This window comes from Falco biarmicus, chromosome 11 (genome assembly GCF_023638135.1).
Source record: "Falco biarmicus isolate bFalBia1 chromosome 11, bFalBia1.pri, whole genome shotgun sequence".
NCBI classification, from domain to species: Eukaryota; Metazoa; Chordata; class Aves; order Falconiformes; family Falconidae; genus Falco; species Falco biarmicus.
This window is the reverse complement of record NC_079298.1, coordinates 32,167,369-32,281,603: the sequence shown is the minus strand read 5'-3', so window position 1 is coordinate 32,281,603 and position 114,235 is coordinate 32,167,369. Positions and strand designations below refer to the sequence as shown.

The following is a 114,235-nucleotide window of genomic DNA, read 5'->3' as shown; positions in this document are numbered from 1 at the left end:
CCATGTAAAACTTCAGCACCCACATCATCCTGCCCCCGTGACATCCATGGATGGTGTGGAAAGCCCCCTCCTGCTGCTTGTATACTTTGGTGCCCCCCCCCCCCCCCCGCCCCTTTTTATATCTGAAGGGGCAGCAAACAGTCCCCTGGCCCCTCGATGGCTGGAGAAGTTTTGGTCGCATCCTTGAGTACTAGCCCTCCTCACAGTGGGCAGGAAGGTCCTACCAGCAGAGCTACAGCCCCCTGCCACCCAGCAGCAGCACAAAGCAGTGCCCATCTCTTACATGGGCTGGCTGGGTGTCAGTGTTGGCTGCTGGGGGTTAGCTCAGTGCAATTCAACCTGAACCATGGTGTCTGGGAAGAGGTTCACAGGTTGGTCCTTGATTTCTCTGAAACGGGGATAAGGATGTCAGTATTGCTCCTCCAGGACAGGGATCAAGAGTTGTAGCAACAGCAGGGCAAGCTGGAAACACCAAAATGGCTCATTCGAGCCCTGCCAGCATCTGTGTCCTCCCCCTGGGTGAGGATGAGTGTCTACACGAACAGCACCCATATAACTGGAGCCATCGGGTTTTACCTCTCATGAGCATCTAGGTGCAACTCTCCCAATTTCCAGTCCACACTGGTGGACAAAGGCTCCATCTCCACTGATTTTTTTCACAGGGTAGATGCTGAGCCAAAAATGGCCTCAGTCCTGCTAGCATCATACCACGGCTGAGCCAGGCCGTCTGTTTCTGAGCAAGTATATTGGTGGGAGCACAGGACCACACAGCCGTAGTTACACAGCCCTTGGACCAGAGATGGCTCCCAACCAGCCGTGTCTGAGCACAAGCATGGGTCTGGCCCCAGAAAAGCCAGGAAGATGGGTCTTTAGGAAGAGCTGGTTCAGATCATCCAGCAAAGCATCACCAGGCAGCTTGGGGACCAAGGAATCCCCAGCTGTCCTGCGTGTGGTCCCCATCCTTGCACTCCCACTCCTTCTCCCCCCGTTTCGTCTCTGCCGTTCTCTCTCCGCTTAATGCATCCAGCACATAAAAGTGAGGTTTCCGAAAAGATCTCTGAACCCAAAGAGACAGCGGGGAGACGGAGAGAGAGAGGGAAAGAGAAAGAGGTTTTTTTAATATTGAATTAAGGCTGTCTCCAGTATTATTGGATTCCCATAAGAAGGCAGCCAGTTAGCCCACTGCTTTAGTGTCCTATGAATATTTCATTGCTTGACTTAAGCTCAGTGAAAATAGTTTCACTACACAAAAGCACCTCTTTGGCTTGTGGACTTCTCTCCAAGCATGTGGTGACTGTCCGCTTGCTCACACTGGCTATGAAGTCACCCTGGCTTGCAGACAGCCATCCGACACTACAGCAAACTGAATTTGTCCAACCCAGGTGATTTTTTAGGCATAATCTGCCCAGGAATTTCAAGAAGATAACTGGTCATGGCTCAAAATGTGTTGGTGGCTTGCTGGGTCGGACTGCATGAGTGCTGCGGTGGTGCTGGCAGCAGTGATGCTCAGTGCCCGTGCTTCCATCCACCAAGGCAACAGTGGAGAAAGTACATGGTCAGGGAGGTCGTCTCACCTCACTTTGACCTACCAACTTGGCTGCAGAACCGGGGATAGAAACCCTGCATCTTAGTACCCAGCTATGGGCACTGGTCTTGAGGATCTGGGTCTGCTTTGTTCCCCAAAGTTTAGACTCTTACCTGGAGTTTCTCTGGATAATCCAAACCATGAATTGCTGGAAATCTTTCAAAACCAGGCTCTTGCACAAAGAGTTGGTGACTCCTGCTTTCAGACAGGTTGTGAACCCCACTCACCAAGGCTACGGGGAATCCTGATGCAAGAGCATTGCTTGCCCCCTCTGCATAGATGAAAATGGTCTCAAATACCATGAAAATAGCTGCATTTTCCTTTCCAGGACTGCATTTTTTGGAAGTGCCAGTGCCCTACTCCTACCAGCCCTTGCTTTTTCTCCACAAACCAGGCAGGAGCTTCTTCTAAGGTTACCCAACTGTCAAAGGTCCCACTCAGAGACAGTAGCAGCAAGAACCTTTTTCTTGTTTATTAGATGAGCTCAGAGGTCTCCTAACCACAGCACTTAATGCCTCTCCTTGCTCTGCCAGTTGCCATCACATGGATCTGGAGTGATTTTAGACCGGAGGGGGCTGGCTAATTCCATTCCTTTCTTCTTTTTTTGTCCTTTTTTTTCCCGCAGTCTGAAAATCCTCTTCAAAGGCAGAGAGGACAAATTAATGAGAATTAATTATTTTATTGTAGGCAGGGTAGGTAACACTGCTTCTACTGAGGTTACTCAATACTTCCCATTATAAGGCTGTGTTTCCCATTGCTTAGAACAATGTCAAAACATGGACATGTAGGCAGAAATTGTCTCCCAGGGATTTGCCTTGGCTTGAACTTCTCCAGAAAACTTCAGCCAAACTGGGTCAGCTTTTTCCAAGAGGCAAGGCAGGGGAAGGCCATTTGATTTGCCTGTGGCCAAACACCCTTCCCAAACCTCCTCTGGAAAGCTGTCACACCCCATGCTTCATGTGGGGAAGGGAAATCTGGAACCTCTCGATGGACCCCCACTCTCAAAAAATACCTTTTTCAGCTGCAAAACCCCTCCCATTTTCCCCAGAGGGGCACAATGCCCTTTGCAGCTTATTTAAGCTTGTACATTTGTTTTTCTTAGCTAAAGTTTCAGCAGCTGTCCCTCAACCTGCTGACCGAGAGGTGCAGGCGAGCACTGTGGTGGTACACACGGCAGGCAGCTCCAGCGCCATCCTCCCTGAGCCATGGCTCCTGGAGGGGGGAGACCTGCACGTCTCCTGCACGACTGAACCTCTGCACTGTCCTGTCCATGGCCAAGGGGTTGAACTGTCCCTGTAGAGCCTAGGATAGGGACAGACAGCAGGAAAGGGAGCAGAGATCCCGTTTCTCCTTGCTGGGCACCCGTCTGCTGCAGACAAGGGGCTTGCAGGCACCTTCAGACTGTCACAACCACTTGTCCCTGATGAAAGATGAGAAAAGAGGTGGCAACACACTTCCTGAGCAAGTTTCTTATGGTCATAGATCATAGAATCATAGAATGGTTTGGGTTGGAAGGGACCTTCAAGATCCCCTAGTTCCACCCCCTGCCCTGGTCAGGGACACCTCCCACCAGACCAGGTTGCTCCAAGCCCCGTCCAGCCTGGCCTTGAGCACTTCCAGGGATGGGGCATCCACATGACACTTCATTTTCTCCTTTTCTACAAGGTGGGGAACCTCTCTCCCTGAAGTTACAGGAGGGTTGCAGCCCACTATTGCCTGTGACACCCTGTGAGGTCTGACTGCAGAAGGTGCTGCCCCTCTGCAGAGTCCCAGGTAGGGAGAGCCAGAGACTGTGGGCGCAGCTGTTGCTGTTGCACACTCATGAAGCACAGGAGCAGCACGGTCTTTTCCTCACGGATGAGAAGACGCTGCTCCAGGACCGCACCACCTGTCCCCTTTTGCAATGTAATCAGGAGAAACAAGAAGTTCTCTGGGTTAAATGGGCTCCTTGCCTGCTGATGGCGTGGGGTCGGCACGCGGCACGGTGGCAGATCGGTCCCAATTACAACGGCAGACCCCTCCCGTGCCTGCCTTGGGTCTGCCCGTCCTAGGCTTTAATTTTCTAGGAGGGTGATGGCGGGCGGCTCCGGTTGACGTCAATGCAATTGTGTTAGCGCTGCTGAAAACCAGGCCTGCGTCGTCTGCCCCAGCAGAGCCCGCTTGGAGCGCAGCGGCTCGCCGAGTGGTTTGGCATACATTAGGTTGGGTAAGATGGATTGCTCGGCTCCTAACTAGGACAGATAGATAAGCATAATGGATGGATGGTCAAAGAGCAACCGTGCTTTAGGCAGATGAATAAATCACTTTGATTGGTCATAGATAAACAGGAGATGCCAGCGGGACTCGGCTTTCAAAGCGGGGTGCATCCAATTTGAGCCCTACGATTGTGTTTAAGGATCTAAAAGCCATTTGAAATGGACTTTGTTAATTGAGGAAACCCCATTCACAGCACTCCTGTGACAGAGCCAGGGTCGCTCAGCACTTGGGGCTTGGCTGAGAGCCCCAGTCCCTCCGGTCCCCTGGGAGGGAACCTCCATTCTGAGATGCTACTCCCCCATGCTGCCTTTTCTGCAGAAGAAGAGGTGCTCAGGAAAGGGAGAGGGGCTGCTGAGGGAGGCTGGCTGCAAGACCTGCCTTCTCGCTGCCTACCTGTTGGCAACCACCACAGACCACGAGTTATCCTGGGTTGCATCCTGGGAGCAGGAAGGTTCTTCAAAAGGCTTTGCAGTACATGCAGTACCCTTAATTTTAAAGGAAATTTCAGCTCTGGCATCTCCAGCATCTGGGGATGGGGCGATGAGGTGATACAGAGTTAGTATGAAGGACACATCTCCAGCAGCTGGAGATGGGGCACTGGGGTGATACAGGGCCACCATCAAGGAGGTGTCTCTAGCCTGGCCTCCTCATGCTGCAGAGGACTGCATTTACTCACGGAAGCCTGTGTGCTCACTGGGATGGCACCCAGCAGGCTCTCAGCCTGTGACATGGGGACATCTTTCCCACCTGAAGCAGTGGACAGTGTGTGCCTGGTTTCAGTAGTTTGGGCACAGGAGTTGTGGCTGTTCCCATGAGTGTCTGATCCCATCAGGATCCACACTAAGGGCATGTAGAAATGCCACAGCAGCTGCAGATCAGACAGAACAACACCTCCAGCCTGTGCAGGGATGGGGCAATCTCTCAGTGCCCATCCAGGGCAAGGGGCAGCCCACAACTTGCTTTAACAGGAACACTCAGTGTGTTGTCACTGCAAGGGCTGTGCCCACCCAAAGCAGCTGGTCGGGATGTCCCTGCAGATGTGCTCTCATGCTCCGCACTGGGCTGGTGCAAGTTCTTGGTGCCCATGAGCATCCCATACATCCATGGCCTCCCTGCGTATGCCCAGGTGAGTATGGCTTCATCAGAAACTCCCTCTGAACCTCCATCCCCAAATAACCGCACTGGTGGGTCTGGTTAACAGTGCTGGGCTGCTGTGGCTGCTCCCCCATGCCAAACCACAAGAACCAGCAATTAGGCTCTATCTCAATTAGACTTTGCTCACACCACCAGCTGCCAGCTTGTCCTCAGGAGCCCAGCTCCAGAGATGCTTCCTGCCTTCCTCTGAGGGCTGAAGCAAACCCTGAGAGACTCCAGGAGCCAACCAGCAGTGTCTATCTCTTGATCCATCACTCCCACCAGCTCTTTAATTTCCCCCAGCAACGGAGCAAGCCAGGACGATGCTTCGGCCATCCCCTCCAGAGCAGCTGGGGTCCTGGATGCAATTCTGCTCCCTTACCAAAAGCTGATCCAACCCCTTCCCACCAGCTGGCCCCTTCCTTCTCTGTCTGCTCGTTGCTCTAATAAGCCTCTGATCAATCTCAGAAGGAACCAGCAATGCAAGAATGGCAGATGGGGAACAGAGCATGAATATTAATTAGCAACGAATTCCAAACAGAGGACTTTAATTACATTAAGAGCACAGGCTTGGAGGCAGTGACTTACTTCCTGCTGTAAATCTGTTGACAGGTCATTTGCCACAGTGGTGTCAGCGCTCCTTAATGAATACATACATCTCAGGTGCTGGTATATGGGAGGAAACAAGGTCTTACTTCCAAAATGCGAAAGCAAGCCGTTGCACCAGCGAGAGGGCTTCACTCTCGGGGAGGATTCAGGGAAGTAATGATTCGCATGATTACCTGGTAATAATGCACTCATTCTGGGAGCCAGGAGCTCTGCTCGTGGGGCTGGAAACCTCCCATGCGTGAGCCAGACCTGCCGCTTTGTTATATGTGGTGTGGTCACTGGGGGGAGACCAAGAACCGCAGCGACACCGCTGGGGATGGGGTGGGTACTGGTGGGGTCCCCACCGCGCTGGCACGCTTGGGTGAGTGCAGTGTGCCTGGACCACTGCCCACCTCGGACATGGGCACCCCAAGGATGTCCCTTGCTGCGGCATTTCACCAGCTCGCACGGGGCTGACGTGGCTTCGTTGGGGTGGGGACACGTCTCAGCCCCTTTGGCAGCCTGGCAGGAGAAATCAGTGCTGCAAGGGCAAAGGGTTAGCCAAAAGGTCCACCTAGCCAGGACTTTGTCTCAGCCCGTGGGCAGCAGCAGGTGGAAAAGCACATTTTCCCCCAGCACGGTTTAACCACTTTCCCCAGGAGGAAGGCAGCTGACGCAGGTGACCTTCTCTACCAGCAAAAGGGTCTCTTTGTTTTAATCCCTCAAACTGGCACGGGATGGCGATGCTGCCAAATGGCCCCTTACAGGGACAACTCTATCTATACTAAGGGATTTTGCTGGATGTATTTGCCCTGAGGTTTTCCGCACTGCTAACCAGCTTGAACTAAGAGGGTCACATGAGTGTCAGCATGCTGATATCCCAGCAAGACGAAGCTTTAGCTTTATCCTCCTTCATCCTAGCTGCCTTTAGTCTGTGGAGCAGCACATTCCTCTGCAGTCCCCTGCAGTGAGGCTGGAGAGCTGTGCTCTGGCTAGGGGTAGCACCCATCCACGGACCCCTCTGGTGAGTCTGCTGGGCAATGGGTGATGCTCAAGGGATTGCTACATCCTTGGAGCTCCTCCAGCTTGGCCCAGTAGCCCCATATCTATGGTGGTGGGCAGTGTGGGGCATGGTGCGTTTCCAGACTCTTCAGGGCCTGGGTGAAGGCAAGGAGGGAAAGAACCACTCTGGGCAATGCGGGTGGAGTGGCAGCATTGGGTGCGGTGGCGTAGGCTGGAGTAAGGAGATAATGTGGGTGTCTCTGCTGGGTGGGCACACTGAGCTGCAAGGGACTCTAGAGCAGCAGATTCAGGAGCTGGAGGCTTGCACGGGAAGGGCATGCCAACAAACACTTTCTCATCTCCATGCTTAACTGGAACCACCTTGCCTAGTGGGTCTGTACCCATCCAAAGTGATCTCGCTGATTTTTCTGGCTCACCTTGGACCGGGACTCCCACTCTTCTCCCGTGTTTCTTGCCAGCACAGTGAGGCTGGCAGAAGTTGGACGTGCTGCTGGCCAGCTCTGACAGCAGCACCGGAGTGAGCTCAGAGGTGGCTCCAAGTAACCCTCAGCACACCAGGGATCACTCATGCATCTACAGCTCCAAAAGAAGCCACAGAAATGGTTGAGGGGAAAACCTGACACGGGAATGAAGCTTAGAAGAGCTAATTAGGTCTGGCTGAGCTGAGGGAAAGTCTACAAAAGCAGGCTACAAAACCACAATGGGGTTAGCACCCAGGAAGGGACTGATTTGGAAGGGGTGGTCCTTGCTAGCAAGGACCAAGGCTTTCACGTCCATGCCTTGCCCTCCTCTGCTCAACAGCTGTGGTGAGCATGAGCACTCTGGATTGAGATGGTCTTGAGGTGGCACCAAAGTGGGGATCAGGTGGGAAATGCCACAGACATTTTAGGAGCAAAGGTGCCAGCCATCCTCAGAAGATGTCTCTGTGCTTTGAGGTGGGCCAGAGAGGGGGGCCATGACCACAGCACCATTACTAAACAGACACTGAAAGCTAAAAGCTCAGGAGCATGAAGCCAGAGATTCAAGGGCTTATGTGAGCTTCAGCTAACTGGCATAGAAAGTGCAATGTGACAGAATACGTTCCAGTGCTCCAGCAAATGGAGATACCCGCTCTGGTTGCAAAGGCTGGAGGAACCAAATGCTTTTGGTGCCTCCAGCTCACACTACTTGTATAGACTCACAGGTACCAGGATGCCACTGGCACGAGTCTTTGTACACCCAGGGTGCACACCCAGGGCTGCCATCACCTCTAACAACGTGGTTACAGAGTCACATGGGCAATGTCCAGCAAGCAAACTAGGAAGCCACTGGGAACTTGCTGAATAACAGGTGGTCCCAGAGTCCAACTTTTGGTCTCCTTCCTGGTCCGGTGAAAACCAGAAGGTGTGTTTTGCCCAGCCTGGGATAATCACTTTTTCCTCTTGCTTGGGAAGAGCATGCATTTCTGTTTGCTCATCCTTTCTTCCACCTTTTCACCAGGGCTCCAATCTGCCCCGAGGTGGGACACAAATGAACCGAGTGATGCATGTCCATGGCACAGATGTGACCTGAAGGCTACAAGCTGCCTCAGCAGCTGGCACGTGGGTTCCCACCTGCCCGCTCCCCTGCCTGCAGCTCTCCTGGCAAGTCTATTTTTGTCTCTTCTAAAAGTGAGTGGGGAGGGCAGAGGTGCTTCCTTGTTGTGATGAACTTGTCCAAACCTCAAACGCTTAAAACCCTGCTAGCCAGCTTTTAAGAGCTGAGTCTGACTCTTTCATGCTCCTTTTCATTGCTTGCTGCCAAATTATGAAGCAGGTTCTCCCTGCTGGCCCGGGAGCAGGACAGAAGATGTTACAATGACAGTGTATTTTGGGCCAGCAGTCAGGAGGCACCTCTAACCCACACTGCTGACCAGTGCCAAAAATCCTGCTTTAGCTGGAGGACAGAGGCAGCAAAGCTAACAAATACAGACCCTTTGCCTCCACCCCAGCCAACATGCTCATTTGCTCCTGCTCCATTTCTTCCTGCAGCAGCTGTTCCCTGGCTCAGCTCAGATGGAGAGATGTTGGAGCTGGATTTTGAGGAGCTGCTGAGCTTTGCATCTGCAAAGCCGCCGTGCCCGGGGTGGCACAAGCCCTTTCCCCCTCCCCTTGTCCTTCAGATACCTGTGTGCCAAATTGAATGTTCGCTCTGTGTCTTATTGACTGGCTTTAGCAAATGGCTCTCCTGCTTGGGTGACACACGGAAAGCGTATATAAATGCAAGAGGCAGAGTGAAGGCTATCTGGAGATGGTGAGGCGTGTTTGTACAAGTAATTGCTCTGATACTCCTGTAAGGAAAGTCGTGCTTAGCTAGGGAAGAGATGCTATTGTATGAGGGGCACATTCAAGGGGGACTAACAAGCAGATGTTGGCGTGGGCACGGGGGCAGTGAAAACACAGCAAGGTCATGTAATTATGCCCCCTGGATTTACTACTGGAGCTGCCATGAGCATGGTGCTCTCCTGGAACTCCTGCCAGCATACCTTGGCTCTGCTGGGGTGGAATTTTGGAAGCCTGAGTTTGTCCCTGCGGTGTTTGTACCAATGTGCTCCTCCCGTGGGTGCCTGCGGAGCTCACCTCCTCCTCTAGGATCCTGCCTCTGCTGCTGGCACAAGAGCCATGCAGCATCGTGCCTCTCCCATCTCTTCTCTTTGGCAGATGCTTCCCACCCAGCTGGGATACGGAGATGCACTTGTACCATCCTGACTTAATGGGGCTGAAACTCCCCGATGACAGCGGCAGAATGGAAGTGAGAGGCTCATTTCCTTTCTTCCCCTGCTTTTTCATGTATGCTTTTCCTCCATGGCTGCTGGAAGAGCTACATTACATAAAGGCAGATAAGTCCCTGCCTTTTGCCTTTTGTGAACGACTGGAATAATTTTCAATATCTGAGACACCCCATCTGGCAAAGGTCATGCTCTGTTCTCTAGATGGTCTTAATTTAGCACCTGCAAGTTCTTGGTGAAGTGCAAAACTCCAGGGTGTGGGAAGACCCCTGGAGGCTATTGTGTAGGGAATGTCTTCCCTATGTGGAGATGTGAGCATGCTGCTGATCATTGTCCTCACCTCCCAACTGGAAGTAAATGGTTTTTACTGGAGGCTTGCAAGAGCCCTTCAGGGCACAGCTCTGCTGCAGCTCAGGGCTCCAGTGTTGACATCCAAAGCTGCTCTGAAATAGCTGCACCTGATGGTAATACACCAAACCAGCTTCAAAGTGCCTTAGTTGATGTGCCGACGAGTGCCTGGCTAGTTGGCTTCCTCCACGGGCTCCCACCTGTTGCCAGGGGGTTGGTTGCCACCCACTGTCTGCAGGCTGCGTGGCTCAGAGCAGAGGTAAGGAGGCAGATGTGAGGTGTGAGGATGATGGAGCAGACATATCCTTGGCTGGATGTTCTTTGCTGTTATTTAAAGTTCATTCCTTGGCTCCATTGCCAAAGAAGTTGAGGTTGTGTACATCGCTCATTGAATTCTTGAGGTGGGTATAGCTGAATTCGGCAGAGGGGCTTGGAGAAACCGTTGTCACCATAATCATGGGGCTGAACAGCACAGGGAAACCCTGCTAGATGTCATGGGGTGGTGGGAGTCCAGCCTTCCTATCAGACCTTGGAGAATCCAGGCAAAAGAGCCTGTGGGAGGCCTTCCCAGTTGTCTCCTGTCCCTTAGAGGTTGTGCCCAATGGCAAGGCTCAGGCACACAAGACATGGGACTCCAGAGGTTTTGCTGCTGGATTTTCGTTGTGTGACTGTAGGCTCTTGTTGGCGCTGGCATCAGCAGCGGCTACACACCAGGGCTTATCTCCAGACCTACCAGAAGCAGGAAACTCTGCAAGTTCCCAAGCAAACCTCTGGTGCGGGAGGCCAGCATCTCTGACCTCTGGGGGTCCTGCACGTTTGAACAGGCTCCTAATCTGCTTGGGAAAAGAAGGCAAACTCGGAAGGGAGAGGAGGGAGGGCTAGGGCTGTGCCCTGAGCGGGGTCAGCTGTTGCTCATGGCTTTGATTGCTGAGGCTTGCTGTTGCAGACTTGCAGGATTTGGCTGCCTGGCCATGAACAAAAAAGCTGGGTTCTCCCAGAGCCTTTATTTCCATGTTGAGATTGCCAGTGGTTTCTCCAGGAGGAGTGGAGCGAGAGGAAGGCTTTTGTTGATGGCTTTTGACAGGCGTGGGGAAAAGTACAGCTCAGCCTCAGCTCCATCTAAAATGCTGCTCTTCACTTTCCCCCAGCACGGGCTGAGCCTGCACTGAGAACCCCGCTCTTATGGTGGGTTCACCCCACCATAACCCCAGCTCAGCATCACACTTTGATGGGGCTCCCGGCTTCCCCCTGCCTCCTTCCAGAGGCTCCTGGCTGGGGCCTTGGCGTGGGACCCCTGCTCCTGCCCAGCACCAGCAGCCTGCCTGCTTCAGTCCGCACCCCAAAAAACCCGACTGCAGAAACCTGCAGCCTAGAGGGTCCACAGAGCAGGGGTGTGCCAGGAAGGACAATGCATGGGGAAGCGACGAGGAATATCCAGCCAAAACTATGTTCTACCACCACTTTCTCCTCCTCCTTCCTCTCATCCAGCATCCTTTCTCTTACTCCTGAGAATCAGCAGATTTGAACTGCAGCTGGACCCTGCCTGGGATGAGCATCTCCATCCAGGTGCTGCATGCAGGGATCCCTGGAAGATGCAGGGCCATTGCATTGCTTAGCCAAGGCAGCCTGGCTTGGAGCTGAGACCTCTAACAGATGCCCTCCCTGCTTCACCGAGAGACAGAAAACATGCCGAGAGTACATTGCCACCCTTCTGCCATCTTCGAGTCCCTTGACTTATCCCCGGGGCCAGTCTTCACTTTACATGCAGCAAAATCTTCACATCGGTCAAGCTAATTGCTCCTTTTTTTTTTTTTTTTTATGGAAAAAAACCTACCCAAATGGCAGGGATTTGCTCTGTAGCCTGTAGCGGTGCTGGGATGGGAACAGCATCCTGGCATCTCTGCTCCCCAAATGCTGACCCAGCTGGGTCAGGTGCGCCCACAGTCCTGCCCTCCCCATCCTCCCCAGCCTCTGCCGGGCCCCACCTTGGCAGCAGCTGCAGGGAGAACCTGCCTGTGTGGGGATGGAGAGCGGCGCAATGATTCATGCACTCGGCTGCCTGCTCCGCTGGTTCCTTCAATCCCGCCAGGCTGGGGCTCAGGCAGGCAGGGCAGGGGGAGCCGGGAAGCCTTCCTCTGCTCTCGCTCATCTCCTCCCCAAAAAGCGAGTTCCTTGGTGGGCTTTCACTCCTCCTTTGCAGCTCCTGTGGCGTACCAGCCCAACAGACAGCGGAGCTATTTGTGGGTGTCATTTTGTCAAGTGAGTGGCTTAGCCCAGGCCAGAGCCTATATATAGAGGCCTCGCTTGGGTACATTTTTGGAGGGTTTTATGGCTCCAGTGCTGGATTCAACCCAGCCAGGCTGTCCCTGAGAAGGCAGTGCTGCTGAACCTCTGGGATGGCAGCACATGCTGCTGAAGGTCTCGTGGACTTGCTTCTTCGGAGTACCCAGCCTGATGACTGAGTAGGGCAGGGTGCTGTGTGGCAAGATGATTAATAACCGCTTAATAAGGTCACCACCATTCAAAATAAGCTGTCCCGTGGGATCCGCTCTTATCAGGCCCTGGTAGACAGGGCTATCAGGAGCTCAGTTCATTCCTGAATGAATACGCACTATAAGCAACACTTGCTGGCGTTGGCCCCAGGACAACACTCTTGCTGGGCCACCCCACCAGTGCCAAGCCCCGAGCTGGGTTATCTTCACATCATCACCGCTGGCGGGTGGGCACTGGTGTGTTCGGTGCAGGCAGGAGAGCCGCAGACCTCACCACCTCCCTGGGAGCGATGGGTGTTCTTGTTGTGCTTGGATGTAGTTCACACCCAAAAGGTCCTTGAGAGCCGCTCAAGCTCCTTTGCATGAGCCAACCCCACTCCACCTGGCCTGGTTCGCCCTCTGCGTGTCCTCCCTTCCTCTCCACACTCCTCCAGCCCAGCCTCACCATGCCCTTACCTCTCCTTACCTACCTTCCTCCTTCCTGGGGGGCTGGCAAAGCACTGTGCTCACCCCTCCTAACCCTCAAGTTTTTCCAGCACCTTTTTTTTCTATCTCCCCTCACTGAAGCACCAACTCCCCCCCAGCTTCCTCCCATCACCCTCCCACCTTGAGAAGACAAAAAATCCCAACCCCATGCAGCCAGCTCTTGCTGTTTGCTCTTAAATCCCTTCCCTCCTGCCTCGCTGGTTTGAAAGCCTGTACCCTGGAAGGGGCCTCCCAGCTTTCGCTGGCAACCCTGCTTCAGACTGACCGCCACAGATAGTGTTTGGGAGAGAAAAAAAAAAAAAAGAAAAAAAAAAAGAAAAAAAAAGTCTTCTTGCCGAATCTCCGTGCTGAAGTTTTCCTACTCTCCCACACTGTGTGCTGGTGCGATGGCACCTCTGGAACCAAGAGGAAACTTTAGGGGGCTTGTTTTCTCACCCATATGCTCCGGGTAGCTCTCCCCGGCAATGCCAGTGCTGTACGGTCTGACTGGGTGGTGGGTGAGATGCATCTCCCACTGCTGCCTGCTCCCTTGATGCATCAATACGGGTTTTTTCGGCTTTTGGATGTGGCTCTTTCCCTCTCACCCAGATAAGGGACCTCCAGCCCACCTTTCTGCACGTGTCAAACAGATGGGACCATTGTTTGGGGAAGGAAAAAAAACGAGAGAGAGAAAAAGCAGCAAAATCTCTGACTTCAGGAGGACTCTGGGTCTCTCTGCACACACTGACCCAAGACCATCTCTTCCCTCACCAGGGGAGGGCTGACGGGGGGTGTCCCCTTCTTTCACCTTCCTTTCCTCCCCCCTAGCTGGTGGAGATGGAGGATGGAGCCAAGGTGGGCAGGCAGATATCACACCCCGAGCTACAACAGGAGAAAACACGGGCACGTTTCAACTTAGAAAGAAAAAACCCCAACAAAACCACAATTATAAGGGAAAAAAAAAAAAAAAGAAAAGAAAAAGAAGGAAAAGAAACCAAGTGCCGGACTGCCAAGTGGAGGAATGAGAGAGGTAGCGAGTGTGTCTGTGGGGAAGGCTACTGGGCCAAGCCAGGAGCAGCCCAGGTTGCCACCGCTGATAACGGCAAGGACAGGGCAGGTGCTGCCCCAAAACCGCCGGGGCGGGGAGGGGATGGGACCCAGCGCCCGTTTGGTCCCTCCACATCCCCTCCCCGCCAGCATCCTGAGCAGCGCCCGGGAGGGCGGAGGGAAAGGGAGGGCGATGCTCCGCACAGGGGTTTATTAGATTGGACATAATCATCTTTAAATAAGGCAGCCCCCCCCTCCACACCCCTCCTTAGGGGGGGGTGGGGGGGTGGGGGGGAGCAGAGCGCCTCGGGGCTTTCTAGATAAGGGCGTCTAACGCATCCCCCGCTCCCGCAGGCAGAGCCGGGCAGCGCAGGGAGCCGCGCAGGGGCTGCCGTGCCCCGGGAACCCCGGCTGCAGGCAGAAGGGGGGTCCCCGGCGCGGTGCTCTCGCCCTCCTTCTCCTCCTCCTCCTCTTCCTCCTCCTCCTCCTCCTCCCGCAGGAGCAGAGGGGAGGAGAGCGGTGCCGGGGAAAAGTTGGGGGCAGCGGCTGCGGCGGGGGCCGGGGGAGGATGCCCCGGCGCTGCCGCCCGCCGCCCCCCTGAGCGCCCCCCTCCCCCGGGGCCGACCCCCCCCCCCCAACACACTTCGTCCCCAAGGAGGATGCTGCGCGGCGGGGCGCCCCTGGCTGCGCTGCTGCTGGCGCTGCTCAGCCTGCCCCGCGGGGACCCCCGGCCCCCCGAGCCTCCGCCGGTCTCCGGGTGCGGGATGGAGGCACGGGGCCGCCGGGCCGCCCCTCCGCATCACCCCTACGGGCTGTACCCGCAGCGTCCCGGCGCGCACGGGGCGCTCGGCGCTGCCGCCCCGCCGAGCTCCGAGCGGCCGCGGAGCCGGAGACCTCGGGGCGCCGGGGGAGGCGGCGAGGAGCCGGGGGGAGAGGCGGACGGCCAGGGCCGGAGGGAGAGGCTGCGGGGCCGGGGGCCGCAGGTGCCGAGCCCCCCCCGGCAGCGGCCGCTGCCCGCCCTGTACTTCTCGGGCGGCCGGGAGCAGCTGGCGGCGCGGCCGGAGGCGCTGCCCGACATCCCGCGGGAGGAGTTCACCCTGGAGGTGTGGGTGAAGGCGGAGGGCGGACAGAGCAACCCGGCCATCATCGCAGGTAAACCCCGCCGGCGGGCGGGCGGGAGGGATGGGGACCCGACCCCAATCCCAAAACCTCCCCCCCCGGGGCGGAGGAGGCGTGGGGGGGGCTCACCTGCCTTCTCCGCTGTGGCAGGTGACACCCCGCGCCCCCCACCCGCGTCCGCAGCACCCCAGGCGTGAAATGGTCCTCCTTCCCTTGAGACCAAACCCTAAGACATCCCCTCCCCTCGCTTTCCCCCCCGCCCCGTCCTTCCAGCCCGCCCCCCCCGGCTCCTGTCTGGTTTCTCCCTCTCCTCCCGCCGGGAGCTGGAAGGTCCCTTGGAGGGACGCGCTTCGCCCGACAACCCCCTCCCCCGTCCCTCCCCCTCGGCCCGACCCCGGGGCCGCGGGCAGGCCGGGGCTCGCCGGGGCTCCCCGCCGGGCTCAGCGGCCGCGGCTGCCCGGGCTCCCCGCCCGCCTGGCCGGGCTCCCGGCGGGTCCCCGGGGCGGGCGGCCGCACGGTGGCAGCCGCGCCGCACGCACGGCCCCGGCCCCGCACCCGGGCCGTGGCCCCCGGGGCTCTTCGGGGCGGCTGCGGGGTCCCGGGGCTCTGCGGGGCGGCTACGGCCCCCGGGGCTCTTCGGGGCGGCTGCGGGGTCCTGGGGCTCAGCGGGGCGGCTGCGGCCCCCGGGGCTCTTCGGGGCGGCTGCGGGGTCCCGGGGCTCTGCGGGGCGGCTGCGGCCCCCGGGGCTCTTCGGGGCGGCTGCGGACCCCCGGGGCTCAGCGGGGCGGCTGCGGACCCCCGGGGCTCTGCGGGGCGGCTGCGGACCCCCGGGGCTCAGCGGGGCGGCTGCGGACCCCCGGGGCTCTGCGGGGCGGCTGCCGGCCCCCGGGGCTCTGCGGGGGGGCTGCGGGGTCCCGGGGCTCTTCGGGGCGGCTGCGGGGTCCTGGGGCTCAGCGGGGCGGCTGCGGGGCAGGGGTGGCCCTAGGTGCCTCGTTCCCGGGAATCACCCCATCACTCTGCTAAGGCAGGCAGGTGGTGGGCAAGACTGATAAGGGGCGGTTAGGGGAGCCGGGGCTGTTCAGCCTGGAGAAAAGGGGGCTCAGGGGGTGCCTTATCGCTCCCTACAGCTGCCTGAAAGGAGAAAGGTTGGGATCGGTCTCTTCTCCCAAGTAACAAGCAATAGGACACGAGGCAACAGCTTCAAGCTGTGCCAGGGGAGGCTTAGATTGGGTATTGGGTAAAACATCTTCACTGAAAGGGTTGTCAGGCACTGGACCAGGCTGCCCAGGGACATGGTTGAGCCACCATCCCTGGAGGTGTTTAACAGATGTTCAGATGTGGCACTTAGGGACACGGGTTAGTGGTGGGCTTGGCAGTGGTGGGTTAATGGTTGGGATCAGTCTTAAAGGTCTTTTCCGATCTAAACGATTCAATGATTCTGTGATGGAGAGCCTGAGGAGATGGAGAGGACTGGCACACAGGCACAGAGTGGGGCAGATGTCACCTCCTGCAGTGGTGCTTCATGCAGCTGCACCAGGATGGGTGTTTGTGGCAGGGCACGAGCACAGCAGGACAGCACAGTGATGCCGGGCAGGGCTGGGAATGCGTGGCAGTGCCAAGATGTACAGCTCTCATGGGATGTCTGGGGTCCCCACAGCGGGGGCTGTGTTTCTGTGCTGCCCCAGCCAAGCTGACTGGTTGGGGAAACCCTCTATCTATCCCAACTCTCCCTCCGCCTGCGAGCGCTCCTCTGAACCTCCCCCTGCTTTGGTCACCGCCTGGCCCATTTCCTTATTTTCCCTTCCCGGCTCGCAGAGGTGAGAGCTGCATCTTTGCTCTGGAAGAGGGAGGGACAGGCTAGAGGCTGGGTGGCAGATGGGAAAAGCAGCTGTGCACAAGGAAACTACCTAGCGCTCCCCTTGCTGTCCACCTTCCCACCGGGGTCCTTGCTGCCTCCCCGCTGGCAGGCAGTGGCTTGGGATGCACGGAGCACACTTCCCAGCCATCACATCGGCAGCGCAGCTGTTTGCATCTGGAGGTCTGGCCTGCAGGTGTTGGGTTTTACTTTTCCCATCTAGCCAGTGTGGTGGTTTTTTTTTTAATTATTATTATTTTTTTAATTAATTTCCTTGTGGAGGGTGGGACCTTTGTTAGTGCTGAAAGCACCGACAGTGGGTGCTGGCACTCACTTGGGTAATATCTCCCGGCCTTCGAGCTCCAGGGTTTGAGTCAGACCCCGGCACCCCGGGCTGTCTGAGTCACTGTCCTTTTCCCACCGTCTCCCTACAGCTGGAACCCGGGTGGGTGTGGGTGGTGAAGGGGGACAGGCCAGTGCTGCTGGTGTTTCACGCGAGCAGATGATGCAGGCAGCTGCCAGCCCTTCGACAGGTGCTGGCTCTGCCTCTGATCTGCTGCTCCTGCTCCGTTGGGAGAAAGGGGAGTGAGCCGTGAGGTGGTCCAAAGCTGTGGAGGAGCTGGAGATGCTCCAGGTGTCCATGTGGTAGGGAAGGTGGGAGGAAAGCAGGGCAGAGCTGAGCATCTCCCAGCACCATTGCCAGGGAAATAAGGCCAGGTTGAGCAGCTTCATCCAGGCAAAGCAAACTGTCCTGTTGGCTGGTGTGACTGCTGCTTGGATTAAAGGCTCATGGGTTGGGGCTTTGTTCCTGTACATGTCACATTTTGCTTTAGAGCCACCCTGGGTGGAGCTGTTCATACCTGTTAGCCCCTCTTGCATGGGAGGGATTCTGCTGGGGTATAACCCCAATGTTCTGCCACAGTCACCCCCAGGGAAGGAGAGTGGTCCCTCTTCCACATCCTTCTTTGGGCAGCAGATGAGAGTCCCTTCATGTGATGCCCTTTCTTTTTCTGCCTTTTTTTGTCTTCTCTCCATCCATCCCTGCTTTGCTTCTGTAAACCCCAAAGGGATTTCCCCTTGTGCCTGGCTGAAGTTTGTTTTTACTCACATGAAAGATGGTTTTGTTGGGTCAGAAGATCCCTCACCAGAGGCAGTCCCACACTGCTGTGGTTTCTAAGCCCAGGTGTCCTTCTCAGGTCCCCAAGCTGCTCACCACTGCACGTCCCAAGGGGTGACCATCCGCTCAGGCCAGCTGCTCTCATGGCACAGCTAGGGGCTCATAGCCTGCGTCAGACCCTCCAGAGCTTTAGCAGCTGATTTCCCCCTGGTATCCGAGTCTCAAAGCATGGCTGAACTATGCCTTGTGCTTCAAAGCTCCTGGCCCCAGTGGGAGAAGATGCTACTTCAAGTGTGGTCCTTACAAAGTGGTGCACTTTGTCTCTTTGGAGGCTTTTTCTCCATAGGACACCTTTCCTGGCAGACACATTTCTCTTAATTTTTTGCACTGTTTTAAATGCTTGTTTTAAACCCCAAAGCTATCACCCTAAGCACTGATGGACATCGCACACCAGGTTAGAGATCCCCTTTCCCACCTGATGGATCAGAGGGAGAGCTGCACTTACAGGTGTTGAGGAGATCACCTTGTACCCCCTCTGCAAACAGCTCTTCCCCTTCCTGCTGGGTTGCCCCAGGACAAAAGGCCAAGTTCCTTGGCAGATTCCAAGGTCTTTGAAACTGGTTCCCTGGTGGTTTCTTGTGGAGGCCCTCGGGAAATGTCAGCACCTGGTGCTGGATGGCTCTGCTTCACCATTCTGCAGTGGTTTCCAGCCTTGGAAGGTGCTGCTCTGCCTGCACGCTCCTTTGCTGCCACTGCACCAGGATGGCATCCCTGGCCATGTCTAGGAAACACCTGCCTCTGCTGTGGTGGCTTTCCTGCCCCTGTTGTAGAGCTGACGTCGGCCTTACTTGCATCCCTTTGATGAAGTCTCCAGACCTGGTTTTAGGCTCATTTAAGGTTCTTTTGGCCAGGTTTGAACTTGTCAGGCACTTCCAGGCTTGGCTTGGCTCCTCATTGGTTTGCAAGGATGCTAGTTCACACTCACCCCAGAAGGCTGCTCCACCCCTGACACTGTTTGCCCTGTATTTTCCTTAGTGTTTGATCAAATTTGGGGCACTCTAAATCACTTCAAGGTGAAATGCATAAATTTTCCTAAGAGAGGAGGTACCAAGCCCTGTGCCTGGTGAGGACCAAATACTAGAAGATGGCTTTCAAACATGCAGGTCTAAGCACCTGTCAGCCAGCACCCAGCCCAAAAATACTCTCCAGCTTTGCCTTCTCACGCCTGCAAGGCTCCTTTGCCTGTCTCCTGCTTTTTTGGCTTCTCCTTGTCTCAGCTTCCTCTGGTCTTTCTGCTTCCCTTTCACAATCCACCAGAAAACAAGAGTTGGCCAAAGCCCATCCGCCCACGGAGCCTTTGTGCATGGCTGCCTTTGTAGTGAGCAGTGGCAGGGATCCGTGCCCAGGGTGGTTACGACCATGGGATGGCTAATAGGCCACCACCCATCTCGCCCTTGGTGAAAGGGGTGGATGGAGGGAGGGGTGCCGCTTCCTGGGGTGCGGTGGGGCTTGATGTGACCTTTGCCAGTCACGTTTATGAGGGCTGGTGGGGGAGATGTGGGGTCATGGTAACCTGGCTTTAGTCACATCCCCTGGCTGAAAGCCAGGAGATCCTGCTCCTCTTGGAACTCCTGCTCCTCTACACCTCTGCCTCTGTCCAGCCTCTTTGCAACCCTGGCAGCAGGTACAGTTTCCCCAGAGTGTCATGCTGAGCGTCCCCAGGGACAGGTGAGGCAGTGGGACAGGGCAGGAATGCCTTGTTTTGGCCCATGATGCCCTGATGTCACAGAGATGGGCAGGCAGTGCATGCAATGGAAGTGGCATGGTGAGGGGCAGGAGAACTAGTGCAGCAGGGAAAAGCAGGCTGGAGCATAAGAAATACCTCAGCAGTAATACAAAAAGGGCCTCCAGGTGCAGCAGCAGGTTTCAGCAGCATCAGGGCACCGCTGCATCTGGAAGTGATTTGTTGGGGTGGTGACTGAGAGACGGTGGGGCTCCCAGAAGATGCCACCGGTGAGGCTCAAAGTGTGCCTTCAAGCTCACTCACCCCAATGACCTGCGTGAATGTCCTGGCTGTGGTGATTCAGGAGCTCAGAAGCATTTATTCCAAGCAGTGGGTCCTTTTGCCCTTGCCAGTATTTGTGCCTTATGGCCATTCATTCCCAAGGGCGTTCGGTGCCTGTGAGCCTCTGGTTCTTGACCATGGGTGCTCAGCAGCCTGAGTTTTGGGGAAAGTCAGCAGAGCTCCAGGTCTTGCCCAGCCTAAAACACAGGTTTGCAACATGCTTGGGCACACAGGGAGAGGCTGATCCCAAAGCTATTCCTGGGGCTGGATTTATGCTCGGGAGACCTTAGGGGCTGAGGAGTGCACCTGCTTGGCTGGAGGGAGTGCATCCCCTCTGACCCTCGCCTGCCTGCGCTGGATGCATGACTAGGAGGAAAACTGGAGCATAAAGGAAAGCTGTAAATCTGCCTGGAAGCTGTCGGGGAAGCAGTCCCTGGAGGAGGCTGTTTTGCTTTGGGTTGCTGTGCTCTAATTCTTAAAAGCTTTGGCCTGCAGATAAAAAGCTTAGCCTCTAATCCCATCCCGCAGGAGTGCTCCTGCAGAGAGCAGCTCAGAAACACCTTGCTCTTCAGCCTCTCCTCCCGTCCAGGCTCTTCCTCCCCTCTCCAATCCCACCTTTCTGGCCCTGCTGTCCCTCTTGGCTATTCCACCTGCTCATCCAAATGATTTTGGATGGGGGATGAGGAGTCCCCCCTGGTGCAGCACCTATTGCCCAGCCTCTGGCCACCTTCATTTACCCACGGCAGCGGGAGCCTCCCTGCAGCCCTGCCAAGAGCTGTCCTGCTGCCAAGGACCCGGCTCGTGTGCCGGGGAGGAGCTGCAATGCTCTCTGGTCCTCACCAGCTCTCCTCTCTCTCCATCCCCATCCCCACTGTAGGTGTCTTTGACAACTGCTCGCACACGGCCAGCGATAAGGGCTGGGCACTGGGCATCCGCGCCTTGCAGCTCGGTGGCAAGAAGGATGCCCGTTTCTTCTTCTCCCTCCGCACGGACCGGGCAGCCACCGCCACTGAGGTGACCGCCTACCACCGCTACCGCCCCGAGGCATGGACCCACCTGGCTGCCAGCTACGACGGGCGGTGGATGGCCCTCTACGTGGACGGGGCACGGGTGGGCCGTGCTGGCGCACAGCGGGGACCCCTGCACAGCACCTTCATGGCCTCCTGCCGCACGCTGCTGCTGGGGGGGGACGCCTGGGGGACCGCGCATGCTTTCCGGGGACACCTGGCTGGGCTGGCCCTGTGGCAAGGCGCCCTGTCCCAGCCCCATCTCCAGCGTCCCTTCCTAGAGGGGGCAGCCGGGGGGGCGGCAGGGCTGGCTCTGGCCACTGGCTTCGCCACCCTGGAGGAGCTCTGGATGCCTTTTCGGGAGGGTGCCTTCCCCCAGCAGCGGGTGCTGCCATCCCTGCTGTCCCCTGTCCTACAGCCACTGGGCCCCCCTGCCTGCGGGCAGACTGCCTGTGATAATGTGGAGCTGGTCTCCCACTACAACCAGCACTGGCCGCTGCGGAGCGGGAAGGTGGTGCGGTACCGGGTGGTGAACCTGGCGGAGGATGATGGTGGGCGGCCAACGGTCAGCCGGGAGCAGGTTTGGTGGCAACATCAGGCACTGAGTGAAGCTTTCCGACCCTACAACATCTCCTGGCAGCTCAGCTTGCTGGAGGTACGCAACTCCTCCCTGCGCCGCCGTGCCATCCTCCTGGGCTGCGAGCCCAGCAAGGTGGGCAACGAGCGCTGTGACCCCGAGTGCGAGCATCCCTTGACTGGCTACGATGGCGGGGACTGCCGCCGGCCTGGCCGCTGCTTCTCCTGGAAGCGCCGCGATGGCGTCTGCCACATGGAGTGCAACAACATGTTGGACGACTTCGATGATGGTGACTGCTGCGACCCACGGGCCACCGACGTGGCCAGAACCTGCTTCGACCCTGACTCACCTCAGCGGTAGGTGCAAGGCTTGGGTGGTGGGGGGGTGGCACATCAGGGGATGGGGTACACCCTCTTCCTGACACCCATTCTGCACCTGGGTGTTGCTCTTTACTGGTGGCTTTCTGGTGTAGGAAGGCAGAGGGGCATTTTCCTCCAGGATGGGTGTGCTTGCCATCGATGGCGAGTAAATCCCTCTGTGATGCCCTGCCGTTAAATGTTTTTCCCCACCAAAATGAGGATGGGCTGATGGGGACACCCCCTCCCCCAGACAGGGGGTTCCCAGTGCAGAGCTGCCAGTCTCTGGTGACACACCAGTAGGACTGTGGGCATTCCCAGGGTGGGGCAGAGCCGCCCCGTGCAAAAGGTGCTGCTCCCCCTAAGCCCCCTGCATGGGATGCAAGCGGGTGATTGCTGCCCCTTCCCCACCTTCCCCGGACCTGTCTAAAAGCCTGATTTCTGAATCTATATTCAAAATGCCTTTGCCTGAGTGCTTGGGGGGGGGGGGGGGGGGGGGAAGAAGGAGGTGACAATGCTAGGTGTGAGTGGCAGGATTTGGTAAGGTGTGGGTTGCTGTGTGGGAGCCTCCCCAAACCTCACCCTGGGGAGTGATGCTGCCAGGGTGATGTCCTTGGCTGGGCACAGGCAGGGGGTGATCGAACCCCACACCTCAAAGCGAAATGGTGGTGGGGGGAGAAAATCCCCCTCTTCAGTCAAAGGCATGGGGTGGCTGCTCAGTGCTGGAGGAGGACGTGTACCTTTACCTTGTGCCACAGGTGCAAAACCCTGCAAAACCCACATTACTCCATGGAGCATCAACCCATGGTGTTAGGGGACCCTTGCTTTCCCTGCGGCCCTTTGGAGGCAGCAGCTGAGGCAGGATGGAGAAGGGGATCCCCCAGCATGATGGGGGACTCCGGGGCAGCAGGGACAGTGTCCTCAGTGCGGTCAGTGGCTTGCACACACCTGCCCTCCTCCTCAGAGCCTCTGAAGTGCCAGCAGCCCCGCTGATGGCTTCCAGCACTCAGGGCTCTGCCAAGTGTGCTTTCTGGCTGGAGAAGGGGAAGGGAAAAAAAAAGTCATGGCTTTTCCTTTTTTTTTTTTTTTTTTTTTTTTAAGCTGTTTCTGTCTCAGTGTCAGAGCAAATTGCTCATTCCCTGTTGCTGGCTCCCAGTGATGGGCAGAGATGACTACTGGAGCGGGAGAGGTGCAGTGCAGGTGGCAGCACCTGGGGAGAAAAGCTGCAAGAAAGGGTTTTAGGAACATATTGTTCCTTTGATCTTCTTTCTCCTTCACTTTTTTTCCCCTAGGCTGTGGGAGCAGGTAGGCTGTGGCCATAAATCCTTTCTTCCCAAGCCTGCTTGTTCTCTCTGGTGCTTCCCAAGTGGGACACAGAGGGAGGAGGGATGGAGGTGTCTCTGCTCGGGCGGTGGTGATGGGAGAGGAGCAGCGCTTCCCTTCCTCCCTTCCTGAGCCTTTCTCACACATCCTTCGGTCATCTGAGAAAACACGGGAGGAGGATGGGGAGCCTTTCTTCCAACACATCCCCCTGGCCACAGAGCCTCACACCATGCCTCTGCCTGAGCACCCAGTCAGAAGATGTTTTCCCACCCCTGGAAGTCTCTTTGGTGACAAGCACCATCACCGCCCTGTGCCTCCCTTGTTTCCCATCCCTGTGAGCGAGCATGGGCAGCGCTTTCCCGAGCATGGGGAGCTGGGCAGCTGTCCTGCCCTGCCTGCACGGTGGCTCTCCTGCCTGTGCAACAGCTCCGCTGGTGCTGGCCACGAGCAACCAGCGCCGCTCGCCTTTGCTTCGGTCCTTGCTCTCTGGGTGTAGTTAGAGAAATGTTTTCATCCTCAGACAAGAAGGGTTCCACCTTAAATTAAAAAAGGCCAAATTTTTGCTGGTATGAATCAGGGCTTCCATTTGTCAGTATTTTCCCCTGAAAGCTGGGAAAGAAAAGAAAAGAAAACAAAACAAAAACAAAAACCTTGCTTCTGTGGGAAAGGAATGGGAAAATGGGAACACTAGGGAAATAACAAATCTTTTGCAATTTTCTTTCCGCAGACCTCATTGGCCTGTGCAGAAGATGAGATTGACAGTTTGTAGGCTAAGCTCTGAAAAACGTAATCCAGTGTGCCTGGCATTTGGGAAACCTGGGGGCTTGAGTTGAATCCTGAATTTAGACACAGAATTGCTGCTGAGCAATTCTGACCTGCCTTTGGGTGGCTTCTTCAGAGGTGCTGGTAGACACCCCCCCCGCCCCCCCGCCGGGGCTCATCTCTGCTGAGGGTACCCTGGCTCCTGGGGATTAATCTATATGTTTGTGGGAGAACCACTGGGAAATTGGTAACGTGGGTTTGGGAAAAAACAAGGGCATGGCCAGGTCAGTGTTGATCCCCCCAAAGCTGGTGGATGAATCCCGAGATATACAACCAGGCAACCTTAGCGCAAGGTGTTTTGTTCAGGCAGAGCTTTGGGTTTGCTCGTACGGTATTACACTTAAATGAACTTTTATAAGGAGCAAGGCAGCTGGGGAAGTTAGAGAAGATTTTTAGGGTGGAAGCCAAAACAGGAGAAATAACGTGAAATAAAATTTAACAGACTGCGGAAACGCGGTGCAACAGGAGTCAGGTGCTTCAATGGGAACAACAGTTTTCGGTCTGTAACTGGAGGGGAGCGAGCTGGCTGCTGCCCCACCGAGATGCCTGTGCTTTTTCATAGCTGTGGCAGACCTGTGTTTCAGAGCCCAGGAGGGAGCTGCAGATCTGGGAGAGCCGAGGGAGAGGGAAACCCCACTGCAGACAGCGCTCTCCAGATCTCCTTTCAGATCAAGGTGGCAAGACAAAAATGTTGGGATCTGTTTTCATGGAGTAGATCAGTTCTGCTGTATTTCATTTCCAGGCTCTCAGGAAGAGTGGTTTGGATGCAAATGTTTCTTAATACAGCTGAAAATAATCCAAACGAGGAAGAGTGAGACCCTGCGCAATTTCTTACTAGCATTGTAAACAGATTCAGTTTGTTTTGGTGAAGGGTCTCGATACCTTGTCTTAACTCACATGACCTTAAGTGCTCATGCAAAAGCTTTTACCATCTTAGCACATCCCTCATTTAAAATCTCCTTTCCTTGGGCTGCAGCTTTGGGAAAGGCCAACCGGAGTGAGAAGCCTTAGGAACAGCAGTAGCTCTAGTGCTTCTTAGCTGGTGGACATCTCAGCATACTTCTAGGGCCACACTTCGTGCTAGTGTATACCCTCGCCCATGCTTAGCAGGCGAGGGAAATGGGCTTGGGAAGGAAGAATTATAAAGCTCTGGTAGGGATAGACCCCGCTGCAGCTGAGGTAGGAGCTGCCCCCAGCTCTGGGGTAGGAAATGATTGTGAAATGATGGCGGCGTTTCTGTGCACAACACCCAGACCATCAAGCCATCTCGTTGAGTCATTCTTGCACCTCCTTTAGTAGCATGTGGGACACAAGTCCCACTATGCTCTAAGCCAGCTGGGCCACCACCCCTGTGTACAATCCACCAGTGGGGCTGTGTTCTTGTGGGTGAGGGAGACTCGAGGGAGAGCTCAGGTGAGCAGCTGAGTGTAGACATCCCCGCAAGGCACCACAACAGGAGCCATAGGAAGCAAGTCAGGGACTTCTTATTCGCCCTGACCCACCACATGAAGAACAAGGGGCCAGGCAGTGGCAGGAGAGCTGCCTGCTGTCATCCTTCACCCAGTCTCCTCCTGATTTCAAGCATTTTCCAGGAGTTTCTGGTAGTGTAATGCCAGGGTCTGGAGTAAAATTTGCCTTGATTTGCTGCAGACATGCATCTTCTTGCACTGCCTGAGTGCTGTTGTAATTGGTGCTCTTGGAAGGAAAGCAGCAACAGCTCATTAACAGCAATTAACACCCAGTGAGGGTCCCCCTCCGGCAGTTAGTCAATGAGAGTCTGGTGTGTGACACAGTTAATGCGAAGAGAAAAACTGGAGAAGAGCCTGGAGAGCAAAGTGGAGAGCTGAGCCTTTCATCTCAGTACCCAAAGTAATGGCAGAAAACACCCAAGTGACAAAAGGAGGTGAAAAATGACAAGGCGTTTCCAGCCCCTTGGTGGCCTCCACAGGGATGACCACAGCTGTGATATTAAAGAGTACCTGATTAACAAGACACTTGATGGGCTTTAATGCAAGCTTAGCTGGCCTCCCGTCCTAAGGGAAGGATGCTTAATTGGGTTAAAGCTGCTTGGGAGCCTCTGCTGTTTAAGTGGTGTCTTCAAAAGCCAGTCCAGATTAACCTCACTGAGTGTCCTTTGTGGACAACCCCCGAGGATGAACAAATCACTCCGAGCTGTTCTTCAGCACTGGAGCAGCCCATTGTCAGGAGGTGTTCAGCTGAATGTGGTTGTACTGATAGCATAGCAGGTGTCAGTTTGAGAGCAGGATGGTATCTTGGGGCAATAGCTGACCTGCCCAGGCTTTAATCCCAACCAGATGGTAAAACAACATCCAAATTAGCTGCTCACTTCCTTTCCACCTTTTCTTGCTACAGGAAACCTCAGCAGATCTTTCTCACTATAAAAGAGGGCAGGTATGTGTGATGTCACTTCAAAATTATAAGCCCTGGGGATAAAACCTGAGGTCTCTAACACTGTTGCAGAGCACAGATTCAATGGGTAGGTGTCTGCAAACACCTTAATTTGTTGCTTGTGGTTGTTGGTCACTTGAAGGATGGATTGGAGAGGGTGTGTTATCTGCAAACCATCTAACTCACAAGTGTGGTGTGGAAGAGACTATTTGCTTGCCTAATGCTCCTACAAGGAAAGCATAGTTAAGAGATGCCCCTGCTCAGGATTGGAGCTTTGGCGCTCTCTGCCACCTCTTGGAATCCCCCTGGCCTGTACCCAAATATTGGCTTCGTGTTCCCAAAGGACCAAGCCTCTAGCGTTGGACTCAGGTCTTAGGGCTTGTAAGTGTGGTGATGAGGGTATGGGTCCTCTAGGGACACCAAAGTGGTGGGTTCACTGGTTTCTGGGCTTATTGCTTCTCTCTAGTAGACCTGCTGGGACTGGGGAGGTGCAGTAACAAACAGGGATTTTTGATGGAGTCTGATGGTTTCTTGGTGGATGCTTTAAAGTTTCATGAGAGTGGTTGGATTGGAGCTCCTAAAAACCCCTTATTCTTTACTTGTAGGAAAGCCCAATCTTTCTGAGCTTTCCCATTGATTGCTGCTTTCAATACTTGGCAAAGATGGAAAGGATTGTTGGGTTGGCAGGATGTCTACTAAGTTGCTTGCTCATGTTGGGACTTGGAGGCTATGTTTAGTGGAAGGTGTGTGTCCCCATGGCAAGGGGGCTGGAACTGCACGATCTTGAAGGTCCCTTCCGAACCAAACCATTCCATGATTCTATGAATTTGTCTCTCGGTGACTCAGCTTGCCCAGTGTCCTAGCCTGGAGACAAAGACTCCAAATTTGCATTTGACTTTCTCAAAGTAGGTTGGAGGGTATTTGGCATGGATTACTCCATAGTAAGCGTCTTTTGCTTTGTGCCAAAGGTCATATCAGCAGTGGGATTTTGCTCCAAGAGGCAGGACTCAGGGTGGTGAGACCGTGCCTGCACTGTGGACCTGGCCAGCTCTGCAGCATGTTTGCATTTATGCTGCTGGGGAACTGCCCACCTTGGCCTCTGGCTGCTGCCTTTGCTGTCCCTGCAAGATATATTTTGTTTGCTTAATAGTCCTATTTTTTCTTTCTGTTTCCTTGCTTGCTGTGAAGGCTGCTCCTTTCCTTCCATCTGATGCACTTGTCTGTCCTTGTGTCCCTTGCATCTCTCAAACGTTATTATAAATGAGTCTATGAGCTGGGTACTCCAAAGGCCTCTTTAGTGCTTTTCATCTCATGAAGGGGTGAGAGAGGGAGTTTCTAACCTTTCCAGGGTGGGTTGATAGATAAAAGGAAAGGGTAGTTGTGGGCTGGAATCTCGAATGATGAGAGGTCTATGAGGAGAAGGTTGGGAGTGGCAGAGGAGGTGGTGATGGGAGCTCCAGCATGGAGGCACACTCTCTAGGGCACATGTGGCAAGATCAGGGTATGACTTGGCCCCTCTAAAATGGCATCAGCCTAGAGGGACTGCTTTCCAGGGTGGAGGTGACACCAAGGTGCAGCCATCCAAGGGACTATGCAAGGTTTTGGGGACACTAGTCAAAAGTAGAGGGCTCAGCACAATGGCTCCTGGTGGGACCAGAGTTCTCTCATGTTACCCCAGGAAGCAGAGGAGCATGAGGATGTACAGGTGTCCAGGTCCAAGGGGTGGTTGGTGCTAGTCAACGCAGCTTGCTCTGTGTAGCGAGCTGCAGCATACTGCTGATGTGCCCAAATCTTTTTCCATGCATGTTGGGGTGCTGAATGTAGAAAAGAAAATCTCCAGTAATTGGTTCCTTTTCTTCCCAAGGTAGAAGACTCGGGAGTTAATTTTCAATAAGCCTCTCCTGGAGGATGAGTTTTGCTGGCTCCTGCAAGCCTTCCTGTGGGGATGGAGCTGCCAGGCAGAGTGTTCCTCAAGGAACCTGCCAGGTCCCCCCAGGGGTGACCATGTCCTCTCAGGAGAGGGAGAGCACAATCTGTGTGTGGATGAGGGGAGACGATCCCTGCCCAGTGGCTGTAGGCAGCCTGGGTGCTTTCGGGGAAAACAGCTGTCCCAGATGTGAGCTATTGTTCTAGCAAACACCACTGCCTTGGGGGCTCACTTGAGGGGGGCCGATTGTATCAGGGTGGCAATTGTGAAGGAACAGCATGTGTTTGATGGCTGGGGGAGTGTCGCTCTTTGTCTTGATGTTCATCCCTCCCCAGGGCTCCTCCTTGTCCGACTGTACCCTTGCCCATGGATGGAGGATGCCAGCCAAGACTCTGGCCTGGCTAGCGAGACCCCAGGAACCGAAACGGCAGGGTGGTGAGAGGCTCGGCAGCCAGCCGGTGGGACACCGTCATCTTGGCATTGACGGGGTCTCTGGGATGATTTAATCCCCGTTTGGGTTGGCAGGCTGAGCTGCGGCCATTGGAGTCATTAAGTGAACATACTGCTTTTAGTTTTCCTTGGCCCAGCCACCACCATTATTTAGGAAATCAAATTGCCCCTTTGCAGAGGGTGATGGGGCGAGGGGGGATGGGGCCAGCAGAGCCCAAACTCACCAGGATGGTGTGAGGCATGGGACATTGCTGGGAGGCTTTGGGGGAGGGCAAGGATGCTCACCCTTTGCGACTGTTGCCTGCCAAGGGTTGTACTGGGGACCAGAGAAAGCCTCGGATTTTTTTTCTTTTATTTGTGGTTAGTGTATGATCGTTACATTACAAAACTTCCCCAATAAATTATCTCACGTCCTTTTTATATCCACGAGGAAGGCATTTTTAGAATGCTGGCTTGTGCGCACCGCGCTCCGACTGGGACACCCAATTGCCTGGACCTAAAAATAAGTTGGAGGCTTGGGACTTGGTTTTTCCCCTTAAAAGAAAAAAAAATACATAAAAAGCAGTGGAGAGATTTTGGCTTGATTAGATTTCTTTTCCTCCTTTTCTCTGTCTCGATCCCTTTCCTGACTGATATCAAGGCTGCAAGTTTTTCTCCTTTGGTGAGAAGTCCAGGGTGAATTAGCAAAGTTCTGGATCTTTTAGCAAGACTGGATGTTCCCACCACAGTGAAGAGTGCCTGAGGTGGGGTTATTGACCACAGGGCTGCATGGTTCCCCCTGCAGAGCTAGGCACTGTTAGCTTAATGCCCCTGGGAGCATCATTCCTGCTCAGCAAATCGATCCACTGTTGTCAGCCCTTTTAAAGGGTCCTTCTGCCAGTGCCCAGCAGATTCCAGTCTGAACAGATGAGGCAGGTCAGAGACTGGAAGGGTGGCAGCCTGGTCTTCTGCCAGCCCATACTGCCCCACTGATGGATGGGCGTGCCCATTGCCGCCCGCATCACTCATCCTTCCCCAGCCTTGCAGTGCCCGTCTTTCCTTTCCTGCTACCCTGCTAGTCAGGGAGGCTGGATGAAGAAGAGACTGACCTTTGCTTGGTACTTGGTGGGCACCAGAACAATTTTTGGAGTTCAGCTCAAGCTAGGGGCTCTGCAGCCCCCATGCATGTAGAAACCAGTTTGTGGTCTTGCCCCTCTGTACCAGCCATGCCTTCTTTCTGGAGGGGACCGAGCTGTCTCCTGCTACAAGTTAGTCCATGTTTCTCTCCAGCCTCAACCGGTCCTAGCACAGAGCTCCACATGCACTCTGTCTCTCGAGACCTAGCGCTGACGATGATACTGGTGGTGATGTGCATCGTTGCCAGCTCCTTGGCTGGAGCTTTCGTTAGTAGTGTAGCACATCCTCGCTGGTGCATGTGCTGCAGGGTCATCTTCACCACGCTCATCCAGTCCACAGCTCTCCCTCTTTCCCACCAGCTCTGTGAGATCTGTCCTATGGAGGATGCTGTGGGAGGTGGGTGGGAAAGGAGGAGGCACCTGATGAAACCTGGATGCTTATTTTCCATCGAACAGCAGTGGGATGTGGGTGCTTAACTTGACTAGGCTTCTTTCAAAACCCTGCACGGCAAAGGTCATGTCATCTAAGATGTTTGCAAACACCTGCCTGTGTTGTGGTCAATGATAATCCTAGGTCTTCAGATTGGGAAACTGAGGCACAGAAGTCTGGGACATCTTGCCTTGCAGTTATGCAGCAATGAGGTGCTGCCATTGATGCTGGGGCTCTGGCCTCCTGCCTCCTGGTCCCTGGATGAGGAAGAGAGGCATTTAATGAAAGGAGATGAAGCTGCTTAGTCCTGGCTAAATGCAAGGTTAAAAATTGTGCTCTCATTTATGCAGTTCCCTTTTGTCTGGGGTGCTTTGCTGAGCTTCCTGGCACTGAGGCTGCTCAGCCGTGTGAAGCCCACACAGTGCTGGGGGAGGCCAGGAGCGCTGCACCCACCGCTGTTACCTCCTCTACCTTTCCTCAGCAGATTATGAAACGCGCTATAAAAAATGTCAATGAAATCTGGCTCCTGGGGCACTGGCTTGTTTGCAGAGACCTTAAGACTTCCCGAAACCTGGAATGTTGTTTTGTAACTTTGCTGCAAAAAGTAAGAGAAGCTGATTTACAGGTCTACTCTTGTGGGTTAGGCGGGACAGGGCTTATCTATGCAACCATAGACAGCTAAAAAGTGCTGTAAGGTTTGGTCCTGGCCTGGGATGTCTTTGATTTTGCTTTGAAATAAACAATCCAGGCATAAAGTAAACCATAACTGGCTTTGTTTAGCTTGGAGCCTGCTCTAGAATAACGTGCCACTGCTGAGTTCTGCCTTGCAAACCTGCAAGGGGCTGCAAACACGTTTCTCCATTTCCCCCAGCGCTTCTCATTTGACATCTCTCACACATGTTCTGTGCAATGCCAGTGTCTCACCAGCCAGCACCTACACTGTCAAAAGAAGGCGAGTGCTTGCCCTGCGCAGTGGATAGCTGCTTCAAAGCATGGCGATGTGCGCTGGAGCTGGGATGCTGCCTGTGCTGGGCTTTGGAGCTCAGCCACCCAGGGCAATGCTGGGCTCCACTCCTTCCCCAAGCTGCTCCTCTGCTGCCTTTCTCCCTGGCGGGGCTCTGCTCCTTCCCCTAAATGGTTCAAAACTGGATCTTTAATTCTGCTGCTTTTGAATTCTTCCCATCAACTTCCCCTAAGCACTGCTGTTTCCCTGTTTTCAGGCATGATGTCTTGTGATGGCAGCTCCTGTCTTCTTGCAGCCCTTGTAGATGTGCAGTAGCTTCCTGACTGGCTAGGAACACTGCTAGGTCTTTCAGATGTCCAGGCATGTGCTCTGCGGGAATGATGATGCATTTTCTGAGGCCACTGTGGTGGTCTGAGCCTCCTTTGTGCCTCCTGAGAGTGAGGGGTCAGTGCTGGGCACAGCTGGAAAGCCCAGCTGGGCAGGGTCCTGTCACCCAGGCAAGCACAAGCCCTGGGGTTTGCCCTCAGAGCCTACACTTGTTCAGCAGCATTGCTCCTTCCTCGTGTGCCCTTGGGGTCCAGGGGGTGGAGGTGAGTGCTGCTGCAAGCAGGTGGGACGCTGTGTTATGGACCTACTTGTACTTGGGGATGGCAGTGAGGGACACCTCGCTGGGGTGGAAGCAGGCGCTGACCTGCAATATTTGTCTCCTTTGCTTATTCCACTGATGAAGAGAAGCAACAGGCTGTGGCTCTGAACTCTAATTCCTGCTTCGTTGGGTTTTGGAAGGGGAAATTAAGAAGGAGTGGGAAGACAGATGTCCCTTCAAAATCTGGGAGGTTTTGGTCCTCGATTTTTGTCTGGCTTATTCTATGGCAGTGGCGTGTACTGAGCCTTGCTGTCCTGCACATGCATGGCTTGGGATCTCCACTTTGCAATGCCTGAACCCACAGTCTGGTTTCAAACAGATAAAAATCTTGGGCATCTGTGTTCCTCATGAAAAAGGCAGCCAGAGGAGGGGAGTTGCCCCTGTGATGGGCAGAGGTGGGGAATAACTACAGCCTTTGTAGACCTTGGAGAGTTGGTGGGGTTGATAACCCTAAATATGTGTCTTAGTGGTGGGGGTGTGTTTAGTCAGGACTCAGACACCATGAAATAAATACCAGTGTTTAGTCTGTTCGTTGCTGCTGGGGTTACTTCTTAGTAATTAGCACATTCCTTTGGAGTTCACTCCTATTGATGTTTTTGGGGTGTGTGCACTAACCCCAGGATAAGCACAGATTTCTGCCTGGGCACTCCTCTGTAGGATTGTCAACTGGGCACCCAGTAGGTTGAGTTGAAACCCAGGAGTCTGAGGCACACGTGGCTTTTCAGCTCCCACGGAGCTCTCCCTGGGGTCAGTGGGGGTGCATCATCCATGGAGCATAAGTTGGTCCATGTGTCCTCTGCTCCCACCGTGAGAGCAGCTGGGAGCCCTGCCGCTCTGGAAGCTTGACTCTACATCACTGCCCAGTCTAATGAAAGACATCCCTGCACCTTGATGGGTCTCAGGTGGGTCGTGTGTGTTAAGATGATCTCACCCGTGAGGGAACGGTAAGCCTCTCTGAGGAAGACGTGGCCATGATTCACTCTGATACAAATAGAAAGGCCAAACAAGCAAATGGAAACTCCCTACTGACCAGGTCCCTGCAATTTAAAAGGGTTTTTACTACCTATTCCAGTACGCATTTGAAAATCATACGCATTTACTCTTACATACTACAATCAGATGGTTTTTAAGCCATTAAGGCCCATTGGGTCAATAACCACCATTTTCAAAAATCTATTAAATACCCATTTCCGTGGAAATAGAGCTTTTACAATTGATCATGGCTACCGACTCCCATTAAAAAAACCCCCAAATGCTATCAACTCCCCCAAGATGTAGAGCACTAAAACGCAGATTGCCGGGACAAATTTATCCCAGGGGAAAGCTGATGGCCCATTATGCTTAAGCAACACAAGAATTGTCACATAAGCCAGGAAGTTTATGGGACTTGCATGGATTTGTCCTCCCTGAGGGGATAAAAGGAAGGTTCATGGGGTGAATCAGTAGTGTTAACAGAAGCTCACAGCCAGCCTCCTGTGGGAGCTTTTTGGGAAACATTTGGTTTATTTTGTATTAACTTTCAAGTGTGTACAGGCTTTGGTTGTTTGGCAGAACCAAATGATGCTTTAGGGCTGAAGTGCTGTAAGAAATGATTTTGTAATGTCAGAAATGTAAGAAATTGAATTTGTGGGTCTGTTCCTGGTGGCACAAGGGTTTTCCATGTTGAATTACACAGGGATGTTACAGCTCTGTGTTTGTATGAGGGAAGCTGTTGGGAAGGTGACCTTGCACAGATGAGGTCCTAGTCTCTCTGCCCTGGGAAGGAAGCCCTTTGAGGCTGCTGGTGTTGTGGTGGACCCCAAATAAGGCTGTGGGGGTGTGAATGTGGTGGGATGGCAGGGCATCTCTGCAGGTTGCCTCTGGGTAAGAAGTAGCTCGAGATAGAGGGCTGGCGAGCAGGGGCTTGACAATATGGAGGAGAAGGGGTGGGAAGAGTGGACGGCCCCACAGCAGCATTGCTGGTGGTGCCTTCCGAGCATGGGAGGCGAGAGCTGTGCCAGTCCTAAAATATACTGCACAGCAAAGGGGTCCTGTGTGCCCCTGCTGAGCACTGGTGATATGGTGGGTTACAGCTCTGGCAGCTTCACCTCAGGAGGTGACCCAGAGGGCTGGGACCCATCAGTTGGCGGTTGTCCCCTGTGAGAGCAGCTCTAGTTTTCAGGGCATGCACCGAGGATGGGGGAACAGCAGTGCAGAAGAAAAGAGTCCCGGCCCTGGCTCCCACATCTTGGCAAAGAAGCACAGGAGGAGCTTTGCGATCCAGCTGTCCTTTCCGATTAGGGCTTTGCTGCTCACCGTCTGCACCAGACAGCAGCACCGCTCAGGATGCGGGCTGGCTGCTGGCGTCGGCTGAAAGCTGCTGTGGCCCCTTGGAAGAGAGGTCAGGTAGACCCTGCCGAGCCAGAGGCCATGCTTCCCTTGTTTGTCTTCCTTCATGCCTCCTTCAATCAGCTTCACTGCAGCCCTCTGCTCCCTCCCACAGCCCGGGGTTTCTCTGCCGTGTGCACTGATCCCAGCCCAGCGGTCTCTCTTCCTGCTGCCCTGTCACTCTCCAAGCCCTTTCTTGCTGGGGATGATGTCTGTGCTGTGGGGCCATGTCTAGATGCTTCCTCTGGTGAGGCCACCGTGAATAGATGCCCCTTCCTTTCCAGCAATGTGGTGATGTTGAGTGGTTATTTATGATGGGAATGGAGGAGGCAATGTGGTGGATTTGTTCCCCCTTCTTAAAGGAATTTAATTAGAGGCAGGTGAAGGGGAACATGTGGGTTCCTGTCCCTGGGGAGAGTGTAGACATCTATCCCTAGAGCAAATGCTGTGGGACTTTATCCTGAGATCATAATGTAATGGCTTCTGCGTTGGGCACCAAGACCGTTTGACCATTTAGAATCATTGGTGGTTGGGCTTGGTGCTTTCTGCAGTATGGGACGGGCTCCTCCAGGACCTCAGGAGAGTCTATAGGTCTATCAAGTAAGCATAACCATCAGAATTTTTTTTGAAAACTGAAATGCAACTTGGACAAAGTTCTGGTGCCTGGGTCAAAATGAGTGGTTCTCAAAAACCTTACCTCCCCCTAAGATGTCCTAGGGCTGGACAAGCTGTGGTGCCCATTGTATGCATGGCAGCGAATAGCTGAGTGAGGCAGTAAGGCAGCAGGGCACAAAAGTCACAAACCCAGTGATTTTTCAATGATCCAAGCATCTGATGTGCACGTGATTAATCTGTGCTGAAGGAATTGTTGCTGAACATCCCTGTTCCTTCAGAGGAGGGAGCTCCGCACTCTTGTGGCACTGGCCAGAGATCTCAGGGGTGGCTGATGATACAGATGCTGGAGCACCACCAAAATAAACCTCAAATTTGCAAAACCTCCAGAAAGAAGTCACGAGAGGAGGCTGTATCTGAAGATAGTATTGGAAGGTGAGGTCAGAAGATCTGCGAGGGGGTGTGCACCCATTGGTATGGGTGTCCTGAGGATGCCCATCATGCAGCAAGAGTATGGCTTGGGGTAAACCTCTCCTGAGACCCTCATGTATTCAACACAAATGGAGTGACCATCCTTGGTGCAACTCTCAAAACATGAGTATCAGTGTGCCATGTGCAAAGAGCCTTAAAACTGGTCACTGCTCTCTTGCCCTGTACGTAAATCATCAATGGAGCTCTAACAAGATCCAGAGAGGAAAGCAACGTGTGGCAGGAAAGCAAACAGTCTCTGAGCAGGCTGGTGGGGAGGAATTAACATGGATTTTCAAAGCCAAGTCCCCTGGCATGGTATGAGATGCAAAGACAACTCACTGATGCCCGACTGTGGCTTCACTCTACGTTAAGAAGAACTTTGGATGTATAGAAATCAACTATGGTGATTGTGGAAGCCCTCTTGAATGCCTCTATGTTAAGATCTGAGGGGTTGTCTCCAAGTGGGATCTTACAGTAGGCATCTGCTACCGACCTCCAAACCAAACTGCTTTTTGCCCCTTTTTCTGTATCCCTACATCCTGCCCCTTTCAGAACTGGGACTCGCTGCCACCTCCCCGGCAGTTCACCCTCCCACCCAGTCCAAGTGGCACTTCAGCTCCCACCCAGCTGCTGCCACCTCTTTTTGCCTTTTTCTTGAGCTCCACTCCAGTACTATGCTTTTAATCTTCTTCCACCCCACAAAAAGGGAACTTGAATTTTGCCTCACAATCTTGAATAAAGCTGGAGACCATGTTAATCCTGTCCAGGGATGCATCTCAAGTACACTAAGCTTCAGCTCCACCTTCCCTGTTCAGCAGATCTGCTCTTTCCTTTTTCTGCTCTTTTTTATTTGTAAAAGGGTCTTCTACTTTTTTTTCTTTGTCTGTCTTTTTTTTTTTTTTTTTTTATTCCTCCCCACAGAAGTCAGCTTGATTTCAGGGCATTCCCATTTCACCCCATTCTGTCTGGCAGTCTGGTCATGTCTGCTGGTCAGCCCTGGTTTTCAATTCTTAGTTCAAGACCTGTGTTCATGCCTCCGTTTAAATTAATCTGAATCAACTCATTATTAGTTCTGGCAAAGTTTTCTTTCAGCTCTTCCGTAATTTCTACGCTGCTTACCCAAACCAGGTCTAAAATAGCGTTGCCTTTGGCTAGTTCAGTGATGATTTAATGAATAACTTTTTAGTGAACATTTCCAGGAATATCTGGGCCATGCCATTGTTAGCAGCATTTATTCTTCAGTCTATCTCAGGGCAAAATGCCCTGCAGGGCTTTCTGGTCTCACGCTAATGTTATTGTCTTTCTTTCCCAAATCTGACCTCAAGAAGTTGCTTACTACCATCTGATGAAACTGGGAGCTTGCCTGCTGCGTGCTAGATCTGCAGCCTTCTTGGTCCCTTTCCCCAGTAAATCTATATGGAAGGGTCACAGCCTCAAACCACAACTCGTCTCTTTGATCCCATCTGCAGCTTTGCCAGTGCAACTCCCTGACCCTGCAGCATCTGCTACTGCTTCAGTCCCAAAACCAAATGCACCTCCCACACGGAGACTGAGGGTTATCTCTGAAGCCCACAGGAATTGTTCATGCATAAGGGAAACGCCTGATGCTGAAAGCCCTTGCGTTGGAGTGTTTTGTCCTGTCACCCTCTTTGATATCTTGATACTAGGTGACTCATGCAAATTTTAAAGTGTCTCTTAAGCAGTGCTGCCAGTGATGGCTGCTGTTTTTTTACTCATGCTGTCAGTGCCTCGGAGGTGGGTTTTTGCAGGCATGTCCAGGAGATGCATGATGCCCTTGTCCCTCGTGTACCCAAATGCTCTTTGGCTGGAGTCCACCACGCAGTGAAGATGATGAGAGACTCCTGAGGACTGCAGAGGCTATTATTCCAGCAGTGTTGTGCCTCCTGTAGTCCCAGGGGAATGTCTGGTTGTTCCTCAGCCTTCACTTCACCTCTTGCATGTGTTTTGCATCTGGCTGTGTTACCAGAGCCTGGCCAGGTGAGAGTCATTGGATGTTGCTGCCTTGCCAACTTGTCATGATGCTGGCAATGATGTTTGTGGCATACCAGCATAGTGCTGGACTGGAGTCAGAGCTCCTAGACCATGGTCATGGGGATGCAAGTAGTCTTAACAAGTACAGAAGGACTTAAGCTTTTGGCTAAAAATACACCATCCCCTGCCCCAGCTGCATTAATGCCAGAAACTTCAGGGCAGGTAAACCCAGAGTGGCAGGCAGCTGCGGTTACAAGACCCACCATCCCAGTCTGGAGGCAGACAGAGAAATCCATCTTGGGTTGTGTGCTGCACCAAGTTGGTACCATGTCCTGCTCATCCTGTGCTAGTGGGCTTTGTCCGCCTGCGGCGGGGCAGAAAGGAGGCAAGGCTGAGCACCACCTGGGAATTTGTGTGATGGGAACAGGGAAGAGGGTTCACAAATTCTAGCCAGGATGATTCATGTATGCAAGCAGTGAGCACAAGTCTGGAGGGTTATATCTTTAGACACTCCCCCCCCTAAAGAGTCACCATGGAGAGGAGCCCTTTGGTGGGGTAAATTGGATGATGTTCACTTTGGCTCGCTATCTGGAGGAGTATCTCTCTTTGCTGATGATGAGGAGACTTTAGAGAGTCTGTTCTCTGAAAATATCTGTGCCGCCTGATTCAGCACCTGTCTTCATGGATTGAGTTGTGGCTCTTGGGCTTGTGGCTGCTGCCTCAGTAGCAAGGTTGCTGCACATTGCATTAACCCTTTGCAGCCTTGGAGTAATGTTGTCCACACACAAAAATGTTATTGGCAGGCTGGTGCTCATTCCTGGGAAGTCTGAGGGACTCCTTGTTTGTCAAACAGAGTTTTGGGGGAGTAGGAAGAGGAATTCCCTTGTGGTGGTTGAAAGGCATGAAAGAAGAGCCAGGAATCCCCTGTGACTTCACTAGGCTGTATGGCTAGCTGGAGCTGGCAGGGTCTCAAGTATTTTCCAGCTGTCCACGGAGGGCACTTGGACAGCTTCCACCCAGCCCCACTCCCACATCCCCTCTGATATGTCTACAGGGAAAAGACTCCTATTTTTGAGTTGCAGTGGAATTCCTGTGGCATTACACACTGCATCCTTTGCAATACCCAGAGAATTCAGTTTGATTTATCGTGCTGTGGGGTACATGCTGGCCTTGCTTTTAGTTTGGAAGTGCCATCTTTTGCCGGTAATGGCCACTTTTGTGGCCCCAAGGCTTCCTGTTGTGATATGGCTGTCACTAAAAAGTGCTGCTGCTTTCTTCTTCTCCCACCTTAAACCACATCAGGCTTGCGTTACAGCTTGGCTGTCCATTCTACTGCCCCACAGATTAGCAAATCCCACCTCTCTCCCACCTATGCACCAGTAGTGGTCCTGTTGCTGCTGCCAGAAATTGCTGCCTGGAAAAGTAGCAACAACTCTGTCTCTACAGAGTATGTCAGGTTTTCTCCTTTGACCAAGTCAGCTCAGAGCCTAACTTACAACCATGAGTAGAAAGATGCTGTCTCCCCCAAGGAAACACATGAGAAAGGGATGTGAGAGTTGTACACAGAGGCCTGGGATCGTGGATGGAGCATGATTTTTCAATTGCTTGGAAAGAAAGCTTTGGGTCTTTAGACCTTAGTGTGGTAAGGTCTAGCGCAGCAGTAGTTTTCCATGCAAAGCTATAGCTATTTGACGACTCTTCCCTTTGATATGATGGGATGACGCAGAGAAGGTGGGGCAGGGCTTTGAGAAGACTGTGTCCATTGCTTCCTGTCCTCAGTCTGAAACATGAGAAATTTGTATTGGACATCAGGATACTATTATTTTTTTTTTTCCCATGAGGGTGGTTAAGTACCACAGGTTGCCAAGAGAGGTTGGGAAACCTTGTAGCTGTTCAGGCCTCAGCTGGACATGGCCTTGAGCAACCTGATTTAATTAAACGTGTTTTGAACAAGGGGGTCAGAGTTGATAGCCTGTGAAGATCCTCTCCATCTGTGGTTATAAGTCTAATTCCACTAGTTTCTGGTGACATGGTTGATGAAGCTGCTGGACTTCGCTTTCCTTTCCTTTTTTGATAGTAAGAAATGTCACACAATGACAGCACATCCTTATGTCCCATACAGAGCCACGTGTTCTTGACCCAGCACCGGGACCCCGCAAGCATCAGTGTGGCTCCACCATGCTGCTGCTTTCCCATCTTGCTTTCTGTCAACCGTGAGTCTCACAAGTAAAATAGTACACAGCGTGGGGCCTAAGCCTGCCTTAGATAGTCAGCTAGTGTCATTTGGCAGAACTTTAAGTCAACAATATCACAGGCAAGCACCTGTCGTGAGGGAGGCTGTCATATCTGGAGTCATTCCCTCAAATGCCATCATTTCAGATGGTGTTCATGCCCACATCCATCTCTAATAATGGCAGTTTGTAGCCCTCCCACCCCTAATCTCTCTCTACTATTGCACATACTCTTCTTGCAAACTCCACTCTCCCAGGGGTTCAAATACTCCCTAGGTCCAAGTGTTGTTACCATGCAGCTGGCTGCTCACCAGTGAGTTTTGGATGCTCTTGGGAAAATAATTTGCTTTGAACCTGGCAAACCTGATGGTCCTTTTCTGTCTCTCTTCTATTCTCTGCCCTATTCTTTGGGGTTGTTTGTGTGAGGTTGGTTTTTTTTTTTTTTTTTTTTCTTCTCAACTGATAGCTGTACCTTCATGTGTTCTTCTGGCCTTCCTTGTGTTTTTGTGTTGGCTTGCAGTGCTCACCCTGCTGTAAATACCACCTAGTTTGGAATACTCTGGTCTTGTAGGCATTGGGAAGCTATTTGAGGAGCAGTGGAGAGGGCTGTCATTTAAGCTGTTTGTGGAGACCGAAGGCTGCTCTGCCTTCCCCCTGGGGAAGATCACAGAAGTGCTGAAGAAGAGGGAGAGCATAACCTTGGCAGTAAGCAACAGGCAAAGACGCCAATTACATGCTCCTTGTCTAAGCTAAGGGTGCCAGTGGGAAATGTGGATTGAGGGGAATTGGAGTTGCCCATTCTAGAGCTGTTTTTGTCTTGCTCGTGTTTTCGGGGACACCGGCAGGATGTTTGTGCTTTCCATGGCGTAGTGGGTGAAATTGAGGTCCTTTCCTCTCCTTCTCCATCCAACTCATCTAAGCATCTCTCCATGCTGGAACTGCTCCCTCTACCCCGACACGGCCTTGAACCATGCAAATCTCTCAATGGAGGAAATTACGGTTATTTATAATTAAGGGTTGACAAAAAATGTTGCTAGTGTCAAGGGACTAGCAGGCGACAGCCAGAAAAACATCATGTCTCCAGAAGAGGGGCGGCGGGAATATCCCTCTGAATAGGGCTGACGTCAGCTCTCGGAATTTGGACAGCCTGGACGGGTTTGGGGCTATTTTTCCAAGATATCATAGGTCAGGAATCAACGTTATTTTTAAGTCTGTCCCCCGAGCAGCTCTGGTGCATGAAGGAGACTTTTTCTCCCCCTTCCCCCTCCTTATGCTCTATTTCTATGAAACTTTTGCTTCTCTTCCTTCCGAGTCATGCCACAAATATGTCCTTCAGGTTTATTTATTCTTCTCCCTATCTATTCCTCCCGGCCTGCTCCCGTCTTGGTTGGGTTGAAGGGATGGCGTCAGCGTGGCGCGTGTCTGGGATGCTCAGGCGAGACATCACAGGAGGAGATCATGTTCTCCTCATTTGCCGTTTCCGGTTGAGAGAGTTTTCTCTCAGCAAGCTGATGTGGCTGAGGAAAATGTTCTGGGAATGCTGCTTTGTGGTGGGAGATCTCAGGGCCTGGTGAAGACAAGCTGGTCATCTCATCTCTCCCTTAAATTCTGCCATATAGTCCAGCCAAGATTTTTCTAAAGTAGCTGAAGTTTCAGAGTTGCTTTGTCGCTGAGAAAAGGTAGGTGAGATGTCTTCAGCCCAGGATGGCCTAGTGGGGCTGACTGGTAGAGAAGAGGGAGTCAGCAGATCCTGATTATCTGACACCTCCCAAGTCAGCAGTGGCTTCTGAAAGTCTCTGCTGTTTCAGATCCAGAGAAGCAACCTTTGGGTTTACCAAGCTCTGTTGCTCATGCTGTCCTGCTCTAGTCTACTTCTGGAATCCTGCTCCTCTATTTTTTCCACTTTTTCCTCCTCCTTTTCCATTTACTGTAGCAACCTCTCTTTTTCTAAACAAGTTTCTTGGTACAACTTGACTAGGGATCTTGCCATCGCAAACAGTTTACTTGCGCATCTCTCGTTGGTTTCCCTTCTCACTTCACATCTCTGATGAGAATGCACCTTTTTCCCTTAGCCCGTGCTTGGGTCTTTGTCCTTCCTTTCATGACCCAACGTAGTGAGGAATGTGCTACTGGCCACCACTTTTACAGACGCTGCTCATTCAAATATAGTGGGTGTGCCTGACAGCTAGCCCAGTGTAAAGAAATGATCGCGTTCCCCTTCAGAATCTCTCCGTGCAGCTCGAAGATGCCAATTGCTCCTGGAAGCATGGGAATAAGTGAAATGCTTTCCACCACCTTAATGTTGCTGTTGGCCTCATGCTGTAGGTTTAGTCATTCTTATGACATATTTCCACAATAGTGCGTTTCCATCGTCATTCCACAGTGATGTATTTGAAGCCTTTCCATGAGTGTTTTCCTTGCTTAGAATCTCTTAAATTAATGGCCTCACAAACCATGGGCCATGGTCCTCAGATTCTGAAGGCTTAGATACAGTGTCTTCCAGGGCTACCTGTCCGAATCCTGTCTCAGCCCATGAGGTTAATGGTACTGATGGTGGAAATGGTAGTACTTGATTTAAAAGAGTATCTGGCTTTTGCAGCACAGCCCAAGGCCCTACAATCCCACTATTATTATTACTGGCGTTATTACTGTTATTATTAAGTTAGAAGCTGATTGTTTTATACTGCTGAGGACATGAACTCCCTAAAGATCAACACTGGGACTGTTGGTGTACTAGTGAATCTGCTATAGACCTCTGACCTGTGCAGAAACAACCACGCAGGGGAGAGAGTGAAACCTAAATTTCCTGGCTGCTGTGTTGATTTTTTTTTTCCTCCAAGTGCTGAGACACACACCGCTTTGTGAGGGTAATTTCATGGATACCCAGACACACTCACAGGTGTTACTACTCTGCTGCAATGCCTGTTGCCTACTCACCTCTCCCAGCCCGTTACCTCCCTGTGCCCTTCAGAAACGGATGTCTTGGATATCCTCATTCCAGTATTTTTTTCTGTTCCTGCAACGCTTTATTCCCAGCTCTGGAGATGGGAGGAGACAGCCAGCAGTGTTAGGAGGCTTTTCACACTAACCATGCCCTTTGATGGATCTCCAGAGATGTCCCCCTCTCCCCTTCAAGCTTATTTTGGGATCTCCTGTGCTCCCCTGCCCTGGCTCCTGCAGACATCCCAGACCTCCTCTCAGAGAGGATTCAGATCCCGTGCAGAGAGACAGATTCACGTGAAGAGGGTCCTGCTGCTGGCTCAGTGCTGGGGGGACCCAGACAGTGCTCTTCTCAAAGGTCTGTTTTGAGCAGAGCTGGAAGAGACATTCCTTGGAGCAAAGTCAGAGATACCTTTTGCTCATGCTCTTCCTTCTACAATACACAGGGATGGGGCGAGGCAGCATGTTTCTTGGTGTGTTATGTGCCTGTGCCCGGCAGGGACCCTTGTTCTTGCCATGCACTGCCACTTCTGGCATACTGGTTGTCTTGGGGGAGGAGTTCTAGTGGAGGGCTGTGGTTGTGAGCTGCTCTGGACAGACTAGAGAAGCTGGAGAAGAGACTTCTTGGCCCCTGTTGGAAAACCCTCCCTTCTCCCAAGAGGAAGGTTTTGATGTCCGTTCCTGCCCTGCCCTGTATCAGGGATGAGCCCTGAAAGCCCTTGTTGGAACCTGCTGGAGTTCTAGATTTCTTTCTCTTTCCCAACACCTTGAGGAAAATGCACTTTTCCCCTCCCCCACATTCCGCTGTTCTGATGCCAAACCCCTTCTCTTTTCCTAGCAGGACTGACCTCTGCCTTTCCTTCCTTCTCTCATTGTGTCTCCTCCCATTTTTTGCTCCTTTTATGCTATTCTCTGGGATATTTTCTCTCCCCATTGTTGGAAAACCTTCTCTAAGAGTAGAACTCATCAAGAAAGCTGCTGTAGTTACTAAGATTTGCATGACTGCCTCCCACTCAAACCTCCCACTAGCAGAACTTGCACCTTACAGAGCAGAATTAGTAGTGTCATAGGACATAGTCTTGGAACTTGCTGAATTTGCCATGCTTTACACAACACTGTTGGCTTCAGAGAGTTGAGAATGGGGCGTCCAGGTCTGCTGCACCCTTTCCAGGCTATCTGTGGGTGGCTCCTGCTTTTCCTCTTTGGTCTGTTGAAGTCTATGCTGACTATCTCCTCTCCCTTGTCCTCGCAGGGCGTACATGAGCGTGAAGGAGCTGAAGGAGGCACTGCAGCTGAACAGCACCCACTTCCTCAACATTTACTTTGCCAGTTCGGTGAGGGAAGAGTTGGCTGGTGCTGCCACTTGGCCGTGGGATAAAGAGGCCCTTAGTCACCTGGGTAAGTAAGTAACCCCCCTCATGTGGTCTCAGGGTTGTTGGTTTTCCTCTCTCTTGGTTGACTTTGCAAAAAGAGGCAGCCATGATTTGGCTCCATATTGAGGATGTTTGATAAGGAGGTTATGATAACAGGCTTTGGGTGTACCAATAGCTGCTGCTGTGAGGAAAGGAGCCGCCTGTTCCCCATGTCCATGTGGGAAAGGTGGTGAGGTCACGCCCTGACAAGGGGCTTCCAGGTTGTCATGAGAAAATTTAATGGTGAAGGCAGTGGGACAGAGAGCTTGGGGAGAGCTGCAGGTTCACCATCAGCACAGGCTCTGGAGAGGGGTTTAGACTCACATTTGGCTTCTCTGGGGACCTTCTTGGTCTAGCTTTCAGGATCCTGGAAATGGTGAACTTCACTTTGCAGCATGTAAAGACAAACAGGTAAACCAGGAGTATCAGTGATTTCAGAGCTGCGGCTCCAGGTTCGAATGAGTCCAGAGCTGACCAGGTAGTGAGCACTGGCCGCTTCTGAATCCAGTTGCAAATGTGAGGATGACTAGCAAATTAAACTATGTTTTTATAAATTGGCTTACTACCTGCTAGAGGCAAGGTTCTCCCTGGCTTCGGTGAATTCAAGGCAGACCTTTAAGGTCATCATCCCTGGCAGGCTACCAAACAGTCCAAATGGCAGCTGCTTCACCAGAATGTAAATGTATTGTGTGTTTGCTCCTGTTCCTGCTGTCTCTCTTTTTCCTGCCGCTCCCTCCACTTCTTCAATGTCAGAGTTTTCTGGCAAAGTTCTTTACACTTTGCAGTCAAAACATCTAAAGTGTTTCTCAGTAAGTAACTGGAAATAATTACTCCTGACACCTGCACAGCAGACCTAGACCTTCTGCTTTTACAAGTGCGTGATGTTTAAGCCTTTAAAGTTTTACACGGCTGTTAAAGACCTGTTTTAAAGTTCTTTTTTGCCAGTTTCCCTCCCTCAATGAGTTTCAGGACTGTTTTTTCAATAGCTTATTGCTATATTTGCCTGTTGAGGAAGGCAAATCTCCATGAAATTTATTTCTTCAGCTTCCAGAAATCACTTCCAAGGCTCAGCCTGACAGTCATCTTACTACAGCAAGTGCTTCAGCCACACGTGTTCTTTTCAGACCACTCCCGATGGCTCACAAGGACCTATATGGAGGGGTGATCTGGGTGACTGTTTTCATCAAAAGCTTGCGTTTTGCTCCATTCTCACAGTTTTTCTCCATCCATGGACACAAGAGGTGGCACCATCTGGAAATGTTGTATCAGGGGGTTGCTGCGGAGGTTCAGGGGGAAAGGGGTGTTGCTTTGGCTCTGGTGCCAACGCTGTGAGGTATGAAGCTGGTTCTGAACTTCTGTGAGGCTCTGGTACAGACTGAAGGCTGGTTCAAGACTGTCCTTCGTTTTCGATTTAAGCTTGTTTCTCCGTAAACAGTAGGTTCTACCGCATCATCGAGTGTCCTACGCGCAATGTATATTATTGTCCAGCACAGAAGGGACTTAGGACCGAGCAGGTCATAAATATATGGCTCTTGACAAAGCCTCTCACAAGAGGCTACCGGAGAGCCTGGGTAGATGTGAGGGTAAAGTAGTGAGGAAAGAGCAAGGAAAACTTTTGGAGGAGTGACTAGTCATTTGAGGAAAATCTCTGGAGCGTTAAGGACCTAACAGTGACGAGGGGTGGAGACAGGTCTTTGCATAAGAGGGGGGTCTGTCTCCAAGATCCCCCCGTGCCACTCCCACTGATTTTTCCCTGCGCACCTACAGACCCTCTTGTACTTTGGTTCTCCTGAATCAAATTGGTTCCTTGAGTTCGACTTGACTTCTCCAAGAAGCTCACCTGCCTTTTGGCTCCAGAGACTCTTGATCAGATTTCACTCTTTCTGAACTGGACTTTCTTAGACGTTTTCAAGGGAAGTAGTGTGAAAACTTTCTCTCCAAGTGCGTTCCCTTCTTCTATTTTAGCAATTCCTCTTATCCCAAATTCCAAACTGTTCTCCGTCAGTTCTTCTCTAGATGTTTTTTAATCTGCCATCTGGACCTTGAGCTCCCTAGAAACCATTCTTCCATGAACTCTGAGCATATTTTTCAGGAGGGTGCTCCTCCCTTTCTGGAAGTCTTCAGTGAACTTTCTTTCATCCTCTTCTCACCTATGCTTGTTTTGGACTACCATAAATTAAGTGACCATTCCTATGCTGATGACTTACAGATCTATTGCTCTCTTCCAGATTATTTTCCTGAGTAAATTTGAATTTCAGGCAGCCTTTCTGAAGGTTGAGGGATGTTTTACTGTCTTAGTCCAGTAGTAATACCAACCAACAGCAACTACATTTATTGAAGCTTAAAAGATAATTACTGACCTGCAGAGGTTGAACTGGTCTCTGACACTTCTATAGGCAGGATTTGAGCTGCTGTGGAGGTCCTAGAGAAAGATGGCTTGCAGCCAGCTAGCAGCAGAGGTAGAAGGTCTCAGGTCTGTTTGCACTGCTCCCTCTAACCATACTGTCTGTCTCAGTCTTTCCACCGTAATCAGCGAGTTGCTCTTGAATTCAGAGTTCTTGCTTGGAATTTGGAATGAATTTTATGAGAACTTAGAAGTAAATCTTTTTAACTACAAAACACAAGGAGTCGAACAACTCCTGTCCTATAAAAAAAACCTTAGCTTTCTGCAGTGGAAAGCCTTGCCTCAAAAACCCTAGCGATGTAATAATGCAGACGCTTGAAACTTCATGTGTAGCTGCATGTGAACTGTATTTGCATGAACATGGTCAGAAGGCGAGGGAATTGTGAATATTTGATGTTATAAATACTTTCTGTAGTTATATAAGCTGAGGCCAGCTCATATATCTGGCTGAGGTCACTGGATCCTGACGGAGGGCCAGCCGTTCCATCAAAGGTACCTTAAGGCATGGCCATCTTCCTGTCTGACTAACTGTCATGCGTCTGTTCCATTCATTGCTGTGACTCAGTGTCTGGGGAAGACTGGCCCTGTGATACAGGTTCAGCTTTGTGGTTTGCTGTTTAAAAGATCCCATGCTTGCTTGAGCATGTGTCCTCTGCAGCAGCCCTGACCCAGGAGCAGGTTGGGGGCTGGCTTGCACCAGCATCCTTCAGCATCGCCGTTGGTTGTAACTAGAAGCAGGGCAATGTCCTGGGGCTGGGAGCTCCCACGGGATGTGTGAGTGAAGGTGAAGTGGGATCCACACCAGCACTAATCGTTCACTGTACTGATGGACTGGGCATCTCTTGTTGCTGGAGTACAGTTGAGGCTTGGTCTTGAGGACATTACCAGCTCTGCAACTTAGCTTAGGTCTGGTCTGGAGGGAGAAGGACGTTGTGAGGCCAGACCTGAAGCTTTCCAGCTTCCTGGGCTTGGCTGGGTAAGCAAATCCAAAGAAGACTCTGGTTCACCTGCCTTGGAGTGCTGGGCCCCCTTGATGTCATGGGACCTGATGCTGAAATTTTTATTTTGGTTGTATAAATGCTGACCTTGGCGGTCTCCTTGGGCTGGTTCTTGGACACGAGAGGGAGAGGTCACTTAAAGCTCAATTTAGCCCATCTCCCAGGGCAGGAGGAGGAGGAAGAGGTGAGGAGGGAAGCCTGGCCTGCAGAGAAGGGAGTGGGGAGGCTGGTCTTGTTGGGATGTATGAACCCTGCTACATCTTGCCTTCACAGCCAGGACCCTGCAGAGAGGAAATACAGCTTCCTGGTCCAAAGCTAGGAGCTCTCCCAGCTCATCAGGGAGCTGTGGGGGCAGGGAATGGAAGGACAGGGACATTCTGGAAGGAAGGCAGAGTTCTCATGCCATTTCTAATCCTGCCATCTAATTAGTTGTAAAAAAACTTATTAAAAATATGATTGTCCTTGTGGAGCGTGGGGAAGGAATGGGATGGGGAAGCCAGCAGAGTGGGCGGGGGAAGGACAGGGTATCCCAGCATTGGCATCCCTTCCCATGACAGTTTTCTCTCTCCCTGTACTGGAATCTCATTTATTCTCCTGCCTGGGAAGAGCATTTGGTTTCTGCTGGGAGGAGGACTGCTTGGTCGCAGGGCCTCCAGTGCCCCTGGTGCTCAGACTCGTTCCTTGTGGTTAGTGCTGCAGGATGGGTGCAGGGCTTTCACATCTCATTTACTTGTTTACGAACACTATTTTCCTTCTGTGTGTGCATTCCTCCTTTCAGACCTTTAGGCAGGCACCCCCCTGCCTTGCTCAGTCTTGGGTTTGGCTGCAGAGATGTCTTTTCTTTCTGTTCTCTCTTCTCTCATGCCCTGTTTTGATTAAAATGAGAAGCAGCTTTTTTTTTTTTTTTTTTTTTATGTGCCCACTGGGTTCTCCATCAATGGGATGCCCTTTGCTATCTATAGTATTTACCAGTGTGGTAACTGAGAGGGGGATGCCTTGCAAAAGCCTAATGATTGACAGGACACAACATGAAGGTCCCCGAAGGTTTTTTTCAACCTCTGTACCTTCTTGTGGCTCATTTCCAGTCAACTTAAAGGGTCAAGAGCTGGCTGATGGGATGCAAGATTTTGTGCTTTGTTTTACAGCTGAGGAGAAAGGGAATGCAGCTACTTTGTGACCCATCCTTTGCCTCAAGACAAGCTGCCCTGTGCCTAAGATTCACACTGCGGGGAGCAAGAACAACAAATGGGAATTTTTAGCTAAGAAATGGTGCTACTTGACAGGTCTGTGGTGTCTCTCAGCCCTTCCATGAGCCACACACATAGGACGCTCCATAGAAGAGGCCACCCTTATTTCTTCACCCTCTTGCAACCCTGTTTGGCTCAAGAGAATTGCTCAGGGCATCTCTGAAGGCCTCTTTCCAGCCCTAACCCAATGTTCACCCAGCATGGCTCCACCAGAGGAGTCGCAGACCTGCTGGTGTCCTGCCAGGGACACCATGATCTGAAGGAATGCCCTGTATTTGAGGACATGAGGTAGTCTAGTAGTGCACGGATCTGATCCAAAAGCAGATTTCAAACTGCCTGTGCTGTGGCTGGAGACAGGATCACATGGTGGCTCTCCGCCAGTTTTAGCTTTGCTGGCAGGGGCAGCAATCAGCAGCAGAGATGCAGTAGCAGAGGCTCTGCTGTGAGGTAGCTGGCACAGCAAATCCTCCAGGGCCTTGCAAAGGAGGGAACAAGCTATGCTGGAGACAAGTATTCACCGTACTGCCATCCAAGTTGTCTGGGTTAAAAGTAGTTGGGTAAAACCAGTCTCCCATGCTATGGAGGTATTGCCTGGAGTCAACCTGAGCATGTGCTGGGGGCTGCTTTTTACCCCCTCATCTTGCTGATATTCCCCAACCCCTGCACTTCCACTGCAAGGCAGCATGGAAAAGTGGATGGAGCAAGGAAACGAGATGAGGAAAGGAGAGGAAATAGTCAATGAAAAGCCTCAAAGCAGGGAGAAAAATGCAGATTTTCCAAAGGGATTTTCTTTTGGGCAAAATAAATAAAAGGAGACCAGAGAAGAGAGCTGTGTCTGGTTCTTGAGTATTCTTTGGGGACAGTTTCCCCAGCAGGTGTGGTACAGAGCTGTCGGTACAGGGTGTGCGTCCCAGGTCAGGAGTTGGAGATGCTGGCAGTGAGCAAAGGGAAGGTTCTGCTCCACCTGGCCTTCCTCAGCATCATTGATCCTGGCTCTTCCCATTGCACACGGGTGGGCAGGAGAGGAAAAGCACCTTGTCCTGCAGCCAAGGGACAGCTTTAGGCAGGATGAGCATGGGTTCTACCCAGCTCCCTGCTGTTGCTGTCGGTACAAGGTGGCAGCTCTGCACAGTTTCGGTGGGACTTTGTACCCATGCCCCAGCATCTCTGACAGTTGAACCAGCACCGAAGTGCCTTGGAGATGAGCTGCCCCTCCGTGCCCCCTTGTGTCAAGGAATTGGGGTGCCCCAGTGGAAAGTAGGACTGTGATGGGTGAAGGGCTTTCACTTGGTGCACCTTGCCCACATGCAGACCCCTCTGAAGGGGAGGAAGGGATCCTCAGAAACTGCGTTTTAGGAAATCCCACTCTAAAATACACAGTGAATTAGGGTCAGGTTTGTGATAGAAGCTTAGTGCATTGTAACAGCACTTCATGGGAGTTTTTATTTACTCCTTAGGGTCTGATTTGGAAGTTGAAGCAGTAGATCATTGATGTTTTCTTAGGGGTCAGAGGCAGAGCATTTGAATTTTCATATGGACTTGTGTTGAAGGTGGCTTCTAGATGGCACAGCCAAGTGTCAGGACTTTGCCAGGCACCTCGTTGTTCTCACTTGCCATGGGAGCTGGCATGCTTTAGCTACCTGCCTAGGCTAGGGAAGGTCTTCTATCCTCTGGTTCAAAGGGTCGTCCCTGTAACCTCACAGCATGTCTCAGTTTGATGCCCTGGCTCCAACCCTTATTTGGAGTTGTAAGCGTGAACCAAAGCAGACACTGAATTATAAACATGCAAAAGACAGAAGGAAGCGGTAGCTGAAGTGATTGAAGATGTTGGGGGAGTGATGTGATCAGAAAAGGGAGAGAACCCACCCACACCATTCCACACCAAGAGGGCAAAGGATCCTCTTCCCATCCTCCAAGAAGGTCCATCTCCAGGTCTCCATCTGGCACCTCATTTATGATCTGCAAGTGCAATGAAAGGAGCTTTACCTGGCACAGGTGAGTAATGGCAGTGCCTGCTGTCTGTGTCTCTGGGTGATGTTCTCTGTACTTGCAATTCCAGGTGGAGTTGTTCTCAACCCTGCTTATTATGGTATGCACGGCCACACAAACACCATGATCCACGAAGTGGGACATGTTCTGGGGCTGTACCATGTCTTTAAGGGAGTGAGCGAGCGGGAATCTTGTGACGATCCCTGCAGGGAGACAACTCCATCTATGGAGACAGGAGATCTCTGTGCTGACACTGCCCCCACCCCGAAGAGTAAACTCTGTCGGGATCCAGACCCCACCAACGACACCTGTGGTCAGACACATTTCACAGGAACACCCTTCAACAACTACATGAGTTACACAGGTAACGAGTCATCGTCATTAGAAAATTTTAAGGGGTCACCTTCCCTAGAAATAGGGGTTTCTTTCCCATCCGCCTCCACCAATACTCCCTTCCCTCGTTTCCTAACTGATGTGGTCCCCCCTGCTCCGCTGGGATGGGGCAGGCTGCAGCCTGTGCTTGCAGGAGCATCTTAGCCCCTCTCTTGCTGCAGGCTGGTTCCACCCCTCCGTTCTTGCCAGTCTCTGGACGTGCATTGAGGCCAGGCTTGTCTGCCTGGTGGTGTGCCTTTGTTCTCCACTCCTGAAGCATATTATTTATTATTATTATTATTATTGCTATTAATACTGCTATTATAATTTTGGACTTTCGAGTTGAGCCCTTTTGGCTCGGTTTCCAAAGGCATGCTGCAGAGGGCTGGTGCTCCTCCTGGCAGCCCAGGAGGACGAAAGGTTGAAAAGCAATTCTGTCGCACCCTGCTGACCCACCGAGTGTCCCAGGCGGGTGGTGGCACTGGCCAGGCGGTAGAGCTGGTGTTGAGCAAGTGCAGGGCCGTGGAGCTGCTGAGGCAGTGCCATCTTGTGGCTTTGGGGACACACGACACCAGAGGGTCCTGGCAGGAGAAGCCACCACATGCTGGTATCTCCCAGGTCTCCCCAGAGGTCCCCCCCAAAAAGTTTGGAGATCGGGAAGGGTGGACATTGCCATGCCCCGCTGGCCGATCCCTGCCGCTCTCAGCCTGGCCTTTCTTCTCCCAGATGATGACTGCACCAACACCTTCACCCCTAACCAAGTGGCCCGGATGCATTGCTACCTGGACCTGGTGTACCAGCGCTGGGGCCAGAGCAAGAAGCCCGCACCCATCCCGATCCCTCCCATGGTCACGGGGCAGACACAGGACTCCCTCAGCATCTACTGGCTGCCTCCCATCAGCGGTGTCATCCACGAGAGGTAATTTGCGATGGGCTTGGGCTTGCACAGGCGCCCACTAGAAGGGGTTCGGGATCCTCTGTGGTGCAGACCCCACCATCCCCTTTCCTCCCCAGCCATCTCCAGCAGAGCCCTCAGACACAAGAGCTGGGCTGCTGCAATGGCCCCGCTGGCACATGGGCTCTGCCATAATCTTTCTGCTGTCGGGGTGCTGGGAAGGGAAGCCAAAGAGCATTGGGAGGCAAAGCCAATTCTTAAACCCCAGAGTGCAATCATGGAATAAAAAATGAGCTTCATTTAGCACTTATTGTATAAAATAGCTATTTACCAGGAGGAAATGCAGCCTTGTGGTTAAGGCAGGGAGCTCGAACCGCAAGAGCTGGGTTTCATTCCCAGCACTGTCACGGACTCACGGTGTAACTAACTGGGGGTAAGTCAGGAAATTTTTCAGGCCAGAGAAACGATGCCGAGAAACCAGAGTTGTTCGGCTGGTGAGCAGTGCATGGCCCCAAGTGCTCAGCGGCTGTCTTCCTTCTCCCCAAAATCAGGGAGTCACCAGGACCTGGATATAGCACCAGTGCTTCTATTCAGCAGCCTTTCTTATTAAAACATTGTGGTTTCCACCAGGTCTACGCTTTTATTATGGGACCACAAGCACATGTTGAAGAGCTCCTGAACTAGTTTTAAAGCCGGTTGACAAAGTGGTCCCTTGCAATTCAAAGAAAAGGGCTGTTTGAGGGCAGCTGGGACACTCTTGGATCAGTGTTGGCTGCCTTTTCAAAGAACTGGTGCTTTCCATCACAGGCCTTTCACCCAGGGATAACAAGAGCACGTGCCTGTCACCCTCTGGGCATGAGAGCCTCTGAGTGCTGGGTGGCCTCGAGTCATCCAAACAAACTGTTTCTGGGGAGGGATGGAGTGGTTTGGGAGCAGGAAACCACAGGTCTAGAAGGCAGGCACTGGGTCTTCGGATCCATCCCCAGCTCTTGCTCATACGCTGGTCTGGGATAGGGGTCCTACATCCCAGAGATGAACTGGTCAAGGAAAGGGGCTGAAGCTGGCCCTTAGCACAGAAAAGTGCCTTTTTCTTTCCTGGAGGGCACAGTGGGAGCCTCTAACTGACATTATCATGACCGATTTGTATTGCAGTAGTGGTGGAAGCCAAAACCTGACCCTGGGGTTTAGCAGAGACAGACCCAAGCAGTTTGGGTACGAAAAGGTGATTCAGTGGCTCATCCAAGCCTACCTAGAGAGCATGTAGAAAAGGAGAGATTAAACCCAGCTTGTCCCACAGTCATTCTTACTTTCCTGTCTCTGCTGAAGCTTATTCCAAGCAGGCTGATATGCCCAGGGGCTTCCTGAGAGCTTAGCTTTGCTTTTCCAACTTCCCATCTGATCCTGCCCGGGCAAACGTCGATGGAAAATTAACCAGTCATGATTAGACATGCCAATGGCTTTGTTGTTCTATCTGCAGGGAGCAGGACACGCTCTGTGATGACTGTGCGGAGGATGGCACCTTCCGTCAGTACGTGCACGAGGCCTCTTCCCCTCGGGTCTGTGATTCCTCTGGCTACTGGACCCCAGAAGAAGCAGAAGGTAAATGTCTCCTCTCTTTCCCTGGCTGTAAGCCCCCAGACAGTGATGAGATCTTGTTGGGAAAAGAAAAATAAGTTGTTTTATTTCTTTTAGAGAGTGAGTTGTCTCCTCGTTGGGGAGGCTCTTTAGTGCAGGAAGGACTTCTAGGTGCCCGGGAGGTGCCTGGTAACTGCCAGTTGGCTTTGGGCAAAAATACACCCTGATATTAACCCCAGTCATTGCCCAGGAAGGTGTTAATGAGAGATACTGGTCAGAGAGGCATTTCATTGAAATTAGTCTTGTGACATAGATGCTGGGATCTTATTCAAAACCTCAGGGGCATCCACAGGCTTTGATGCAGCCTTGTCCAAAGGGAGCGAGAGGACCTCCTTGCTCAGTCCCCCTGAGTCTGTACCAGGTCCTGGGTAATCTGGGTTGGATGCAATTCCTCGCTGGTCAGGTGAACAGCAATGTGTTACAATTCTCTCATGCCGAGATGCAGATGTTGGTTTAGAGACCCACCTTGTGGGCATGGTGGTGACTTTCAGGGTCATGCAGCTGCTGTAGGAGATGTTGGGCTTTTCATGCTGCCCAGGCAAAGCAGAGGAGGCAGGAGACCAGGTGAAAAATATCCCATGAGCTGTATATGGTGCACGTGCTGCTGTTGAACCACGTGGAGCCAGAGGATCTGTTAGTTCTGTGCATCTGCACGTTTGGGCCACTGAAGGTGACTGTAAATGTGCTGGGGTGGCTGTAGAGAAAGTGCAGTTTGGACATTATTACACCTTTGGGATGCAGCCCATGGTTTGAGAAAAGAGAGTTGGGACGTCGCTGAGATTCTATGTCTGAAAACTCTTTCAGCATCTCTTGCTAGCATTGCAAGTTGAGGGGGGGGAGCCAGGGATCAACTTAAAGAATAATATTTGTGCTTATTCAGCAATACCAAATAAATCAAAACTTAGCTCCTTTATTGTCAGTGGTTCCAGCTTCCCCTGCCTGTCTGATGCACTGGCAGATTCAAACTGCCTCTGGAATTATTGGATGTTGTTTTCTCCTATGCGTGACCTGCAGTTATTACAAGTGAATATTTGCTCAGGTGAGAAAGAGACAGGTTTTATGGGTTTTAGGAGACTAATGGTTAAATGGATGCAGGCTTTGAACTGATGCTGGGCCCTAAGAAAAGTTTGCAGTGGTTAATGAAGACCAGGGTGTTTCTACTACAGGATGGTGAATTCCAGTGATGTTTTCTGGGACCGAAAGCCCAATGATACGGTTGTCTTTGCTGAGTGCTAATCCATCACTGTGGGAGGCAGGCTGGGGAGCTGAGGTCAGCCTGGGCACTGTTCAGGAGGTCCTGGTGGAAGAGCAGCCTTCCACAGCTGCTTCCCTGGCTTGCTTTGGGCCTGCTCCATTCCTGCCTGTGACCTGTTCCAGCACGTGCCTTGTAGAAAGCTTCAGTGTCTGCTCTGCTTATAGCAGAGAGGTCCAACCTTACAGAGCCACTGGGACTCAGCATCCAGGTGCCCTTGGCAAGCCTTCTGTGCCCATGAGATTACAGAGCAAGCTTCACATCCCCCCTGCTGTGTCCAGGATGTGTCTAGAGCATGGCACTGTGACCAACTGCAGTGTGGATACCATCGCCCCTGTTCTAGAGGGCTGTGAGACACCAGATCTGCCAAGTCTTGTGCTTTCTAGGACGTTAGGGCAGATGCCACCAGCTCTGGCACATGCCTGTGGTGGGTGCAAGACTACATGGGTGTGCAGCTATGGCACAGAGATGCTTAAGCACCTACAGGATACTGCAGGGGGAGGATTGCCCCTCTGGGTCCCCTGTGAGGTCAGCTTTCACCTGGTTCTCATCAGCTTCCCCCTTGTCCCTTCTGCTCAGGCCCCCCTGATGTGGATCAGCCCTGTGAGCCCAGCCTGCAGGCCTGGAGTCCAGAGCTCCACTTGTACCACATGAACATGACTGTGCCGTGCCCTCAGCCGGATGGCTGCATCCTGGAGCTGCGCTTCCTGCACCCCGTCTACCCCCATTCCCTCACCCTCTGGACCACGTACCTCTCCACGGGCTCTCCCAAGGCGCTGTCTGACATTGAAGTCCTGATGGAGCAGGGGGAGTCCATCCACCTGGGCCCCTTGGACACCTTCTGTGATGTCCCCTTTACCGTGAAGCTCAACATCCCCAAAAAGATGTACGGAGTCAAAATCTACACCTTTGACGAGAGGATGGAAATAGACACGGCTTTGCTGACCTCCATGCCCCACAGCTCTCACTGTTCCGCCTGCAAGCTGATCCAGTACAGAGTCCTCCGCGACCCCCCATTTGCAAGCGGGTCCCCTGCCACCCCGGCACAGGCGCACCGCCAGTTCATTGACACGTGAGTGATGAGGCCACGCTGTCACAGGCTGACTGGGTGGCTGGGACAGTTTAAATGGCTTCCTTGGGCTGTGCCTTTAAACCTCTAGATGGTTTTGCTTGTGTCTTGGTGTCATCCCCGCCGGCCCCCAGCAATTGCCACATTCAATACCGTGAGCTGATTCCCTATTTGGCGTTGGGGAAGCTTGCTGCAGACCCCCCATGCTAGCGTGACCCTTGCCCGTGAGCCCAGGCTAACTAGAAAGAGCTTATTAAACCCGGAAATATCTTCCCCATCAACACAATAAAATGATTGTTCGAGTTAATGCCGCTTCTCCCCAGCTCAGACCCCAGGGAAATAAGCAACAGCCCCCCCTGCACGACCTGGCAGAGACCCTCTTCCCACAGTCTCTGTCTCTGGCAGTTGAGAGTACGAAGACATATGTCAAACTGTGATACTGCCCGGGCACAGGCACGTGACTTCTGTAGCCGTGGGGAGCAAATCTGTTGCAGATGTATGGGCTGTTCCCTCCTGCTCTCTTCTTCAAGTCCTCTCTGTTCTTGCAGGGAAGTCACACCCGGGCAGGTGTACCGCTACCAGGTACAGGCAGTCTCTGGGACGATTTCAGGAGAAGCCTCCCCACCGCTCATCCATGTCCATGGAGCACCCTACTGTGGGGATGGCAAGGTGACCACGTAAGTCGGAAAACTCAAGCTCTCAGCTGAGGTTCTTTATGCTGCCAAGTCATCCTGCCCCAGCAAGAAGCAACGGGCTAGTCCTCCACGCATGGGTGCTTGGCTGAAGATGGGGCACTGAATCCCTCATCAGTCTGGATGATAGAGCTTGTGTTTTGTAAACTGCCACATGCCCAGGGGATGGTCTTTTTGAGAAGCAGGGTCTGGATGAGAGGTCCAACCTGAACATACTCCATGTTGGACTGCAGTGCTTGGATTCTGGCCCATCTCAGCGAAGTGCCGCACAGTCTGACCCCAAAGGGACCTACCTGCCTTTGGGACTGGCCAATATACCTTCTTGCCCAGGGCACACAGCGGTGGCCCTGCAGGATCAGGTTCTGCAGCAAGCTCAGTCCCACACAGTGTGGTGGTTTTAGAGAGCTGTCTCATCTTTGTTTAGAGACCCCAAATGATGAGGGGTGCACTGCCTCCACACTGAGAGACTCCAACGGTTCACCTGCTCTCTCTGGGGATAATTATTTCCATATTCCAGCTTTTTCACATTTCAACTTCCAGGTTGCTCAGAATCGCTTTCCTTTGAACACGGCTTTCTTAAGTGTGAGGGAAGTGGGTAACTGAAGCAAGTGCAGGAGGGATTGTGGTTTTATACAAGACCCAGCAAGGTACAGAGGCTTACGGCAGGGCTAGCTGCTGGAGCGGTGTCATCTGCTACGGTTTTAGGATGAATTCATACTAGCCGAAGCCTTGGTCTAGACAGAGTGAACAACCCCTTAGGCTCCATTGTCAAAGTTGGTAGAAAAGTGAGAGGAGCAGGAATAGGCAGATAGCAGCTGAGATTTTCATGTGGGAAGCTTTGTCTGTGAAAGTTTTTTTCCATTGTACTGTTTGTGGAAGTGAGCCAAAAGTGGGAAGATGGGACACAGTGGATCTTCCCTGTTAGATGAAGGGGGAGGTGGGTGAGCATCACAAGATGTATGTCTGAAGGTTTTCTTGCTCATGGTGTTTGGCATATGTAACTTCATAATAGGTACAAATTGAGGCATTTTTGCCAGCTTTTCCCATCAGGTGTATTTTCTACAGCATGAGGACAGAACCTTTTCAAGAAAACTACTTGGGCTTTTTTTTGCTTGTGAGATGCCATGCATGTCAGCTGGGGGCTGATTCTTGTCTCCTCTTGGGCTAACTTCCTCTCCCTCCCACTCCCTTTCTCCTGCCTCCCGCTTCTCCAGCTCCCACTGAAACACAAGCCCCATCTCAGAACCTCCTGCCCTCTCCAACACTTGCTTTCTCCAGCAGAAAGTCTTCCTGATGCTTGGTTCTCTACTTCCCTCGTTGCATATAGTTTAATTTTTTCCCCTGTAGTTCTTGCCTCAGGTCCTATAAGAAAGTCACAGTACAGTCATGCCTCCTCCCATATGCTGTGCTTACAATCTCTTTTGATCACCTGGCAAGATGTGGTATTTTCTCTCTTCTACCTTATTCCACATGTGGTCCTTCCTCTTCTCCCTGCTTCTGTGGAAATGGAACCAAAATTTGGGGTTCTCACTCATGACTGGGCAGAAGCGCAGAGGTGTTGAGTCAAGGGTGGTGCTAACACACCTGGCTGTTGTCTCCTTAGGAGCCTGGAGGAGGAATGCGATGATGGGGACTTGCTGGATGGAGATGGCTGTTCCAGGAAGTGTAAAAAGGAAAAAGGGTTCAACTGTGTTGGTGAGTCCAAATGGATTGAGACATCCTTTTGAAGCAGAGTCAAAAGTGTGTGTTATTCATGCTGCTCCTCAGAGCAGGGGTGATGTACCTCAGGCAACAAAATGTGGATTTGCAGCTGGAATGAGCCATAGATCTTGTCAGGGCCTTGTGGTGGGAAATCCCAGGGTCAGCATGCCTCCTAGGACAGCAGAAGATGTATGATCCTGGAGTCTGGTTTGTAAGCAGGTAATCCCTGCTCTCCTTGCAGGGGAACCAAGCCTGTGCTACGTGCATGATGGGGACGGGGTGTGTGAGCAGTTTGAGAAGACAAGCAGTGTCCTGGACTGTGGTCCCTACACGCCTGATGGATATGTGGATCTGTGGGCAGTCAAAGCCTATGCTTCCCATCAGGATGTGAAGTCCTGCCCTGCTTCCTTGGTCACTGGAGAGCCTGTTGTGAAGGTGAGTGAAGACATGGCCTAAAAAACCAAAAAAAAACTTTTCTAGCAAGGCCCGCGCAGTAAAGCTGGGGAAGTCACTGCTGCAGGAGTGTGCTGAGGCAAACCCAAAACCTACAAAGCAGCTCTAGCAGGGCTCAGTGGTTACTGTATTCCCATGCAGGGAGCCAGTAGAAGACCTGGCCATTTCTCACCCCCCTCTTTCAGTAGTCCCTAAGCCCAGGAACTGCAGTACATGGAGGGGTGTTTCACCAAGGCAGGGAGCACCTCGCCTGACCATGCAGTTTGCTAAACAGTGACACCCCCCTGTCCCACCGGCTAAATGCACAACTTTGAGCATGTGAGTAGTCCTACTGCTGGTTTAAAAAAAAAATCCCGTCAGTCTAATACCTTGTACGGTCAGGGCCTGAAAGGATCAAACCATGCATATATCAGCATCTGTGCTGCTCTCAAACTCTTTGATCTGAAGCCAAGGAAAAATCGATGGGAGAATTCCCATCTTTCATACGGGCTTTGGAGCAGGGCCTGGAGGTCTAGGACAGGATTTCATCTGATTAGTGTTAGTGTGGTATGTGTATGTTCTTCCCCAGAAAGCTGAAGAGCAAGAAATACATAGAGAGGTCATCTTTAGCCTTTTATTGACCTAAGAAACAACCTTCTTGAGACCTACAGCGTGATTAAATTGCTTTTAGATTAGACAGGTGTACATGTCTAATGAGATGCCTTGGGCTCAGGCGTCTGCTCCTCTAGAATGACACACATCTGCCAGGCCTGTGGGGTTGTCTGGGATACCACAGGGTATCGAATGCCCAGAAGACTGGTATTCAGGGACATGAATGACACCTTTGGATCTCATCAGCCCAGCCAAAATCAGGAGGCTGTGGCATTACCTACCATCTCACAGCTTGGCTCATTATTTCTTACTCAGCCCCACGGATGCCATGGGGTGCTTGAAGAGCATAATTACAGCACCTCAAAATGGCCAAGGCCCCCTGTGCACACGTGTGGGTGGTGACACGTCACTCCTGCTTAGGGACCCACATCATGTCTTCATGCTAGGAACCAACTTGGGATCCTTCTCAGTGTTTGTTGACTCTTCCTTGAGGTTTTGTAGGTGGTGTTTCTTTCTCTCACTTTCCTTGCTTCTTTCTGTGCTGAAATAAATCTCTCCTTTCAGATATGTAAATCCCACCTTCACGATGTGCCAAAGGACCTTTCCCTGGCTGCTTGGTTCCCCTGCAGTCCCAGCCAAGACAACGCTCAGGATCCAGATGAGGAGAGGATGCCCGTGGGTGATGGAGGAGTTTGGCTCAAGGTAAGTAAGGACGTGCAATCAGGCACAGAAGAATTTGATTGTCTTTGTCCCAGCACTTCGGTGACAAAGACCCATCCTTTTCTGTCCTGTAGGAGCTACAGCAGTCTTAAAAACTGCTCAGATAGGACTTGGTATCCTATGAACTCTTCACAAACCCCAAATGCCTGTGGCTGGATCTTATGTAGTTACCCCATTCCCACTGTGAACAGCAAACCCATCCTGGGGCAGAGTGCCAGGAGAAAGAGCGTGCCTAAAACCAGAAGCCCACAGAAATGTGTTGAGGCTGAGAAACAACTTGCTTCTGACTGTCCCCTGCCATCAGGCTGTGCCGTTACACCCGTGAAGGGTGGGTGCAAGCTGTGTTTCAAGTCCTAGCTGCCTTTGCTCCCAGGGCTGTGCAGAGCACCAGGAGAAGGTTGGATATAGTCTGTCATCCGGAGGGGACCAGAGCCCTCCAGGCTGCTCCCGAGCCCACAGCAATTGGCTGGGGCATGCAGGTCCTCCTGCTCCCCAGTGACTCCAAACCAAAGGAGGCACTTCTGTGCCCAGGGTGGTGCTCTGGTAGCCCAAGGGGGGCTCGGGGGCTGCCTTTGGGAGGACAGTTTGGAACAGTCAAACCTCTCTGTCCCGACACGCAGAGGAGCAGGACAGAGAGCTGAGAGTTAGGCCAATGTGGCTTTTACAGTGTTGATTTTCTGACCACAGACACAGTTTAGAGGTTTCGTGGGTGTTGCTTGGCGTTGCTGGAAAGCTGGGCCCTGGCGCGCTGCTTCCTCCGCGGTTCAAGGGGCACCTTGCCCTGCTTTGCTCCAGGCCGAGGGCCTCTTCCCAAGGCGCTCGGACGACTTGGTGAATCGTCAGACCTGAGTCAATAAACACTGTTATGGCCCCTGAGGTCCTTTGTGTCTCCAGAGAGCTTCCTTTAGCTGGTTTGCCTTCCCCCCCCCCCTCCTTTCTTCCCTGTCTGTGTGCTCGCAACCTACTTTCCGGCTTCAGTCTCTGGCCGTGACAAATGTGCCTCCTTTCTTCCATTGCTAGCGAGAAGGCAGCAGTCTCCCCCGCTGCCCTACCTAGATGAAAGCTCGCTTTCCACTTCTCACCAGGGGTTAAAGCGTGTTCCAGTTTTATTGGAGCTTGTGGTCAGTTCTCTTCCTCTATGGATGTTTATATTAAAGACTTTCATTACTGGTTCTCCGTGCTCTCTCTAGGAGTGCTATTATTTTCCGCCCATAAAATTATTTATGGACTAGTAATAAATATGCCCTTTTTCTTTTTTTCTTTTTTCTTCCCCCCCCCCCCCCCTTTTTATTTTTTTAATAGAGTTTGGCTGATTGGTAACATATTGGGTTAGGAAAGACAGCTTCTTGTTGACAATTCGCCTAGCAGACCCGCCTGCCCAGACAGGAATGGTGCTGTTCGTGCACATGTGTCCGCACGTGTGCATCTTGTTTCATGGCCACCAACTCCCATGGACATTTTCAAGCTGTTGCACCTGTGTCACCCGGGTGAAAGCCACACCACAAAACTCATCAGGTGGTAGGAACTGCTTCCTCCAGCGTTTCTCAAGAGGTGGCACCAATGAGCAAGGGAAAGGCTGGGACATGCTGTAAGGAGGCTGAGGGCAAGAGGGGTGTGTGTCTGCCACCTGACAAAGCATCTACCACGTACCTTGGGTCTGTCTGCAGATGGGAATCGTTAGGATTTGCAGATCTCCAGCCATGCTTTGTTCTCGGTTTCTAACACATCCAATGAGCAGAGAAATCAAAATCACTTGTAAGTTAAGTCAGGATGTCTAACATGCAGGAAATTAAACAGAAAGGGGGAGAGGGAGGGAGAAAAAATTAAGAAGATAGCCTGCTGTGGCCAAGCACATAATAGGTATTAAAAAGAAAAAAGGATTTGGGATGTTAGGCAGGTCAGCTGCTCTTGGTCTAATTTGTGGCCAGAGTCCTTCATCTCCAAGTAGGGCTTCTTCCACTGTAGGAAGGGGAAAGACTAAACCCTCCACCTTAAGCTGTGTAGTCCAGGGAAAGCCTCACCTGACTTCTCCAACCATCTCTTCTCCCCTGAGGAAGCACGCTGGGAGGAGCGGGCAGCAGGTGGCTGGGTAAAATCCGGCTGGCCCTCTGGAGCTTCCCAGCTGCAGCTCTGTCCCGGCTGGCTCCTCCGAGCAGGCTGTGAGCACTGCTGGCTCTTCTTCGGCTTTCTTCTCTTCGTGCTTTCCTTTCCTCCCTTCTCGCTTTCCTGTTTCTTCTCCCATCTCTCCCTACTTTTCTCAGCAAGGGAGGCTGTGGGGAGGTACCAAACAAAAATGCTTGAGCCTCCTGGTCCGCTCCTTGCAGCCGGGCCAGCCCTCCATCAGAGCAAGCCCTGGCCAAGCCAGCATGTAAGCAATGGTGGGGACTTGCTCGTGGGGTGTTTGCTGCCGAGCACCTCCCTGCAGGGTGGGAGCCCTGGGATGAAGTCCAAGGTTTTCTTCTGCTCCCATGAGTGAGCAATGCCTGGCGTGGCACGCACCACCCTGAGGCTGGGCTGCCATCACAAACTGTGTGGTTGTCCCCTCCGCTCCCACAGTCTGCTCTTTGGGCTGTGCCCAGCCAGCTGGGACTTGTCCTCCTCCCAAATACATCTTCACTTTGATTTTCTGGGCTACCTCCACATTAGCACTCAACAAAAACAATCCATGGGGTGGATCTTGCTCAAAACACATCTCTGCATTGGATGGGGGGGTACCAGGGTGGGGGAGAAAAACATTTCTATCTTCTTACTTCCAAAGAACATCTGTCCTGCCATGACTGATGCTGTGAGTTTCCTGGCTGCCTCCTGTAGCCTTCGGGGCTGTAGACAAGTGGGGAGCTGATGGCTTTCTGAGCAGACAGGGCTTCTTCCTATAGATCTTGCCATGTGTTGGGTGATGGATAGGTTGCAGTCACTCTGGGTACTGGGGCTGTCCTTTGGGTTTGGTTTTTTTTTAAATGGGAATATTTCGGTGGCAGTGCTAGTAGCTGTGTTCTCTGGGTGCCTTCCTTGCCCAGCCAGCACCATGTGGGGTGGGAGCTGGAGCCTGGTGAAGGGAGGGCAGAAAAGGCATTATCCAGGTCTCAGTCACGAGTTACTGGATTATAAGAGCAGCAAGTGTGGAAGCTGGGAAGATGCCATAAATTTATGGTGAGGCTGAACTGATACATGCAGCGAAGGGGAGTCAGGAGGGAAAGGATTGTCCCTGCACCCTTCCTTCCCTACTTTCTTCTCACCCATTTGCTGCCCTGCACATCCACAGCCGCTGACCCCATAAGGCTGCTCCTGCTCTCCCCCCACGCTCCCTCTTTCTCTCCCTTTTGCATGTATGGGATCAGAACGGCTGTATTAGGTATGCACGCTCTCAGGGTCTCTCTTGCCCTCCTGTCCAGGTGTGCTTTGAGAGACCTGCGGTGCCCACCTCCCTCCTGGTCTTCCTGGCCTCTGATGGCACCATCCCAAGCAACCAACACAAGCCGAGGGTCACTGTCCAGCTGAGCGATGTAGATGGGCTGAACCACTCTTTGGGTGAGCAACCTATGGGCTGTGGCACCAGTCTGTGCTGTCCCAGCAGGGACACCAGGAACCCCCACCGTTACTGCAATATCTCACTGGATTGGGTGCTACATCCCCTGTCCCCCACCCTGCAGCATCTCCTGCTTCCGAGGTAGTCTGTTGGGATGTGGCGGGGAGCAGAGGAGGAAAATCAAAACCAGAGAAAATATCTCTGGAGCTGAGCTAGTGGCTTCTTTCTTTACTCCATCTCACAGGGACGTATGACCTGTCATGCCAGCACAACCCCCTTGTCATCAATGTGACTCGTGGACAGGAGGACCCTTCTCACCAGGCTGCTTCAGTGCTGCTCAACTTCTCCTCCCCACTCGTGGGCATCGCAGCCGTGGCCTTGCGGACCCCAGCTCAGCCTGGCTCCTCTGAGCCCACCACCTGTCTCCTGCAACACGAAGAGGGACATGGTGATCAGTGCTGCAGGTATGGTCTCCTTGGAGCACTTCCCAGTTGGCACGCAGAATGCCTCCCTCCTTTGGGGCTTTGTGCTTCAGTTCTGGAGTTTTCATCTACTCACTGAGTGTTTTGGGACTGTTCTCAGGTGGCTTTTGGGGTGCTGGAAAATCCAGCGTAATGAGTCTTGGCTTACTTATCTTGCTGGCTCGGGGGGAAGGCAGGAAAATTGTGTGTGATTATGCACATGGCCCGTGCATCTGCACAAAACTGGATTAAGGGACTGTTCTTGGTAGGAAAACCAAGCTCCCTCTGCTGAGGTTACCACTGAGGGCTGCTGCTGAAGCTGAAATGTTGGCTTCTTCAGCATGTGCTTTGCAAGCTCTATCTCTATCCATTCCAGTCTTCCCCAGATTGTGGGAGGTGGGGATGAAGCTGTCCTCCTCCTCTCTGTGCTGGCTCCCATCTATCCCGGGCTCCTCACCAAGTCTCACACTGCCCTATCGTAACGTGGTGATAACAATAATAGTAGCAACAACTTTTTAATTTACTGATGTCCAGCCCTTGCAGGCATCTACCTGTCATCTTAAAGCTGCAAACGAGAGGTGGCATTTGCAGAATGGGTGCCGCTCTCTGAGCGGGTTGTGCTGGGGAAAGGACAGGGAAGGACCATGGTCCAAACCAGACTAAATAAAGGTGGCAGAAAGAGCATGCTGAGCAGAGGCATGACCCAAAGAGAAATGAAAGGATGGTGCTCAGCTCTGTCCTAGAGGGGTAGTGGGGCTGACGACAGCCAGACCCGCCAAGTGTGGCTTGGCTTTGGGACCCCGGGCTCCCTGAAGTTACAGGCGTGCTGCCGATCCAGCGCTCTGGTGCAGCCAATTACTCAAACCATACCACTGAGAACACTGATTTTGGGTCCAAGCTTTGCTGGAGCTGTGGGGATATTAAGAGTCAAGGGCTTTGGCTCGGGTCATCGCATCACTGCTACTGTCATTTTTCTTCTGTTGATGGCCCTGGATGGACGAACATCCCTGATAACAAATGAGTGTGCGTGTGTTTGTCTAAAAGCTTGTGGGATCACAGTATAATTGATTTATGTAGAGTTCTGGAAGCCATGAATATTCTGCAGTTGCTTTTTACTTTCTTTTTTTTTTTTTTTTTTTTTAAGTGCATGTGTGATTTATACAGAAACATAAATCTTAGTGAGTCAGCATATAAATATTATTCCTAGCCTTACATTAAAGGATCAGCATCCACCTGAAATGCAGTCCGTTTCCTCCTGGTAGCCATTACAGCTATGCACACACATGCTTCTAAGACCCCAGCCAACTGATGTCGTTTTTCAGTTACATTTTCTTATCCTTTAAAATAATTTTGCGCCCTCATTGCTTGAGAGCTTCCCCCTCGGAAGTATCTGTAAGGAGGAACAGACTGACCGGACACAGCTGAGCATCACCTATGGATGGGGAGAAGCTCCTATAGGGACAAACAGAGGGGGAAATAGATGGTTCTCTCTTAAAAATCTCATTATAGATGAAGTACAAGCCCGTTTCTGTATCACCAAAGTGCACAGAGTTGCATGTTGTCCCCTTTGCATGGGCATGACAGGACCCAGCAGGATCTTTGTGTCTTCTCCGCCTCCTCCTCTCACTGCTGTCCCGTGGGCTCCCTGTGGCCTTGGCTTAGCTGTGCTATGTTGAGTTGCAGGTTACTCACATGCCCTTAGCGAACACTTGGAGTAAATCAGATCCCCAGAGTTTTTGGAGTAGGAAATGCTATATATAGCATTGCTTTTCTGGACAAAAGGCTTGAATATTTAGAGGGAGGTTAGGCTTACAGCCTCCAGTAGCCCCGCTAATAATAAAGGATCTGCCTCTGTTGAGTCAGGAAACATCCAAGTATCCTTCCCTTATTATATTTTTAAGATCTGTTTCGGCTCCAAAACTATTGTACAGCACTATTCTTATTTTTAACAGCTAATAATCCATTTCTTATAAGGCAGGTGGAGTCTGGGGGGAAAAAAAATCCCCTATAAAAATCTGGGAATATAAAATCTTAAGAGGTTGAGAGACATTTGACTGTAAAAGATCACAGAAGATCTGTATTATTCCTGTAAAGAATTGAATTGAGTGTTCACATGCACCCAGTCTCATATATACAGCACATGCATGTGAGTGCTTTCCTAAAATAACCCAAGAAAGGGACAGTAACAAAAGCAACAAAGAAACGAGGTTTCCTGACTTGATTCTAGAAATGCTCGTTGCCAAAATAATAAATATATGACGGCTTGGTATTTCTGTAGCACCTTTCATCTTGAAAGATCCCGAAGTGCTTTGCAGGCTGGGGAAAAGAAAGAGATTATGTTTTTGCTGATGAAATGCAGCCATCTCCAGCAGGTCAGGGTGCAGCAGGCTAGGAAAGTACACCCTTGTTTTGAAAAAAAAGAGTTGCCTTCTGCTTTCAGACCCGCTTGAAGCACTGAGAGCACTTGCAGACTAAAGTAACACGGTGTCGGCCCCTCATACCTCACTACCAGCACCAGGAGCCCCGTCTCCACTGTCTTTGCCAGCAGCTCAGGGCTCTTCCTTGCTTTTTATACGCAATCACAACTTTACGAGGTCAAGTAGAAATCAGACATTTAATGAGTTTCCGCCCAGGAAACTCAAACTCTCCAGCTTTCATCCTTTTCTTTGTATTTTAAAACAGAGCCACAGTTCCTTCTGTTTTCCTTGGTACAGGATATATACTGAACTAGGGGAACATTTTTCATTTCCTCAGTTATGTTTATTTTTAGCTTGGTTTTATTTTGAGTGTGTTTTATTTTATGTTAGCATATGCTGGGAAATGCCTTGGCAAGTTAACAGGAAAGGTGCTACAGAATGCAATCTGCATTGTGTTTGTCTTTCCTGTGTGAGTGCCCTCCTCTGCTCCCCCAAAAGTGGGTTTAGTGCATCAAGAGGAGTCTGGTTTAGATTCCTTTTGTATGGAGAGTGGACGCTGGGGAGAGAAAATAAGATGGAGGGCGGCATTGTTTACATGTTTTCAATTGCTAAACTTTATCCAGGAAAGAGAAGAGGGCCATTTCCCAAGTAGGTTTTATTTGGCTTGTTTTCTTTCTTTCAACTGCCAAATTTATGAAGGATCAACTTGTGAACTGTGTCTGTGCTCGGGTGAAAATTTGTGGGGACCCTGGGTGGAGATGCTGGTGTTTCATTTCCTTCCCTCTGGTCTAGGGTGCCCTGTGGTCAGGGACCATGCACAAAGTGGATTGACCCTTATGTGGGCATACCAAGGTCACCTCTGATGGGCTGAGCTGTGCTTGGGTCAAGATGTACCTCCATCCCCACTCCGTCCTCCCAGTGTCTGCCCAGGCTCTGCAGGGGTGGTGCAGCTGGCTTTGGGAGCTGTGTCTGCCTCACGTATCGCCTGAAGGTCTGGTCCCTGCCTCTTCCAGGCAAATGCAGCCTCATCAGAACAGGCTGTGACTGCACTGCACCACGCGTATCCTTTCTCCTTGGCCTGGAGGAAAACGCCTCCTGAGAATGAATCTGAGGATCAGCTGTCCTGCGGCATGGGCTCACCTCGGCCTCTGCTTCTGCCCTTGAGACTTCTCCAGGTGCCTCTCCTCTGGCATTAAATCCCGTTGACCTCTAGCACTTCTCTGGTGGGTCCCTGGCTGGCTGACGAGCAGCAGTTGCCAAGGCTCTACTGTAGGACTTGATCATTTGCTTCAGCTGGTGGCTTCAGTGTCCATCTGGAGGTGACAAGGGAAGCCCTCGGAGCACAGGGACTATTTTCGTGGGCTGCCCCATTCTGTTTGCTCTCTGCAGCCTAGTCACCTTCTGGAGTTTAATGCTTTGCATATGGGCTTCTTTTAGGATGCGTAAGGCATCTTCTGTCTTTCCCTGACACTGGCTAGTCTCACCTAGAAAAAAAATATCTCCCAACACAAAGGCTTTTCACAAATTTGATCCCTAGTCCAACATGGCAGCTGACCAGCTTAGAAATGAGGTGCTTGGTGTCACCTCATGGAAAGGGCCACCTGGTCTGACAAACTTGTTCCAAGAATGGCCAACCCCCAATACATTGAGGGAAGGTGAATTGCAGCACAGAGTAGTTGTGTGAGGTGCAAGGCAGCTTTTCTTCCTGACCTTGGCATGGCTCCTGATGAAACCCTGAAGCTTGATCTTGATTCCTTATTCTCTTACCAGTATGGGCATTTCCTGAATCCCACAAACCCTTCCCTCCTTCCCACGTCCATTGAAGAAGGGAACGAGTGCTGGGAGACCCTGAGGTTTGCCTGCAAAGCCCTCGGTGTACCACTGCCGCCAGCCTGCCCCCATTCTGCCTTGCTTTCCCTAGCATCATGTACAGGCACTGGCATTTTTCACAGAAACTGGATGAAACATGTCCTTTAGAAGGCTCTCTTATCTCACGTTACAGGCTGCAGGAGGTGATGAGTCCACCATCACCCTTGCTGAGCTATTCTATATCCAGTAACCCTCTCCGGAGGAATTTGCCTCCTATTTCAATATGAAAGTTGTTGCTTTTGCTCCATCCCTGTTGAAAGGTCTAAGTGCCTCCTGTCAGCAGGTGACTTTCCTGTGTATCTGTGTCTGTACAGAGTGATCAGATCCTCTCCTTATCTTCTCTCTGTCGTGATAAATACGTTTTTCTCCTTAAATCTTATAGCATAAGTCTTGCAGTCCAGCTGTGGCTTCTGCTTGCCAGCTCCCTTTTGAAATCCCTCTGCTATTTCTATGTCCATCGTGGTGATGGATGTGGATCAGAAGTGAATTGCTCTGGACAAGATAGGAGGTGGCAGAAATGAGGTACGGTCTGTTGTTGTGGGGATCAGATATGGATAAAGGTGTTCTCTGGAACAGCTGAATATGCACCCTCGAGGAATACTGGCAGGTAAATCCCACCTGTGTGCTGGCCTCGCAATAGGCAGGTGGACCATCTGCCTTCAGGAAGGAGTCAGGCCAGCTGCCCTCAGGAGTGATGCAGGTATGGTCTGTCCTGCCTCAGCTGGGAAGCTGACTGGACCAAACGTGACATCCCATTCAGCCTCATTTTCTGTGCTTCTATCAATGTGTTTTGATGTAGCAAACGGCAAAAAAACATGGAAAGAAATTGGAAAATATATGAAGATCGAACAGCTCTTGCTTCTTCTCCCTTTGCCTTTATGGCTATGGAGGAGCCAACAGGACATTTGACATCTTACTGTTGCCTCTTCTCTGTGAGGTAGATGACAGCCGATGACTCACAGGGATGTTATTTTTTGCCAAGTTTCTTTAGGAGTCACGTACAGAAGCAAACAGCTTTTCTTGAGATGGCAACCTCAATGAAGATCGTAATCAAGAAGCATCACCACTGTTGGGTCTGTACACGTAGCCTGCTCCCACAAGGACGGTTGCCATCAGATTTACTGGAAAAGTGAGACCTTTCCCCTTCGTGAGAAACATGCCTGAAGGGAGAAATTCCCAAGTATTTCCAAAACACGTTTTCTCACTTCCTAGCTATTCTCTTTTGCTAGACCACATTGGGGTAAACACTTTTTATCTCATTGGTGTTCAATGCTACAATTCAGACTCCACCAGACTACATGCAGTGACTACTTTTAACTTCAGGAGATTTGGCTGAAGCCTTTACCCTTCCATCAACATCTTCTATAACCTCCCCCCCCTCCCCAAAAATTTGCACCATGAGATGAACTTCTTATAATGATTTTCCCCTGTTAGAGTTGGAGCTTGATGATAAGGGTTGTTTTAGCAGCAATCTTTGGGTTGAAAGTTTGGGTAGATACTACAGCAATTTATGGGTGATTTATTATACTTTAGGCAGCTGCACTGTATTTGGCTTGGCTTAGCATTGAGTTGGGTAAATCCGTCAATATTTTTCTGGGTTCCATGAAATAATTGCTGTAAAATGCAAAATTGCAGCTTTTCAGGATTTGGGGTTTGTCACAATAAAATGATGTCTCCCTGCCAGCATTGCCACCTCTGGCTCCATGTGCTTCATTGCTGGCAGTTGCCTCCTGCTTTTGTTCTAGAAAGATGAAGGATCTCAAAGGAAAAGTTATGCTCTGGTTTATAGAACTGGTCACATTTCAGAACAAAGCTCTTATCATTCCAGAGCAGTTAGGGTCATTGCTAGGCAGAATTTCACAAATTTCCAGATCTGAAACTTTCTTTGATGTATGAGTTATGGGACTTGGTGAGCCCAGAAAATCACGCAGGCTGGTGCTGATGTGGAATAAGTAGAGAAGAAAAATCTTGCTATTTTGTAAAAGTGTTGTTGACAAATCATTAGTTTGAGTTTCAAAAGATGCTGGGATAAAAATGGAAAATTTTTTGGAAGTTTCATGCAGGAAAAAAAAACCCAACAGCCACCAATGTATTGGCTCGTCCCACATCTTATACGGCCTGAATCAGAAATGGGCAAAAGTCAGGAGTTTGCAGCTGCGATACAGGAATTTCATTTATCATCAAAAGGAGAAAGAGCTCCTTCATGCTGAGATCAGAACTGGGCTAACTGCACCATTTCCTCGTCCAGCCTTCGTTAGGTTGTTCCAGCGGCTGGGAGCAGTGATTTATTCCATCACTTTACCCGAACCCTGGTAAGGCATGTGGGGGCCGGGCTACATGGCTTTTTTTTTTTTTTTTTTTTTTTTTTTTTCCTGCCTGCTTTTCTGTGCCATCAGGCTCAAGGTTGTCTTGGCCCAGAGTATTACACTGATAGTCATGATGATGTTGATAATAATAAAAGAAGTCATCAAGGGAAAGTTTGTTAGTAGAGATTATATATATATATATTTATTTATTTTTTTTGTTAAGCTTACTGATATATTTGAGAAAATCAGACAGCTTTCAGTGATTTGAGCCCCTCTTCAAGTCTGGAATAGCAGCACCAGACTTCAAAGCTACATATAGGATGAGAACAACTTGTCAGAACTTAGTTGGTAGGTCTCAGATCATTTCCAAAATAAAACCCAGTGTGTATTTGTGGGTTAGTCACAGAGCAAATGGTGATAAGTTAGTTACCTTTTGGGGCAAAGAGAAAGCTAGTGATTTCTGAAATATATCTATATGCACATAAAGAATGTGTGCGTATTTGTGTGGTGTATACAAAAAGAAAGATTTTGATGTTATGCCCTATAATTATCAATCCCTTATGTACAACTAATCTAGTTAACGTTTTGCATATATAATAATACAGTAAGAAACTTGCTGATCTTTTAATCTACTTTATACCAGCATTGCTGGTTATGTTTCTGAGCCGGTAGAAAACCAAAATACACCCAGTAGTGCTGAAAAGGATCAGTGCTTTGTTACTTGTGATGTAATAACAACGTGCTGCTGCTCCACCAGTGCCAGCAGAGCTGCTCCAACCAAGCACTTGGCCTGGCTGGATGTGCCCAGCGGGTGCCACCAACTGTCCCTCAAACCGCTGCTGTGATGGGTGCACACTCTGTAACTCAACCCAACATCACGAGCAGACCAAGTTATGTGTCTTGGGGTCCTGGTGTGGCCACCCAGCTGACCTGTAGCCTACAGCCACTCAGTGAACCCGCTGCTCATGTCCCAGCTTCACTTCTAAACATGTGGTCTGTGATTTGGCTAGATAACCTCCGTGTGCCCGGATGCACGCAGGGGTAAGGACTTCCTTGTGGTGCTGTGTCGATGTAGCACTGTGGTAGGAGGGATGCTGCACACCAGCTGCGTCTCCCCACATACCCATGGCTGGTAAGGAAGAGGATGGGATGCGGGACCAAGGCTGCTCAGCCCCTTTGGCACACGCGCGTGCAGAGACACACACATGAGGAGGTTTAGGACAGTGGCTCTGTCACGGGGAGGTGGAGTCGGGGACGGCAGCATGTGTGCATGCGTGTGCCGGGGGCACAGGCAGGGAGCAAAGCAACTGCCCAGAGAAGGTGACTGCGGGAGGGGAGGGGAGAGGGCTACAATTGGTACCAGATGCCCTCAGAAGCTAATGACCTGACAAACGCTGTGCTCATAAAACAAATTCTTTAAAAAGGAAGCAAATGGAAATATAAGCTAGTGAAAGAATTTGCAGCAGCTGCCCTGAAACCATTTCTCACTTCATAAACAGGTCTGCATTGAAAAAACAGCCCCTTTCTTCTTGTTCTTCTTTGTGGTCCCCTCCTGTGCCCACCGGCTCTTTCAGGACTGTGGCCTGCAGGTTTCCACCGTGTCTTTGGCTCGGTGGACTTGTCCAGAGTCAACAGCACATTGCGTTCTCTTAATGTCTGTGTCGGCACCAATATTTTTTTTAATTTTATTTTTATATTTTTTTGTGTGTGTATGTCGTTTGTGGGATTTCTAGCTGTGCATCTTTGGCTGGAGAGATTGAGCGAAGGCAAGAGGCAAAGGCTGCCTCTGCTTCCCCTGCGTGAAATGCAGCGCGCAAAAGCTGTCAGCAGTCCCGTGCAAAGCAGGGAGCAGAGGGGAGGCAGTCGGGTACAGCTCCCTCCCTTCTCTCCCCAGTTATTGCCTGAAGCTGCAGCACCTCTGGCCCCTGCCTCAGGAGGGCTGATGTCAGTTTTTGCACCTATGTAACCTGGTAGAAGATAGAGCCTAGCCACCAGATAACCAAGGCGTTTTCCTGTGGGAGCTGTCGTGTCAACCCCATATTTTGGCCTTATTCTATCCCAGGTATCACAGAATGGTCAGGGATGGAAGGGATCTCTGGAGATCATTTGGTCCGACCCCCTACTAAAGCAGGTCCACCCAGGGCAGGTCACACAGAACCACATCCAGGCAGGTTTTGGATGTCTCTAGAGAAGGAGACTCCACAGCCTCTCTGGGCAGCCTGTTCCATGCTCTGGTAATTAATCTACTGGCTGCATTTCACTGATGGAGGCCATAGTCCTCTGGCCAGCACTCCACTAGGGGGTTACTTGTGATGCTTAACTCAGTGGTACCTAACAGCTGGTCCCTGGTGGGAAGCTGCTGTGGTGAGGGGTGCTGTCTATTCCCAAGGGACAGGTGACACATAGCAAGCTTCCCTGGGACCTTCTGTAACTTGAGGTGGTGCACATCTCACCTTGGTGGCCACAGCTGAGTCTGTAGAGCTGGACAGGTGTGTCTTGAGATGGTCTTGATCCCAAAGAGCATGGCATCAACGTGGACAGGCTTGAAATGCTACATGGGCTTGTGGGAAGAGCAGAGGTGCTGAAGACCAGCAAAGCAGAGTGGGGTGGAGGAGACAGCTGCAGAATGTCCAGTTCCTCCCTTCCATCACAGGCCATGGTGTAGCTGTGTGGACGTGAAGCTCAGGCAACTCTGCTGCCAGGTCTGGAGGGGACTGGACACAGTTTGAAGAACGTCTTGTGGATGGTTCCCTAATGTCTGCAGAGGTTTCTTCTCCAGCTTTCTTCTTTCCTTGCAGGTGGAGAATCCTCTGTGGATTCTCTGATGTCTAATACAGGTTTTGACATACCCGTGACCCTTCTATCAGCAGAGGCTTTAAAAAAGTTTCTTCATCTTTTCCTGACCACCTGTTGCTGCAAATCTTGTCTTATTCTGAGCTAAGGCTGACTGAAATTGAGGTGGGATTCAGAAATTACCAGGAAGGAGAAACACCCAGTGTTACTGTCTGGGCTTTGTTGCCTTTGGGAAGTGCAGATCTCTTGCTGCTCACTGTCTGTCCCCAAACACTAGTGTCTGAGACATGCGTGAGCGGAGTATGTGTGGGAGGACACATGTGAGTGAGGTGTACTCCCTACGGCATTGCAAAGTGCAGTTTCAGGTCTCTTGCCACAAGTTCTCTGGTGTCCAGTATGATTTGAGCACATTGGAGATGAGAAATTGTCACGTGGTAGAGACCAGCTTGCTGCTGAAAAAGCTGCAGCTCTCAGGAGGGTGCTACAATGCCTGCTGTTGGTAGCCTTACTCCTTGTGCGTTCAGGAGTGCTGCCTGAGAAGGACCACCTGACACCAACTTCCCCATTTTGGCCATGGGAGAGTTGTGGCCCTGCTGGATATGTCATCTGCCTGCCCTCTCCCTGTCACCTCCTTCCTGTTGCTCTCTTGGTCCACTTGCAGTGAGCACCACCAGCCCCTTTGGTGCCAGGCTGTGTGCGGGCTCCATGCAATATAGTCAGCACGCCCTGGGGCAGAGGAGCTGGCTGTAGGCAGAAAAGTCCCACCAGACAGCACAGATTTTGGAAGAACCATTGTTGGCTGTGCCTCCTTCCATCAGCTTGGAAGGCCACAATGGTCTGTGGGAAGGTGTCGGCTGGGGTTGGGCCAAGGTCCAAAAAAACGAACCCTCCTGGCATCATTGTCAGGTGCGCATCTCTGTAGGTATCTGTGACCTGCTGAGCATCCCATCCAGTTGCCACTTGGAGAGAAGCCCTCCTTGCTGAAGAAGCCTTGGGGATCCACTTGTTGATTTCTTTCCTCTTCTCCCCCATAGCTGTGTCCACGGTGCCTGTGCAGGATCGGGAAGCTGCACACGGGCGCTGCTTGCTCACGCTGCCACCCTCAACTGTACCTCCAACAGCCCACGGCACATGGCGTGCACTGTCACCTGCGAAAAGGGCTTCATCCTACGCTCTGGCAATGGGAAGAGCCTGGGCTCAACGCGGGTGAGTGGACCTCATGGTGGGGGCGACCTTACATCTCGCTGGACTGAGTGCTAGTTAAAAAAGATTTAACCACCACGAAGTGGTTTGGAATGACCCCAGGACACCTCGTACCTCCAGCCCTAACCTCCTTGCTTCTTTTTTAATAAACGCCATCCCAATGGAGGCTGTGGTGCTGGACCTCTGTGCTGGTGGTCCTGCTCTGGAGAGCCCTCTCTTCCCTCGCTGCAGTCCTAGATCTCCCAGCCCAGTGCTGCCTGCAGACCATGGCTCTGCCAGGCTAAAAGCTGCTGCAGGGGGTGTCCTAAACCAGGGTGATGCACTCCCACGGAGGGAGAGGTAGACGTTTCTGTTCTCCAGATCGGCGCTGCTGGGAGGGTTAAACATCCCTGGGATGTTTTCTCTCTTAAAGTTGAAGTTAGTGGCTCAGGAAAAAATGAAGTCATTGTGGAGCGACTATATTTAGAGGCAGCCGACAGCACGGAGAGTTTTTCTTCCTTTGTGTTGCATTGCAATAAAGCTGCCCATGCCAGCAGGGCAGCGCAAAGGTCACTATGAAAGAGTTTGTCCCGCTTTCCATAGGGCTGGGGGATGTCTTGTAAAAGCTACAAACCAGCGTGGCTTTTAGCTGTTGGGAGAGGAGACCTGGGACCAATGTGTCCTTGGGAGCTGAGCTTCCTTGGGTCTGCGCAGTCACCTTGGCAGGGTTGTGGGCACAGTGTGTCCCATCCTTAGGCTGTTCCTGGAGGGGGAACAGGCGTCTCCGGGGCTGAGCTGGTCCCCGTGCCAGCCTGAGCAAGAGCGTGAACTCACAGGGGGTGGAGACAGATGGAGGTGAGTCAGGCCATGTCAGCAGGGTGGACCTTCCCTCTCCTTGGAGAGCTGCAAGCACTCGTGGTGCCTGGCGGGCAGGTTTCCCGTGCTGCAGCCATCGGTGTGTGCCGAAGGAGAGATGGGTGCTGGGAAGTGCAGTGGGGCAGCTGGGGATGCACTGCTTGGCCCCTCGTCATGGGGGAGGTTATTAATTACACGGCCACACAGCTCTGTGGGCCAAGGCATGCCCAGGGAAAACAAAATGTTCCCGTTCTCTGAAATGAAACCGCACAGAATAAATCTGCCTCGGGTGACAGTTTTCCTGTGTTTGGCAGCGAGATGGGAAACTTCTGGACAGAGCTTCACGATGTGGCTGTCACAGCAGATGGTAGCTTGCGAGCGCCCTGCCCTGAGCCCTCCAGTGATGTTGCTGGTTTGGCTATGTGACCCTACTCATCTTGAGGCATTTTAGGAAAATGCGCGCAACTCTCCCCTGAGCATCCTCTCCACTTGGATCAGCTACACCATGATCCTGTTGCACACCCAAGAGTACCAGACCCAAATCTAGCAATGTCCTTCAGAGTCACCACGTCCAGGTTCAATCAAAACATGTTGGCTGGAAGGACAGGTCACACATTTGATTGTCCAAGCAGCGTGGTTGTACTCAGCTGGTAAAGAGGCCTGCAGGAATGGTGTTAGTGGTTTGGGAGTGGAAATCACAGTTGGGGTTGGAAGGGACCTTTAGAAGATCATCTTAGTCCAGCCCCCCTGACATGGCTAGGGACACCTTTTCACTAGACCAGGTTGCTCACGGCACACGGTCACCCACCACTGTTTTGATGAAGTCCGTGGCACACGTTGATCATATTTAGTGGTGGAATCACTGGGGGTTAAGTTCTCATGCAGTCCTCAGCTGTGTAAGATGGGCCATGTATTTAGGATTTGTAAATGAGGTGATACAAACCTCTGATTTCTGTGGGGTCTGTGGGCTGAGGCATGAGAATTGGTGCGTTTAGGGAAAAACAATCAACAGGACAGCTGCCTGTCAGCAGCTGAAGTAAGATTTGATCTTTTAGAGGGGAAAACTGCAGCACACCGAGCTGGGAATAACTTGTAGCTCAGAAGGTGGGTAGTGTATCTTGAAGGGATTTTCGTTTTTCCCTTAAAGTGCTCTGGCACTGCTCAGACAGCGTGCATGCAGCTAACATTTTCTGGAATGCAAGCAGTTACAGACCGAGAATCAGAAGGTTTCTTGTGCAGGTGGCTTGCACGTTACCCCAAGGGTCATTCACCACTTTCACACCCCAAACATCACCCCATGAACAGGTAAGGGCTTTGTGACTCCGTGTCTAGAGCGGGGAGAAAGGGGGCACTGGGGGAAAGCTCTCCTTGTCCTGAGCCCTGGGTCAGCCCTTTCTGCTGTGGTGGCAAACCAGTAGGTTAAAGCTCACTCACAGGACTCTGATGGAGCCTTGCTTTCTCTGCAGCAGGAGGTGGTGCTGACATGCAACTCGGGACAGTGGGACAGATCTGTGACTTGTGACCCTGTCGACTGCAGTGTCCCTGACCAGTCCCACGTGTACTACGCTGAGTTCTCCTGCCCCAAGGGGACCACCTACCTGCAGAGATGCTCATTCTCCTGCATCCACCCAGCCAAGCTTCAAGGTATGGTCTGGAGCGCTGAGAGATTTAACCACCCTTTTCGGTGCCACCTTTCCGTGCCCTGTCCTAAGCTGGTCAAACAGAGCATTGCTATTTTGAATTTCCCAGTTATTTTGGCTTCTTCTAGGCAGGTGGGCTCTTTTGACACTTCCTGAAATAGTGGGCATCCTTCCACCACCTTGAGCGGAGATACCATAGTGTGGGGTTATTCCCTCTGACTCCCATCCCTTGGCTGGCAGCCCTTATCCATCCACCTCAGGGTATAGGGATGTCTTCTGATAGCCGGTGAGGTCTGGCAGCCTCCAGTACTATGGGCAAAAAGGAGTCAAGAAGCGTGGAGGCAGCCAGCACGAGCAGACAGGGAGGACTTCAGAGAGCCAGAAGTGGCTCAGTGCCTGGTGGCGGTGGAAAAGCCTGTGGTTCAGGAGGCCAGGGGCTGTATAAAGCTGTAGAGACTGATGCCCACAGCTGCGGAGCAGTCTGGGAGATGTTCACCACCCAGACACACAGCAGTCCCCCAGACATGCCATGGCCTGGCTTTCATTCTGCCGACTCCATCGATAGCCGCAGGAATGTTTTTAAGCCAAGGCGGAGAAAGAGAGCTACTGTTCCTGTCTATACAGGGCTGAGCTGGATGGGATTTCGGGAGTAATTGCCTTGACAGCTTCAAGCATTGGGACTTTATGTGAGTTTCCACCAGTGCCTTCGCTCTGAACAATCACATACAACAAATCATTTTAATGGGTGCCCTATTTTATGGAGACATTTATAGCCGAACTGTATGAAAATCTTTTTCTTTTTTTTTTTTTTTCTTTCCCCCCCCCCTCTTTTTTTCAAAGTTAAATCTAAGGAGCAAAAACTGCGGAGAATTAAGGTCTCATTTCATGACAGGGGGGATGCCAGCAGATCCCCAGCGTGGGCTGATCAAAGGGTAGCACGTGAACAACGACCCAACAGCCTGCATCCTGCCCAAAAAGATGCCTGTTGCCCTGGGTGGGTCAGCTGAGGGCAGGGCTTTCATCTGATCTTTCACTCACAGCTGCCTCTGGTTCCCCCTGAAGTCAAGAGGAGGTCTGCTGTGCTCTCCCAGTGGGAAGGCGTCCCCTCGGTGGATAGCCCTGGGTGACTTCTGGTGGCTGACACGATGGCTGGTGGCGCTTGGCCAAGGCTGCTGAGCCATGTGGGTGAACTCTTTGAGGTCCAGCCGACTCGGCTGAGCTGGTGAGGCAGGGACGTGCTTGATGCTTGCTCTCCCCAAAGGCTCTCCCCTTACAGGCAGGCTCTCAAGGCTAGTAAATGCTAAGAATAGGCAAGGAAAGGATGACACGGCTGCACGGCGCTCGGGTGTGGGGGATGACCCTCAGCAGTGCCAGCCTGCCAGGTACTCAAGCAATGAGCGGCGGCATGGTCCAAGAGCAGTTGTAGGCAGAGCAGTGACCCCATCAAAAGAAACTGATTCTTGAAGGGAGTGTGGAGCAGTCTGGCCGCACTGGGAACCTGCTGATCCAAACCTCTCAGCAGGAAGAGTAGTATTTGCTCCAGTCCAGCTTTTTTTTCTTGCTTAGCAGTTCCCAGTGAACCATTCATCATCCCCACCATGTGGGTGATGCAGTCCTGGACACTTACCACAGACACCCAGAGCTGTGCAGTTTTGGCCACCCATTAGCTGGGTCTACCAAATGACTTTTTCTTTAGAGGGACAACAAAGAGTTGGGCTGTAATATTCAACCCAAAGCTTCAGTAACGGGTGGTTTGAATTCCCAGTCACACCAGTTTAAGTCTCCCGCTGTCCTCCTGGCACTTCCCATCTTGGGCTGCACATGTAGCTCAGGGTATGACCGCTTGTAAGGGTAGGAAGAACAAGCTGCAAAAAGCACCTGGGGGGAATGAAGGTGGGCTGAACTACATATGACAGACAGGTGTCATTCACAAAAGCCCCCAGCCCACAGAAGGTTATGCGGAGACATCACCAGAGAGGGAGAAGTTTAAATGAAGGTTTGGGGGAGATTTGCAGAACCCAGATCCTTTCTCCATGCCCTAGGAGTTGTTCCTTCCCTGCTTCTATCTGCATTCAGGGAGTTTCTGCCCCAGCTTGACCAGGCATGCAATGGAGTCCATGGTCTTTGTATTTGTTGCCTCCCTTGGCAGCAGTATGCTTTCTAGCAAGAGGACTTTTGCTGGTTGCTCCGAGCTTCCCTCAGCAGGTCTCCATCCCTGAGTCATCTGTTAACCCCAACACACTTCTCTTCTGCGGTCAGGAACAAACCAGTGGCTGACCTGCTTGGAGGATGGTCTCTGGTCGCTCCCCGAAGCCTACTGCAAGCTGGAGTGTGATGCACCCCCTGCTGTGGCCAATGCCAAGCTCCTGGTCCCGCGGTGCCTGCAAGGGAACCACGACGTGGGCTCGGTCTGTCGCTACAAGTGCAAGCCTGGATACCACGTGGCCGAGAACGCAGCAGGCAAACCTAAGAAGTAAGTCTGTGGTGGGTCTGTTATCACAGTTGCCTTCCTCTTCTTCTCCCCACGGGAGCAAGGAAGAGAGGTGATGGTATGCTGGCAGTCTGATTTGATGGATACAAGGTAGTTCTCTCTGGTCATGCAGATTTCTTGAAATGCAAGCGGCATTCCCCTGGTTTAGGTGAAAGGAGGTGGGAACAAGGTGTAAACTGCTGTTACATGCACACATATGTTAAGTGCCTTAAATTAAAGCACGTGAATTCTCCCTTGCACCTCAATGTACTTGTCACTTGGTGAAAATGAAGCCTGTACAGAAGTGTTTGCAGGCTCTCAGGTAATTAGATGTAATAAGATGCTGGAAGATTCCTGGAGCTGCTCTCTTTCCTAGAAGCGATAAAACATAAATCAGGGCTATGGGTGTTGTAAGAATGAATGACTGCCTTTTGTCAGGGTTAACATTTTACCCCCTGTACATCTTGGCTGAATTTAATCTCAAGCATTGGCATTTCAATTAGAGAAGATTTTTCCCGATGCTTCAGGGAATAATTCCTGGTGATTCACTAGCCCTGTTCCCAGCCAATATTGGGAGGCTGGGGGGTAAGCAGCACTATGTCTGCGATGCCTCCAGCTGAAGCCCCCTCGGGTATGGTCACTACAGATTCCCTGGCACTGGCTGGGTTCTCCCCAGAGTCTTGATGCTAGCCCAAATCAGGTAATTATGTGCTAATTGTTTAATGCCCCCTTCCAGTTTTAATTGGATGCAGACTTTGTCTCTACTTTGCTCTGGGGTAGGGTTGTTGTGCGCTGAGAAGCAGTTGCCAAATTTCTTGCCTCGTAATGAAGGAAGTGGTTTCTGTAAACAGTTTTTTGCAGTGTTAGGAGCATTTCTTGGGCCGAGGGGAGCTGGGCAAATTATGATTATGGGCTACGATCACATGGACTGCTTTGCAAACTGCAGAGCAACTTGCTTGCCTGTGGCATTTCAGGCGCTGGGCATGCAATCAGATCAACTCAGCTTGCAAAGTTAGGCCATCACAGTCATGCTGCAGCGACTGCTCATAAAAAAGATGCCCTCTGGGAGTTCCCAAGGCTCCTCTGATGTGTGTGTAACCACCATGGGTCTGAGCAGCCCGTGGGACGAGTCAAGGAAAATCATGCAAAGCGGTTTGTTTTCATAGCAATGCACAGTGACATAGCATTTTCACATTTGCTATTATCACTACTACTAATTCATCTAACATCTTTGATGGTAGAGTACGATCCTGTTATGGTAAGCAGAAAAAACTTTAACAGAAACAGAGAATTTGTTGCTTGCTTGTCATGCAGATTAGCTGCTTTTTGAGTGGCCTGATGCAAAGCAAAAGCCTTTCCTTGGAAGTGTAAATGTCAGCGTACTGTCTCATCTGGAGCTCTGGGTATATGCTCGCTCAGCATAAGTACAAACCCCTTGGCCCATGTAGTGAGTAGCAGCCACTAGCCAGTAAGCGGGCCAGTCGATTGCTGGAAATCCTTCTGGTGCTTCAGCCCTGGCAGGCGGAGGATGGGAGCTGCCAGAGTGAGAGGTTGCTTGCTTTGTTCAGTCCAGTTTTGGAGAAGGCGAGTTGTTGAAGGTGATGGAGAACTCTGGAAGGGACCAGCACTGGTGGGGTGCAGGTTCCTGATGTGCTGGTGTGCAAGCAGGGTCTCCGCTGATGATGGGGACAATCAAATTGTGGGGTCTTCTGAAGTCTTTCTGGGTTCAACAGACCGAGTTTTTGATCTGTTGTCTCCCTGTTGGCCATCAGCACAGCAAGCACCAGCCTTGCTCAGGGATTTAGTGCCGTACAGATATTGATGGGCATAAGAAAGCAAGACTTGCTCTGTGTACTATACATTGGACAAAAGTCAGGCACGATCCCCAGATGACACTGAAGACTTCTCATGCCAGCTAACCACTTCAGCCTTGGAAATACAGTCAGGTTCCCTTTGGATTATTCTTCTAGCTCTAGCGATTTGTTCTTTTTAGAGGGGGATGCTGGAGAGAGTACAACCCCCAGCTGGCCTTGCCAACAGCTGTGGGGCTCGGACTGTTCTCCAGGGAAGATGGAGAGGTGGCTTTGAGTGTCTGTGGGTTCCCAAGGGATCAGCCCTCTCTTCTGTTATGTGAAAGACATGCTCAGATTCTCACAGAATTGTTATAAGAAGCTCAGTCATTGCCTTCAAGGGTTGCTTGCAGGCACCTTTCCTTCAAGGATGGCTCTGGATCCCCCGTGGACAGGCACAGCAAGAGGAAATTCAACCCAGCCAGGACTCAGCATTGCCTCCTGACTAGCTGCTCTTTTGATCAGCCTTTTGCAGTGTCTTTTTCTCTCATTCACCTCTTAAAACACCACGGTTGCTACAGCTGGGTTGGGGACCGAAGGCCTGGGGCTTTGCTCCTTGGGTGGTAGGGCGACAGTGCCCAGCAGACCTGAGCTGTGGCTGGGATCCAGCTGTCTCGGTACAAGCTGTGATGCTCTCGGACACAGCTGCTCATGTGAGCCCCTCACTTCTGTTTCATTAGTTGAATTTTACCACATGGGCAGTAAGGATGCTTAGAAAGCTCCTGCAATCTTAGATGAAATTCATTTCCCATAGCATAAGTGGAAAAGAAAGGGGATGAAGAAACCCATTGTCTCCAAGAAGATGCTTTTATCTAGTAAACTGGGTGAGGAAAGGCCCTTCAGAAATTACTGTTTGTCAACAAGGGATTCTGGAGGAAATGCTGGTTTTATAATCAAGGTCCTGCCAGGGGTTTGCTGCCTTTCTGCTGGCAGGATCATCTGAATGATGATGCTGACATGAAGGGCAAAGCTTTGATGTTTCCTAAAGGAAATCTGTTTTCAGCTTGGAGAGTCCGCATAACAGCCTGGTTTCCAGCTGCCAAGCTATTTCACATCCAACTCCAAAATAATGGTAACAAGGGGAACTTAACGTATACATTTGAGCTTTGTATTGGGAGCTGTCTGGTTTTGGGTAGCATCTGTCCAAAGGCAGCACCAACTCACCCACCCGGATCTGTCAAGGAGCAGCGGCTGGCCTCGTCCACAGCTGCAGCATTGAAAGAGCTGGCCTGAAAGTCAGGGGTCTGATACTTCAGGGAAAATAGATGTCACCCCCTCAGTTGTCCTTGCTGTTGCTTCCATCATTGAAGTGTCATTTGAAGCAGGTCTCCAACAGGAATATCTAGGGCATCCTTTAGAGGAGCCCGCTAAAGCTGAGAGGATGCTCTCAGTTTGGGGACCGAAAAGGTCAGCCCCTGGCAGAGGGGTTGTTTCACTTGCCCAGTGTGGGATGATTCCTTGAAGAGGAGAGATTTGGGGATCTTAAAGCTACCTTTGTGTGAGGGGTTGAGCCCCTTCTGCTAGCCTGAGGAAATACAGCAAAGACCCACCAGGCACCCAGGTCTTTTAGGCAGCTTTGAAAGTCCCAGCTTGCATTTTTGACCAGAGGTCAAGGGACCGCAGCACTGCTCCCCTGATGAGCTTCCATGGAGATGTCAGCCCCTCTGCCTTCTCTCCCTGTTCAATGACTACAGAGATCATGAAAGAGGGAGGGGGAGGTGGGAGAATGTGGAGGAGAAAACTGACTGGAAGGAGGTTAGCAGACCAGGGGCTGGAAACGCATCAGAAAGATCGCAGCGGGCAAAGCAGGACAACCTAACCCGGGAGCGCCGGAGTGCCACAGGGCACCAAGCCACTGTACATTTGTGGTGGGTGCAAAGGCGTGGGGCACCCGCAGCTGCTGCCCACAGCTGGCTCCTTCCAGATAAAAGGCAAACACCCGCACGGCTGAGGGAGCCGAACAGCCAGGTAAAGAAAACACAGGCTGTCAACCGGACTGCTGTGACACTTCCACCCCGAAGATCTCTGATGAAGATTTACAGCCCAGGTTGCCCAGGCTGTTTGGAGCACAGCAGCAAAGGTTCTGCAAGCTGGTGTTGCTTTCCTTCAATTTATCAGCATATCTCCCTCCCTCCCATCTATTCTTTTTGAAGCCATCAGTCTCCTGCCCTGGGACGTGAGGCTTTAGGCTTGTTTATCGTTGGTCCTGTATGGTGGACCCAGTCCCCCTGAGCTGGCTGCCCCAGTACATGGCTGGATCCCAGCCAGGCTCCTCCACGCTCAGCTCCCGGAGCTGGGTGAGGGCTCATGCCCTCACATCAGATGCAGCCCTTGCTGGCCTCAGATGTCTCCCCTGCCTCCTCTACCCGTTAGGCATCCGCTTGCCCAGTTGGAGGGGGAAGCTTTGACTCCGATATTCCTGGCTTCCTTGTTAATCCTCGAGAAATGCTACTAACCCAGATCAGAAGTCGAGGGGTCGGGAAATTTCAAGCTGCTGTGAGGTTGTGTTTTGGTTTGGGGTTTTTTTATATATCTATATATAAAAATATTTTTTTCTAAAAAGCCCCTCCCTCCCCTTCCCTGTGCCTTAATATAATCTGCTCACTTCATATATGCGGCAGAGGTCCACACACCACCTTCTACCCTGGGGTCAGCCCAGGCCAGCCCTGTTTGAAGCTCCCTAGCAGAGATGCTGGCAGTGCAGTGAACCTCCAGAGCAATGCAGTTTCTCCCCCCAGGGCCAGGGTCCAGGAGGAGGGTGCAGGTCTGGGGAGAGGTGGGAGAGGCTGTGCGCAGCTTCTTCCCCTGCTGGCATTGCTCCAGTGCCACATCAAGACAAGGACTCCTGGTGAAAAATGATGGGGCTGCAAACCACAGTGTGCACCTGTGCAAACTGCAATTCCTGCAGCGCGTCCTCTCCACTCTCGGCCCCTCTACCCCAGGTCTGCCTGCAGCTCCTGGCAGAGGGCCTCTGAATAGGCAGAGGAGCAACAGGGAGGTGCAGTAGCTGCATGGGCTATACCCTGGTGGCAAGTAGGGGAGTGAGAAGCAACAAGTGGCTGGGATGCTCCTGGTTTGTAAAAGTGTTTGCCTGAGGCATCACTGTTTTGGTGATTCCTATTGCTGTAATGCCATCAGCTTAACTGCTGGTGATTTTCCCCTTGAAAGTTGTTTCAAGAGGGGGGAAAGTGCAGCAAGGACCTGGACATCCAGCACAGATCAGTACCTCTTGGCACGTGCCTTTGCTTGTCTTTAAAGGTGGGCAAACCAAAATGTTCAGATATTGGAGGAGGCAAGGTCTGACAGGGACATCTTCAAAAAGCAGTGACCACTGTCCCAGTAGAAAGGGTGAGCAACCGAGAAAGTTAAATCAGGGGTGGGCTGAAACCGCGGGTGCCTAGAATGGGATCCAGAGTTGCTCCTCCTCACCACGCTTCCAAAACAGTACGTAGTTGCAGTTCCCTTCAGTCAATTCCAGGCTGCTGCTCTTGGGGTCACTTTGCAGCACCACTTGCTGCTCTGGTGCTCCCACCATGGCCAGCTGTGCTCCCGGTGTGGTCTGATGGCAAGATTTGTGCAGAGCTCTGCTCCGGGGGGCCTGCCGCATCCCCTCCCCTGCCTGCCTCCGTGTTACCTGCTGGAGCCTGAATCCACAGCAGGAACCTGCTGTCCCCCTTATACAGTCTTCAGGAAAAACAGATCTCTGACTTCTGAAGGGAAAAGGGGAATCTCTAAGAGCTGCAAATGATTAAAAAGGTGACAATGTTTCAAAAAGCTGTTAAATTTCCCACGCAGGAGTTCCCAGCAGAAATGTGATGGGGATGGACACCAGCTCCTGCCCTAGGTCTGGTGGTGGGATGCAGACAGGGTCCCCTAACCACTCTGGGCTGTGTGACCCTGTGCTGTGCACTGTTTTGGGGGGCCCCACACAATGTCTACTGCTGCTCAAAAGGAGGGGCAGTTTATTGCCTTCCCTGGGATTTCTCTAACCCAGTTAAACCCCTCTCTGCGTACCTGTGGCATGTTATATACTCCATACCGTGGCACCTGGAGCCCCGCCTGCTGGCATCTGTGGTGGGAGAGGGCAGGGGCAAAAGTCTCATTAAGGATGGAGCAAGCTAATAAGGGACACTGGGGTGGGGAAAAGTCTCATTAAGGATGGAGCAGTCGGCACTGGCTCAGGTAAAGCCCATCAGCCCTGTCAAATCCTGCATGTCAAAGTCTGGGGTCACAGTGACATGTCCTCATCTGGGAGAGCGGTCCCCAGCCAGCCCAATACCTCGTGGGGTTTTGATGCCTCTGTGTCAAAGGTGCGGTGTCTCTGTCGCGGCCAAGGACAGGAGACTGAAAAGTGGGTGGGCTCTGCTCCTGGACTTTTTCTTCTTTTTTTTTTTTTTTCATCATTTTTTTGGCAAGTAGTTTGTGCCGGTGCTGGTTTAGCAGCACAGGATGGTGTTGGTCTGCTGTGGTACAAACAGCCCCTCTGCGAGAGCAGGATTGACAGATCTGGCTGGAGTACAAAGAGGAGCCTCAGGAGTAGCTGGGCACAGGCCAGCAGGATTTACTGGTGGAGGCTCACTCAATCCAGCAAAGTATGTAGCTACTGGCGATGGGACAAAGCAACCTGGGACACACAGGGGCTCGGGGCAGAGAGGAATGGTTTAGGGGCACCATGAGAGGTGGGGAGCAACAGGGTGGTGAGTGCAAGGAGAAAGCATCCAGTGCCCCTAAATCAGTTCAATCCCCCCAGCAAAGGGAAGAAAAGCTCCTGGTTGACCGTGGACTGTCCCTTCAGGAGGGACCTACCCACGGTCAGGGGTGGGATGGCATAGGAAAGCCACATGCGGGGGGCTTGGTTGTCTCTAAGCTGCTATTGTTTCCGCGGGATGCTTGGTGCACCCAGGGTGGGGTTGGTTTGGGATGCTGCAGCGCAGTCTGGCATCTGTGTTTCCCCAGGAAGTTTCTGAAGGTCCAGTGCCTGGAGAGTGGGCAGTGGGAAGAGGGACGCTGTGTCCCTGTGGTGTGCGAGCCACCCCCTCCCGTCTTTGAGGGCATGTACAACTGCACTCGGGGCTTCGAGCTGGACAGCCAGTGTGTCCTCAACTGCGAGCCACAGGGACAACAGGTGAGTGACTTTGGGGCAGGCAGAGAGCAGCCGAGCACCTGAAAGCAGCTCCCTGTCCTGCTGCACAGGGGGGCCCCGCTGCAGCTTGGCCATCCCCAGGGCCAAATGCCCCTGTACCCCCGAACAGCAGTTGCCTTGCAACCCCAAAGCTTTTCTTGCTGCATACCAGCCATGGTACAGGGTGCACCACTGCCGGGGGATGCTCTCCTGTTCCCTTCAAAAAGCAGTGGTCCTAAGCAAGCCTGCTTGTCTTGAGTGAAAAGGGTCAGAAAGCAAAAGTAGAGGGTTTCCAGCAGGTTTTGGGAGCTACTGTGAATGCATGTGCCTGGGATGATGGGCAGTCTTGCTGCAGCGGGTTTGCTAAGCCAGGGGCTTGCCTGGGGATGGAGATGCTGCCTGCCAACCTCTTCCACCCGGGTTTTCCATCCAACCTGCTGGAAGGATCTTGTTAAAAGAAGTGTGGTTGATTCCCTCTGGTGGGGTCCAGCAGCAGCTGGAAAACAGTTTGCTCTCTGGTCAGTAATGTAAAGCATGCATAGGCTGGACCAGATGGCTCCAATGCAGCTGCCCTTGAGAGCTTCCCTCTGGACTTCACTGGTGGGAGGGGGGGTCCCTGCATTTTGTTCCCCTCCAGAGCTGGGCAGTGGCCGGGCAGGTGAGCCCTGCTGCTGCTGCTGGTAACACCAACTGCTCTCCCTCTGCTTTGCAGGTTCCTATCATCTGCACCAAGGAGGGCTTATGGACAGAGGAGTTCAAACTGTGTGAGAGCCTACAAGGCACTTGCCCACCGCCCCCAGAGCTGAATTTCGTGGAGTACAAGTGCGAGCAGGGGCACAGCATAGGTGAGGGCAGACAAAAGCTAAACATAAAACTAAGCCTTATGTTGACTCAGCCCTCCTAGAGAGCTGAAGGTCACCATGACTCCTCTTCTTGTACTAATCCCTAGGAAATTTATGGAAAAGATCCTGTTTTCTTTCTTTTCTATCCTCTTTCTAAACGCAGACGCGGGGTGGTTTTAACCTTGTGCATGCCCTGGTTGTACTTTATGGGCAAGACCCAAAGCTAAAGCTGGCTCCAGCGTAAGCATCTTTCTGCAGAAGGAGCAGGAACACATCTGTAGGGCAAACTCAGCCCTTTGCATCTTGCTAATCTCTAGCCCTCTGCCCCACCCCCAGGGTCTCTCCACTTGCTGCTTCTGGCGTTTGCACATTGAATGTGGCAGGTCCCAGATAAAAGCTGCAGTGACAATTGTGTGTAACAGGGCACTTTCACCAGATGAGGGACCACATCATCCGTTTCTTTCTTCAGGACTTGGTCGCTTTGTGCTTTCAGGAAAAGCTGCAATGCTCAGTCACGGTCGTCACATCTTGTCTGGCATCCCGCTGGACAAGGACACTTGAGGAAGCCTGTATCCCTGTAAAACAAAACCACCGGTCATCCAGGCCTGAGCAAACCAGGCTGAGGCCAGTCTCAGGGCAGGGGCTGCTAAGGTTAAGCTTTGGACAGACCCGATGTGAGACTGGGGTTAGGGCTGGGATCCAGCTGCTTTTCCAAGGTGTTCTTTACTGGTTTTTTCCCTTCCTGGGTCCCAGGAAGGCAGTAGGAATTCAGCGTGGTAGAAAAGCTGTGAAAGGTGCTTCCTAACGCATCCAGAAACATCCCATAGCATCTAGGTCAGATGTTTTCATGCTGGATCCCACATACTGCCATCAGGGATTGAATCTATCTCTTAGGGAGTGTTCAATTTTCCTGTCATCTGGGAGAAAGGAATTGGCTACAACCCCTGTAGGCTCTTGCATAATTCAGGATCTGGGGAAGGAATTGCCATCCCAAGTTGGGAGGAAAAGGGTCTCCTCTATGTCTGTCTCTGCCCTCAGTGAGGAGGCTACATGTGTGGGTTTGGTGTCCTCCTGTAAACATCATTGCCTGGCTCCTGACGAATCCCTCAAGGCTCTTTCTCATGCCGCAGGTGCTGTGTGCATACCTTCCTGTATCATACCTCCCAGCGACCCCGTCATACTGCCCGAAAACGTAACTGCTGAGACTATGGATCACCGTCTGCAGCCCACCAGAGTCCAGGTAAACGGGGAGGTGGGGGGTCCTCTAGCAGGGGGTTTGCTGGCAGCATAAAGGGGAGCTCCCCTCCTCTCTATCAGGTTTTTTTTTATAACCAAAATCTCTTTACTTTGTCTGAAGAAGGGTAAGACTTGGAAAGACAAGCAGCATAATGAGCTCAGGGCTGGCTGGCTCTCTCCAGGGAGCTGCCTAGGCTGCACGCTCTGGAGGTACCTGCTGTTCCCCATAACCATGTTCCAGTGTCCAGGTCCTCCTCCCTCCCACCACTCCTTTCTCCTCTTCCCTCCCCTGCGGATGCTACTGCACAGCCGCCGGCTCTTCCACCCCTAGGTTCAGCATAAGTTATCAGCTCATAGGCCAGCTTTCAAAGACTTGCAGGATACCTCAGCGAGCGAAGTTAAATGCAGGAATCCCACTGATTTTTCAGGATGTGCCACATGCCTAAACCTGTGAAGCTGCTGCTACTGTCAGCCAGTGTGCTGGGAGAGCAAAGGCCACCCCTGGCATGGTGTGAGCCTGGGTCACCGATAACCTGGCAGCAGAAATGCAACCCAGGCAGGCATCTCCCTGCCAGGGAGAAGGCAGGGCACTGTCAGCTGAAAGGTGTCTCTGGCTGCCAGGACCTTCTGGCCGGCCGGTTGCCTCTGCTTGCTGGAATGGGGGAGCCTTTCTCTCCCTATCTCTTACTCATTTTGTAGGCAAAACAGCTCAAATAGTTTGGATCCTCAAGGCACGACTTTCCCAAAAAGCAGCTCGGCCGGGATAGTATTTCTTAAAATAAAAACGAGATGCATAGGAAAGGAGGTGGAACAAAGAAAAGCAGTCTTCCCAGGGGCCAGTGCTCCCATCCAAATGCTTTCCCCTCCTCCTGGGAACCCACAGGAGGCCCAGCATCATGCCTGTGGATACTACTGTACGTCGCCTTGAATCAGACCCACGATGGATTGCTACCGGGGGGGTGAGGATGCCTGGGGCGTGTGGGATGGTTAAGCACGAGCCTTGGAAGGATTCCTTGCCTTTGAGGGATCGAATGGCTTGGCCCGTTGAGGCAGTGGTGTTCGGCTTCCCTTTCACCACCACTGTGGGCTTTCGTGCAAGGGAGGCATTTTGCAGAGAGGAGGAGGGGAGGGGAGGCGTTATTTTAAGAAGCAGCTCTCCCCCTTGCCAGGAGCTCTCTCCCTGGACCATCTTGTTTTCCTCTTTTCCCTGGCTCTTGCCTCTGCTCCCTGCTTTGCTCCTCCAAGCCTTCAACAGCTTGCAGTTCCCAGGAGCTGCCATGCTCCTGAGGTGATGGAGAGGATGGGGTGAACCACACAGGGAGCTGCAGAGGCCAGTTGGGGAGGGCATGGTCTCGTTTTGCTTTCAGCTCTGATTCATTGTACCCCACAGTCAAGCAGGTTTGTCCCTCTGCCTCTTATTTCCTCAGCCTGGAATATGAGTATATTAATATGAGCATGCTAAAATGCTATTCAAGTTGCACAACAACCAGATATGAATCACCCCAGTAGGACTAGGATGCAAACAGCCTCAGGGCTGAAGCAGGAGGCAGCTAGCTCAGCCAGCATCCTCAGCCTCTGCTCCATCTGACGGCAGTTCCCTCCGGCTCTGCCTTCCTCGCACTGCCTGGGGATGGCCAGGACCTCATCCTGCCCCAGCCCCATCACGGTCTCAACCGAACACGTAGTGAAAGGACCTGCAGCAGGTCTGTGTGGGAAGAGCTGCCCCATCCCCATGCCACCCAGGACTGCTGGAGCTGGTCTGCCTGATGCTGTGCATTTCAAGTGGGAGGCTAGGAGAAACATGCCCCTCTGTGCGAGTCCCGTGCTGTGAAGGGCATCCTAGGACACTTTCACAGGCCAGCCGTCGTTTTATGGGGCCTCAGATTTCAAAGTCTGCCTGAGCTTTACAAGGAGGAAATTGCTTGTGTGGTGGGGCTTTTCCTCCCCCTGTGTAATCATGAGTGCTCCCCACAAACCCCCGCTGAATGAGCGGGGGGCGCGTTCCAGCGCGGCGAAACTGAGCCCTTCACATCTTGCTCTTGTGTCCATTTGGCTGCAACAGCTGAGTTTGTGCCTCGTAAATACCAGCGATAACCTCAGCTCCACAAGTGAATGTGAGTCTGGTGTATCTGCTCCAGGCCAGGTCCGGGGAGGTGAGTCCTCCTGGGGCCCCAGCAGGGGTTGGTGAGGAAATTGATGCAGGCGCTGAGTGATGGCGGGCTGAGCCCCGCATCCTGTACAAGCAAGAAGCTGGTGAATCCGGCATCAGTGGCAGACTCCAACCTCGCATGGGCCTCAGCGGCTTCCTCCCAGCAGCAGCTCGTGGCCGAGTCAGCCACCATGAGGTGGTACTGCCAGCCAAACCCACTTCTTTGGTGGTCCCTGCCATTTCCCTTTGTCTCCCCCCAGGGGTTTATCTACATATACATACAAGTGTGTCTGTCTAGCCTCTGCCTTGAAGAAAGTGCCCTGGTTTGTGGGTGAACCAGGTGCAGCTGCCTTGGGTTTGATGCCCTTCAAAGGGTTTCCCACTGGGCGGAGGTGCAGGGATGTGCTGCTGTTCTGCACCACGATGACCAATGCAGTGTTGTGAGAGACCCTCCACCTCCATAAAGCATCGGTGGCTGTCGCCCTCCTTCTGCTGCCTCACCTAACAGCTCTTTTCTCCTTCTCTTCTCAGCATATCGTCTGCACGGGCCGGTTGCGGTGGTATCCAGACCCCTCTGTCATTCACTGCATCCAGTCGTGCGAGGTAAGCCACCCTGCCCACAGCAGGAGCCGCCTGCTCCTTGTAGGAGAGCTCCTGGCAGTGAAGACTCACTCCAGCACAAAGCCGGACAGCTTTGACTTTTGCTCCGAGCTGCGCCAGGGCTTGCTGGCTGAACAGAGAGACCAGAGCAAGCGTCCTTGGGTATGGTCCCCCCCAGCCAGGGCAATGCTGGGGAGCGAGAGCTGCAGAAAAACCCATTTCCTTCCCTGCCTACTTCTTGGCCAGCCTGGGAAGAATGTTCTAGCAAAAGGATTTCACTGGCAAGGGGTATCCCCAAAAAGTCCATGCTGACTCCAAGCCTGAATATTTCCTTAACCAGAACCGCAGTTCTAGAGTAACACGGATCCAGAAAAGCCCTGCGTGACTCACACGTCCAACCAAAACAACTAGGATTTCCAGCCTTGTACATGCAAAACAAACCACTCCTGAAGAATCTGCAGACAAAGAATTTCTTGCAGAAATTGGTTAGCCGCTCATTTCGCTTTGAATAATGACCAGGCAGGAGAAAATCATAGGCAGCTTGGAGTCAGTTCGCAAAGGAAATTAAAAATAGGCAGTCTTTGTCAAGCACTAGTTGTTATTATGATTGAGGATAAAAGGAAAAAGGGGGGGGGGCGGCGGTATTTTGGAATGTTGTATGTTGAAAATTTGGGATTTTTACCAAAAAGGAAAATGTAAATGAAGTTTGCACACCAAAAATAGCTTCGGGTTTTGCTGATTATTTTTTTTCTGTGCTCGTTTCAATGCAAATGATCGCTTTTGCTCCCCGGTTCTGCCTAGCTCAGCTCTTTGTCAGCTGAAGTGTGGGAGAAAAGGCAATGCTGCAGGGGGCACGTCCCCGGGAAGGAAATGTTATGGTCAACAGGTGGTGCAGCAGTTACTTCCCAAACTCGACAGCTGTGTTGTGTGTGTCTACTGCAAAGCAGGGGCTGCAAGCGTAGGGGAATGAGGCGCTGTTTGCTGGAGAGATGTCTGATGGTTGAGTACCAGAGCTTAGTGATGGATCCTCCGGTGCTTGGCTCTGGGGCAATGTGTTCAGAGTAGGAGGAGGTTATGTGCAGGAGCAATCCAGATGGTTTGGTGATGCTCTCTGTGGTTCTGCTAGCAAGGGAGAACTGTTCCCTATGCTCTCTGGGAGTTGTTCCTTCCCAAAAAGAAACAGATGGGGTGCGAGGTGCGCCTTCTTCCTTTCCTGCACAGCTTGGGTGACAGAAGGCCAACACAGGCATGAGGATGCTCCCTTAGGCTCAGGTACACTAGGCTGACCCCAGCCTTTACTCCTCCATGGTTCCTGCACCTCACCTTGGGTCTGTGTCTTCAGCAAGAGACCCTGTAGGGAATGATGAAAAATGCCACCTGAATTGTGTGTGTGTGTGTGTGCATGTGTGTGTGTGTGAGAGAGAGAGCGGGGGGGGGGGATCAGCTATCTGAAGCCCCAGAATCTCACAGTAACCATCACTGTCTTGTCACTGGCCACCCAAACGTGCTTATGGCCAACATGACCTCTTTCTGTTCCTGGATGCTGTCATCCCCTTTTACTCTTAGAAAGCAATCCTAAACAGCAGTTTTAGCACACAGGAGGTTAAGAAAGCAAAAAATATTGCTGTGTCCTACCAGAAGATGAAAAGTCCATGATCTTCATCACTCTTGTAGACTTTTTAATGCCTTTTCTGCTTTCAATTAATCTTTCATCAGGAATGTCCAAACAGTACATACTCTTCCAGCTGAGGTCTCACCAAAGCCCCTGTACAAAGCTTCCTTGTGCTGGAAATGTCTCTTTTGATAGGACCCAGGACTATCTCTGCTATTTGTGCAGTTGCATCAGTCTGGCAGCTCTGAGATATCCCGAGGTTAACAAGTACACCCAGACCTTTCTCTGCCTCCTTTGGTGCCAACCTATGAGCTCCAAGCTAACAGCAGATGTTTTACCATCGGTACAAGAGCTTGCCCTTCGATTTTATATGAGCGAATGTCATCCTGTTTCTCTCTCTAGTCCTTTGGGTCGTCTAACTATTTATCAGATATCCTGATCCTCCTTGGTGGAACAATGCCTTCTTCCTCGTTAGAAGTTTTATCAGCACAAGCCTATTTTTAAGGTCACAGTCACTCACTGTAGTACTAATGAAGATTAATCCTCAGATAGTTTCTTTCACCCTGATGCTCTCGTTTCTGATACAGCTCACAGCCACCTCCTTTCTGTCGTCCTCCTCCTCACTTCTCACGTATGTGTCTGGTTATTCTTTTCATTGAGTTTTCTTTTACAGTGCTGCAGGTTGTTAAGGTTGGACTGATAAGCCAAGTCTTCCTAGACAACTTTTTTCTCATGTGTTTTATAGTAGTCACTACACCATAAAGAGTAACTCTTACCAAAACCATCTCATTCAAAGTATCGCTCTGGGAGCTGCTGCTCGGCACTGGGAAGAAGGGAGATGTTACCATTCCCCCTGTTTGGCCACAGAAAATGCCCTGAATGTTCTTTCCACCTCATCTGTGCTGGCTTCCATCCTCATTCCTACTCTCCTCCTGCTTCCGTCCTCATGACCAAAGGCACTGCAGCTCTCAGAGGCCACTTACTGGGGACCCAACTTCTCGTGGGATGTGGGAACATCAGTCACCAAGGGCTGGATAAAGATGGAATATAACCTTTAATCCTTGCTGCATGGTGCTCCCCCCACCCCCCATCTCTTTTTTATGTTCTTCCCTTCATATACCTGCAAAAGAAATGTTCTGCCCCTGCAGAACATAGTCCCTGCTGGTGGTCTGACGTGGTTCAGCTTGACTTGTCATATCCGTGGGACATCTTAGTCCCAGGTTCCTCCTCATTTCACAGTAACCCCTCACTGGAGGCACCTCCTTTAGGAGCCCAGCCTCTGTTGTCTGCTGGGCAGTGAAATGCTGTTCCAATGGACTGTCCAGGTCACCTCAAGTCTGAGTCACCCATCTCCACTTGTAGAATGGAGACCGTTGTCCCTGTTTGCCTCCACTGTTGTCTCTCCGTTAACTGCTAAGTGTGTGTTGGACGAGGAAGTTTTCTCATCTGGACACTTCAGTGAAGGGAACAACCCTACGTAAGAGAAATCCAAGCCACCTGGCTGCTCGTACCATCTCTCCCTGATGGAGTCACTTCAGGCTGGGGCATGGGAGCAGTAGCCAAGGCTCAACCTTCCCAGCCCCAGCTGGAGCCCTGCCTTGCATTGGAAAGTTCAGGTCACTGTGCAATGGTGTTAGAGGGATTCTCGCTCATCTTTATTGTATGCTGGCAGCGGATCAGCCTGCCTGCTCATCCCTCTCGCTCCTCTCCCCACCTCCCTTCTCTTTCCATTAATCTGGTCATCCATCTGCCTCCCGGTCTCTCGCTGCGCCTTGCCAAGTTCCCCATCACTGGAGCAGGGAGGCACGTAGTTCCGTGAGGGAGGGAGGAATGCAAACCCTTCCAGGAGCCCGTCAGGAATACAAGTTAGCGCCGAGCACGCTTTGTTTCTCAAGGGCCAGAGGAACACCTAATCCCCTGCCATCAGTAGAAAAACAGATGGCAGCACCGGGGGAGGGGGCTTGGGCCTGGGTGGAGAGGGGAGTGGAGGAGGAGAGGAACCCCTCCTCACTGCTGTGGTTTGGGAGGAGGCAGTCATGGTCCTGGTGGTGTGCTCGGTTGCTGTGAGGGAGGTGTTTGTAACACCTGGGGCAGGTTCTCCCAAGCCATCCTGAGGTGATCACTCCTCAGCCATCCTTCTCCTGTGCCCAAGTGAGGCCATTGACTTCAGAGGAGGAGACAGTGTGTACTGTGATCCATTGGACTATTCCTGCCATGGTCCAAAATAGTCTATGCCTGAGTGTGGCTGTTATAGAGCATCTCCTAGTCTGTGCAACTCACTAGCTCTGCTCCCATCTATCTCCCACCACAGAAGGTCCTGTGGTTCACATTGTGGCTGTGATTTAGGTGAAAAAGTTAACTTACTTGATCTTCATCGTGTTTACCCAGTGTTACCACAGGATGGAGTAACCACCACCGTCCTGCTCAAATACGCTCAGAGGAAAGGCAGGCTGCTCTTGCAGTGATCAGGGTGAATCTGGGCAGGTTTTTTTGGGCATCCAATACATTTCACAACATGCTGACCTTGCTCCCACCTCCAGCTCTGTATCATCATTGCTTGCAGCTAGCAAAAGGTTAACTGCAAGGGATTCGAAGCAGCGTGTTTTGGACAGACCAGCTGGAGGCAGAGCTTCATGCTGATATGGTTGGAGCTGGACAAGAGCTACTACAGCTGCGGTCTGCCTCGTAGGGTAGCAATTCCTTCCTGATATGACTTGGTGCCTTCTCTGGTTGAGGTTGGCTTTGCTGTGCTGTGCTCTGAGCAGCCCTGCCTGTGTGCTGGGGGAACAGATGCTGGCTCTGCCTCACACCCTGGGTGAAGGAGGGCCATACTGGAAAGCTGTTGTGAGCATGAGCTACTAGGAATTTCCCAGGTCTTCCCCACATGAGGACAAGGTCTCACTGCCCTTGTGTGTGCTGCTGGTCATGTTATCATGAGCATAAAATACTAAACCATTCCCTGTTTGGTGGCTTTCCTGAGGTATTTACGGTGGAAATGATGCAATAGGGGTAGAAGTATGTTTGTGGTTGCAAGTTGTTCTTGAGTCTCTTGATCCAACAGGTAGTCAAGGACCCCAATGGATCCTTGGCTCTTTCCACCAGCATGCACAAAACCCTTGCTTGGCACATCTGCGGCTTGTGTCCAGCATTTGTCAGCCAGAATTAACCCCTTTGAAGGCACATGCAACAGGGATGGTGGGAAGCCTCATCTAACAGCGGGGTCCTGCGGTGCTTTAATGTGATGGGACACAGGGTGCAACTCGCTCCCTCGGCAAAGCACCGCAGCTGGGGTCTAGCTGCCTCTGCTCCTCACCTTCGGTGGGGCTGGGGCCCTTTGACTGTCCCTCCACCCAGACTTGGGGGGACTCTGATTTTGTACCACGGCAAAGCTCAGCACAGGAAACCAGGCAGAAACATGGATGCTGGTGGCATGATCTGTTCCAGGAAAGAGATCCTCTTCTGCTCTCCTGGGGCTTAAGGCAATGAGGGCTACATCACCCCAGATTCTCCAAGGAGACCCTCCAGAGCAACTAGGTAACACAGCATGGCCAGAATTTAGCCATCCTCTCGTGATGCTCACATCATCACTCTGTCTCATCTCTTGTCCCGGTGGGAGCATTTCATGACACCTTTATCCAGTCTGCACTCTTCGGCTGTCTGGCTTTGAAAATGCAGAGAAGATCCTACTGGAAGTGACTGCTGCTCTAGCAAGCGGGCAAGAGGCAGACACTGTGACTGCTATTCCTTCAAGTGTCTCACCAAAGCCAAAGTCTAAAGCCCATGTGATCCAGGTGACCAAACAGGACTCGATGAGTTGTCCTAGATTCTGGTACATTCAAATTTTGGATAGTATGTGACATGCTGGCCTCCACATGTCAAGAGGACACAGTGGAGTTGGAAAGAGCAATCAAAATTATGAAGGGGATGCCACAGCTGCCCTTCAAGGAGACTCTAAATCAGCTGGGACACTTCAGTCTGGAGAGCAGAATGCTGGAGGTTTATCAAATCGCAGAGCTGCTGGGTAAGATGAATGCAGAAACCCCTGACATGGGGTTTGTTTCAAACAGGTGAAGGGAAGTGCTTTGGACACAGTGAGACTCTGGCTGCCCTGTGAGGCTGCAGGGACGAGTAGCAGCTTCAAATTCAAAAAGGGATTAAACAAATTAGTGGACATCGGGGCCACAAACAGATACCGAAAGGACCAGGCAGAGCTGTACCTTCCACCATGCTTAGTGCAGCAAGGACAGACAGTGGGGGAGCACAAGGAGTGTGGACTGCAGGTAGCAGTCATTTTGGATCAGACCTGGCCCCGACTGGTGAAAGCAAAGCCCTTAATGCTGGGGAAGTGGAAGGCAGGATGGGGAGCTCTCTAAATACCTGCTGGGTACGTTTTCATGCTGATCTTGGCATGAGCAGCACAGGCTGCTTAGCGTGCGATACAGCCTTCCAGGGGATGAGCCCAAAGAAATCTGTTCCTCTTCCAAAAATCTCAGTTGAAGCATACTTTTCCCAAAGTGTGAGGAGATCTCTGTCCCCTGCACACATGTAGAGTGGGATTACAGAAACCTTATTTTCTTAAGAAACGAAGCAGAGGGAAATAAATCGAAGACACAACAGCATGGTGCAAGGACATGGGACAGGCACAACTCTCCTGCCTGCAGGGACAGGCTTACAGAGCCCCAGAAGATGGGGTCCTTTTGGCACGGGTAGGACCACAGCATCCAGGCACACCACCAGTGGTAGTGGAGACCCAAAGGGGTGGAAGCAGCCTCAGCTCTCCCAAGCCTTACTGTGCAGGCTGGCTGGCACCTGGGATGCCCTGACCTATGGCTACTTCTCTGCCTCTGCAGCACAGGTGCCACCCCTCCATCCCTGTCCACGTCCCACTTTCCCCTCTCCTGGAGGTCACAGTTGTGCAGTCAGTGACACAGAGTGAGTGGAAAGCCACTGAAAGCACCCGCTGAAATAAAAATCAATGAGTCGCTTCTGATAATAAACAAACATCCCCAAGCACAGCCCAGCCAACTGCTCTTCCAACACGAATATTCATTCCCCTTCAGCTCCTTCATCCCTCGTACATTGTTTTTCTTTCTGTTTAAGATCTGTAACAAGAACTTGGCAGAAACCAGATACAAGTGGGTCAGGAGGCCCTTGTGGTTTTCAGGGCTTGTTTTCCATAACCCGTTCTATCCTGCAACATATTTTGCACAAATGGCTTGGCAGGAGATCTAATCCATGGCAGCGGGCGAGCTGCTGAGGGCAGGATTGCAGGCTGGTGCTCGTGGCATTGAAGTCCTGGCTTCTCTCATGTGTGCAGCAGCAGTCCTGGGAATGGTGAGTGCTGGGGACCTATCTCCGGGAGCCACCATGCTTGCCAGGAGCATCTTCCTCTGCTCCCCTTCACTTGTTCTTTCCTGCTTCTGTTTTAATTCTCCTGTTAGAACTGAGATCAAGGTGTAAAAAGGGCAAGGCTAAGGACCCCACCATGAACAAGTCATGAACACACATGCTTTTGTGGAAGCAAAGAACCACTCTGGTGTGATGTTCATCTACACCAGCTTTCCATCTCTTTCTTCTACAAAGACCTTTCCAGATCGCTGTCTGCCGAGACGAGGGGGCCCTGAGGCACAGAGCAGGACAGGGATAAAGGACTGCATCCCCATTTTGGTAGCCCAAAGTGCCACATACTCCCTTCTGCAGCAGAAGTGTGCCCAAGCCAAATCCTGGCCTGGGACACAGAAGCACTTTCAGACACCATGAAGGCAAGGACCTGCTCTCCCAGTATGGTCATCTACAGCAGTACTCGGGCCGGAGAACAAGCAGCAGTCTACCTCTGTACTCTCCATCCCCCTTCGGACACTGATTCTCTCCAAACTCGATTGAGACTGATTAAAACAGGGCCCAGATATGTCAGGAAACCAATGTCTAAGGGGCTCCCTCTGTCCTGAAGAACACCTACAGCTGCAGACCAAGCTGCTGGGAGCGGGGCTGTTGTTGCCTTTGGCATGGCACTACAAGTGATGGCACGCAGGCTGAAACCAGACAGCAGGATGCTGCCTTCCAGTCTGTCACCTCTTCCTTGAAGCGTTCCTTTGGGTATATGGAATACTTTCTCGAGCAACAAGCCTCTGTTTTCTCAGTGATGCATGAGGAGAAGGATGTTGGAGCTGAAGCAGATGTTCCTGAAGATCTGAGATGTGATGGAAATTGTCTGCGTGCTGAGCTGATGAGTGAGTGGCTTGGGGACACTAGCAAGCTCAGAAACAATTGGCATTTCTCCATTTTGCTTTCTGGCTGCATCTGAGGTGACGGGGTAGGCCCACGATGTCTCCAAGCAAGCCATCCTCCAGGCATGTGGCTCCAAGAGTCAGCTGCCATGGTTCAAAAGGAGTGGAAGGATGGCTCAGCACAGAAAGTGGGAGACACAAAAATGGTAGATGAAGCACTGGGTCTGTAGGAATTTGTTTCTCTTTTCTTCAGGACACTTGGTCTGGGGTGCCTCTTGCCAGATTCTAGAGCTCTCTTCCCCTGAGCAGCGCTTGCCTCGCCTCTCTCGATGCGATGGGCCAGGTAGAGCTCGCTCGCTGCTCAGAGTGGCTCAGAGCAGCCAGGCATCCCAAAAAGCTTTTTGAGCAGAAGCCAGCCCTGCTCCTTCTCTGTCCCTCTCCGTGTTTTTCAGAGCTGATTTCCTCCTTTCGTGCCGGAGAGCCTCAGGAAAGAGAGAGGGAAAGTGAATGTGCTTGGGGTGTTGGGGGGGGGGGGGGGGGGGGGAGAGGGGAGAAAGAAAAAAAATAAAAGACACGCTGCAACAGAGCAAGGGCCAAGAAAAATATTTAATCCAAACAATGAACATTGTCGTTTCCTCCCACAGTCTGCATTCCCAGTCAACTTCCCTGGGCAAGCAGGGGGAGCCAAGAATGGCCGGGCTCTCTGCCTCACCAGCATGAGTGTGTGTGTGTGTGCAAGGAAAGGGATGTGTCCTGGGGACACTGTGCTATAGCATCACCTCAACTAGCTCCTGCCATGTCTGTGGCTGAAGGGACTGACACCGGCCCCAGTTTTCTGTACGGAAACAATGGGTTTGGAGTGATGTTGGAGGGATGCGGGTAGGGATGGGAGTGGGAATTTCCATGGACCCAAGCGGGGGTGCTGGATGCATAGGGGTTTTAAGTGAACCAGACTTTTAACAAAGCTTTGGGTACCTACCCTTCAAGTCCTCCCAGGGATCTCCCAGAGCTTTCTGAAATATCTTGGCTAGTGGCTGGAGTGGGAAGGAAGGAAAGGCATCCGGCAGGGAGAAGCTGCCCCCTGCCTGTCCCTGGCCAAGGGCTGCTGCAGCCTCTTGGTGCTGTCTTTTCCCCACACCCCCCTGCCTGCTCCCCCCTCCCATGTGCAGCAGCTTGCACCTGGGACCTGGCTTCTCTTGCACGTCTCAGACCCCTGAAGCTGCAGGGGTCTCCAGCCCTGGGGCAACTCAAGGTTCATGTCCTGCGGTTCTGTGAGCCCTGGTTTGGACTGACAGCCCTCTGCCAGTAAGTGGGCTGGGGTTTCCAGCTGTGCTTGGTGAGATCCTGGCCCTGGCTACTACAACCTTCTCATTTCTGGTGCTGGGTACATGCTGATGCCTTTGGGGGCTTGCTTTTGAAGACCTTGCAAGGCTCCTGGAAGAACCATGTGCACAGCAAAGGGAGACATTCCCCCAGCAGTGGTTTATCGCCCAGCCACATCCCTGTCTCCTCCAGTTAATTCCACCACTAATGACTCATCCATCTCAAGAGCAGAATTAACAGCAATGAAGCTGATGCACAAGATGTGGGTCTGATGGTGGCCGCAGCAGCTTTCCCAGGGCTGTTCCATGCAGACATGATGGTTCCCCTGTTCCTCTGAGGCTGCTTGGAAAGCGACAGCTGGGAAGGATGAAGATACCTGCACCTCCTCAGCTGCAGGGTTGTATGTGGTTGTCTCAGTATGAAAATGGTCCAAAGTCAATGCCCAAAATACTGACATCCAAAGGCAAGGATGAAAGGACAGCAAAATCCATGCTGACTTAGAAGCAGCACAAAAGCAAACTATGCACCCTACTTGGGTGAGATCAGCACAGTTGCAAAGCTCGGGGACCTGCACAGACTTCCAAAGGCTGGGGGGAAATATTTTGCTTATTAAGGCTGGACTTGATCCCCTGAAACTGGGATCTGGGCTTTCTCTAGCTACGGGCAGATTGGAATTGCAAGCACTCTCCACCCCAATGGCAGTGCAGGAGAGTCTGTCAGCTCATGCTGACATGGTTGCACAATTGGCCAGGTGCATGCTGAATTATTTTTTTCCCCCCCCACCCTTCTCTGAAGCATCTGGAACTGGTCATCGCCAAAAGCAAGGTACTGGGCCTTCAGGTCTGCTCAGCCAGAGCAAAACCCACATTCCTGGGAAATAATGTTCACCAAATGCCCGTGACACAGCACCAAAATATGTGTGATACTGATGGCATCTGTGATTTATTCTTCATGCTTTATCTTTCACTCACTCCGTTGCACCCTTTCATGCTCTTTTGCAGGGAATAACCTACATATAAGGTGGATTTAAAGAAAAGTGTCTGGACCTGCCCCCTCACTGATGGCACTGGGGGCTCCCCGCCAGGCAGGATGGCAGCCCCGGGGAGGGACCAGCCAGCTTGGCCTCGGGGACTCTGCAGGGACAGTGGAAAAACACTGCATAGACACTGCTCCCTGCATGGCATCTCCCAGCAGCCTCAAAAGAAACTTTGCCACGAGCCCTCTGAGAGGCTTCTGCCTGGGATGTGGTGGGATATAACTAATCCTTTCTCACATCCCTCTTTTGCCTACAATATTTTTCCCTCTTTTTTTTTTTTTAATTTAACTTTTTCTCTTTTAATCTGTGCCTATCCCAGCGTTGAGAGCATGTGGTTTTTTAGCCTATTTAAATTGCCAAGCACTTGATTCGTGGTTACTATTTTTATGCCGGCAGCGCTGGGCTCAGGCCTGGTGGTGCCAGCTGCTGCAGCTCCACGTGCTAACACATGCCCTGATGAAGCTCCCGTCTGAATAAACAAGGAAGATGGATGGCGTGAGCAGGGAGATTCGCTGACACAGCCCAGCTCCCGGGCTGCCTCAGTGGCACATCACCTCGCCGAGCAGCTCCTGTCACTTAACACGGTGTGGAGCAGTTGTAGCCATCACCTTCTTTGTTTTTTTCCCAGTTTCTGAGAGCCGTTTCAAGGAGCACTCTCTCCCCTCTGCGCTAGAGGTTGCACATTCTGGTGGCTGAAACCCAGCTGGCCATTTCCCTGCCTGTTCCATTGCCTTTGCCTGGCATGGTTGGGCATTGGTGTTTTCTTCTGTCCTGCCACCACCTTAAAACATCATCAGGTGTTGCTGCAAGTTACCAGCATGGTCAAACCTCCCTTCTACCACCGCTGGCATTGCTTCCTGCAGAGCCACGTGGCTCAAGTGCAGAGTTTGTACGGGTTTTCCTCTCACATCACGTGCTCTTAGTACATTGCATTGCCCATGTCCTCCCTTGCCATGGCTCTTGCAAAACCAAAATGAGACTGATGCAAGCATGAGGGTGCTTGTGCCCTCAAGGGTGACCCGCCAGCACCTTACTTTGCTCTTTTTGCTTGCAAAGGTGAACCAGCTGGAGATTCTTGACAAGGTAAAGCAACGGGAGTCACTGTATTCTCCAGGCACTGAGCAAGGAGCAGGGACAGCAGTCCCCAAACCCTGCACCTGGCTCTTTTGAGCCTTGAATCCAATTAGTCATTTTTTATTTTCCCCTCATATGTTTTTCCAATGTAATTTGGAGCATGAGCTGTTAAGTTTCCCCAACAAGTGTTGCCATAGAAGCCTGTATTTGTTTAGGGTGGGGTACGGGCTCCGGCGGGTTGAGAGGAGGGGGCAATTAGCCCTAATACGTGTAGAGAGAAAATGAGAGCCTCTCCTTCCCCATCCTGTCCCTGCCTCTGTCATCCCCCCACCTTGCACGCAAGATCTGGAAATTGTTTCAGACCTGTGCAGTTGGGATGGGCAAACCTCCCCATAATTATATGGAAACTACCGAAGCAGCGGGTGTTGTTTTGCCAGTGACTCATGACATATGGAGCAAAGCTCAAGGAAAAACTCCACGGTGTGGACTGCTGCAAAGGCAAATCACACCCAGAAGAGCTCTTCCCTGCCAGCCGCCCTGGCCGGTCCCCTGCCTGCATCCCTGTACCGGCCAGCCCCAGCATCCCTGCCCTGGCCCTCCCGGCGCTCAAAGCTGCCTGTCGCTCAGCGACCTTCTTTGATAACCATCTTTTAAGACCCACTGATGCTTTTCAATGGAAAAGGAGCGTTAACCCTGCTGTCTTGGTGAAATTGCACCTTGGTGTCGTCTAGACGTGTTTTGCGATAGCAATGATGGGAGCCAAATCCCTTCTTGTTTCTGAGTGAGCTACCTAACCCAGCTGTGCCTCAGTTTCCCAGCTGCAGGAAGGTGCATTTTTTCTTCTTCTCTTGTGAGATCTTCCAGGCAAATGCAGTCTCTCTGTGGCTGCCTGTATTTGGTGTGGGGACTGTGGTGCTGATAGCACAGACTCACTCAGTGGTTTGCCACAATTCCTGCTGCTACTTCCTATAGTGACATTAGCCTGCATTGAGCCCTTTTCTGTTCCTTGTGAGTCATGATGACAAAAAGCCACATCAGTTCCTTGGTTTTGGCATGGCTTTTTTGCGTGAATTATTGGCATTATCACCCATCCCGCCTGCTGGCTTCAGCACAGTGGATGGCAGGGCTGTTGCGGTGTGGTGACATTTTTTCAGCTGGCTGTCGTTGGGTTTAGGGGTGCTACAGGCAAGTGTCCATCAAAGGCTGGGTCTGGGTATTTTCTGAAGTCCAGTAGTCATTAGGGACCACCAGATCCAATGAAACTGGTCAGCTGCTTCCATGGGCAAAGGGGTGGCCAGGTTTCCTCCAAGAGCCCTTTCTGATGACAGCACTCCTCCTGGAGGTTGGCCATGGTTGCTGGGCCAGTAGCTACCATCACAGAGCCTGGAGCAGGAGAAGCATTTCATTACTAATCACTTGGTTAATGAATGGCCTCCCCATTCTGCTAGCACGCTCGGTTGTTGCTTGGCACTGATAATGAGTATCTGTGATAAATAAACCTCGGCTGCAGATCATTCTCGACAGTTCATTGCAAGTGCTTCACATGCACGTTGTTTGGCTGCACCAGTTGCACAGCATTATTTCTCAGCCCTCGTTGGCTGCTTCTCAGCCCCAGTTGCTTGTTTCTCTTTGATCGGATGACTCATGTAACTAAACAACAATCAAATGGATTTCTGAATGGCTGCTCGTGCCATTTAACATTTCTGGACACAAAGCTATTCTCCTGCAATAGCTTTCTATGTCTGTGTTAGAGCTCTCAGTAAAGAAGGCTTGTTAGCGATGGAGCATTTATCTGAGCTACACCAAAGCAAGCTGGGCTCTGCAAATCCCCAGTTGTCCCAGCAGACCCAACAGTGACTCACAGGAGAGCAGCAAAGGGCACCGGGCTGTGCCACGCGAAGAGGAGCCACCATTATTTTGGCAATGCAAAATCCACCCCCACTCAACCATGTGATTTCCTTACAGAGGGTGAGATTTGAGCCACAAAGAAGAGAAATGAGGAGGAAGATGGCCATGGCTGAAGCTGGAAGGTGGCCATGTTGCCAGTATTTCTGGTTACCAGTAGGCTGGTGCCCTCTCTGCTCAACCCAGAGTTGGATTTTGCCCGCAGGGAGCTAGTGCTTAATGAAGATCCCTTCTGTTTGTCCCAGATGGTCACCAGATAAGCAGCTTTGTAGTCTGGCCTGGCAAGGTTAGGTGGAGCCAAGTGCTGTGGACAGACCTGGAGCCTCCAATGGAGAGTCTCAAGGAATGTGGGGACATTTTCCTTGGAGTCAGAGCCGAAGAAAGAGCATTCTAGAAAAGTTTTAGTCCTTGCGAGCAGCACTTGCCGATGCTTGGCTTGGCTTGGCTTGGCTTGAGTGCAAGTACTTCTGGAAGACTCCTCACTTTGCTGAACCTTTCTCGTAGTCCAAGGGAGATAAAGCATCTGCCTTCCTGAGACTGATCCTCTAGCAGAAGATGTTCTATTGATCCTCGTAACAGCCTCTCTGTACTTAGCTGCCCAAGCCAGGCCACCAAGCTCAGCTTCAGAGCCAAGCTCTTTGGGAGGAGGGGTGTTGGAGAGAAGAGTTGGGTCAGCTTTTTGGAGAGCCCTGCCCCAGCTGCGAACGTGCAGAGAGCTGGATTAAAGTGGGGACACATGAGAGTGGTGTGAGCAGGTGGATGAGCAGATGAGGGAGTGAACGGATTCCTAGTTGGTGGCAATGGACTCCATGGAGAAGCACTGAATGAGATGGGAATGGGGACTTGTGGCATTCAGGCTCTAGCGATTCTGCTTTCTTGCTTCCTGACACAATTCCCCAGTCCTCGGCAATCCTGCAGCCTTCCGAGCACCCACTACTCCATACACACCAGCCGGGATACCAGTCTTCTAGTGACCTTTAGCTTTGAAGAGGGGGTTGTGTATGATGGAGCTGGGCCTTGCTGGGCCCTCTTGGGATCTCTGCTTTTGGGGGCAACCTTATGCTTTTGAACAACCCTTTCACCAAAGACTCATTTCTCTGCCTAGCCCTTCCAAGCAGACGGCTGGTGTGACACCATCAACAACCGGGCATACTGCCAGTATGACGGGGGTGACTGCTGCTCCTCCACACTGTCCTCCAGGAAGGTAAGTGAGCATCTTCTGTGGCACTGGCCAGGGTTTAGGATTGAGTGGTGACTGCTAGCTATGCTCTTTGGCTTTGCTGGCCGTGGAACCGAGCCTGCAATGCAATTCTCCCACGAATGGAGAACAAACCCATGATTTTAAACCAAAGCCAGCTGAAGCTGATAGACATCATCCCACTGATCAACAACGGGGTTTGAACTTGGGCCAGCGGCACTGAAAGCTCAGCCCAGCTCCCACTGAGGTTCACAGGATTCCCTCTCATTTTGGGAAATGAGTCCCAGAGAAATTACTTCCATAGGATGTAGTGCTAGCCACGGTGAGTCAGAAGTCACCTTGTCATATAATTGAGCAATCTCAGGGGATCTGGGGGATGGTCCATTGGCGTCCGCTGTGGGCTGTCTTTCCCTTCCAATTCTCCTGGGGAGTGAAGGAGGGAGGAATATTGTGGAGGGAGAAATTTGGCGTTGGGGTTACACAGACCCTTCTTTGTCTCCCATCACAACCTCCCCTCCCACCTAACTTGCTATCCAGTACTCACAGCCCATCCTTCCTAAGCATATCCAACAGCAAAACAAATCACAGGGCATGAGATAATTTCTCACTGCAAAAATATGTGAATTTGGATCTTCTCATCTTTGTTGTGGAGCTTGAATCATTTTTCCTTTCATCACACATACACACACAGAGAAAAGGAAAAATAAAATCCTGGGAAGATCCAGTTGAGATAGGAGAGAAAAGGCTTAACACCCAAGTGATGAGTGAAACCCCCATAGTGATATCATGACATCTCAGAGCAAGGCACGGCTCTCAGGAGGTCTGAGATAGCTGGATCTCTGGACAAAATAAAGGACAGGTTTGCAGCGGAAGGCGGGAGGATTCAGTCCCATGGCTCTCAGGAGACCCAGACCCAGCTCATGCTCCCCACAGGTCCCAGATCTCCTGTGGCACAAGCCACCAGCACGTCTCTGTTAAGGCAGATGCAAGAATATGCAGTTTAAACACCAAAAACCCACTCCAGCTCTCACTGACCCAGGCTGTGAAAACTCAAATGTGCTTCCACAGTAAGAAAAACTGCTGGCTCTGAGCCTGGTGTGTATAAAACCTCTGGAGGGAACTATTTTCTCAGCTCCCATGGCTCATGACTGGGCAACTGTTAACTAGGAGCCAGAAGCTCTGCTGGTGCCCTCCCACCTTGCTCTGCTGCCACCAGCTAAGGTGACATAAGTTTGCTCAGCCACATATGGTTGTTGTGTAGAAAAAGCAATGTGCAATGAGCCTCTCTACCCACATGGTATGTCTCAAAGCAGCACAGCTTGTGGGTGGCCCTAGACGGACCCACTGCCTGCCCCACTGAAGGCCATTCCTGCTCAAGCAGCCTCCAGCCTGCCTGGGTTTTCTTGATCCATAGTGCAGAAGAACCCCATGCATCTACCCTGGCTCCTACATCAGGTAGTATGGAGGCCAGCCTTAGCAGCTGGGAGCTTGGTTGCTTTCCTCCAGGAGCTGCAGAAGATGAGCCTATGCTACCTTCATGCTTTGCTGAGCCTTGAAGAGCCACAAGTAGCTTGAAGGACAGGTCCATGGGCTTGGACATGGGCAAGGGGGGCTTTCTAACAGCCGCTGAAGTAAAATTGACATCTAGAGGTGCCTTATCACTGCCAGCCTTAGTCCAAACATCTCACACCCACCAGGGGAGGCTTCTCCCCAGGGTTTGACATTTGGGGCACAAGACTCAAGCTGATCCTCGGCTGCAAAATTTGAAACACAAGTGAACAAAAAGGAAAAGGCTAAAAGGAAAACTCAGCCGGGGACAGCTTGTATCAGAGCCCATTTCTCTGTGAGCGTGGAGCCTGGCAGCCTCCACAATACCAACAACATCAAGGCGCAGCCCAAAGTGTCTGTCTGTCCATACCAGGGTGGAGGGGGCTTGCAGGGGCATAGGGGTGCCAGGGGCCAGGGATCTCAAAGCAGAGGCTTACATCTCCCTTCGGTCCTCCCAGGTGATCCCGTTTGCTGCTGACTGTGACCAGGACGAATGCACGTGCCGTGACCCGGCTGCCGAGGAGAACCAGTAGCAGCACCACGAAGGGCCTCTCTCGGTCAGGCGAGTGCCGGAGGAGCGAAGGGGCAGCAACGGGGGCTGCTGGGGAACGGCGGGGTGCAAGGGGGCAGCAGGCGTAAGGAAGAGCAGGGCAGGGGGTTGGTGACTGCACACAAAGGGGCCGAGGTGAGGCCACCGAGCAGCCAGCGTGCTGTGGCATGAGAGGGCAGGCACATGGCGGTCCCCTCCCCATCGCTGCTCCCTCCCAAACCCAACCGGGACACAGGGGTCCGATGCGCATTTGAGGGGCTCAGCCAGCGATGCAGCACTGCCTCAGCTGTGGGCTGGGAGCCCTGGTGCTGCCATGGACATCTGTCCTGGTCTGGTGTCTGGGTGTCTGTCTTTGCTCTGGATTTGGTCATTATTCACCCCCCTTCTGCTGTACAGGCTTCTTTTAGCAAGGTCGAGGTAGTTGTGATCTCTCTGCAAATATTTAAACTTAATTATATATATATACACATATATATAATATATATATAAATATATATTATATTTTCTTTGCTTTTGATGAAGCTGAGAAAGGATATCCTTTGTCACACACTCATGCTGCTGTGAAGTACAAACCATTGGGAAAAGTGCAGGTCGGGGAGGAGGAGCAGGGAATTCCCCCTTCCTTGCTGAGAGGGAGCTGGAAGGAGGACAGAGAGAGAAGCCAAACACCCAGGCTGCGCCAGGAGAGAGCTCCGCAGGAAGGCGGAATGGAGGCTGTGACCTCAGGGTGCTCTTGGCATCTTGCAGGCACCAAGTTTTTGCCCTTGGGATTTGCCGATGCTTTGCCTTGCTCTGCTTAGGGTCCTGGGTCAGGATTTTGAGGCTGAGGAGAAACGCTGATGTTGCCCTTACATCGCCCCGGTGAGCACGGCAGATTCAGTGAGCGCTGCTGGGCACCACAGATGCCCATCACCTATTATTTCAGAGCCCTCTGGGAAGGGTTATGTGTCCATGGGGATGTCTGCATGGCCAGTAGGAGCAGATACGCAATGATCCCTCTCTGCCTCACTCCCCCTGGCCCACCGTGTATCCAACTAGGTGAGGGATATAGTGGGCAATGAAGAGTAGCTGTGTGATGCTCTGAATGAAGGATGATGAGGTGGTCCTTCTTTTCTTTCCCCATGTGTCCTTTCCAAACATGAGCTTCAACAGTGTTTTCAGCAGTTCTCAGCAGAGACCAGACCCTGTAACGCAAGGAAAGACAGGACCCGAACAACCTGTCAGGAGACTTTGAGCATCATCTTTTCCCATTAAGATTTTCCTTATTACAATCTACAGTGGACATACAGTTGCTGACTTTCACGAATCTCTTGCTCACGTAGGCATGAAGTGAAAATTTACTTCTAGCCCCAAAGAAGCTCAGCTAGAAGCTTTGGCCCCCATAGTTAATTCCCAGAAGTTCAGTTTGGCAGCCTGAACCCAGCCCCACAGAGGCAACGGTTAGCGAAGGTGCCCGGCTCCAGCTGGGATTATGGCTGATGGTTTTGAGCTGCTAAGAAGCAGAAAGAGGAAAACAGAGAAGGGGCCACCGAGCAGGAGCAGGGACCGCGGTGTCCCCGGGGGCAGCTGCAGGATGGGACCAAGAGCCCCAGGGATGCCCGGCTGCCTCCTCCCGCCCGGGCTGTGCCGGGCTCCCCGCCAGGGTTTGGCCGGTGCAGGAGTGATGGAGAGAGGGTGACACGGTGTGGAGAGACCGGGGATTTTCAAGGCATCCTCTGGCTTCTGCTAGCTCCCCCGCCAGCCCTTTTGTCAGGCAGCTCCCGAAGTTATGTTTCGCTGTAGGACATGAGTAGGGACATCTCTGTGCCTGGATACACCACCAGCATCCAGGCAGGAGATGCCTTGTCCTTCTCCAAGACTTTTCCTCATCCCAAGTGTCCCTATCGCCGCATGGCATGCCACCTCCTGCCTGCCCTGGTCTAGGTAGGGATGCGGAGGGTGTGTGGCAATGGGCCCCATCTCCTCTTGCAGCAGGGACACGTGGACATTTCTGTTCCTGTCATGTCCAAGTGACAACACCCCGGGGTTTTCACCTAAACACACTGTCAGTTTGGCTGACAGCTGTAATTTTTTGACAGACGTTCACTTTTCAATCAAAAAAACACGCTCAAACAACCCAAGGAAATGAAAAAAACCCCCCAAATCCAAAGCTCTTTGTGAGATACTCTTCTAGCCCCGATGTCCCCAGGAGGTGCAGCCCATCCTGCTCCAGGAGTGCAGGGAAGGGGACAGCCAGGGGTCCCGGCACAGTGGGAGCAGGGGGCATGGCAGCCCCCAGCAGGGTGAGGTGATGGGGACGTGGGATGAGGGTGAGACACAGAGGGAGAAATCTGTCCCAGCACCTGCCATGCCAAACCCTTCCGTGCCTGGTGTCAGCATTTCCTGGATGAATGTGTATTTATATGCCAAATTTTTACCCTTTTGGCATGAAAATCCTGGTCTCAGCAATGGCTCGTCCCTGTTTATGAGTGGGTGCAGGAAAGGGACTGTGGCCCATGGACAGGGGGACTGGGGGTGGCCAGAGGCGCTGGCTTGGCTGGTAGACATTTGTGCTTCTCATGAACAGATAGCTTCTACATACTGAAATATTGTTCTTCTATAGCGACACTGAGCGGTTTTTGTCCCCATTAGGGTTTTATTCACAACGGAGGCTGCTGCTATTTTTATTTTTTTGTATTTGATAATTATTTTTTATAAAAATCTATGAAAAATAAATAATCTTCTCATCCTCAACGTCTTTTGCTTCCTTGCTTCACCCAAAGTGTGGCCGGACTGGGGGAGGGAGGTGGTTCTGCTGGTCCCAGCACCCTTGGTCCTGCATGCCCTCCCCTGCCCCAAACTGCAGACCCTCCCAGCACTGTCCCAGCCCAGTGGGAGAGCTCCTTTGGGGTTAGAGCTGGGACACACACACCCCCCTCCAATGCCCTCCCTCTTCAAGGTTGCCACCCATGTAGCTTTTATTATGCCACCAGCTGCAAGGATACTTTTGCAGATGGTCTTCTGCTGGTTATGCCACAAACTGGTCCATTATCCACCACTTTCTGTTAATTAACTCACCTTAAAGGTAGGGAAAGTGTGTGTGTACTCACACACCACCTCCCTGGGGACAGGGAGCAGAGGGCGGCTCACACTAGAGCTAGAGAGACATGTCATGCGGCACCCTGGCAAGAGAATTAAAACCTAAGACAATCAAAAAAGATGCTTAAAGATACACAAATGGCAGCTAACAAAATCCAGGCTATATTTCTAACAGACCAGTTCTGGGGCCATTTGAAGCCTCTCCCCCCATCAGACAGCGCAAGATAGTCCCTCAAGGAGCCCCTTTGCTGTTTTGCAGCTCAGCACAGGGTTTGAAAGGGCCAAAGCCATGATAGGAGCTATTTCTCTTTCCTTTGCCGTCTGCCTCACTTGCAAGCAGAGAAGAAGGTGAGTCACAGCTGAGCAAGTGGAAAGTTTGGAAAGGACTGAAAAATAGAAGCACCTGCAGTGGGTTGGGGGGCTGCTAGATCCCAAGGGGGCAATTCCAAGGCTATGGAAAGCGATGAAATCCTGATTTTCCTCCTGTGGGGCTGACACAAGCACATCGAGGGCCCCAGAGAGGAGCAATGGGCTGAGAAAATGGAAGGAAAAGCCCCTAGCACGGGGTGCCTGGTGCTGCGCTGGAGGCTGGACAGGGAGCACCTGGGGATGCACGGCACAGCCGTCCTTCCTTGCCGCGGCCAGGGTGCCTGTCGTGTCGCTGGCAATCAGAGCCATACGTACCCAGCCTTAATTGACACAAGCTGAGGGGCTTTGGGTTTGCGTTGCTGCTGGAAGCAAGTGAGGCCCCAGCAAGCCCTTGGTCCTTCTGGCTGCCTGCACCGAAGATGGGGATGCCAGGCAGGGCTGTGGGCACTGCCTTCAGTGCTGGCCCTTGCACCGTGTCCAGGGGGTCAGGGCCTGGACGGAGATGCCCAGAATCAAAGAGGAGCTATATTCCTACTAGGGACAATCAACTCATCCTGAGTCTCCCTCCTCCTCGTCTTTGATTTCCCTTGCCCTGTCTTAAAATCCCACTCCCTTGCCTTTCAGCCATCTCTGATGGCCATGTGCCTCCTTTTGCTCTGCACCAGCCTCTTCTTCGCTTCTGGTCTTTGCATGGACTGTCCCATCACTCCCCGGAGGAGGAACAGCATCTCCTGGTGACATTGGCTGTCCTCTCTGGGGCAAAGCTCCCCAAATCATGCACTTCCACCGGGGCCAGCTTATTTCCCATGAAGGACAGAGCATTAAGGGGCTCTACAGCCCCAAGCAACCAGGACCTCAGTTGTATGTCTTGCATGTAAAACAAAAAGAGCAGCTGCCTGCAGCAGTAGCCAAGTGAGGGCTGTTTTGCCATCCCATTCTCTCCTTTCTGCCAGACACCCAGCCTCAAGGCAAAAGACGCCAAGATGATGAGGACACAAGGTTGAGCAGGGCGGCGGCTCTTTCAGCAACACAAACTGGATCTGAAGAACTTTGTCTTATGTTGCCGTTATGATGGAGGAGACGACGCAGTCAGTCATTAAGAAATAAGTCAGTGATCAGGACCATGGGGACATGGTACCTTGTGTGCATAGGCTTCAGTGGTGCCTCCTCATTCATGCATGTGTTGAAATGCAGCAAATCCTGCTGGTACCTGCTTTCTGAGGATGAACAGGGACTGTTGGCCAAGAGTAACCCTTCCACCATGTGCACATATTACCAAATCTTTTCTAAAAAGCTGCCATCGTGTTAGTGATGCATCCCTTACAGTCCACTCCACCCTTTTTGGGGTGGCTTTCTCCAAACTCCCATCACTTGCAAGCCAGATAACCCCTGAGGATATCTGGCTCTGGTGAAGGTGCAATGAGCCAGCTGTGTCAAGATCTTCTTACCCAGCAGCTCAGGCTTGCCACCACGTGCCCTGCTGCCACACAGCCCCTGTCCTCCTCCTTCTATTCCTTCTCCTCCTGCCTTGTTCCACAGCCATGGGTTATTGTGCAATGAGCCAGTGGCAGCCACAGCACTTAACTGCACGGAAAATAGCGGAAGGAAAGTATTGGGTGTATTTTTAGCTTATTTTCCTGCAATTTAGCAGTGGGAAGCGAAAAAAAAAAATCAAGTTGTTCCATGAAACTTAATGAAGTCTGGTTTCCTATGGATTTGTGCGCTATAGCCCCTAAATTCCCCCTCTCCCGTGTCCTCCCAGGCATCCTGTCTGCCCACCCACAGTAATCCCCGGCTCTCCCCGGGTCTCCCACCCATCTGGCAGGGCAAGTGGCAACACACACCGGGCTTGGCCATGGGACCAGCCCCTACAAGTCCCGATGGCCTGTGCGCTAGGCACAGCATGCACTGTAAGTGACTTTTAAGGCACCCTTTGCAGCTCTCACCTCTGTTCGGGCACTGATTTTCACATCACTTGTAGGACATTCATATTTGTAATGCCACTAGTCAAAAGTCTGCCAGATGGACCAGGAAGTTCTCAGGGGGTGGTTGACCACCAGACAGCACCATCCCATCCACCTCATATACTAAAAAACAGGCTAAAAGGAGGTTTTTTGGACTCTGCTTCCAAATTCCCGGCATCTGCAGAGGTTTGCAAAGCAAGGACTGAGAGCCCCTTGCCAAGGATGTCTAAACACAGTCTTTCCTCCAAAACCTGAAGGTGCCTGCAGGCATGTGCACCTTCCCATGCCTGGCAGAGCAGGTCGGCAAGGCAGGACCCAGCTCCGGCTGTGTGTACTGAGTGGCTTGGGACTTGGCTAACCCTCTGGGCAGATGGGCTAATGCTAAACTTGTGTGAGGACGCACGCGTGTTCAAAAGCTGGGAGTGTTTCATCCGCTACCAAAAGATGACATCAACTGGACCAAAACTATAAACAAACACTCCAGTTTGCCAGAGCCACAGATTACTAACAGCTCCGTTTAATAGTCAGTTAAATTATCATCTGGAGTTTTACATAGTGTTACAATGAAAGTTTTGTTGTTGTTGTTGTTGTTGTTGCCATTGTTTAAAACCTTTTTTTTTTTTTAAAGTAATCTGGAAGGGTTTTATGTTTCTTGCCACATGGCTATCCCACCCTAAAGCACCCTACTTTCAATCTACAGTAGTAAAACGTCACATTAGAGTTTTAATAGAACATCAAGGAACATGAATTGTAGCCATCTTTGTAAAGAAAAGGACCAAACCATCTTTATATGTTAAATAACTCCACGACAAGTAAAAGGTAGTAATGCTATTACAGGGGACGGGTGCAGCAAAGAAAAGATAATGACCCAGAGGTTCATCTCAAGTTAATGACTGCTCATTAATTCAGAAATAAAACAAGAAGAGAGGGCAGGGGGGCTCAGGAGGTTGCAGAAATAGATGGAAAACGGTGTCTTCTCCAGCCTTTGTGTGGTTGGCAGCATGGGAAAAACCAGGAGTCCGAGAGAAAATACTATGCAGACCCAACAGTAGGACCCTGTGGCAGATGCAGATGGTGTCAGCTCTGCAGGGAAGGGGACACCTTGGGGGTTGCCTGCAGCTGTT

General features: G+C 51.9%; 1 protein-coding gene across 1 annotated transcript; it reads left to right on the top strand.

Annotated features, from left to right (window-relative positions):
* The first annotated feature begins 14,343 nt into the window (after positions 1-14,343).
* On the top strand, positions 14,344-110,850 carry PAPPA2 (pappalysin 2). The gene is made up of 22 exons (XM_056356672.1): positions 14,344-14,836; positions 20,718-21,780; positions 43,732-43,877; positions 50,600-50,893; positions 51,628-51,820; positions 53,274-53,395; positions 55,263-55,755; positions 56,301-56,429; positions 58,048-58,139; positions 58,387-58,580; positions 59,754-59,891; positions 63,302-63,437; positions 63,680-63,899; positions 74,316-74,487; positions 76,785-76,962; positions 79,218-79,431; positions 86,235-86,403; positions 87,113-87,245; positions 88,373-88,482; positions 91,159-91,230; positions 105,510-105,608; positions 107,609-110,850. Exons 1-22 carry the CDS (start codon positions 14,344-14,346, stop codon positions 107,681-107,683), a joined length of 4,935 nt encoding a protein of 1,644 aa, XP_056212647.1. The 3' UTR covers positions 107,684-110,850.
* The last annotated feature ends 3,385 nt before the right edge of the window (positions 110,851-114,235 follow it).

Coding starts and splice junctions, on each gene's coding strand:
- PAPPA2 (XM_056356672.1), top strand. CDS start 14,344: ATGCTGCGCGGCGGGGCGCCCCTGGCTGCGCTGCTGCTGGCGCTGCTC. Junction 58,140..58,386: donor AAAAGGGTTCAACTGTGTTG/GTGAGTCCAAAT, acceptor CTCTCCTTGCAG/GGGAACCAAGCCTGTGCTAC. Junction 76,963..79,217: donor CCACCCAGCCAAGCTTCAAG/GTATGGTCTGGA, acceptor TTCTGCGGTCAG/GAACAAACCAGTGGCTGACC.